Below are 141,318 nucleotides of genomic sequence, written 5' to 3'. Positions count from 1 at the left end.
ACCTTTGAGCTGATGATTTTGGTGGAAAAAATGGAAGTTAATCCTCCATCTTCATTATCCTATTTACTCTGTGTAAAGCACCAGTTCTATTGGCAGCAAAAGTGCCCCTATTACCACCGCCGTATTTGACGGTGGACACGGTGTTCTTAGGTTTGAGGCCTCAACTTTTCTCCTCCAAAATTATTGCTGGACTTTGTAGTCAAACAGCTCAATTTTTGTTTTGTCTGACCACACAACCTTCCTCCAGAAGGTCTTATCTTTGTCCATATGATCATCAGCAAACTCCAGTCGAGTCTTTAGGTGCCACTTTAGGAGCAAGAGCTTCCTTCTTGCACGGCAGCCTGTCATTCCACTGCAAGTTTAAGCTATCTAACCTAGACTTAAAGACTTAAAATCCATAAAGTCTTATTGATCTTGCTATGAGAATTATTTACTATACAAGAGCAGAATTTCTAAGATTATTAATGTTGTTTTAAGATTGTCTTTTAATTCTTTCTTAGTTTGTAAATCCTAAAATTAGTTAATTTTCACGCATAATAAGCTAAAATGCTCTAAGAGTCTATGTTCACTAAAAAAATAAATAAATCAGATATCTAACCTAGACTTAAATGCTTATATCAAGCCATAGTCTTCTTTGTCTTGTTTTGAGAATTATATATTTCGCAAGAGCAGAATTTCCAAGATTATTAATCTTGTTTTAAGATTATTTGTCTGATTTCTCACTTAGTTTGTAAATCTTAATTAAAATTGGTTAATTTTTATAGCACAATAAGCTAAAAAAATCCTACAACATACTGTTGCATTTTATTGCAACTTCCTGGTCATACTTACTAAGCTCATTTGCCCTCTTTCCAGTGAACAGGCTAACAGCTCCGTGGTCTAGTGGTAGGAGGTTGTGGGTTCGATCCCAGGCTGAATCAACCCACATGCAATTAAAAATGGTGCCATTTCCCTGCTTGACAGTCAACTTAAAGTACAACTAAAGAGTGACACTTGATGCTCTGTTTCAGTAGTGATTTACGTTTTTAAAAAACAAAAAAAAATAAGTGTTTATGGTTTATTTTAAGATTTAATTGCTTGTTTTGTTACTTAGAATAAGTGCATACAGCTTATTTTAAGATTTAATATCCTTATTTGTTGCTTAGAATAAGTGTTTTCAGCTCATTTTAAGATTAATATAGAGCTACACATTTTTCTTATTTCAAGAAATCTAAGTAAATAAAATTATCTTACTGCACTGGCAGATAATTTCATTTGTTTCTAGTAAATTTACACTAAGAACAAGTGTATTTTATCCCATATTGAGCAGACGTGTTTTTGCAGTGTCCATATCGATGCAAAAACACGCTTGGCTGTGGACACTGACAGATGTTTTCCAGCAGCTTCTAATTCTTGTCAGATCTGCTTTTTGGCGATTCTCGGTCGACTCTTCACCCTACTGACCAATTTTCTCTCAGCAGCAGGTGAGCTTGCATTTACTTCCTGGTCATGGCTGTGATAAACAGTGCCATGCACTTTATAGTTGCGAACAATTGCTTGCACTGTTGATCTTGGGACCTGCAGATGATTTGAAATGGCTTCAAGTAACTTTCCTGACTTTTTCAAGTTATTGATGTGCGTTTTCAGATCAGTTTTGACACTGCTGAGCTCCTTTGACTGTCCATTGTAGCATTTGTGGGCATTGGTATCCAATGAGCCCTATTTCAGTGACCAAAGAGAAGTGGCAGTCACTCATAATCCCACACAAGAAGTTAATAGGCAATGGTATGAAGCTCATTTGGTTGACAAACTAAGCAGGGTACAATATGATTGGCTGGCCAGTGCTTGTTGAGTTACAGAAACTAGCCACCTCTTTATTTTCCTCCTTGTTATCAGAGAGGGTAAGAGAGGGTTAAGTTACACACTGAGGAGGAGCCAAAAAATAGGAAAAAGACCTTTTTGCTTGTGTATAATATACATATAATATATACAGTGTATGTATAATACTGCATCTCATCAGTCATTTCCTGAATGTGGTATGAGTGTCTCTCCGAACTCCCGTCTGGTTTCTGCTTTAAATGCGTCATACTGGCTGACAAATTTGAACTTCAATGAACATTACGCGCTTGGCACTTGGGAGCAGAAGTGTGTAAACAAGCAATGTTGTCACAACCTATTAAACACATTCAGCACAAAACTAGGAGCTGAGACGCACACATCTGCAAAACATCTGCATTGAATTTGTCAGTGTTTTACAAGAACCGAATTGCACATAGCTTAGAAGTTGAAATGGTAAAAAGTTTTTTCTTCTTTTAAATCAGTGGTTGTCAACATTTTTTCATTTTTTTTTTAGAGGAAATTATTAATCATATTACAAAAAGACAATTTGTGTACAAAACCATTAACTGTCCTTCTTTGGGATCATAATACAGATCTGTTCTGAAAAAGAAATCCATCCATCCATAATTCATTCATTTTAAACCAAAATTTCAAATGATTGACAGGCATATAACAGTTTGGGTCGAACCATTCTGTGTTTTTAGGACACTGAAATTGAATAGCCTACTGAATATAAATTTTATTTTATTAACTTGGATTTTCCTGAAATATTTACATAATGTAATAACTTTTTAAAAGGATTTTTGCATGGATGCTGTTTTTTAAATTTATTCTAAATCTTGCATACTCCCTGGAGTGCCTTTAATTTACTCCCATTTGAGAACCAATGTTCTAAATCATACCATGGCATTATACAGCCTATTGTACACATTTGTATATTTTAATTTTATTTCTAACATTTTAACTTCTGAGCATGGTCACGATATGAGTAGCGCCTCAATGTCAGTTGTGACTTTGCTCGCTGCTGCAGAAAGTGAGAGTGCTCTCTTGCCAACAAGTCTTGCCCTGAGTATGACCAAAGGGAAATATTTATAAATCATCCGCACAACAAATATTGAAGCTGACCCACAATGTGAAAGCTGTTCCACCCTTGGCCGAATTGTGTAAATATATTTGCAAGTGGGCCTGTTGACTCACCTGAAAGTCACTGCACCCAGCACATCCCTGACTTACGTTTCTTCGTTTGTTCTTACATCTTAGCAGAGATGAGTACTGGCATTCCCTACTTGAGTAAAAGTACAATTAGTTGTGTAAAAAAAGAACTTCGGGACAAGTAAAAGTACTCACTCTAATTACTTAAAAGTAAAAAAAAAAAAAAAAAAAAAAAAAAAAAAGTACAGGCTCCGATATGTACTTGACGAGCAGAATTAAAAAGTACTTTTACCCGATGTTTCCTCCTACATCACTTTGAAAGATATTTACGGTTCCTAATCTAGCCAATTGCACATCATGTGATCACGTGCCATAGAGCCAATCACAAGCTGGGATGTACGGGACCATGTGAAAGCTTCATATGATTGGCGGAGCCAGGAGACATTAATGGCTGCTTTTAATTCCAGTTCAAGTATTTGAATCATTTTCATGCATTTAAAAACAAAAGAAATGACCTTGTTTTGAAAATGTATCAAGTAAAAAGTACAGATACTCATGTTAAAATGTAACGGATAAAAGTAAAAACTAGTCTAAAAAATAAATACAAAGTACTGAGGGAAAAAAAAAAACTACTCAAATAAAGTATTTTTACTTTGTTAATTTACATTAATGTTTGGAGATTAAAACTTTTCATTTCCAGGTATTGCAGTTGGAGCCCGCGAAAGGCTCGGAAGTTTAAAACTTTGTAGAAAATTTCAAATATGTGACTATGTTAATTATAGCAGCCTTATGCACCAATGCGCCTGGTTGTAAAACTATGTTTGTGCTTTTGCATTCATTAGTAGACATGCAAATGCCTCCGAGATGTGAGTATGTGTGCGTTAAAGATGGCTGCTTGCCACACTGCATGTGAGGAATTACTTGCTGGTAGAGCAGAGTAGAAAACGTGCAACTATTTGTTCGATGTGTTGAGAAAATATGTGTACTTTCTCTGTTGTGTCCATATAGTCTAATAGGGTTCACTAGCATATTGCAAAAAATGAAAAAGTGTGCAAAACCTTTTCACTACAAGGCCAAACACCATTTGGATTATGTATATTTAATCAAACAGCACACTTTCTACAAGACATTCAAACATTGTATATATTGTGTTGTCTGACAACATAAATGAAAAGTAATTGTTTCTAATAATAAAATGTGTGTTCCCTTTTTAAATTTGTTGTAATAATATTAATAATAATAATAATAATATTAATAATATAATAAATTTTTTTAGCTCTGTTAATGCATGTATAATTAAATTTCCCAAGGGTAAGAGTTTTTGTTAGATTTTGTGATTTAGAACTTCATCTATTATATACAAATAGTATACTTTTCATTTCACATTATATCTTTTAAAACCCATGAAGAACAACATTTTTTAATTCCTTATTTACTGGAATTATACAATCTGGCACAGTTTTTAAATAACAGTTCTTGCTAAAAGATATATCACTGGCAAAACTGTTATTTTAAAGTTGTGTTGTTGTTTTTCTTACATCGTGTGTGTGGCCAAAAATGGCATTGCATTATGATAAACGCATTAGGTAAAAGCATTATTAAAATGAAACATCCCTATAACCATGACTATTATTGGAGCTGTATAACCTATTTTCCAGCAGAGGGCAGCAAATGCTCATCTATTTAGCCTTGATTTGGATCGCTTCAGCGATCACGGGGGACTGGACTGGAGCGTCAGAGTATTGGAGGCCTACTTATTCACGTGGGAAAATGAAAGAAATTAAACAGTTGGTTTAAATTTGAAATACAATAGTACAAATATCACGACAGTTGTTTTTGGAGAGTTTTTATGTGGTAGAAAAATGTTTTGTTTTGTTTTTTCCCTTCCCCCACTTTGGTTGTTGTAACATGCTATGCCTGTTACAGTGTTTGGGAACCTCTTCTGGCTTTTATTCTTTATTTATGTATTTATTTATTTATTTTGAGGTGGCAAAAGTTACAGTTGCAACAAAATGAAAATGACATGTCTTTCAAAGGTCACAGTTTGTACACAATTTCAACACAATTGAAATGACATAACAATTAGACAAAATGGGTTAAGGAGATAAATCCTGTTACTTTCTTGTCCTTTTGGTTCCATGTAGGAAGGGGCAAAAGCCCCCCCCCCCACCAAAAAAAAAAAAAAACCTCAATGCAAGCTAATGGAACGGTTAATAAGAAAATGTGATTTGAACCCAAAGAATTAACACTTGTGTGATTGCATTGCAAATGTAAGGGGGCAGTATTCCAATAATGGCCTTGTAGATAAAGGTGTAGCCGACCAGTGATCAAGAGCTGGACTGGTCATCTGGCATACAGGGTAGATGCCCGGTGGGCCGGCCTCTTTTGGGGCCGATGCAGTGCTGTTTAATTATTATTTTCCTACATTTTATCCCAAGAGACTGACCCACAATTTAGAGGGACTAGTCTGGTAATCCAGTTCTAATATAGATTGCAAACAGAAACATCATCAATAAACTAAATCAGGGGCAGAACTATATGTTTAGCAGGAGTCGGGCTGGGCTTTTTTTTTTTTTTTTTTTTTTTTAGGCCATCCCACTCAAGAATACAGTTCACAATTATGGGTTCAAAGCCCTCCAAAGCTCATAAGTATGGTACACCAAATCAATCTGTCAGACATTCATATTTAACAAGTCTCCATAATTTAAAGTGATTTTACTGGGTGTTCTACTCAAAATGTGCATGTATTTTATGAACAAATGGAAAAAGGATACTATAAAAACACCATTCATTTCATGCAACTTTAGGGAAAATGCTATATTGAGAATGAGATACAGCATACAGGTCCTTTCTTTAAAATTCCCTGTTATTGGTTGAATAAAAATCGTACGTATCAAAAGTGACCTACGAGTATTTTTGGTGCTTATCGTGATCGGTGACTGCTCAAGATTTGACTACTCGTACTGGTATCGCTTTAAAAAAAATGACAGTAGTTGTACACGGTTTTGCCTCATAGTAACATGGTTGTTCTCTAGTATGCTAAAGCTAGCTTACTAGAGAGGACAAAGAGCAAATTTATACATGGTGGATCTTATGCTGAATATCAAGGATACTACATAAAAAAAAAAAAAAGCTTTGCACAATGTTCCATACTGTAAGTAGGACATGAATCAACTTTGACCTCTCTTGCCACAGCATCATGAAGAAGTGATTAGACAGACTCACAACAAGACTAACCGCTGAGAAAGTGAAGAGCGTGTTTCCACCCTCACCACTGCACTTCTAACTGCGTCGTCAACCCTGTGAGAAACCCTCAAATGTGTGTCAGGCTGCTTTTTGGTGAGACATCCTAAACCACTTCTTTTGCTTCTAAGGGAAAGAAAGAAAAAAAAAAGTGGTGACCTCATTCTGCACATGGCTCTCATGAGAACAAACTGATTAGATTCCAGGCCTGACCATGTGGGGGCCTCGCGGATGGATAAAGCAGGCTGCTGCTCCATTGCACTCGTGCACTTTCACGCTCATAAACACAGTCAAGGCTCAGTGCCGGCACACTCATCACTGAACTCCTGCCCCTCCAATCCCTCACTGTTACTCTTCCAAATTCCTACACACGCGCATGCACACACGCACTGCTCCTTCTTCCAGCTGTTAAACTGGTTGTTGTAATTAAATAATTTATTTGCCATTTGTTTCTCCTGCTCAAGGCTAATTGAGTGTTCAAGATCTTAATTAGATTAGTGCTCTCTTTTCACCTCTTTTTTTCTTTTTCTTTTTTCTTTCCCCTCCCCTGCCTTTATCTCTCCAATGCTTGGCTTTTCATGTTTGGAGTGCAGTGTTGGAAATCTGCAAAAGCTGTGATCACTGAGCAACCTCTGCTAATCACCCGCTACGCTCTGGAAGCATCCGTAATTAATGAAGTTCTTACAGTGACAGGTACAACACATCCAAAAGTGTTCGTAGCTTTAAGGGCACAGAGGGATTTTTTTTTTCTTTTTTTTTTTTTTTTTAATGTTAAAACAAATTCATTTTGTTTCTCTGGGTGCAAACGCTTGTGTTCAGAGACAAACAAATCCCAGCCAACTTGTTTTGCAATCTTGGTGAGGTTGCAGACAGATAAAAGCTTTAAATTATTTATGGTGCGGTTGTTAGCAAAGATACGCTGGGTCCTAACAAACTCGGCACTGTTTGATCTCCTCAGTACCTTTGTGCTGAAAATAGGAGAGTCAGAGCTGGATTCCAACAGAAAGCCTTTTATTTTGTGTTTGTTTGCACTTCTGTGACTTATTGGAAAGTTACATGAACAAAAACTTGAGTAATTAGATATGGAACTTATATTTAAACAAGATTTGTTTTTCATTCAGGGTTGTTATGTTTGTATGAGATACAGTTTCAACAAATTTTATAAACAAGGTACTGAACTATTTATGATAATTTGTAATGGTTTAAATGACAGATACAGCTTAAAATAATCTTTTATTATCTTTCAACAACCCTTTACAATGGGGCTAAACATCGTATAGTACAAAGTGACAACATACTTAATATACATTCGGGGTGTCAGGTGATTGAAATTTTTTAATCCTAATTAATCACATGACATCAATAGTTAACTCATAATTAATCGCAAGTTTTATATCTGTTCTAAATGTACAATATTTTTTTTCTAAGTTTCATACTCTTAATATAAAAGTAGAAAAAATGTTAAACTAATAGAAATATGGCTGCATCTTTTAGTCATTGATACAGTAATTTCACAATAATTCATCAAATTGAGGAAAAAATAAAAAGATGTAATGTAGTGTAAAAAAAAAAAAATAATATATTGATTTGTGTTGATTTCATTTTTTCCTGCCACTAGATGGCATAATTGCACTTGTAAGACATTGGTGACAGTGCAGTGCATTTTTCTTTTCCTGTTAAGAGATATCTAACATACTCGAGCATACCACACTATACGACACTATACTCAATAACTCCTTAAGATCTATTTCTAGTGGGCACTAAGCATCAACACTTGGTGTTACTGCATGCTAATTAGTCAATTTTCTTGACGCCGTCCCCTGTGGTCGGGCGGGGGTGGTTCTGCCCCCCCCGTTGTCTGCTCGGTGGCGGTTGCGTCTTGGCCGCTCCCTGGGCCCCCTGTGGGGTGCGGTGTTGGGGTGCTTCCCCTGGTGCCCGGGGCGGTGCCGTCCCGGCGCGGTCCGCTGCTCCGTGCCCGGCGGCGCGGTTCGGGGTGGGTGGGCCTCCGGTGTGCCCCGTGGTTCCCTCTCCCCTCCCCCTTCCTCCCCCCCGTCGCCTCTCCCTCCTCGCCTCCTCCCGCCCATCCTCCTCTGCCTCCCGGTCCCTTTTCCCTTGTCGCCCTCCCTCCTCCTCTCCCCCCCCCGCCTCCTGCCCTGCAGCCGCCCCTTCGCCTTCTTGTCGTCTTCTCCCCGCTTCCCCCGCCCCCCCCCCCCCTTCCCTGTCTGCCCTGCGGCCCCTCCCCCTCCCTCTCCCTGGGCCTGGGGCTCCCTCCCCGGCCCGGGCGTCGGGCTCCGGGGGCCGGGCGAGGGTTTGGGGCCTGCCCCACTCCGGTATAACTCCTGGCGCCCCGGGCGGGCTCCGGTGGCCGGTGGGCTGTCCGGTAGCCCTGCTGCGCTGGCTGTCCGCCCATTGTGGTGCCGGGTGGATGAGGTGGGGGGCGGCGGGGGGTGGGGGTGCTGGGGGGCGGGCGTGCCACCTACACCCGCCGGGTTGGGTGAGGCCCCGCTGGTCGCTCCTCTTACTCACTTCACTAGCTTGCACTATACACTTTGTAAATATACACATATGGCACACAACACATTTCTTGGTGGGGTGGGGAAGGGTGGAAACACCGTCTTCACCCTTCAACTCCCCTCCAATTTTAATGCACCTCACGTCCAAGGGGAGGGGTGAGTTGGGGCGGGGAGCCATCAGAGGGGATGGACTGCAGTGCCTGGCAGCGCTGTGGTCCCCCCCATTTGTGTCCCTGCCCCACCACTTTGTCCCTCCATTCCCTTTTTTAATGCACCACACATATACATATTCATTTTTGGGGGGGGGATACGGGTGGGTCGGAATAGGGGAAATTTTTTCCCTCTGCTCCGACTCACCTGCTCCCAATTTTAATGCACCACACGCACACACTTGTATATACACTGGGTGGGGCCACATTCACGGTGTAAGGGTAGAGCTCGCCAGTCGGCGAGCTGGCGGACTCAGTAACAGGGTTAGGTGTCACTTGTACTCTGGCGTGACGACCGGGGCCTCTCCCCACCGGGCTCGGTGTTCTGGTGTTCCGCCTTCTCCCCTGGTGCTTCCTCCTCTGCTTCCCCCCTCCCGCCGCTGTGCAAATCTCGCGCGGCTGGAGGTGGGGTGGGCACATCTTCCCTCTCTGCGCTGCTGCCCGGTGCCGGTTTCCGGGGGGGGGTGGGGGGTTCTCGCGGGGGGCCGGGTTCGCGGGGGGGGGTGGCGGCCGTTGGGGGGGGGCGGCTTGTTTGGGGGGGGGGTGGAGGTATGGGTGGGTGGGGGGTTGGGTGCTGGGGGTCGGGGTGTGTTCGGGGGTTTGGGGGTCGGGGGTGGTGGGGCCTGGGTCGTGGTGGATGGCGGGTTTGGGTGGGGTGCGGGGGGGTCGTGGGGGGCTGGGGACCGGTGGGGCGCTGTGGGGGCCCGCTGGGCCTCGTTCTGCGGCCTTGGGCTCGGGGGTGTGGGCCGGGGCTGGGGCGGGGGTGTTCCGGGTGTCTGGGTCGGCTCGCCGACCGGTGTCCGCTCGGGTGGCTTGGGGGTGGCCTTGGTGCTGCCGCGGCCTGGGGATTCCGGGGGGGGGGGGGGGGGGGGGGGTGCTCGCTTTGCTGGACCGCGGTTGACGGCTTCTTTCTTTGGTGGTGGTCCTTATGCATGCCAGATCCGTCGCACCAGCATCTACTGAAACTCAACAGAAGTACCCTCTCCCTCCCACAGCCCCTTGAATCAGTTGGTGCTGGTGTCTGTGGTTCTCACTTTGCTTTATCTATCCTTCCCTCCTTCCTCTCTTTAGTTTTTCCTCTGGTCACTTGAGATCTTAATTTATTAGAAGTATGAGGTTTCTGGGGTTGGCATAAGACTCCGGTTTTGTAACCACGCAGGAGGGGTCTTGTTGGTGCTGGACTTCACTTTGATGGATTGGATGTACTGGCTTCTATTGATCTCACTCTGCCTTATCGATCCTTCCCTCCTTCCTCTCTTTAGTTTTTCCTCTGGGCTCTTGAGATCTCGCTAAATTTGCTGGAATTTAGAGGCTTCCGGGGTTGGCGTAAGACTTTGATTTTGTAATCATGGGGAAGGCAGGAAGTGTTTGGTCGGTGCTGGATGTCACTTTGATTTACCTTTCTTTTCTCTTTATTTCTTTTTTTTTCTGACCTTTTCTCTGGTCTCCTGACCATTTAAATCTCACGACTCTGGCAAGATTCTGAAGTACCTGGTTAAGGCGAAGGGTAATGGGATATTTATAAGGTTTTAGGTGAATGAATGAGTAAAAAAATTAATAAGTATTTGCACGCACGCACACGCACGCACGCAAACGCACGCAAACGCACGCAAACGCACACACGCAAACGCACGCACGCACGCAAACGCACGCACGCAAACGCACGCACACATACACACACACACAAAAAAAAAAAAAGAAAAAAAAAAAAAAAGAAAAGAGCAATGATGACAAGACTTTGAATCGGTAAGACTACCGAATGAACAATTCTGAGCTCTTAAAAAAAAAAGAAAAAAAAAAAAAAAAAAAAGAGATATCTAACATGAAGTAACTTGTGAAATTCTGCACATTTTTAAAATTGTAACATATAACTTGACCCCAACCTCCACAAATATATGCATTATTATTACAATTATTACGGCTAAAGTTTGATGTGGGCATGTCTGCTGCATTGCGACTGGAATTCCCCCAGTACAGGCTTTCCAAGTAAGGGGCGAGCATTAATCATGCGTTTAAAAATTTGGAGCATAACATGAACTTTAAATTAACTCAAAATTAACACACAAATTTTGACACCCATAATATACATACTTAATGGAGAGTGTTAATTGTTATTGTGATAGCAGCAAAACCCAACTGTTTCTATCCGTGTAAGGGGCGGCCATTTTGTCACGTGCAGTCAACTGAAAATGATGTCACAGTTGCTCCGTGCTCAGTTAATTCATGACCAATCATGGATCAACCGTTTTCTGAGTTTGGTCATGTGATATTCTAAAGCTGAGCCATGATTGGTTGTTACCTGAGCCCTGAGCAACTGTGTTGTCATTTTCAGTCGACAGCATATGGCAAAATGGCCGCCCCCTGAAATGGATAAAAACGGTTGATTTTGCTGCTTAATTCATATTCCACAAACGTTAAATTAATCAGAATACTGTTTCGACTAGTGGGGAACTTAGTTACTTCTGAAATGATTTGTGCTCTATAGTCACACCTGACAGTCAAAAGTGGGAAATTGTGCCCCCAGACCACCAACAAGTACAATGGAACCTCTCACACTGTGTGTGTGAAAACTGATGTCAGTCTTACAAGGTTAATATCCCAATGGGCCAGAATTCCAAAACAGCAGGTCCTTGCAGACTGCAAACACATTTGTCAGTGGAAACCGCACGCTTAGTGGAGCGAGTTATTATTATTGCCCGCCACGCCACCTGCTGAGAAACTCTTTGCAGGCTGCTACACTTATGCATGTTGATGGGAAATAAGCAAGAATTGCAAATGATGGAAATTTAAAGGGGAAAAAAAGAAGGAAAAAAGAATAGCACCACATTTGCAGTATGAAGTTTGAAGTATTGTCAACATTTGGTCAGCTTTAAAATCCACTTGCTGGTAGTCTGTTTCCAACATTATGCAGCGTAGACCTTTGATTTCCTGCACTACACTTTTACTAAAGCTATCCTAAAGACTTCAATGAGCGCCTTATGAAAATATTGAAGGTACAGGTTCAGTATTTTTAACACCTCAAGTCGACATGCACACAATAGAGCCCAATGAGTCTCGTGAGTTGTGCTTTCTGCCTCAATTTCAAGTTCTATTTTCAAAAGAAACAATTCAATAAAGCGGCTGTGTCTTTTCTAATGTTATTTCTCATTTTTAAACTTCTTGTCAAGCTATCAGAACTGCATAATAGCATGATGAGGTTTTAATATTTTGTGCTCCTCTAGAATGTTGCCGGGTAACATTCAGCATGTAGCCAACACCTATGACTGTGGATGTTTTCAGGATTTAATATGGTGGATGTGCTGCTTTTGTTTTATTGTCATTTTAGTCTACAAAACAACATTTCTGTGCCACTGTAAAGGAGTGAACTGGTACTGACAGTAATTCTTCCTCTTCCATATAATGATGTACATTGTACTGTATTTGCCTCCCACTTTTTAAGGACTAAAAGTAATGGGACAGTTGGCTGCTTGGCTATTCCATGGGCAGGTTACGTTACATCTGCCAATGGAAATGTTCCAGTTTATTTATTGGCAATGTGACTGTTAACAAAAGCAATAGGATGCATTGTGAAGTGTTTGAGGCAGAATTATCTGCACATATTTAGCCTAATATTTCAGAACTCATTGGATGGCGCTTCACATTGCAGATGGACAATGACCCAAAGCATATGCCCAAAGCAACCATACAGGGGGTTTTAAAGCAAAGAAGTGAAATGCAATTATTACCTGACCTGAATCCGATTAAGCATGCATTTCGATTGAAGACAATGAAATGTTTATGCGCTGCAGACTTCAGGCTGTAATTGACTGTGGTGTGCAGCAAATTATTAAAACATGAAACTTTATTCATAATTGTTGATTTAAATTTTATTTTTGGGACCATAAAAGTGGGATGCATGTATACAAACTATTGTAATTCTACAGCGTTCACATGATATGGATGCAAATTCTCTCAAATTAAAGATAGTCAGCAGTTAAAGCACATCTTACTTATTTCATTTCAAATCTATTGTGGTTGAGTTTAGACCCAATAAGGTGAGAAGTGCGTCCATTTCCCAATATTAATGGCTCTAACTGTAATCCATTAGTGGTTGAAAAATGTAGTATAATATAATATAATATAATATAATATAATATAATATAGGGCGGCACGGTAGTCGAGTGGTTAGCACGTCCGCTTCCCAGTTCTGAGGTCTCCGGTTTGAGTCCAGGCTCGGACCTTCCTGGGTGGAGTTTGCATGTTCTCCCCGTGCCCACGTGGGTCTTCTCCGGGTACTCCGGTCTCCTCCCACATTCCAAAGACATGCATGGCAGGTTAATTGGGCGCTCCGAATTGTCCCTAGGTGTGCGTGTGAGTGTGGATGGTTGTTCGTCTCTGTGTGCCCTGTGATTGGCTGGCAACCAGTCCAGGGTGTACCCCGCCTGCTGCCCAGAGCCAGCTGAGATAGGCGCCAGCAGCCCCCGCGACCCTTGTGAGGAATAAGCGGTCAAGATGGTCAAATGGATGGATGGATGGATAATATAATATAATATATCATTCTGGACTGTTAAAAAAGAAGTAATAGTTATTTATTTATTTATTTTTATTTATTTCACTTAGAAATTCTAACAAAATTTTACAAGGAGAGTTTTGAATACATTTTACCAATTTATTTTAAAAATTAAAATAAATAAAAGTACACAAAACAAAAGAATGAACCTGCACTACCACCGGAGCCATTCCGCTCCTGCTGTGTGTTGATGGTGTTAGGCGGAATCCTTGTACCTCCAAGATACCATTTTTGGTCTCATTTTTGGACACCCCAGCAATGCAGTATAGTGGCAAACAGCAAGAGTGGCATGGCTCAGGTGGTAGAGTGACTGTCTCCCAAGCTGAAGGTCATGAGTTCTTTTGAGAGAACTTTTTTTTCCTCCTTACTACGGTCTTCATCACCCAAGTGGAAAATAATGTGTTTCCCACTATTTGCCGTTTTCCAAGTCTGTCTCTGTGAGTCAGCACAATGTTGCTGTGTTGGGATATTCATAAGGACGTCCTGAGGCTTTTGTGTCTGCGGCTTTGACTGTTGTCGGTTGCTACCCGGTTGACATCTGGCTAAGACCGTTGACTTGATTTGTTGTGACTATTTGTCAGCATTAACTGGTGTAGGTGTATCATCAAGGACTCCATTTGTGACTCACTGTTGACAGGGTCTCGGGTCGGTACGTTTTGTGTTTGTTGGGAGCCTGTCGTCCAGACATGGCTGACGTAGACATCGCTCTGTGCATGTCAAAGTGTTGTAGTTTTGTTGAAACATCTATCTGGCAGTTGGAAATATGTAGGACATTTTGAAAGATGAATCATCTTTAAAGCCATTTAAAAAGAGATAAAAACGTGGCATTAAAGTAATCCAGTTTGGAGCGTGCGTGCGATAACCTTGACAGAATTATGAATCAGCATAAAGACACCTCAGACCTTTGCTCTTAGCCGCCTCTCGAGTCACTTTAGTTCCAACCATTACTAAGCGGTTAAAGGTCGGGAGGTCTGGCAATAATTGTTTCTGCAGGGTTTTGAATAACAATGAGCTTGAGGCCAATTATAAAATCAGTGTGAGCCACCGCAGACGTGTAAAGCAGAGATAGAAGGCGACTAGGGACCCACAGGACGAGCGATGGGAAGGAGGGACTCAAGCGATATGAGCGAAGCTGTTTCATCACTTTTGCTTCCCTTCCTCGGCAGCACGTTATTAATAACATAAATCAGTGGTGGCATCAATTTTAATAGAGGGCTGTAGAAAAACAGTCGAGGTCTCTGTAGATAGCTGCTCCTCATTTGAAATTCCATTTGCATAAAAGATTCACACAACACCGCAGATTTGACTTTAGTTTTTAATATAAATTGTATGTTCATTTATTAGTAATAAAATCCTTTTTGCATGGTGGGAGCGCTTTGGAATATAAATCAATGTCTTTTTAAGAACAAACGACTTTTCCTCCCATTTGTGGCGTGATCGTGTGCGCTCATGCATGCGTGCGTATCAGCTACTGTCCGTCCCTGCCGCAGTAAAAGCAGTCGCGTGTGTGCATGTTTGCCAGGATGCTCTAATGCGCTATGATGTTGTGTTTGAGGTGACATGACATCAGTAGACAAGGCTGAGTGGCCACCTGGAGGCTGTCCTCCTCGGAGAAACAAAGGAACAACTGCTCCCATATTAGTGCTTTGCCAGTTGGGGGGAGAAGCCTTGTCAGGTGGAACAAGCTGTGAGGTGAGCTTCCCTTGCGCTAACACTGTGCTCACAACTGACATGCTACTACAGTGCTACTTAATCAGTACAGGAGCTTTTCGAGCTTTGGTTTATAACCTTTTTGGAGGTACAGAAGCCTACTTTATTGAAAAATAGTTTACACCCCCTTCCCCAAATTCAAAACATATATATTTTTATCAAATCAGACTCTCTTCATCTTGAATGGAGTATATGCCACGGAAGAGGCGGGACGTGATTTTGCACATCAGTTTGTTTCCCGTCCGGGTTGCGAACGCGCAACCGAGGGGCACAAAGTCGGAAGCACGAGTATTTTTGATGCAGCCCACACGTCCCAAACCGGAAACAAACTGATGTGTAAAAACAGTCCCGCCTCTTCCGTGGCATATAACCCATAGAGCAGGGGTGTCCAAACTACAGCCCGGGGGCCGTTTGTGGCCCGCCGTCCATTTTTCAGTGGCCCGCGACATGTGCTAAAAATGGCATCTGAATCAATTCAAATAAAATAAACAAAACAAAAATGTTTGGAGATGGTGAAAGTAAGAAGGGAGGGTATCGAAAAACAGGTGCCATTAAAGGTTATTTTAGTAAAATAAAACTAAAATAAAAAAAACAACAAAAACAATATTTTTACCGAAATAAAATAAAAACAAAAATGCTTTTTAAAAAACAAAAACCTACTGAAACTAAATTTTATGTTTACAAAACTAACTAAAATTAACTATAATTATAGCAAACATGTCCTTCGTTTTAGTCATTGGTAATTAATTTAATCCAATAGCCTTTGCGGATGATTTTAAATGTGATTTTTAGTAGATTTATTTTGATATAAACCGGAATAATGACGTTTGAAAGTTGTCTCTTAAAAGTGACATCATCTAGCAGCAACCAATAGAAAAGCACCTTCAGATGACGTTGCTCCCATGGTGTTTTTTTTTTTTTTTTTAAATATTGCGCACAAGTAATACACATAAAAAAAAAAAAAAAAAAAAAACTAAGCATTTTTTTTTTAAAGAACTAAACTAATAAAACTAACAGAACCAACCTGAAAACTAATAAAACTAACTAAAATGAAAAATTCCAAAACTATAATAACCCTACTGCCATATTAGAAATACATTGGTTTATATACTGTAGCATTTTGCTAAATATGCAAAAGCACAAATAAATTATTTGTACAATTTTTAGGACTAAAGACAATTTCTCTTCACAACATTATGTGGCCCTTGCGTCCTTCTGATTTTCTGTATGTGGCCCTCAAATGTAAAAGTTTGGACACCCCTGCCATAGAGTATCATGGTTTGGTTTGGGTTTTTGTTCTGTTTTGTCTTTGGTCACTTCAGCTGTGTTTTCCTTGTTTCTTGTTTCTCGTTTAGTGTGATCATGTACACCTGTGCTTGTCATCCACAACCTTCTGTTCAGCCAATCAGTTCCCTCAGCCACGTGTGTCCTGTCCAGGTGTCATTTGTTGTGTAATTAGTTGGTGTGTATTTATTCTCATGTTTTTGTTTGAGAATTTGTTGGTCGATTGTCAGTACTACATTTTGTTGTTTCCACAGTTTGCCCCCCATCTTGCCAATTCCTCATCATGCTATTTGAGTTTGCTTGGATTTAGGACTTTGTTGTTTTCATTGTTTCCTGTCGGCACCTTGTGCACCACATTTTTTGTGTGTAAGTAATTAAACCCTTTTTGTTTGAACATTACCTCAGCTTCCTCGCTCTACCTCGTCTCACTTTGGTCCGCAACCTCCCACAAAACCCTGACATTGAGGAAGTGTTGTGTTCTTGTATTCCACATCTCAATGCAACTTTAGGAAGTGTTCCATCACACGACGTACCATCACAACAGTCTCAGGTCGACTACTGAGCGCACCAAATTCCCTGCAGCACAGATAGGCCAAACAATGTCGCATGTTCACGTGTGGCCATCACTAACCATATGAGTTGGGTGTGCGTCTTGACCTCCGCTGAGACTGACTTGCCATTCATTTCACCATTTATTGCAGGGCTCATCCCTAAATAAAGGGATACTTGACTCATTGAACAATTTTCAGCAGTGAAAAGTTAATATTTTGTCCAGAATAAATTTGATAACTTCATTATTTTTCATGTACAATTAATACCTTTTAAAAGGTAATTTTTCTACTTGCTGTCAACTGATGATGTCATCAGCTGTGCTGAGGAAGTTGGTAACGGCCAATCATTGCTCACCTGTTTTCTGCGTTTGGTCAGTAAACTGAGCCATGATTGAGCCTGATGTGATGTCATCATCAGTTGACAGCAAGTAGAAAAATTACTTTTTAAAAGTGCTAATTGTACATAAAAAATAATAAAATTATATTAATTCTATACAAAATATTGATATTTACTGCTGATTATTCTTTTATGACTAGACCTCAGCTCTCCTTTCTAACCATTATGGCACCGAACTGGAAATCTGCGACACTGAACAAAATGTCTACAAATATCAATTTATTGGTTTAGTTTGACCTCATGTAAGAAAAGCTCAATAATGCGTACTGACAAATGTTTATACAGTGGAAGCATCAACTTGATTGTACAGTTTTGCCACAAAAGATACATGGTAGCAAAGGGAAAGTTATAAGCTTTTAAGTTGCATTTACTGTTTTCAATTTAAAATGCATTGAGGACTGAGTGACTACCGTCTTTCTAGTTCATTCAGTTTATTTTGTCTCTTGATGAAGCAATCAATGCAGTTTTAATTGTTTGCTGTTAGCCTTAGTGCTGCCCTAATAGAGCCGCGTTTGCCTGTTTGCAGGAGGAGGCCATGGTGCTGAATAATGCATGGCCCATCGCACAGCTTTGCCGTATGAATTATGGACATGTCGGACTGAGACACGAACTTGCGCTGACTAGCTCCAGGTGAGAATGGAGGATGAGACAGCGGAAAAAAAAAGTTTCATTCCTAGCTGACTGCCTCACCTTTCTTAGATTTGATGCACAAGAGGTGGCTGAGATGTCTTGGCCACTTCCATGTGATGCGCCTAAGAAACCTAAAGGGAGGTAAGACTCCCTGAGGAAAGATACTTTTTCTCTTATGACGTAGATGTGTGTTTGTGTCCTCACAAATGGACATAATTGTCTCATTTTTGCATTCTGTGTCCTTGATTGTCTTCAGTGATGATTCACATTCACTGCCATTGATGACCATAGACGTAAAAATGTCAATTTTTACTGTGCTGGCAGTGAATGAGTTAAAGGGCATTTGATGCTTACACCTTTTGATTGTCCTTTTGTAACATGAACCTACAGGAGTTAAAGACTATCACATATTTTTTTCAGTCAAACGAACACAATACAGTGGAATAATGCTTCGCGCTATGACGTAACTGCATCAGTATGGTGTTCCACAGGGTTCAATTTTGGGGCCCCTGCTGTTTTCATTGTATTTCCCGCTCCTGGGTTCCATTTTAAGAAAACATGGTATCACCTTCCACAGCTCGTGCTCTATAAATAAATAAAGTTGAGTTGAGTTCAGAATGCCTGCCTCGTAGTTTGATGGTTCTGGTTTCATATATCTGCTCTGGCTTTCTAGTGTGGACGTCGCACATTCCAAAAACATGAAGTCAGCTGCATTGAAGAGCTAAATTGTTGATGGGTGTGAATGTAAGTGTGGCCTGCGATTACGTCGCCTCTCGCCTAAATGTAAGCTGGGATCGGCTCCAGCTCACCTGAGATGATGGATGAACATAGCCATGAAACTTCAAAACAAGCCTCATGTGGTACCATTTATCTTTCTTTTTTTTTTCCATTAAAGCCAAACACATTGCTCTTTAAATTACAACTTGTTTTGTTCTCAACATCCGCCTGCCCTGACAAAGACGGCTCCAGTGCGTGAGTTGCATCTGCATGCGCACATAAAAATAGCCCAGAGCTTGTCAAGTTGTTTCCTTTCTTCTTGTTCCCGTCTGCTGTTTGAAAGACTGTTTAGGAATCGGATGGTGTCTGATACGTGGGAGGTGGGTGCTTTGTGTTGAAGGCTGTGACACTGGGGTGCGCTTTAGGGCAAAGAGGACTGAAGCCGAGCGTCACCTTGAAGATGCGCAGGGAGTTGATCTATCAGGAGAGAAGCTCGGGCATCTCACCCCTACGGGAGAAAGTGCGTGTTGTCAAAGGAGAGCTGGCGGGGAGTGGGGGGGAAGAAAAAAAAAAACAGCCTTCTGACAACTTATTATCATATTCATAGAAAAACAGGAGTAACAGCACAACAAAAGAAAAGCGTGTGCAGCTTTAAGGACATATTGGCCCCTTTCCATTACATCCTCAACTATGCAAATCACTCTGTTTGCCTTGCCTGAAAAAGCAACATTATTATTATTAGAGGCATAAAAGAAAAGTCTGACTGGGGGTTATTTTACCTCTCCCAGTGGGGAGTGTGCAAATTAACAAAAGAGAAAATTGAATGCAACGTTCCCTGCTTCTTTATTTTTCATCTCTCGCCCCCACATGAGCAAATTAATTAGCTCGGAATATGTCTTAATGATATTTATACTTTTTGGTGTCATTGTCTAATTGTGCTTTCTTAAAGAAATGTATTCAGTGTGTTTGAGAGGAAAACTTGCTTGTAAGGGTAAATTCTGAGGGAAATGTTGCATCTTATTATGCTGTATATTTTCTGTATTGCTCACATCATTAGGCCGGCTTCTGTTATGATTACGCCTAAGCAGCCTGCTTCTGTCTCCAGTTGCCGTGTCCCTGGAGGTGTCGATTCTGCACCGAGTTGTTGGTCAATTAGTATGTGCGTGTAATTCAAAGGCTGAGGAACGACCGACCGCAGGGAAATAAAAAGTTGTGTGGTTGATTTTTTTTCTTTTCTTTTTGTCCTGTGTGCTTTTAGTGCTGGTGTAAATTTAGATGTTTTGCAGAAATATAGGCCACACTCCACCTCCACTTAAGGTTGATATGTGGACGATTCCTCCTACCTTATTTTCTAATGCAGGCGTCTGCTCCCTGCTGCTATGGAGCCACATGTGGCTCTTTAGTCCCTCCCCTGTGGATCTCTTTAAAAAAAACTTAATAGAAATATATTTTTTAAATATTTATTTGTATTTTTTAGATAAAATATTCTTCAAATTGAGTAATGATTTAGATTTTTAAAAAAATATATATATATTATAGAATGTCAGTCCAGATTTTTTACTTGTCAGAAAAAAAAAGACATGAAAGGTAGTTGAAAAAGTTTTTAAAAATTACCTAAAAATGTCCCAAGAAGTTACCATAAAATGTCTATAAAATTGCCAAAAATGTCAGGGAATTGAATAAAAAAGTTAGAAAAGAAAATATTCAAAAAAAGTAACCTAAAATTTCCAAAAACAAATGAAAGGCAGAAAATTACCATAAAATATTTTTGGAATTGCCACAAAAAAAAGGTCAGGGAAAAAAAAAAACAGAAAAGAAAACATTCAAATAGTAACTATAAAAATGTCATAAAAATGACCATAAAATGTCCAAAAAAGGAAGACGATAGGAAGAAAATGACCACATGTCCATAAAATTGCCACAAATGTCAGAAATTTGAAAGAAAGACATAAGTCTAAAAATGTATGAAAAATTACAAATAAATGTAAATCCAAGAGAATGAATCTCAAAGTATTGGATGCTGCACATTTTTTGTTATGGTGTCGCTCTATATAGCTCTTGGGCCTTCCCTCAGTGCATTACACTAACATCCTTCCTCCATCACAATGTTCCATGGTTTTGCAGCGCCAGACACATTTTTTTGTTATTTAGACCCCTGCCCTAATGTAATATTATAACATACAAGCTGATGTGCTTGGAAACTTCACCTAACCTGCTTAAAACTAAACATTCTCATTTGGACTCTTTCGTGTAACTAAATAAGATAATCAAAATATTAGTATTACTCTTAGTGTGGTGCAGTACCGTTCTACACCACTGCCAGTGTAACCACAATAATAAACAGAATGTTAAATTCATACCTCTCTCACAGTGTCAAAACTGAACATCTATGCAGATTTTATTTATTTATGTCTAGGTAAGTTCATTGCTTAAAAAGAGCCGTGCACATATTATTGTTTCATGAAACATGAAGGGCTCTATTTTCATAGGCAGGCACCCCTGCGCTCGGCCTATCAACGGCTGTAACTACATTTAGTCTAGTTTAGCGTGTTTGTGAATTTGGCAGACCGCACTGTGCATCACGAGGTGTTGTGCGTTTTCTATTACACGTCCCCCCTGCGCATCTGCAAATTTGGTTACAAAAAGTAGACTCGGGAGAAGCCGGTCTAAATGTTAGAGCAGGTTGTGTAACACATTTTTTATTTTTTTTTATTTTGATCAATTTGCAGACAGACTCAGTGTGTGATGGATGTCATTGTGTCACAATTTGATGATATTTCAAAATGGTTCAGCCTGAATTATGATGTTGTTGGCTAATAGGATGGCCATTAGGATGACATATTGTCCTCGTTAGCTAACCAAGTTTCTCAAAGTGCATCAGATGTCTTTCTGATCAAATCAAAGCTTATTGAGTTTAATTAAGTCTTATAATCCGCCCAGTTATTTATTTTCCACAGCGTTAATATCACCTTAATCTTCTTATTACCATCTAACGAGAGGCTTTTCAGTGCAGCAGGCAGATGCAAGTCAAACATTTGTTCAAGGTTCTAAGACAGTAAGTACTCCTCCATCATTTTTATTCGTAAAGAAAAAAACAGGCTTCACTTCAGATTTGACCAATATTATATATTTATTCATCATAGATTAATACCACACATTCTTAAATTGACACCATCATTATCTCCCGCCCTATATTTTTTCCTTCAATCTGCATCCCTTCTCTTCATTTCCATCCGGTTACGGGAATAGCGTCAACTCTTCATGACTCTTCGATCAAGAACTTTTATGAATATTTCACACTGATCATGACCAGTCCACAAACGGGAGAAGGTGCGATGATGTCTTCTGGAACAGACGCAGACGGGAGAAAATGAGAGTGGGAAGGCAAAGGAGTGCAGACGAGGAGGGTGCTGCTGCACTGCTGAATTTTAATGAGGACCGCGGGGAATTTCTTTCTCACATTTTCCCATCTTGCGGTTTTTTACATTCCCCCTCCTGGAGATGTACCTCTGTCTGCTACATGGCGTTTTTTGTTTTTTTTTCTCCTCCAAGCTTGTATAGCAACTGTGAGTCTGTGACACTGCACAACATGGAGCTAATAGGTGAAGCTCCATTTGGGTTATGTGTAAACACCCACACATACCACATTTCTCACAACTAGCACATAACCAACTTCTGTGAATTATTCATTCTTTTCATTCAAATCTTCTCGAAATCATCCTAGAAGACCAAACGGCCTGTGTTGTTGTCTCTCTTTCCACTCAGAGCCTTGCTAGCCTGCCCGTGGCTTTTCCACACTGCTCCTAACCTCGAGAGAGGACTTTATTATGATTTGCTCTGACAGCAAAGTACACAGATAAAAGATAATTGCCTGGCTTGACTCCTCCATTGATATGAAAATAGGATTTCAATTATTCACGTCTTCTAAAGGTTAGTTGAAGGTTGTTACTGGCAGACAGAAAGAGGAAATCATCGACACGTGCTGGTTGTTGGCCGGCCGCAAGGTGAGGTGGCTTTCTCAAAGGTTCATTTGCAGTCTCGGCAGCCCAGACAGACATCTTGTGAATAAACCACAAAAGCCTCCCAGGCGGATCTCCGACATGCTAGTGGAAGTCAATTATCAAGCGCTTCTCCACAGAAAATAATCGTGTAAATAATACCCGTTCCTTGTCTACACTCAAATCCTCCGTCATCTCCTGTCTAGCCCGGCACAGCATTTCCTGCTCCGTGCGGTGAACTCGAATAATAAAGCGTGTCTTCCCGGAGAGGATGCAAGCAGGTGGGAGTGCGGGCTTCCAATCGGGGTCAGTTCTCGGGGGACGCCGCCTGCTTCGAATTACCTGCTCGGCTGTTGCCAACTCGCTATCCCCGAGGATACGCTCCCTGATCACAGCGGGGGATTGTGGGATCAACAGCAGAGGGGGGGAGGTTATCAAGGGGCTTTTTCTGCTTCACTCGCATTACCTCGACAGCAGCATGTTCGTCTGAGAGGTTTTGTTATGCCTGCAGACAGGATGGGAATCTATTCACAATGTTGGTGTGCCGTAGACGTTGTGTGGACAAAACAATCCCGCTATCATCCACAGCTTTGACTGCTTACGAAAACACACACCTTCCTCCTCACTGTCGCCATGTTGTCTGAGCTGGATCATTAGCTTGCTTTGTAAACCACAAATAAATGGAACAATGATTTTGCACTGTTAACGCTACTTTCAAGTCCAAACCTGTTTTTTTTTGTTTTGTTTTTTTGTTACTGCTACTAATAAACAGGAGAAAAGTGGCTCCCTGCAGCGTAGTGAACAAACACAGTCCTGCTGCGACACAAAACATAAACATGGACACGCTGTGCCAAAAGAAATGATAATTGTTGCCATGAAAATATAATATTGTGCTGCATTTGTACTCTTGTAAGACTTTGCATTTGGGCAATAAAGATTAGGGTATTTTAATATTTTTTTTATTAGTTATTATTATAGTCTGCGATTGGCTAGCAACCAGTTCAGGGTGTCCCCCGCCTACTGCCCAAAGCCAGCTCAGATAGGCTCCAATGACATCCACCCCCCCACCCCCCAAAACCGTGTGAGGATTAAGCGGTCAAGAAAATGGATGGATATTATTACAGTGGTGCGTTAAGATATGAGTTGAATTCATTCTTTGAGCATACTCATAACTCAAAACACTTGCATCTCAATTAGGGGTGGGAAGGTCTGGGTACCTCACGATACGATATGCAATACAAGACTCACGATAACGATTATGTCATGATATGATCATACTGTGATTAACAATATATTGGTCAGGTAATAAATCCGCGATAATCAACGATCAAAATACTCAAGACATAAACTTTTAAACTTTTTTCAATGAGAAAATAGTACCATCACCATTTTTGTACCATCACTGAAACACAATATTAAAACTGGTGTCTTCTTCACAGTGGGTACTTTAGTGTATTTTTTATTTTTTTTAAACAAATACAAATGTCTTCTTAAGACAGACCACTTTCTGTCAACAAATTTGTGTCTTTCTTAAACACTATTGTCAGTCAGTTACATAGTCAATTGTTTCATTTATAAACTGTGACTCAATTTTTTTATGTAACATTTCAAAAGTAAATAAATAAAATTACTTTAATATTAAATCCAATGAAATCAATATTCCTCAGAAATTGTGTGCTTCAAAAAGTCGAAACATAAAATATGTTTTAAAATGTTCAAATTGAGGCTATAATACAAATTTTTCATAGAAAGGTACAGACAGATAAATGTCTTACACAAGTCAAAGTAAGCTCATCTTCTTCGCCTGAAGACTTCCGTCCTTTTCGCCGCCATTCTTATGAGGTGCTCCCCCTAGCGGCCCACCAAGTTATTGCTCAATAACTAATGAACAATGGAGCCGTTATAGTGGCTGTATATTAACTATAAATATTGCGATACTTGCATAGGCGTATCGATAATCTATCGGGAGACAAAGTATCACGATTTGTCGCGATATTGATATATCGTCACACTCCTAATCTCAAATCATCTTTCGCCATTAAAACAAATGGAACTTCCATTAATTTGTTCCAGCCTTCCCAAAATAGTTTTGTAATGTGTTTTTACTGAAGGAAATAGTACTCTATAATATTTACTCATAAAACACATGATTAATTGGAATGCAACAAAACTATTGTAAATGTCATGCAACAAAAATGATGAGTTGCTGCATGTTATAATTAATACAGTAAATACATTAGAAGAAATGTACAATGTGCACCCCTATATATTCTGCTTGAGCCCCCAACATTTTAAATTAATGGTGACTCTGGTCCTAGTTTAAAAAAAAAAAAAAAGTTTGGCTTGAGCCATATTGATTCCCAGATGTCGATATCTTGGCATCAGCAAATCAGTGGAGACAAACCAAGCTTATTCCTCGCCACATTCGATCAGTAAAGATTCAACCTGAGGGCACTCACCACACGCCACACTGATCTTTTTCCATTTATGTGCAGCTTTGATGTTTCAAGCCCAACAAGGGATTCATGCACCTGTAAGGATGCTGACGTGTTCGTGAAAAGCAAGACAAAAGGAGATCAAGCACGAGTCCTCTCCATATGCACAACTGCACGTTATTTCAGAATGATTCAGCTTGATGTTACCCCTGAAAAACAAAAATGCAAAAACCTAAGCTTTAATCTGATTCAGACAAGATTCAGGCTCAAAAAACCTCAGCATTGTAATACATACTTGTGGACTGTGTGTTAATCCCAAGTGATGACCTCACACTCTTGAAACAGCCTCAACCATTTATCATGACTACAAGGTGTTAATCTCCCAGTAACATGTAGCAGACTGCTCTTAATTGTGTGGCGTCTTAATGCTAATTCAGTCGCGCCTGGAAAAGCTGAAGTTGAGGCTAAAACTAAGCCACAGGACAAATATGTTGTCAGTAGCATCGCTGTGTACCAGCAGATTTCATCCTCATCCATTTCCAGTGCGGTTGTCAGCCGCCCTCGGGTCTAATTCGTCTCTAATAAGGTCAGGTCAGTGCACATCTGTCTCTGCAGCAGCAGTTTTGTATTTCCGAAGCCCAGGTCACATATAAACAAAGATAATTGGGATGATTTGGAGCTCAAAGCCAGACAGCGACCCCTTCCAACCAAATTCACCAAAGGCCTGATTATCTGAAGGCTCTTCAGCTTATTGTGATGGATTATCCTCTGGAGTGAGATGTCTTAAATGTTAAATATTTTCTCTCAATTCTGCTCAGAAAATAATGAGGAAGCAAGTAATTATTGGGGAGAAGACGTTCACTATATTTCCCCACAAGTCTTACAATCACACTTGAAATTATTTGATTACATAGGATCAATTGTTCAATATTATTTAAAAAATATCTTTATAGCCTTCCAACTTCTGCAATTGAGTAAATAGGCAGGCAGAACCAGTCTGCATGCGCCGCGATCATATTCACAAACATCACATTACACTACCTGTGCCAACACTTAGACATGGTTCATGCAGGCGCACAATTTAATGATGAATTTCTGCCACCAAAATGTCAGATGTGCTGGGTGAATGTCAAAGGAAATGGACCCCCTTTTTTTAATCACTTATACGAATATGAAGTATGCAATAAACACCAATCAATACAATACAATACAATAAAGAATAATCAGGGGGAAAATGCTTTTGTAATAGTTTAATGCAATATTAAAATGAATCCAATGAGTCGATTAATCAATTCTAAAAATATATGACAACACTACTAGGAACCTGCATTCTACCATATTCTCGTGGGAACTAACCCGCCATAAACCCCCCCGCAAGTCAGCAGATGTGACGTATTGAAAATATTGCTGAAAACCTGTGTGAAGATGTATGCGTGCTTATGTGCTTGCGCGGCGGGCGCAGTGAGGCCAGCCCAGTCTGAGATCTGAGAAAGCCTGCGGGAATGTTCCCTGCCTTTGAAGAGTCTGCTATGCGCGCTCAACAAATATCAGGTCCAGAATGAAGAGAATGTGGCTTCAACCCAGTCCTGTTTTATTAAGGGATCTCCTTCTCTTTTTCATCCGGCTGCCTCTGTTGTTGTTGGCGATGAAGAGGGCACATCCATACTGATGAGGAGAGTTGGACTGGAGGCTGGAGCTCAGAGGGCTCTTCCCCTTCAGTCACAAGACACAAAGTAGGCTGACGGAATTCGCGATGCGTGGTTGATCGCTGGAATGCTTTGGAATCCGCCTATACGGTATCCTGCAAAAGTCACTGCACCCCTTGCATGTTAATAAATATTTTATCACATCTTTTCAAGGAACACTGAAGGAAAATGTAGAGAGCTAGTATAACTGTTAACAAAATAACACGCAGCCATTAATGTCTAAATCACAGGCAACAAAAATGATAATTGGGAGTATTATTTGGCGCAGAATTCCCTCTGCTCAGACAGACTTGCCTCTCCCCAGCCACTTCAACCAGCTCCTCCGGGGGATCCCAAGGCGTTCCCAGGCCAACCGAGAGACTCTCCAGCATGTCCTGGGTCATCACGGGGGCCTCTCGCCGGTGGCGCATGCCCGGAACACCTCTCCAGGGAGGTGTCCAGGAGGCATCTGAACCAGATGCCCAAGCCACTTCATCTGGCTGATATTTTCATGCATAAAAGTATGAAAAAGTGACATTGTTTTTGTAAAACATTGTTTGTTAAATAGTTTATGCTAATTGTACCAAATCATTACTTGGCAAGTTTAGCGCTACTATGCTAGGTTATATCGGGTAGCGGCTAAAATGTTGGTTGAGTTATTACTGGCTAAATGCATCTATAGATCTGCATGCAAGGGTTTACTGCACTCTAAAGATGGATTGGTCAGATCTACCAAAAAAAAAAAAAAGGGTTAAATTTGACCAATCTAGAATACAATAAACTGATACAATAAATATATTTCCAAGTGATCTAACTAGACTTACTTTCTATTGTAACTAATTTCACTGGTTGCGCTAACCAATAAAATTGGTTAGCCCATAACCCATAACTATAATATGCCCATAACCACCCGGAATGGTTAATGTCTGACTAATCTATTGGTTAATCAAGCCAATTGCCAAATTGGTATTTATTTTATTTTTTTTACCAATCCATTTTTATAATGTACAGAAGCTTGATGTTCTTACTGCTATATAAAATGCCGTAATCATGGACTTGTTTAAAGACATGCGCAGATGTTTCCTAGGCTGTTAACAAATTGGTTTCTTCGCTCTTTAGCTCATGAGTCTCCCCTGTGTACATGTTTTGAGCTGTCTTGTAATGTTTGTTGTCTTACTTGAGTGACTTATTTGTGTATTTTCGTTGAGTTTTATTTGTTGTTTAAAGCTGCTCAATGTTAAATAACTGCGCAACGTTTCTCACTCTAATTACCGGTAGTTCGGTGCTCCCGTCAGACCTCGACTCCATGGCCTCCGTCAGTGTGATTTGCCGAGACTGGATATTTCTTTCAACACTTTTCACGTGTTTAACACTTGTGAAATAAGAGAAATTGTTGGCGTTATTAATTACACTAGGTGAGCGTGTCGCTATGACTTACCAAACACCGGTATCTTCTTGATCGTTGTTATGGTGCTTGCTTGTGGAATCGCGATGTTAATTGTCAACAAATCGCTCCTCATGGCGGCCGTTCTTCGGCAAATCTCTACTATTATTTTGATTGTCACTCACAAATGACTTCCAGCAGAGTGAGGTGGACTCTTTGCTAAAATGCTAAGCTAAGGTCCAAAAGGAAGACACGTCCATCACTTCTGTGACACGCTTCCCCCGGCACCTCCAAAATAAAAGTCACTATACATTTCAGCAGTTATGACACTTTTATTGTGACGAGGTCCAACAACAACAGTGCCACAAATGACATTTCAGAACAAGATATCAGCAAAAGAGCAATACACGACTGCACAACGTCTTGCAGCTTACTTTGAGCCTTGAAACTAATAAATGAATTGTAAAGCAACGCATTTCACATACAATAACAATAACGGAGTTTCAAATACGGGGAGAATAATTAATTAGATGAGTCCGTTTATGAAAAAAAAAAAAAGCGGAGTTACCTAATGTCGTTAGTTTAAACGCCATTATTCCCAACTGTGTTAACTTCACGCGATCAGAGCAGTTGTCAAACACAAGTTGACTTTTTGCGCGTGTCATGTGTGGGTCACATTTGAAAAAAAAAACTAAATAAAAATGCTTAAGGTGTTATAAAAATTGACACCTTGACAATAACATACTGTAAAACAGATGTAAACAACTCTTGCACACCAACAAAGTGGAAGCCAATACACACTATCACGCTGTAATCAAGCAACTCATCCTTTGAAATATCCTTTTAATCATCTGTAATGTATGCAGATTTGTGGTACACCGGCACTGCATGCCGACTTCCCGTTAATGGTGAAATGAATAAATAGTTACTTGACTCATTACATGAATAATTTACAAGTTAAAGAGCACACATACATTAATGGCTTCAATAAAGCATATGAAGAACACACAATTTATTAGTGAGCAGAATTCCTGATAGTATTCTTTGTAAAATATGTTAAGAAATTGTTATCATAAAATGCTGATTTTCCGCTGGAATAGTATAAAGTGGAGAAAAAAAGAAAAAAAAAAAACCTCAGGCGCCACACTGCCTAATTGGTCCCTGTTTTACTTTTTACTACACATCCCTTGAACATTTGTTGGTCTAAATATACTCTATTGTGAGTGAGAGATTACAGACTAGCCAGTGTTAGTCAATTAATGAGCTGAAATGTGGTTGCCTAGGTAACACTTGCTTTTTGTGTTCAACAACTGTAACTATATTGGTCTCTACCACCGCTTTGATATCAACCTGAGACAAATAGTACAATCTATTGGTATGCTATGTTTTGTAATTCTTGCACTGTAATTGTTTGATATCTGAAACATCAAATCCCAGTCTTTACTCATTTCCATCCCCACCCAGTCGGTATGCATACTTCAAGAATATCACCCTGATAGCAACACACACACCTGTAGAAAATGTCTAATGATGTATTGTATACTCTGAAGTATGATGATGACCAGAGAAGTTTGCCTTCTGTTTCATGTTCCTTCTCAGTTTTGTGACTGTCAGGTGCTTTAAAGCAGGACTTTAGCATTTATTGGTGGGATTAATTCAATTTGTATTTGAATAGCTAATAGCTACCATGGGCTATTAATTCTTTGTTGCAAGAAAAGCTATTCTGTTTTGGATATAATCTATTTAGATGTTTCAGTAATGGTTACAACTGACCCTGGAGGTAAACAGGAGTCAAATCCGTGGAAAGGAGGAATGGAATAATTCCGGCGGGGGCGGGGTTTACCAACTCTGGGGGCATCGAAAGCATAAACACAGGAAATTATTCATAGCCTCAAAGCTGTGTTCTTCACAGGCTTGGCGCTAACACGGAACGAACGTGAACGAAAACGCGCGCACACACAAGCTCCCACACTTCTTTGTGCAGCAAGCTTGGGAGCGACGTCTCTGGAGTGCAGCTCAGTCTTCCACTCTGCTCAATATTGCATGAGCCTCCGCTAAAGTTGAACCCGGCCTTTTGTTTTAGTTAAGCAGCCAAATAAATAGAGCATAGCTGCAGCATCATAGGGACAATTAAATAAACAGCATAAAGAGGCTTCAGCAGACGTTGTTGAGCTAATCACGCTTTGTAGCGATACAATTACTTCAAAGCCGTTTATTAACTTTAAAAGCCTGTGAAAAGACAGAGACAATGCATATATTTTCTGTTAATGAGTGTTACGAGCTCGGAGTATGCTTCACTGTGATGAGATTGAGTGGGCCAAAAACAGCATGAGGGATATTTGAAATATTAACTGAGGCAAAAATCGGATTTGGAGGAGGATTTATTCTGCTCTGCATCACGACCGGTGGGTCTGCCTCCATTTTTTAAACCACAGCTCGTCTGTCTGTGCCAAAAACGAGATAACGTTCGTCATACAGTCATACTAATCATACGCACATTGAAGCAAGAACGCCATTTTGGTATGTTTCTCCGAAGATTTACACGTGCTACATGAGCACTTGCAGAAAGACAAAAAAAACTTGAGTACTTTATTTCTCTCACTTTGTAACAATAGCGAGATGTGTTGAGCACCATAATGCTGGTTGCCATCCAACTTTTCCAACCATTTTTCTTTCCCAAGAAGACATTCAGTTGAATTTAATCAGTTGCAGGCTCAAACTTTGAACTTTTCACATTTTAAGAAACAGTTCCACATTCTCAGCTGTCATGTGTTGAGAGAAGTAAACCACTACTTGATAAAAGCTAACAACAACAAAAAGTGTCACTAGAAAGGTGTTCTCAGAGTGACACATAAGCCCTGTGGTACTGCTGGAAATAACTCTTGGCAAGCATCTTTGGCTTTGTGGTTGCTTCATCGGAATGTACTGTTGATGCTCGGTTTACATTACGGGGGGCCACAGCAGTACCGTTTGACCAAAATGTAGGGCATTATTTTGACCCCGTATTTAGGTCTTGTGAAGTTTTCTCACGGCCTATCACTATATATGTGATGGGTTTTGCAAACTCATAGGTGCACTACGCTTGGGCCCGCGGTCTACCACAGATGCCAGTAGGTTCCTTCCCTAGCTTGTTAGGAGAACCGTGACAGAATCTGGCAAAATAGGGGACCACCACAAACGGCCTCCAAGTTTGTGACATTCTACACGTCTGGCCAACCCGTGGCTGCTGAGCAACTCTTTGCCTAGTTTCATGCAGTTCTTAAAGCAATGCACCACTGAAAACTCGTTTTCCAGTATTCAATTAGGTTGTGTGTAAAGAATAAAAGTGCAATTACCTCTGGCATCTTATAACCTGATTGTTTATTTATTTATGTACAATATTTACAATTTACAATTCAACATGGTCGCCAGGGGTGATGAGCGAACCGACAACCTCAAGGATGGTAGACGAGCACTCTACCACTGAGCCATGCTGCTCAGTAGGGGTGTTAAAAAAAAAAAAAAATCGATTCGGCGATATATCGCGATACTACATCGCGCGATTCTCGAATCGATTCAATAATCGGCAGAATCGATTTTTTTTTTTTTTTTTTTTTTTTTTTTTTTTTTTTTTTTTTTTTTTAGGATTCACACCTTGAGCATGGAAGAATGTTATATGAACGGCACATTAAGCCTTAATATTTTTATTTTAATGCTGTTCAAATGTGAAACAGATTGCAAACTGTTTGTGTACAGTGGCTCACGGTTATAAACCTCAAGTTTTAGATAAATATATTCATACAAATCTTACAGTGTACATGTACAAATTTACTGATAGTATTTTCTAAATTTGAATGGAAAAAAATCGCAACAATCGACTTATAAATTCGTATCGGGATTAATCGGTATCGAATCGTGACCATTCGTATCGGGATTAATCGGTATCGAATCGAATCGTGACCTGTGAATCGTGATACGAATCGAATCGTCAGGTACTAGGCAATTCACACCCCTACTGCTCAGCATGGTTTGATGGACACGACTCAGAGATATGGGTAGTAAATGCTTCCATTACCATTGGTTGTTTAGATATACAGCACAGCTGAGGGCTAGTTTACAGTATCCGAACATAATCCGTAATCACAGTATTGCGATCAATAAAAAGGGCAAAAGGCATCATCAAAACTCGCTTTCAAAGAAATCTTCACAATTAATTGCTGAATCAGAGCGGTGATAGTAATCCAGCATTCCTCCTCCATTGGCATTAAAAATACAGATGATGCATGATGATGTAGCATAAATCGGGCCAATTAATTAATAATTAAATAATTGATGATAAATTAAGTGGAGGGCATTTAATATTTCAATTAAACTCAAGCTCGCTTTTTGGAGCACCACATCAGTTTTTAGATAGTTTTATCAGGATAACGGATGATAACCTCAGTAAATTGGTTGGAGCCGCGAGGGAGCCTGTTGGTAACCTTCCTTTGCAAGATGAATTCTCGCGGTATTTGTGAGTTCACAAACTCCCGTGAATAAATCTCGTACCGAGCCCGTTGATTTCCACCAATCACAGACCAACATTGTGTTCGGGGCGGGACATGCAGCTGTGACAAAAGCAGGAAGCCAGGGCCGATGCCGTACTTATGCATTAAGTCATCGGGGAAGTGTGCAGCAGTTAAACCATCTCTAAATGATGCACAAAACGGTGTGTTCAGTGACACTTTGTCAATTTGCATGAATATTTACATCCTCGAAAACGCATCCTTGATGAAATCGAAGTTGATTGCTTGACAAGTGACAGCACTCCACCACAGTTAGACACCCATTAGCTGCGATATTTCATCTCCATCAATTAATTGAATTTGCACCAAAGCAGATGCAACAAGTGCATAATTATGGCTATAATTAAGCTGCAAAAAAATACAATCCCTGCCACATGAGCACCTTTGAAGCTATGACTGCTCGCTTCATTAGCATCTGCTGTAAGCTTATTAATCATCGAACAGGCAATTAGCAAGCTGTTAACATTGGCAGCTGGTACGTAAATATATTCCGGGCTTAATATCCTCCTCAGATAATAAAGGAAACATTATGAAAATGAGCTTTGCCACCATGTGAGTGATCTATGCCATTAATTGCGCTTCGCCGTCAAAAGTGTTGGGATGGGCCAATGGCAGTGAGACGGGCTGGCACGGAGTTTATATGCCAGCCTGCCGGGGGAATGAATGTCACAGGCGGCCTTCATGACAATTTATGGGGTGCTCAAATGCTCCCCCCATCCCTTCTGTCATTTCGACACTTGAGCTCGAGGGTAGTGGATGTGAACGAGGGAGCTAGCTTGTCACGTTAGCATCACGCGCTGACCATACTCACAAAAGAAATAAAATATAATAGCTTTACTACACTCGTCGTCATGCCTTGCGGCGACACGATTAGAAACCAAGCCAGGTTTGTTTTGGCATTCTACAGCACAATTCAGTGCACAACATTGCTAATGACACTTGGGCTTGACATCCGTCAAAGCGCTGCTCAAGAAGCCTGAGCCAACATGTAGCTTCCTTTTTGGTCTTTGGTGCTAATCTATGCAGCGCAGGCACACAGAAGCCATTACATCTCAGAATACATGATGAGGCTCACAGCTAATTCTCCTCTCCATGCCAAGGGGAGCTTGGAGGACGAGAGGCGGCATAATTGAAGCCAGGAGGCAGATTGTGATCTATTGACATGCATTGGAGGCTTTTAATCGGACAGTTGTCCCCTTGCAGTTGACAGATAACTGTGTGGGCAGCCATAACCTTTTTTTTCCGTGGATGCATACACATTACACACATACATGTCACGATCTCTCCACTCGCTAACTTGGACTCTTACCCTGCCTTCACGTGCTATGGGAAAGATGGAGCTTAACATTCGGGAACTCCTAATTACGACCCAGTTCTGTTCATGTGCTTTTGTTGTTGTAGCAAAAATAAATAAATGAATAAATAGATACATAAATAAATGCACCTGGAAGTTGACGTACTCTTTGCTTGTAAAACTGAACAATTACGGCAAATGATGGGTTGTAAAGGACAGGACATTGAATTGTGGACGCTACGTAATTGTGTAGATTCTAAAAGAACCTGATAGCGGACGATAACGGCCTTTAAGTGTTAATATTTCACGTGCAATTTTCTACTAGACATGTGGTATTTACCATAATTTCAATATCACATGAAGGCAGCATAAGCACTCACTATGACACAGACAGAGGGGAAGTCAACCCTCCAATTTTTTTTTTTGACAATAATAATCTTCTATGCAGCCTGACTAGTGTAAATATGGTATTTTGATTACTATTGTGTTTGCGGAATATGAGTTAAGCATCAAAATCCAGCCATTTTTATCCATGTCAGGGGGCGGCCATTTTGCCACTTGCTGCTCGACTGAAGATGACATCAATGTTGCTCAGGTCCCAGGTAACAACCAATTCTTCAGCAATGCACAGCTTCAGAAAACAGGTGATCTCTGATTGGTTGTTGCTTGAGCCATGAGCAACTGTGATGTCATCTTCAGTTGATAACAAGTGGCAAAATGGCCTGAGATAGATAAAAATGGCTGAATTTTGCTTCATAACTCATATTCCACAAATGTAATATTAATCACAATGTCATGTTTAAACTAGTGAGGTCACATAGAAATGTTTAAGGGTGACTTCCACTTTAAACAAAAACAAAACAAAAAACAAACTGAAATTATTGCTCACCCAACCAATATTTCCTCCAAAAACATCTTCCAACCTCCTTCTTTTCAACCTGTTTCACTCAACACTCAAGCCGAATGTTCATTTACATTTACAAGATTTATTGAGGAACTTAATTTGGACTATTTTTTCACTTCCACGGTGCTTGTGGCCCATTTATGTCACACTTTGTGTCCTAAACTGCACATTTACAGTATGTCAGTTTGTTCAAGACAAATGGGCCTTCATTAGTGTATCACAAGTTCACAACCACGTAGTCAACACAGAAACGCGAAGGTGGAATACAATCCTAACGAATGACTCAACTATTTTTGCTAACAAAATCATAATGTGTGCCATGATGACGTCACGGGTACAGATATGATGGACCTTTTTCCAGCTGACTTCAGATGAGAGGCGGCGTACACCCTGGATAAATCACCAGCCTATCATAAGGACTCATTGAGACATTTTTAGCAGTAAAAAGTTGACATTTTGTCTATAATTAATGAACTTCATTATTTCTCTATGTACATTTAATACCTTTAAAAACAAAATTGTCCACTTGCTGTCAACTGAAGATGACATCACCTGTGCATGGCTCAGTTTGCTGACCAAACCCAGTACTTTACAAATAATATATGATGTACATGACAGTGGAGTTTTGATACTTTTAACAAGTCTGCGTACTTCCTCTAACATCCTGTACATGTTCTTTCAGAATAAGTGTTTCAAAAAGCCCGCAAAGTCAAAAAATAAATAAATAAATAAAAAATAGCGCTGTGAGCTATGTGGCAGTAACGTATGACTGAAGTTTCACAGCTGAATATATATATTTTTTTAATTCTACAATTAAAAAAAAAAAAAAAATGAACACCCAACAGACACTATTTGACAGCTCGTGCAATCAATTAGATGACATCACTAAGTTAATCATAACACGGCACATTATTCTGCCCATATTCTGTAGTCTGCCTGTAGCGCACACTCATTGATTGACACTTACTGACATGGGAACCCGATCACAGATAGTGTAGCTGTAATGTGGTACACCACAACTGATGAGAAAAGCAATCCGGCCTCTGGAATCATTATATACTTGCCCTCCCAAAGCATGCAGCGCCTCGGAATGAAATGTAGTCACATCACGTCAGAACAAAAGGCAGCAAAATAATTGCGTGACCCCAGGAATCAATCGGGGAACATCATTGTTGCTCATTTCAAATAGGAATCCACTATTTGGAAGTGGAATACTGACTTTCATTTCACAAAATCATCAGGCTTCCGTCACAGCGGGGTTGAATCTCATTCAGTGGCAGAAGTACCTTCAACTATCAGACCAATCCAGAATGAACCAATCCAGATGAAAATCTCCCTGTGAATCAAAAAACAGGCTCTTTTGCGACAACCCCACTCAACCGCTCCTTTTAAAATCCACTACTGTGCAATCTGAGTAATGCCAGGCCCATTAGAGCCGACCAAATTGCAGCGGAAGGCAGGGAAAGTATATCATCCATTGTGGGAAACGACTGCTTAATATAGCAGCTGGCGCTTGAAAGAGTGCTTAGTGGAGCACAATCCACTAAAATCAATAGCAAGAGTGAGGCTATATTGTTTCAAACAAGGAAAAACTGTGGCTACTATTTAAAAAAAAAAAAAAAAACACTCAATATTGATGTCTGGGCTGGTAAGAAGCTGACTCATGAGAGAGAAGTAAATAATGAAGAGATGAAGAAACCGATGGTAAGATGAGTGACAAAAACAACGGTACGCTACACTGCATGTGGACAAACAACATTTAAACTAAAGCTCAAATAAATTCTACTGAATGCTCCCTTCTTCCATTTACTGGGATTAATTAAATGAGTGATTACATTTCACAGAGGTCAATGGATCTTGTCATTAAATCACATTAATCGCTTAATTTCCTTATTTACATTGTAACACGCAAAAATATGCGTACTAATGCTAAATGCTATCTTGATTGACAGTTCAACAGTGCTAACAAGTCAAAGTATGCACCAGCCAACCTTTTTTGTTCTTTCCCGACACTAATTGGAAGCTGGCTGTGGTTTTGACCTCACGCCGGTCACGTATTGGAATATTCCCGCTCAAAATTTCCGCTCGCAATGTTTGACCGGCGAGTGGTGACCACATTGGATGTGAGTTGATTACATAGAGCCTATACAATGACTTTTTGATGCGAAAGCAGTTAGTGGTTCAATGCCGACTAGATGCGGATGGGAATGAGAACACCAATGTGAATTTGGAATTAAATTGGAAGGAATTTAACATGGCGGCACGGTGAATGACTGGTTAGCACGTCCGCCTCCCAGTTCTGAGGACTCCGGTTAGAGTCCAGGCTCCGGCCTTCCTGGGTGGAGTTTGCATGTTCTCCCCGTGCCCGCGTGGGTCTTCTCCGGGTACTCCGGTCTCCTCCCACATTCCAAAGACATGCATGGCAAGTTAATTGGGTGCTCCGAATTGTCCCTAGATGTGCTTGTGAGTGTGGATGGTTGTTTGTCTCTGTGTGCCCTGCGATCGGCTGGCAACCAGTTCAGGGTGTCCCCCGCCTACTGCCTGAATCCAGCTGGGATAGGCTCCAACACCCCCCTTGTGAGGAATAAGCGGTGAAGAAAATGGATGGATGTTCAAATTCGACATACGATCTCATTAAGATTTTCGGTTGAAAGGGGCAAAAATAAAGAAATAAAAAAGCAACACAGAAGCAGAGGCCGGCGTCGAGCTCGGCTTCTCCGTTGCCAAGGTGACTCGACGAATTGGGGCTCTATTGAGGTGATCTATTCACTCTCGGGTGATTTTACATTATTATAAATAAAATTAAATTATCTTGCAAGTCAACTAGTAGCCTACAGTGTTTTTCAACCCTGGTCCTCAGGGCACACTTTACAGCCTGTTTTCCATGTCTCTATTTGAAACGCAGGTGATTCCAATGACAGCTCATTAGCAAGCTCTGGAGAAGCCTGAAAACGATCCTCACCTGCATTGGAATCGGGAGACATGGGAAACAGGCTGGATAGTGTCCCCGAGGACCAGGGTTGAGAAACACTGAACTAGTATCACTGACTAGATTATGTCATAATTAATTCCAGTCCTAACCCTTGAACTCACATACGGAATGCATAAACAACAAGCATTCTTAAAACACGACTAAATGAACTGCATGAGTAGCATTTGCGTTTCCTGTAAAAATGAGCAAAACATCAGAAAATCCCAAAGTCATCTTTAAATAATCACTTTGAAGAAGAAAAAGGCTGACATACCACCGTCAACCTTTCAAGTTCTGCTCCAGTGTTCCACGATGTCCTATGTGGGAAAAACTTTTGATGATGCAATGCGATATTTGCCTTTTAATCTCAACCACTTGTCATCAAGGATTATGCTTAAATGGAGCTCAGTAGTATAAAATAAAGCGTCTGACAAAACTATTCTGTCACCATGGTAAAAAGCACGTGGCTTCCAAACAACATATCATTTGGCCCCTTCCTCTGTGAAAGCACTTAAAATATTTGTCTGCCTCAATCTTAATTGCTTTGGGCAAACAGTTTGGCTTTAATCTCCATGGACTCTGTGTTCTAATTAGAGATATTTCTTTGACAACAGTGTTAATTATTTTAGCATGTTTTACTCATGTTTGATAAAGTGCTTTGCATTGGAAGCTAAGCTAAGCTACTTAACTGTACAAATAGTGCCACATTTTCTTGTATTTGCTCATACGCTGCATGTGAAATGACTGGGGAAGAGATGGAGTACACCCTGGATTGGTCGCCAGACAATCAAAGGATACACAAATATTAAACAAACAACTCTTCACATTCATACCTATGGGAAGTTTAGAGTTTACAGTTAATCTAAAGTGGAGCTGGACCACTTGGAGAAAACCCATACAGGCAAGCGGAAAAAGTTAAGGGCAAAGGTGAGAGTCAAACGTAGAACCTCTCGAGTGTTAAGCGGACGTAACCGACTGTCCGCCATGTAACTACAAATAATATCTCAGATTAAATTCATAGCACAAACTCAATGACTCATTTTAACGAATAGACGTGATTGTATTATCTTGTTGATGTCAGCCTTCAACTATTGTCTGCACTTTGGAGGATTCAACGTAGCTTCGTTCCTAATTATGTTTCCACTGGGGGCTAATTATGGACTCTGGAAAGGAATATTTTCCACATCTGTGACAGTTTAGAAGATGTACATATGGAGACTATCTTCCTAATATTTCCAGAGTTCATAGACAGTTGAATCCATGTTTTTGATTAACTTTTGGGCGGCTATGATGGTTTCATGTCAACTTCAATATTTGAATAAGTAAAAATAGTCTGTCATCGATACTTGCAATCATATTCTCTCTGGAACATTATGCTTTAGATAAACATCATCCTTTTGGTTAGCACTGAACACTATCTGTTAACTGCGATTGGCTGGCAACCAGGACAGGTTGTACCCCACCTACTGCCCATAGCCAGCTGAGATAGGCTCCAGCCGCGACCCTTGGTGAGGAATAAGCGGTCAAGAATATGGATGGATGGATGTTAGTTTTATACATAAAACAGCATTTTGTGTGCAGTAAATCAAATTGGTCAAGGTCCAAACAAACCTGCTTTTCATTGCCATTTTCACTTACTAGCTTCAAAATTTGAAAAAGTAGAACAAAAAGATGACAAGTGATCATTGTTTTACTGCTATTAACTTGCAACAATATAGATGGCGTCATCATTCATCTTAATGGGTTGTGATGTATGGAGGAACAAAACGGGCCCACATAACATAAATACATACATTAATTAATTAAACAGTGAAAATAAAAACAGATAGAAAAATATAATTCCAAAATAAAATTAGGACGCACCCTCATTTGAGTACTGGGAACTTTTCTTCAAACATTTCATGCTGACAATGTCTGCAGTATAAAATAGATAAATATGACAGCAGAGAATTTCATTTATTGATTGATATTTAATTGTATTTATATATTTTTTATTTACATTTACATTTACATTTATTTTTATATTCATTTTTTGAATTTTATTTACTTATTTCTACGTTTTTTTATTTATATACATTTTTACACATTTATTTTTATATTTATTTTTTGAATTTTATTTACTTACGTGTATGTTTTTCATTGTTTTTATTTCCATTTATATTCTTTTTTGTATGTTTTTAATTATATTTTTATACCTCTTTTTATTTTCCCTTTTTTTTTTTTTTTTTTTTTTTTTTTTTTTTTTAATTTTGGCAGTTATGGTCCTCCATAGTGTCCAGTCTTTGAACATTGTTTGGAAAAATTACACTGTGAATATATTATATATTAAAAATATTATATATGTTAGTAAACGAAATGGGTATTCGCAATCAATGGTCAAGCCACATTAAAAAAAATAAAAATAAATAAAAAAAAAACAACAACTGGAAGATTCAAACCCATTTTGAACCCCCCCCCAAAAAAAAAAAAAAAAAAACTTAATTGTCACTATGTGAAATCTGCCTGGCAACAGTCCTTTCTCAAGATGAACACACCTGCTTCTTGTTTCTGGGTGTCCTATAGATGAACCCTTGAACATCAAACTTTCTGTCACTTGTCAATTGTAACTTGCTGTTACAATTTCTCTGTCCTTTGTATTTAATTTGGAAGCTACTGTTTTTACCTAATTTTACCTGCATGTTGCATTACTTTGATTTGCTTGTATTTTACAGCATAAGGTGGGCGAATGGGAAGCCAAAAAAAAAAAAAAAGCCGTGCGTGTCACCTGTAAATGTACATGTGCAAATGTAGTGGGTGCAGCTGGCAATGCTCCAGGCCCTTCTGCCCTTGCTGGATGACAAACTCAGGAAGGTGGTCGCTAATAGCTTTGCTGCACCTGCTTATTCATCCCAAATCCTTCACTTAAAGGACGAATGAGATTAAGTTCTGCTCAGGCGTTCCTCTCCTCCTAAACCTACTGACCCTTGCTGATTGAGTCATCAATACTGAGCCGACTTGAAGCTTTTGAAGTCCAACTATCTTACACCGCATAACCAAAGAGGCTCAGCTTTTAAAATGAAGTCAAATGCTGGCAAATTAATGGATATTTTGTCTCTTTTAATCACTCTCTAAACAGATTTCACTGTCTGCGTGTAAAAGATGAGTCTTGAGTGGTGGCAAATATACTGCAAGCAAACGGTGTCAGAACCTTTCTTGTTCTTTAGCAGCTAGTAGTTGAAACCTGAAGTTTACATGAAGAAGATACATGCACTTTTTTTCTCACTGACATGAAACTAGACATTTTATGAAAGTCAATTAGGACTATCAAAATAATTTTTGTTTGCTAAGTGCAAGAATAATGAGAGTAGTCTACTGTAAGATTTTGCTGCCTTAAATAATTTGGGGGGAAAAAAATCATGATGTCACATCTTTGGAAACTTCTCAATGTCAGCATTTGAGATAATTAGAGACGTAATGAAGCATTGAAAGGCACATCTTCTCTGTGTAACATCATGGGAAAGTCAAAAGAAATCAGCCAAGATATCAGGAAGAGTATTGTAGGGGTGTAGCACCCTTTCAGTGTAGCCATAATTTTCTCCTGGAAAGTTGGCATCCGAGGTGTATATACAACAAAGCACCAGGGAGCACAACGGTGACAGCTTGGGAGTCCACTGACAAAATATTACTAAAAATATGCAACCACGCTATAAATAAACAAGCAGCAATATCCTCTGTTATGAATATATAATTTCTGTCTTTAATAACTACTGTGGCCCAAGGGATGGTCTGCAAACAGCACAGCGAGCACCGATATTCAAATAGAACTTATATTGAATTATTAAGGCACACGCGCACTGCTCTATTTCCTGTCAGGTGATTGGCTCTTCTGCCCACCGACACCTGTTTGGGAGCCGGAGGTTGAATTCATCAGCACAAATGAAATGAACGCAAATGACGAGACGCAACCACCGCAAATTTATTTCCCAGATTCCAGGCAATAGAATGGAACGCGATCGTCAGACCCGACCCGGCAGGGCAATCATTGATTTCTGGAATGACATGAAACCGGATTCTTGCCACCTCATAATGAAAAAATAAAAATAAACAGACACAGTATCTGGACAAAACTACCAGGACTTGGATTCATTTGTGAGGTCAGAGGTTAAAAACAAATGGTTGAGGAGGAAAAGTTCACATTTTGTTCTACAACAAGAGCTTTAAAACTGCAACATCACCAAGCAATATTTTTCACTTTGGAGTCGAAAAGCGTGTTTGATGGGTGCTTGATTAGACGGATTTGCTATCGAGGTCAGCTCATGAATTTTCTTAAATTAATTATTCATTAATTTTAATAATTTTATAATTAATTAATTTTAATTAATTAGTATGTATTAGTACTAGACTACAGGCAGTTATTGGAAAAGATTTTCATCCAAAAATGAATAGCTGTGCTTTAATTACTATTGCCAATTGTAGTTTGTGAAACATTTGAAGATGAATTACTTAATTTTAATTAATTAATTAATTATTTTTTTTAATTAATTAATTCAGCATTCCCACAACTAGCATGAATAATTCTGAAACCTGCAGTCCCTGATTAGCCCACCAGAGAGTCATGTCTGTGAGCAAGACATTTTGTATGAACACACTTGGGCAAAAAAAAAACAAAAAAAGTGTGCGTGTGCACGTGCATACGTTTGTGTCACAAATCATGCTCAACAAATGAAAGAACAACAGCAGATGCTAAAGCTGTTAAAACATCAAAAATGTGAAAATGACAAAAGAAAGGCTTTTTTTTTTTTTTTTTTACCTCACTTTTCAAAATACAGTATATTCAGTCCCCTTGGACTCTGTATATTTCAGAACCACCCCTGACAGACTCACTTTGCATGCTGATCCTCATATTTATAAAGGATCACAGTCAAAGCTGTTCTGTCAGTGAACAAACGAAGAAAAATGACTCCCGTTACACAGAGATACAATACATCTTCGTCACAAGTTGGCCATTAACATACTGCTTGTTTTTCTGCAAGTGGGTCACTTTATGTTATGAATTGCCACATTATCAGGGGTGCCTTCTTGTTCTTGTCATGAAGGAAATAGTAATAATTATAAATAAAGAGAAACAACATTAAACAAGCTCTCTCTCTCTCTCTCTCTCTCATACACCAACACACTTCCCAGGCTGATAATCAGGCGATTATTCCATAAACAATGCTGGAACCGACTTGGGATTTGCCTAACAATGTCTCATTACTAGTGTATGAGCATCTTCTTTTCCTTGAGATAATGCAATTCGTCAAGGAGAACAGATGAGGGAGGTGTGAGAGCGCGGGGGTGGACTTGGGGGGGGGGGGGGGGGACAAAACATTTATTAATTTGCACGAAATGGAATTAGCAGCGGGGAGTTAGTGGCAGCGGAGTTTCTAATTTTACTCTTGCCCCCGTGCGCCGATGGTAAATGGAGATTTGTCACACTCCACTTGGCTGGCTCCCCAGCTTGATGAGCTGTCTCCTTCGCCTAAATCTCTCGCACTGGCCACAATGCCAGCGCTCACATCACTGCCACAGTCCCACTGAGACGTCATGGCAGTGAGAGGAAGTGTCACCAGATGTCACATTTCACTGGTGATGCTGGATTAAAAAGACTGTATGAGAGCAGGCATTATTTGCAGCTCCCTTAGATGGAGATGCTGACGACAAAAGGAGCGAATATCTCCCATTGGACAGTTTGGGGGAGGCCCTCTTTCTTTCACCTTTGGATGTGTACAAAGCAAGGTCTATAAAGACTTTCTTACTTGCCGCAGCCCACTGCAAGTCTTACTGTGTTCATTAGTGAGGTGGTCTTTCTTTTTTTTTTCTTTTTTTTTGGGGGGGGGGGGGGGGGGGGGGGGGGGGTGGGGGGGGGTTGCCTCCTCTCATTCCCTTTAAATTCAATGCAGGAGAGGTGTGTGGAGTAAATTTGACTCTAAACTGATTCTCTTTGGTTCCACTCTAAACAGAGTAAATTTGATCGGAAGAGAGTAAAATATTCAGAGTAAATACTGAAAGTATTTTTAATGTGAAAGAGAGAATTTGCCTATCCCATAAAAATACAACTATTAAAAATTTATAAGTAGATTTTGCAAGGAGAGATTTTGGCTAAATTGTACTAGTTTATTTAAAAAAAAAAAAAAAAAAAAAAAAAAAAGTTCCACAAGGGATAAGGTACAAACTCACAACTTTCAGCTAGGGAGACTCTACCACCTGAGCTATACCACTCCTACTGTTTGTGACCATCCAAAAGGAGGGTCTTGTAGGTATGATTCCAGCTGACGAGCAATATACTAACACGCAGTAGGACCTGCATGGCTCCGGAGTAGCGTGGCTGTCTCACAACCTGAAGTCGTGGGTTTGTTCCTCAACCCTTGAGTGACTTTTTTTTTAAATTTTATTTTAATAAATTCTATTCCAAGTGTAAATTGTACTCTGCTTAGAGTGGGACCAAATAGACTCAGTTTAGAGTAAACATTTACTCCACAGAATTTACTGTGAACGGACTCGCTGGGGTCCATGCAAGAGATCGGCACGCTCAAATTACATTTATAAGGAACTGGAAGAAGAACTCCACTTGCAGATGATGTAAAGTGGGCACCCTTCCACATCCTTCCACCCCGATTGTGTGTGACAGCCGAACACCTTCCCACTCATAGTTGTGCCACGACCATGGAAATATATTAATGATGATAATAATAATGATACGTTCAATGAAATTATTTCTACAAAGATTCAGAGTTCAATGCATCTTGTCATATTTATGAATTAAATACGATATCCACCACATACATCCGCAGAGCTCAGAGTTTATCTGCGTGCACCTTGATCAAATCCGCCAAAGTCACATTGAACCCACCTGCACCACAATTTAGACCTGCTTTTAGCTGGTCTAAAGATTAGTCTACTTTCTGCCGCCTCATTGTCAGGTCTAACATGGTCTTCCAAATTCACAAACATGCTAAGAGTGTGTTGTCCACAAAAATTATTCTCTTTATGTCGGTATGACAGCAGTACATGTTTGTCTTAGAACTATTTTTTTTTACTACTTTTTTATATCATTCTCAAAACAAATGAAGGAGAAATGGTTGGCTTATATGTCACATTCCTTGCAATCAAAACATGTCAAGTTGTTCCAGTTCCCACTGATCATCAATATGTATGACGATGTGCACAACTGTTGGCAATAGACAATAAAAATCAGAGCTGTTATGTCTCTTCAAATCTCTCCTGCCATCTTGCTCAAAGCTGCAGTTGAAATGTGTTAACTGATTTTGCTGTACTTGTAGATAATTGCACACCGATGCATTCTCACCCGCACACACAAACAAAGGAGTGTGAGAAAGAGAGGGAAGGGAATAAATATCCTTATCATACAGCCCTTAAATTAAACGCAAGAGGAAGACCTGTTTTCCCTGTCAATGCATTCGTTATGTCTGCAGATGGTTTATCCATTCGCCATAGATTTGTCAGGTCATTCAGTCCGCAAGGCCACAGAGTGATTAAAGGGAAGCCACTAAGAGACACACAAACACACTCTTGCCTGGCGATAAGGATCCCGATGTGTCTGACAGCGAGGTTGACTGCCGAGTGTGAGGGAATTAGAGGGATTAGGGGGTTATAGAGTAGCGTGATAGCCTCCGGGATGACGGAGGGATTAGCCCGATTATCTCTCCTTCTCCCTCTTCCAGCCAGGCAGGCCTCGTCTGGGGCTGCCAGATGTGGCACCTCAGAAGCGACCAAAACCAGAACGGAGGAGGAGGGACCTTACAGAGAGCAAAATATGGGGGAGAAGGAGAAGCAACGCGAGTGTGGCTTGATGACGAAAGGACGGATGAAGTGAGTCAGGGATGCTTCTTACAGACAGCCAGGAAGAAAAGAGAAATATCGGGGAGGAAATTGTGTGGGAAGAGATAAGCAAGGTAATAATAGCGTCGAAAAAGGGATGAGACAGGAGGAGCAGCTCCCTGTTGGCTTGCCTTCACCCTCCTTCCCTCCTTCCCTCCAGTGCACATTGACTCCTTGCTCACCTTAATGTGGGATTTCATTAAGATGGTGCTCTGAGCAGCTTTACATTTTAATTTGCACATCTCTCTCCATACCACAGGCTGTCGGCAGCCTCATTCTGGGTCATGTTACATACTTGAGTGACAGTTGGATGTAAAACCAGTTTTGTATTCAAATGTGGTCACTGATGTTGTCATGACATAGAGAAAGGCCATTGGTAGTGCAGTATTTCACGTAGCTGACCTTCATTCAGCTGAAGTGGGCGTGGTTCCCAGTCAGTCAGTATCCCTTTTCTATTACATGGCACATACACATCAACACAGCTCTGCTGCTGTTGACACAAAAGACACTCCAATTTTAACCTACTTCTCTTTAAAATGACGTAAAGTGAAAAGATGTATTTACAATAATATGTTCTATGCACACCCACTAGTCAAAACACAGTATTATTATTAATATTGCATTTGTGGAATATGAATTAATCACAAAATCCACCCGTTTTTGTCTCAGAGGGCGGCCATTTTGCAGTGTACTGCTAATTGCTGTTGACTTAAAATGACATTAAAGTGCCTAAGGAATCAGCTAACGACCATCGCATCTCATCTGTTTTCTCGGTGAGGGTCATGTGACGTTCGCATGCTGAGCCTTTAGGCAAGGTGATGTCATTTTCAGTCCACAAGTGGCAAAATGGCCGCCCCCTGAGATGGAGAAGCAGTGCAACCAGTAGGAATGAAGAAAATAAACTTTGGGGGTTAGATTCATACAATTTCATGGTACAAATATTAACATTTAGGGTGTAAATTTAAATCAGTGCTTGTGATCGTGTAGTTAGGTTTGCTGGTGATTGATTCTTTAGATCGTTTATCATGGTGCACTCTCTGTTATCCGAGCTTGTGTGGAATTGTTTGATAACATCCAAAATAACAAGGACTCAAAAAATTGAGTGTCAACTACAGTGGACCATATTTGTACTGTATCTCATATTATTGAGCTTTAAACAAGACTGTATATAGTGCTGATGATTTGCCCTGGATATTTCTCAGAAGTGTTGCTAACCTCAGCAGGGGGTGCTTAAATTAGTTAAATAACATTTGTATTCTGATGTTGCACTGTTTATTACTTTAGTTAAAATGTGGCAGGAAAGTCAAGTTATTGCACGACTTTTAGTTCACAATTCTGTAAAGTGAAGTTTTTCTTTGGTTCTTTTTTTCTCTCCTGTCTCTGCGATTCATGTGCCACATCTTACTGTCAATTGTTTCCTCATTTTGCAACATGTATACTTAGAGTGCTTACTTAAATTTCTAACTTCTTTCATCACATCAATGCAGTTGTCACAGGCTGCAAAACCAGACAACCAGACTATTTTAAGCTGACTTTTGTTTTTTCTTAAGTTCTCTGTGTCACTGTCTCACGCCCGAGTGGTGGCTCACACAACCTAAATATGTTGCTGACAAGGAAACTGAACCGTTACATCTTATGCAAGAGCCCACAAGCCACAAAACCACAAGCGGAACCCAACTCTCTCTTCCCTTGCTCACTAAAAACGTTTAGTCTTTGAACACGGACCCAGTAGAATAATTCTGAAAGTTTGCACTCTCCTCTTCACATTTTACGGCAGCTTTCATGAAGGTGTTAAATCAAGTGTTTTAAAATCTGCTGTTTTAAAGAGATTGCTTAGTTCCGGATGTGTGACGCAACAAGTCATGCCACCACATGCAGTTGCGGGTTATCGTACACGCCATTGGCTCACAGCTACACAGGATGTCGCGGCTGAGCAGCTCGAAAGTTCTGTTGTGGTGAAGCACATAGACTGTTTCCATGCATTTAGGTACGTGTTTTTGTGCGAGCGTCTACGAACAAGTCTGTGTAGAGTGTAAACACCATTTGGTTTTGGCCTCAAACTGTGACCAACATGGCACTTTTGTGAGCACAGTCAGCAGCACACACTTTTTCCCACAGGTTATCGGGTTAAGGAGCGTTCGCATGGCAACTGTGTTGTCTTTTCCTATTTATTCGCAATAGTGGAAGAAGTACAATGCCAACTGACAAATGCCTAGTGGCTTGACTACAGCAAGTTTTTGTCAAGGGCAAATCTATGTCTTATCATTTGTGATTTTCATTTTGACTATTGAATACATTACTGTACTAGGGGTGTCAGGCGATTCAAATTTTTCATTGTAACTAATTGCATAATGATTCATTACCCAAAAGCCTAGACTCTTTTATATCAGGCCTGAAAACCTTTTTATTTAGAAAGGCTATAACTTTTAATTATTAATATGATTTTAGATTTTTTTCAAACCCTTGTGAGGAGTAAGCGGTTCAGAAGATGGATGGATGGATGGATGGATGGATGGATGGATGGATGGATGGATGGATGGATGGATGGATGGATATACACTGTATATAGTCTGCATACACATTTTTTTTTCTTCTCAGAACAACTCTAAAAGGAAAAAAAAGCTACTATGATAGGAATGTGGAAAATAGGTTATCACCACATAATTGTGTAACTTTGACCTTTATACACTCCAACCATTATATATGAAGGTGGGCTGGAAAGTTTGGTTGTGTGTCTGTGTGGTTTTGGAAATGTGCATAGTGTGCAAGATAACACATATCAAAATACACAGAAAGTGTTTTTGCAAGACTGACAGCACACTTCTTTTTTTTTTTTTTATGCCGCCCACACAGTCATGGCTATAGGCTAAGTATGGACTTTATTTTCCACAACAATATTTTGAATTATTACTTGACATCAATGCACGTTGACCATAGCGACAATTCCCCCCCCACAAATCTGTATATAAAGTGAATATATTCTGTGACCCTGCATCATCATCATCCAGCTGAGTAGTGGAAATCAATTACAACAATAATACTTTTATTTTATTTTTTTTTTGTAGATTTTGACTCAATTAAAACCAAGCCCCTTGCCCTGTCTGTTAAGTTTAAGTCTCCCTGGATAGTATATTTCATGCTGGTTTCACTGCTTGTCTGATGTGTGAGTATCGCAGTTAATTTCAACCTAAATCTGGCCCCGTGATACTCAAAAAGGCAGTCGACTTCGACAATCATGTCATCTGCTATCTGTGGATTTCTTTCACTTCTACTTTATTTGTGCAGATGTACTTGTGTCCGTGTGGAGCGAGTGAGCAAATTGAGCATCACATTTATACATGTGACATCAGAAGACAAAATTGCAGTGCAGACAAGACCACCCATCAACATTTTGGCTTCCTTGTGAACTGAATTAGATGCTGTCTCAAACACTTGACCGCAGAGCTCTGAGAAGCCGCACAAGAAACAGATGCATCACGTGGCTTTTTGACTCCATCAAGCATGTCTTCACGCTTGCGGAGGTTCTGTTGAACTTCAGATTTAAGGAAAAAAACTGCTAAAATAAAAAGACAACGGTGTGCATTTCAGTATAAATGGAATTGTTGCCTGATTCTTAAGGTTTGTCCCTGATTTGACTCTCATTAGCTGAACTTTAAAAAGTATCTTCCCATTGCACCTGTTATGTGCTGAGGTTGGATCCCAAAGCACAGACAGAAATAACATTTTAACTATTTATTCACATCGAGAGGCGAGAAAAAAAGAGAGCTGCACACAGGAACAGAGGTAATAAAACGACAAAGACAAACACTTTTCAGAATGCTACTACAGACAGTGAATCGATCTGATTGGTTGTGACTAAATAAAGCATTAAAGATTGACATCACAAAGCTCGTGACATCACATAGCATAAAACCAGTTGAAACATCACATAACCAGACGATGGTTACATCAGTTCCAAAACAGACACTTAACAGGTCATGAACCTGACGTGACCCAGACATGACAGCACCATTGGTCATTACACACAACCAATCCTCAAAGTTCAATTGGCTTGAAAAACAAAACACTTTTGATCTTGAATGATAACGATGACCCAACAGTGCAGTCCAGTTCAGTACAGTTTTTCCTGCACTTTTCAAAAAATATGCAAATTTCAGGGATTATTTACTAAATTTACTAACAAAAACAAAACAAAACAAAAAAACAAAGTATTTCATAGGCAAGAAATAAGCTGAACCAGGTTTGTAACTGTTCAACCTGAACACAATTTTCAATAAAGAAAATGTATGGATAGAAAATGGATTGATGGCAGATGAAAGAGGGAAAATATTAAAGCATATTAATGAAATAGTATACATTAATTTCCGCAATTTTAACCAACTGTACGTGCATGAAGTTGGCACCCCATGCGAAATTCGAGGGAAATTTGTGTTCCGTGTCATAAAAAGCTTTGTTTGTGCTGCCACTGTTTTGCAGTTATTAGAAATAATTTTTTCGGTCGTCCAGATTTCACCCAGCCCCCCATCTACTGCAAAATGGACCTAAAACCATGTTGTTCATTTGTGCTTCTACGGTTTTATAGATGTTAAACATTTTAGTTTCGATTGATTATGTCACCCAGCCACCTATCTACTGCAAAATGGACCCAAAATGACACCATTTGTTTGTGCTGCAACAATTTTCATTTGCGCTGCTATTCTTTTATAGATATTAAAGTTTAATTTCTGACGATGTCGCCCAGACCCCTCCCCCTCACGCCTATTTTTCATAGAGGACACATTATTTTATCTTGAGAACTGGAGTTTAGCCCAAACTTTAATGGGCCAAAGTACCTATTTTACATTCTCATACAACACCAGCAAACGACAATCAATGTCACAAAACGTGTATATAATGAAAAAATGTTGATCTCGGTATCTGAACAATTTACTCACAAATGTACTCGGTGTCAAACCTGGGCTTGTTTAATTGAACACAAAGCTGATATACTGATGTACATATAACATTTAATTGTTGAAGAAGATGAAGAAGAAGAAGAAGAAGAAGAAGAAGAAGAAATTCTGTTTTCATTAATAGAATGAAAGATATTGTTACAATCTACAGGGCTAGCCTCTTTTTGAATAGTGGGCAAGCAGCAGTAACAAGGTTTGTGACACCATTATTGATTTTAATGTATGTGGTCACTACAATTGTTGTCCTGCTTGGACTGTTTTTATGAGTAGCCATAAAATAACAGTGGGGTACTGCCTGGATGATTTCCATGTATTGCAATCAGAATTTACAGTATGTAGTGCCCCATTAGCCAGCTTTCCACTGGTTACTCTTGCAACATTAGCAATTATTTTCACATGGGTTGCCCTCATAAAACCAATAATCGAGTGATTTAAAGCCTTGGCAAAGCTGTATGAGAGAGGCCTTCCCCTTTTTGATTTGAGGCTGCTATTAAATAAGCTTTCCAAGAACAAATTACTTGTGGGTTTGACGAAAGAAAAGAATGGAGGGGCCATACCAGCACAAGTGTGGGCGGCTGAAGCAATTGAAGCTATAGAAGCCTGTGCCTAGTGTAAAATCATTTCTTGTGACTGTCTTTTGTGTATCCATTCAGTGTAGGAGTATGTAAATGTGTTCATGGAGATGAATGGCTTCAGAAACAGGTGGGAGTATAGAGTGCTGAAAGACATGCACCCATCAACCCATTACTGATACATATAGAGAAGAATACACAGGAAAAAATAATGCGGAGGGAAAGAGAATAAAATGAACTGGTGTGATTAATTGGAGGGAAATAAATTAGATGCCCAAAGACCAACGTTGTGAGAAAATGGCTCAAATCGGACTTGTCAGATGGAATTGCAGTCTCGATTTCGCCTACACTGAAGGTTGAGCTTTCTGTCGTGAAGTCCAACGATGTCCCGTGAACTACATGAAAGGGCCACTCAAGAAGGTTGAGTCTTTTTCTGGTTGACGAAAGACATGAGTCTGTGGTTGCATAAAGATAACTTCTATTTTCGAAACCCAGGGTCCATCTGAAAGAGTCCGGTGTTTTTTAGTTGTGGTGACTGACCACTCTAGGGACTTTTTTTTTTCCCCTATCGTAATTCAGCTTTTAATGTGGGGAGCGTGTTCAAACCAAACCAAAACATGCACATGTTCACATTAAACGTGTAATCTGAGGGAACAGACGCACGCAAAGAAATTAAGACTCATATACTAACTCACAGACATCTCCACAAAAATGGCAGTCAACACACAGACGCACATATGCATGCGCACAGTGTGGTCCGACGTTTGGCTCCGAAGTCTGTAATAAAGCTTTAGTGAAGGTCTACCAAAGAGGACGGAGCAGTAAGCCAAGACGGCATGCGGTCTCATTCAGACAACCATCTAGCCTAAGTGGGTTGGCCCGGCCTCAGTGCGCAGTCAGTGGGTGGGATGGTCCGCTGATCTAATCCGGCACGGAGGAGGATGAAGGTTTGAGGAAGACTTGGTCAGATGTGGGGATTGTGGGACACCGTGAAGGCCCTTCATTTTTTTGCTGCCAAAAAAGGGCAAAGGCATTCGTTAGCCTCATCTTCTTCTGGCTTGATGAGAACCACCTCACAGAAGTCGATCAGAATATCGGGGAAACGTCATCACACATCTCCACAATAACAAACAGATGCTTTTTCAAAGTGCAACTCAAGACTATTTAAACTAAGGCTGTCAGTTTAACGCGTTAATTTGATTAAATTAGTGCATTTAAAAACATAACGCAATTGATTATGAGTGGCAAGTCAATGCGCAAGCATTTGAAATTTGGCCCATTGAGGGACCCGTAGGCTGCAGTGGAACGTCACTACAACTATATCCTGCAATCAGACCCTTCTCCGCCACTACGAGCAGCGTTAACAACAGCAGACATGGACGCAAGTGCAGCACAGGAGAGTGAGGCAAACTTATTTGAACCTAGATCTCCCAGAGTTGTCATTTTATATTCATTCCAATGTACATCTTTCACCTCGTGTGAATGCCAGGACTGATGTAGGAGGTGCTGCCTTCAAGTCTATCAAGTCATTTGACAACTTCAGAGGCGGAAAATCGCCAGCTGCCATCAGAGTGCAAAATATAACACCGAGACTCACTGGTGACACCGCCAGGCAGGAGGTCGAAATATTTGAGGAAAATTAAACGATCGCTCTTCTATGTCGTCATTTAACAGAGACAGCTACTACAGATGATGTCACTTCATTGACGTGCAACGCAAATCTGTCTTTGTGGCTGAATTATTACTATCATCAGAAATATCCACTTTATGATTTATGTGTCAAGTGGGATGAGATTAAGGATGAATATAAATTATGTAGCAAAATCCAGCTGTTATTATCCATCTCAGGGGGCAGCCATTTTGCCACTTGCTGTCGACTGAAGATTACATCACAGTTGCTCAGGGAACGACCAATCACAGCTCACCTGTTTTCTGAAGCTGAGCTGTGATTGGTTGTTACCTCAGACCTGAACAACTGTGATGTCATTTTCACCCGACAGCAAGGGTATTGATAAAAACTGCTGGATTTTACTGTTCCATCCATCCATCCATCCATCCATCCATCCATCTATTTTCTTAACTGCTTGCTCCTCACAAGGGTCACTGGGGGGTGCTGGAGCCTATCCCAGCTGGCTTTGGGCAGTAGGCGGGGTACACCCGGAACTGGTTGCCAACCAATCGCAGGGCACGAGAAACAAACAACCATCCACACTTACAAGCACACCTAGGGACAATTCGGAGCACCCAATTAACCTGCCACGCATGTCTTTGGAATTTGGGAGGAGACCGGAGTACCTGGAGAAGACCCACGCAGGCACGGGGAGAACATGCAAACTCCACCCAGGAAGGCCGGAGCAAGCACTCGAGTACTGCGAGGCGGACGTGCTAACCAGTCATCCAGCGTGCCGCCCTTTTGCTGTTCCACTAATGCAATATTAGCCAGACTGTAATGTTTAGACCAGTGAGGTCACATATAACAAATTATTGTCACGTTTTTGGGGGTGTTGACTTCCCCTTTAAGATTGTTTAGCGAAAATTTAGGAAACGCTGCGACCTTGAACGAACCGTGACGCAATATCAATATTCGTTAGCATCACAAACGTTTGCCCCTCAGTGGCAAACGGCCTGCAAATGCAAAGATTATCACGACGGGTTCATTCGAGGAGCGAAGAGCCGCAATTAAGAGACTAGAGATGAGCACTAAGATTGTCAAAGTGGCCCTTGTGCATCGATGGGGCCCACTAAGGACAAAAACATGCAAATGTTGGGTCATTGAAGAACCATTTAGGCACCAGCTCATTCTTTTGAACTTCATAGCTAGGTAGCAATTGATTTTATTGCTTATTATAGCATGAATTGAATAGTCCCTTTTTCAGTCTGGCATTGGTGAATACATACAGCGACAAACATTTATTTTACAAATCTATCCATCCCTTTTCTATCCTGTCCTCATTAGGGTCAAAGAAGCAGGAGCCCATCTGACGTTGGTGACACTGATAATCGCAGCATTTGCTAAATGTAGCTCTTATGTACATCCTGATTTATTTCATCTATTCGCAGCAATTTCAAGTTGCCCATGTCTTGTTGAAGTAACTCGCGTTTCTGCACCTTCCTTTCCACTCAATTGCTCCACCGTACCAGCCGAGATGACATTTTGGCCCGGCTTACATTGTCAATTACGCCTGTCACACAGTAAATGGTTAGCAAGCCAATTTCCTCTTCTTGCCATTTCTCACTTTCCTGGAATTGCTTTGTCTGTCTTTTGACTCTGATGGTTTTCTGCCCTCGTTTTCTCCTCTTCTGTTCGAGCTGATGGCTAAAATGACACGGCTGTCGTTTTTATGAGACTATAATTGCATATTTGAAAATGACTTGAAGCAGACAAAGATGAAGAGCAAGGAATAAGTGGGAGAGCAGCGTGGAGCGGACGTTGTGTCTCCAGTGTTCTCTGTGTGTTTCCAGCGGAATTGATGACAACCTCAAGTGAAGTCTAAAACCTCGGAGCGCTTGTCAACATTTCATGCAAGTTGGGCAGCATGAGTTCACTTCAATTGGAATTATATTTCAGTGTAAACTATTTTTTTGCAGTTTTACGGCTGTTTTGTCCATGTAGTAATCTGCAGGAGGCTAATTTAAAGACACCATTTCCCCATTGTAAACACAGAACATTAACAGCCCATGTGGCAGCATTGACTTTGCTGTGTTACTGATCTCAGTGCCAGTTATAATAAATATTATTTAACACTTGTGTGTGGAGATTTATTTGGAAGGCAGCAGGTACCTCTTAATTTAAAACTCCAAGAAGGAGAGGTGTGGTCAAAAGAAAAACAAATAATGGCTGTTTTGGAAGGAAAAAGTTTTTTGGAGTGACTGTTGTCTAATTCACTCTCTGGAGTCTGGCAAGAGCAGCTCCATGTTAAGTGGCTTCTTGAGTTTATCCAGTGAGGTCAGAGAGAAAATAAAAACATCACGCAAGGCCTACAATTACAGCCCTCGAACATGACAACCGTCTGTTTTTGCGCTTTTGACTGAGGGCCCGCTTTTAATGGTTGGGTTCAGCTGCAAGACAAACAAACAGTCATGGGGTTAGTGTAACCTCTGTCTACGACTGCAAGTCGGGCCCTGCCAGTGCAGACAGCCAGCGAAGCTTAGCTCTGCTGCAGAAGTAGCTGTGGTTTTGGTGGAAGGCTAAATTACAGCATAGAGCAAAGCTGTGGTTAGTATGCAACCTACTCACACATTCACTTTAGTGTCTCTTCTCAAACACGCACACCCACACTCACGCAGTCAAGCGGCTGTAATACAGGACTGCTTTGTGAGAACTTGAGAAAACTCTTCATCAGGCACACTAAATCGAAAGAAATTTAAGAGCTGTATTAAAAATGCCGCTGTTATTTACTATAGGCTTTTTTTTTTTAAATATAGAAGCCGGTACTACTAATTATTTGGACAAGCAATAATTTTGTGGACAACTTTAAAGCAACAAAAGCAACATTTCAGGTTTTGTTATTATGGCAGCACCATATGGACAAAAGCAGACGTGTTTTGCCTATAGGAAGACCACATTTCCCATGAGGACCAGCGTGTAGCGTCATCTTTTAGCTCACAACAGCGACAAAAAGCTGAGCCAATGTTGATCCATGGCTGTCCTATTATCCTGGTAGTCTCCCTTTTTATTTGATTTTTTTCTACTTTTTTTTCCCCCTCAGTTTAATCATTTCAATTGTTTAGCAGCTTCTGCCATGACAGCCACAATTGTGTGTAGACATTCGAAACGTCTGCCCAAAGTAGTCCATATTTGCATTTTTTATATGTGTGTGTGTGTGTGTGTGAGGGGGGGGGGTCGTGTGTGGGTGTGTTTGTGTGTGTGTGTGCGCGTGTGTGTGTGTGTGTGTGTGGGGGGGGGGGGGGGGGGGGGGGGTTCCTGCCACCCTCCTCAAAGTTGCTTAGTCCCATTAAAAGTGATACAGACCCCCTCAGGTAAAGGTACCATTCACCTAGTTTTAAGTTGATGCTTCATCAGAACAGTTATGACAATATTGTTTGAAGGTTGAAAAGCTCCTAAGTAATGCTTTCAAAATCACTGGCTTTATTTTGGGAAACTCCACGATTTATAAACCTTTAAAACAACCTACAATATGCATCCAAAAAAACAAACATATAATATAGTATTTATGGTTATTTTTTTATTTTTTTCTAAAGGAGAAAGAATAACAGTAATATCATGCACTAAGAACTACTGATCTTTAATACCACTTTTTTCAGACTGATAACAGTACGAGTATTGAACCCATGAGTAGTCTCCGATACTAATGCCAAGTACCGATACCAGTTGTACGTTTGATACATAAAATTTTCCCAAATAACGAAACCAGTATCTGAAGTCACCCCAAGTACTGATACCATGGAATATGGCCGTGCAAAGCTGGACTGGCACAAGAAAAAAATAAATAAAAAATCAGCCCGTGCATTTTAAGCCCACCCCTGCCTAACACATAGTTCTGCCATAGATGTTGGTTAAGTTTGCTTTCTATATTACAAATGGATGCATGGATTAGTCCCTCTAAATTGTAATTCGGTCTACAATGGGAGGAATATAATAATTAAAAATCACTGCATCTGCCCCAAAAGACTCTGGCCCACCGGGCATCTGCCCTACATGCCAGATGGTCAGTCCAGCCCTGTGGTATCTGCCCGTGTGGTATCGATACTTGCCAATCGCTAATAAGAAACCAAATACTTGAAAGAGAAAGTAAAAGAAACAAACAAACAAACAAACAAAAAGAAAAACTCAAACTCATTTGCAGTCTTTGTGGTACAACTTTTCCAGCAACGGAACATGGAAATGGTGTGAACTAAAAAAAACTTTAAAAAATAAAATAAAATAATAAAAAAAATCATCAGTTTAAAAAAAATCAATCAAACAACATCAGTTTGCTTGGCATGTTTGTTATAGTTTGTGCTTTTGAATCTAATTGTATGTGACAGCTTATGTTTTGAAATTTTTAGTTTTATTTCTCCTGATTTAACATGGGTATCAGTTGCGCATTGTGTACTGATAAGCTTTGAAAATATTATTTTAAAATGTCTGCCTTTAGAATTAATTGATTCAGGATCCACTTATTAAACTGCAACTCATTATTTTGCATGTGTATCTAATGAATAGTCTTCTAAATGTCTTCCCAGAGGGTTTCATCTAAGGGCGATAATGGCCTAGCAACACTTTAGCCGCCAAACCTACCGGTGCGGTCTTCATCAGGAGACCGTTTGTACTTTAAGATCAGTTCTAAACCTAGTGGGAACGTGTAAGCTAATGGGATCTCATTATATGGGGCTTAAAAATATCCTGTCAGGTGACATTAAAATATTGCATCAGCCTGTGTTCGCTACCATTCAGGCCCGAGGGGCTAATCAGATTATCACAGACAAATTTCCATTCAGAGACACCTTGTTTGCAACTACCTTTTGTATGGTTAAAGTAGCTTTAACTCACCGTGTTCTTTTATACTGTTAACGACAACAGATTGAATTCAGCTACAGTATGTCTGCGTCTATGCTGAGCTACATTTTTAGGCACGATGAATTTTTGTGCTATTAAACCCAAGTTTTCCCGTGTCAGACTGCTTTTGTCTGTAGAAGCACACACTACACAGAGTATCCAATTACAGACTAGAAGAAGCTCTCGTACACCCACACACCTGCTGCTCATCCTTCGCCACAGCCCCTTGTGTTAATGGATGGGAGTCTAATTACCACTCTCACACTGAGACGACTTTCTCCGCACTTGTCTCACAGGGCATGAGGGCATGTGTGTGCTTGGCAGTCGCGGGGTTAGCAACTGTCATCTCAAACACACTTCTCATTAGACCAGCTCACCTGTCACACTGCCAGCGCTACAAGCAAGAACACTGTTGAACACAGCACAGTATTCAGCTCAGTGTCAAAAGACAGAGCAGTAGTGGAACTTCATAGATAGATTTGCCTTTTTTCATGTTGCTGCACAGATAGACAGAGAATGACGATTGAAAGATAAAACTACAGACACATCCTCAGTTTAATTTAGAAATTGGCATGAGGAAAGAGCTGCTGACTTCTTTTTCTGACATTTCCCACTGTGAGTGAATGAGCTCTGTGTTTTGTTTTGGTTTTTTTTTTTTACTGTTGATTGTGACGACTCTTCTGTATAAAACGAAAATGACCTCAACCATGACTTCCTGTGTGTACTGTCTCTATACTAACACAGAGCAGCAGGCAGGTACACAGAGGAAAAGTGGCTCAACACAGCAAAACAAAAGGCCACCTGGCTCCGAGCAGCGTGACGGACACGAGCACTCCTTAGTGACTGTCCAGGTCTGTGCCAAAAAAACAAAGTCCTCACCCTTGAGGCCTAATTAGCCCTTCAGCGAATGTGTTGCTAATCGGTTATAAATGTGCTTACTCTAATTTATTTGACCCACAGTGTCACTATGTTTGAATATAGGGGGGGTTGCGGTCCATTTATTGTGTGGTGGTCCCATCTAATGTTGCATTAAAGCAGTGTTAATGATGAGCTTTTAATGATGCAATCATTATGAGCTGATCTCATAATGAATAACAATCAATGACTATGTTTAGACCTTTACTCTGATGGACTCATTATACATAGCCATTGACGACTATATAGTATTTTCAAAGTGACAAGTTCTATAATTGTATCCGTATCTTGTCAAGCAATCAAGGTTAAGTGACACTGACGGTTCGGGCTATCGGGGATCATAGCGTAAATGTAGCTTTAGCAGACAGTATATAGAAAAACACTTTCTTTTTCTTCCCGCTAAAATTAAACATTTTCACAATAACATAAAATCAATTCATGTGTGATACTGTTTATTATTTCAGGATAACATCAGTGGCTTCAGTGAATCCCAACTGCCTGGTTGATTGTCAAAAATCCATTTAGTTTGCACTGACCTTCACCAGATGCATGGAAGTAGTTTATGTCAACCATGATACCAATAATATCTCCATTTTACATAACAATAATTAATTTATGGATGATTTTCCAATCATCAAATCAAAGAAATTTATCCTGTGTCCATCCCAATTTTTCAACAATAATCCCTTCAAATGTTGTATTGCGGCCAATGATGCCAATAAGGTGTTACTAAGTAAATGTAATGTTATTTTATTCCACACAATTTGGACTACAAACCACAGTTACTCCTCAAACATCATTCAACATTGCTTTGTAGAAGACATATAAAGAACACATACAGTACTTCAATGCAACGGTGCCAACCTCTCACATGTATTGTACTGTAAAAAATAGTTAATGAATAATAAAATACAGGAGTACACCTGATACCTAGCACTGTAGTACTCATTAAAGTCACTAGACAAATAACTAAACATGTGTAGGTGAAGCATATAGACTCTTAACACCCGTGTGCACCCTCTGACTGGCAGCATTGCTCTGACAAGTCAAAACCTTTGGCTGACATGTTGTCCAGTGGGTATAGACTCTGCGTTTGTGTCTGTCAGGGTGGAAGAAGCACTGTCTGGCAACATCTTGACTTGACTTGACTTTGATTTTGAGGCCATTGAAGGAAATGCAGATGCTGCTTCTTGTTGTCTTGACAGCTGTAATATGTAGACACTTTTTTTATTTTGTAAGTACTATGCAAAGTGGCAAGTGAATCTTCACAATGTGTCTTCCAAAACTGCACACACCCGCTGTGAAAAGCAATTCGCTGAAACTTCTGTTCCACTAGGAAACATTCAATAGATAAGTAAAGCTTAAACACACTGATTAAAATCTCCAAGTTAACAAACACGCACTCTCCCATTGACAAAGCAAGTTGGCAAGACATCATTAAATGATCCATCATCTACATTACTATACTTGATGCGAGTAGCTAAAAATTAGCTTAGTGTCGGTTGTTGTTGTTTTTTTTTAGCATTCAGTTTACGCACTCAAACTATCTATCAAATCTGTCAAAAATCGCGGCTGCATTTGTTGTCACTCCAGATCCAACAGCGCTAACAGAAGCATTTCTCTCTCGTCTGAGTAAGGACTGTCTTTCATTGGCGTAGTTGGCAATGTGAGACCAGTATTTACTGCAGCACAAAATCTGTTGATAGATCTGGTGATATGTAGTAATAAGTCACATTTATGTGGCTTAAATAAATATTCGCAAAAATCCATGAAAACATCCTGCGTAGGCTGGACATAATTGGAAATTCTTCTTTGTTAAATATTGCTGGAGAACATCATTGTATGATGTTTTGCAAAAAAATGTATGAAGCAATTGAACCTCTACTCAAGTGAGATTGCATAAATCTGTTATTGCATTTTTTATTTTTTTTTTATGAATGCCTTAGGTTTTTGATACAGGAAATTCTCATCTCAACTTTATTTCTAAAGCATTTTACGAACAGGCATTGCTGTATACAAAGTGCTGTACATAAACATAAACATAAATATTGGTTGTGCAGTAAAGAATAAGGTAACAAAACAAGAACAAAGCAAACATTTTGAAGTGCGTATACAAGTTTTTTGTTTTGTTTTTTGTTTTGTTTTTTTTTTGTTTTTTTTACACAAGTGAATACATTTTACGTCAGTAAATTGATAAGAAGTAGGCGAGTGAATAAAGAAATATATAAATGCTGCTACGCACAATGTAAATTTATGAAATAGGAACTTTGGATTTTACATTTTTTACATTTTTTTAAAAAAGGGAACCAATTGGTTGTTAATTATTAAGTAAAATGTTTAATTTTCTTTTTAATATTTATAATTACTTTTTAATCAAGTCAAATATATTTTATCCAAATATTTAATTATGTGATAGAATTTTCAGTACCTACTAAAATATTCAATAGCTGTAGCTCTAAAATCCCATATTTACATTGTTTAATTTAAACCCTTGTTTCAGGTCACTGGGATTAACCCGCAAAAAAATTCTCCTCAATGTTACATAGTTGTGAAAAAAAAAAGAAGTTATTTTGAACCTTGCTTAAGATGTTTGTAAAGGCATCATTGCTACAGTGTATGATTTCTGATTTCAAACTGAAAGAAGAATCATGGCAAAATCGGCGTATAAAGAGAGCATTGTGCGTTTAATGTGGTGGTGGAGTGAAGCCATAATGCCTGCCTGGGCCTGTTTCCAGCTGAAACACTGTGTCAGACTGAGCAACCTTTAGCTGACAGGCCTAACAGTTCACCGGACCGTGTGTTCGTGTGCATGAAGCCGAGTCTTTGACTGCATGCTCTTGCATTTGTGCAATAGTGTGTGTCAATGCGGGTGAATGCACGCATGTGCGATTCTCTCCGTTTGAGTGCCACATGTCCTTTGTGTGCCTGTGTGTATTTGTTTGCAAATCTCCCAGGGTTGCAATTCATCTTGACAGTCTGCGTAGACTCATCACGTCACTGCCACTCCGCCGTCTCACTCGGACGAGTGATGGAAGAAGTCCGCGGGGGGAGAGAGCGAGTGAATGACAAAGAGAATGACAGATCACATTGGACTCAACAGGAAAAAGTGCTGTGACACACACTCTTTTGCACATCTCCAGAATAGCTGAGCGTGCCATTCAAGGCGGAACGAAAGAAGCACTCGAATATCCTTCCCACTCATCTATGGATACAAGCTTCGTTGAAAGTGTGCACACCAGGGTTATTATAGTTTTGGAATATTTCATTTTAATTATTTTGATTTCGTTTTAGTTTTGTTTTTTTCTAGTTTGAATTAGTCTTCAGGTTGGTTCTGTTAGTTTTCAGTCATTTTAATTTTTACGTAAATACTTTGTTCTAGTTTAGTTTTAGTTAGTTTCAGTATTAGTTTTAGTTAATTTTTTTATGTGTATTACTTGTCTGCAATATTTCAAAAAACACCATGGGAGCAACGTCATCTCAAGGTGCTTTTCTATTGGTTGCTACTAGATGATGTCACTTCTGTGTGACACACTTTCAAACGTCCTTATTCTGGTTAATATCAAAATAAATTTACTTAAAATCACATTTAAAATCATCCCCAAAGGTTCATGCATTAAACTAATTACCAAAGACGAAAACAAAGGACATTTTTGCTGTAAAGTTAGGTTTAGTTAGTTTTGTAAACATAAAATGTGGTTTCAGTTATTTTCGTTTTTTAAAAAGCATTTTCGTTTTTATTTTATTTCGTTAACGAAATTATTTTTTGAATTTTAGTTTTAGTTTTTTTCCGTTAGTTTTAGTTAACTAAAATAACCTTGGTCCACACTGATTGGCAATGTTCAGAGTTGTTCAAAATGCATTGTATTCCAATATATCATATTCAAATGCACATTTCCATCTGAGGGAGTAACATCATTGTTTTCAGCAGCAAGAGGAAGGGATGAGAGATTTATGTTACATGAAATCCTGATGTCTCATTAAATCAAAAAAATGTGTCTATTTTAATATAAACAAACTGCTCTTAAACATCACTGTTAAAAATGCACGTCCAATTCAGTAGAGATGAAGAATTTGACTGGTTACAGACAGCTTTATTTAAACATTTTGACGATCTGATGAAGCTACACTGTGCTAGACAGTGTTGCCACAGTTACCTTGAAAAAGTAACTTAGTTACTTTACTGATTACTTGGTTTTAAAAGTAACTAAATTGCGTTACTGATTACTTGATTTTAAAAGTAACTAAGTTAGATTAAAAGTTACTTTTTTAGTTACTTTCAGCAGCTGCCGATAACACCATCTCAACATAAAAATAATGCAGTAGAAACGGAGTTCCAAATACTTTATTGAAAGTTCATTTTTAACATGAAAATAACGTTTTTTTTAATGAAAAACAAAATAGGCAGTCTCTCTTGACTTCTTGTAACGTAAATACTTTTTATAAAACAAAAAATAAAAATCTATCCAGGTTGAAAATGAAAATCCCCTAAATTCCTCTATTGTTTGTTTGTTCCGCTATTCCAGTGTGTACACATGTATCAGTTTAAATATTTATCAGTAGTTTTTGACAGTTCTAATTGTTTTTGGGTTTGTTTGTTTTTTCTCTTCAAAATAAGGATCTTTAAAACAAAAGGTTGATAATTTAATGTTAAATATAAATATTTAACCTTTAGACAGACACCGGCACTGGCTTCTGCTAACTGTCTCCATTTGTATGTTGTCACTCGTTGAGCGCGCGCGCGCCGTGTCGCGAGCACGGAAACACGGAAGTAGCTTGAACGGTGATGCTACTGAAATGTAAACAAAACAAGTAGAGCACGGCGCAGAACTCTTGCTATTGTTATGAAAACCATAAAGCCTCACTCGCAACCGATACGGTCGTTTAGCTCCCCTTGACGAACGATGGTTCGGTCGAATCGTTTTTTTGTTCCACCCCTACTGAAAACGTAACTTGTCTGACGTCACTCCCCCTGGCGAGAGGGCGGAGACGACCTCATCCCATAATGCTTCACGGACCAGTTGAGGATGGAAATAAATTATTTTTTTTACCACTTTTATGGTCCATAATGCACACTTTTTTTGTTGTGTTGTGTGCCTGTTGGTTAATAAAACTAGTAGTAAAAGTATCATCACTTTTGTTTTGAATGTGCAAACCATTCATGACCAGACCATGGCTGAATTCAGTGTGGTGATCAATGACTTCTGCCTCATCTTCGTAGTTAGCAGTAGTTGTTTGTGACTGTCATTGATTCTCTGGACAGTAACTTTAATCAGACTACTTTGTAGAATAAAGTAACGCGTTAGACTATTAGTTACTTTTGAAAGCAACTTTTTTGAGTAACGCGTTACTAAGTAACGCGTTACCGGCAACACTGGTGCTAGACTATATGTGACCTATTTAATGGTTAACTCTAAATGTTATAGTAATAGAGTGCCGCACATACACATCACCACACATAATTAACAATCAATGAGGAGGGTCAAACTCGGCGGGGCAATCATGCTAGATGCATGTAAACAGTCTATGGTGTGGGTGCATTGTGAATGTTACATGTGGCCGATTGTGTGTCAAGTCGACTCCAGCCAAGTTGTCTACGTCCAGCCAAGTCACTCCCTATTAAGGCAAGTCAACCACTCTTGGTTCAGTCCAGTCACGTCAAGTCCAGTCTAGTCAAAGTCTTGGTTTTCCTGCCCACTTGACTTGTCAATAAATCAACCTACGTTCACTCATTACCTCTGCCTAATCACTGAGCCTCCTCACATTTGGGTTCACATCGCTCACGCCGCCTCATAACCCAAACAGTTTCTACTAAGTAGTGTCTGAAATGTTCTCCAATTTCAATACTGTAAATGTATAGGATCGTATGGTGAGAAATGTTTCATGGGAGTGGTAATATAGTGGCCTCACAGCTTCAAAAGTCTTGGCCTATCAGCTATCCAGTAATATATACAGATCAGTGGGGAGCACGAACCATGGCCACATCCCAGTTGTGGATTTAGGCGCACACATCACATACTGAACATCATTATGCTATTTGGGGGATTGAACACATATTCTTGAAAACCACACAACCACAGCTTTCCCCCACTGATCTTTCATTTTCCTCAAAAAGAAAAATGATTTCCAGACCACAGTCATTATAATGTTATTGGGGTGTAATATTCAAAATGGCGTGGCTCCCATCTGCAACAGGGAGATATTATTTTTTTAGATTTGTTTTTGTTGGGTTTTACAGAAGTTGTTTTGTTGTGATAGAAAATCAAACAATATTATACCAGTTATTGCTTGGGCTCAGCTTGTATCAAGTACATGAGCCCACCAATTTGATTAAAAATCCAGGAAATTTCATCATGTTTTGAAAAGCAAGACAGTAAGAGCCTGAGACTGGAGAGTGGTTTGGCTTGCCTTGTAAGCTGCTGCCTCTAACCAAACTATCTTCTGATTATGACCCAAATTTCACCAGAACACCATCCAATTCTTTTATGTTTTGGCTTCTTTAGATGCACAAAAACTCTTTCATACGAGAATATTTCAACCTCTGCTCAAAATGTGGCACGCAGATGTCACTTTTAGCTGAGTATCAGATTAGAAAGGCATCTTACCTAAGTTTTTAGAGCACTGATGATAGTCACTAAATCGAGGTTAAAAAAAAAATCCTTATGATTTTTACTATTATAATTTGTGAACTTGGAAGACTAATTCAGGTATTAAAAAGTGAATTAATCCAAAAGTCAATTGTAAACCAAGTTGAAAACATTAGTATTTATTAGTGTTGTTCCGATACCGATACTGGTATCGGCAGAGGTGCCGATACTGCATAAAAACAGTGGTATCGGTATCGGTGACTACTCACAAGTAACATGCCGATACCATTAATTCCAACGCTAATATAGGATTTTGGACGCAGCATCTTGTGACTTGCTCGTGCACAACATTCACTGATATAGGACATGTTCACTGCATGCCAATCTAAGATATCCTATTGGCCCTTGAATGCTCTGAACCAATGGCAGGACAGATTTTTCATGTTGAGAAAAAAAAATCGTAAGTATCGGTATGGTATCGGCCGAGTGCAAAGCTGGGTATCGGTATCTGGAGCAAAATAATGGTATTGGAACAACACTAGTATTTATTAACATGATGCGCAGGAGATGCATCCTAACTGTTGTCGCATCAGCCCTCAGTGCAGGTAGACATGTCCCGGGGATGGAAACATCATCGCCCGCTGGTGTTTCTGAAGGCTGACGCTTTGTGGGGATAGAGGACCCTTTGTCCTCTCCACCCGTGATCGTATAAAAAAAGATGGTTGATTCCAGTTGTCCATGCCCGGGGCAAGATTCTGCGAAGTGGGTTTCCATTGCTTCATCCAGCAGTCAGGTTGCAAAAAACTTACTCAGAATCAAATTAAAATGACAAGGTCATGACCGAGATTCAAGATGAACACAACAGTTTTATTGACAAAGACAAGTGAGATGCTCTGTTTTGACACGGAGTCAGAGCTCCGGTATAATGGAATGCATTTGTTTATATAGAATACATACAGAAACATCCCCTTGTATATCGATTGGCCTAGGGGCAAACCATCTCGACATCATTGGTTTCTCGAATATCGTGCACACCTCCTAATTAACAAATCTAAACACGCTGAGGACGAGTGTGCCATTGGCTTACAGTCGATTCCATTGCTAGCATTTTATCGTGAATTCAGCTTTGAACTATACAGTCACCGGCATTTCCCTTTGGAACAATGGGATGACTGTCTACAGATCGGAACATTTTGGAGATTTTGTGTCTCTATCCTTTCCATAGTGACTCCTGATCTTTTACTTCAACGTTCTGTAGTCGAGGTGGACCAGCCTGGACACATGTAGTTGCATCGTCGTTATAGCTGTATACATGGAAAGTGTAGTTGAAATTTTGCAGTGATTTATTAGCTTCATCAATTTATGATCCATCCATCCATCCATCCATCCATCCATCCATCCATTTTCTTAACCGCTTACTCCTCACAAGGGTCACGGGGGGTGCTGGAGCCTATCCCAGCTGGCTTTGGGCAGTAGACGGGGTACACCCGGAACTGGTTGCCAACCAATCGCAGGGCACGAGAAACAAACAACCATCCACACTTACAAGCACACCTAGGGACAATTCGGCTTCGGAGCACCCAATTAACCTGCCATGCATGTCTTTGGAATTTGGGAGGAGACCGGAGCACCTGGAGAAGACCCACGCAAGCACGGGGAGAACATGCAAACTCCACCAGGAAGGCCGGAGCACGCACTCGAGTACTGTGAGGCGGACGTGCTAACCAGTCATCCAGCGTGTCGCCCTTTTGCTGTTCCACTCATGCAATATTAGCCAGAATATCATGTTTAGACCAGTGAGGTCACATATCACAAATTATTGTCACGTTTTTGGGGGTGTTGAAATCTTGCAGTGATTTATTAGCTTCATCAATTTATGATCCATCCATCCATCCATCCATCCATCCATCCATCCATCCATCCATTTTCTTGACCGCTTAGTCCTCACAAGGGTCGCTGGTAGTGTTGTTCCGATACCGATACTGGTATCGGCAGAGGTGCCGATACTGCATTAAAACAGTGGTATCGGTATCGGTGAGTGTTCACAAGTAACATGCCGATACCAATAATTACAACACTAATATAGGATTTTGGATGCAGCATCTTGTGTCTTGCTGGTGCACGATATTCACTGGTATGTGACATGTTAACTGCATGCCAATCTAAGATATCCTATTGGCCCTTGAATGCTCTGAACCAATGGTAGGACAGATTTTTCATGTTGAGGGAAAAAAAAACTTCGGTATCGGTATGGTATCGGTATCGGCCGATACTGCAAAGCTGGGTATCGGAATCAGTATCGGGGGCCAAAAAACGGTATCGGAACAACACTAGTCGCTGGGGGAGCTGGCGCCTATCTCAGCTGGCTCTGGGCAGTTGGCAGGGGACACCCTGGACTGGTTGCCAGCCAATCGCAGATCAATTTATGATAATTTGCCTAATCATCCTCAGTGTCAGGCTCAAATTGTTATGTTTTGAGGTTGGATCCCAAAAGCTCAGACACAAATAAGGGTTTAACACTTTATTCGCATAACATCAAGAGGCGTCGAACTAACGTGACTTTACCTGAAACAGCGAGAAGGCATCATGGATCCAGAGGCATGGAACTAACTTAGGCCGAGGAGCAGAGGAACAGAATCCGACAAAAACACACCCTCCTCAGACAGGCTTATATAGACAGCGAATCGATCTGATTGGTTGTGGCTAGACATGTGGGTAACAGGACTGATGTGGAATTATCTGATTGGCTGGCTAATATCACATAGTGCCTTACCAGTTGACACTAGATGCTGGTTACATCAGTTCAAAATAGACACTTGACCTCACGGTCATGACCCAAACATAACCCTTCCATGACCCTAGTCATGACAGTAAACATAACCCTTACATGACCCTCGTCACAACAGTAAGCATAACCCTTGCGTGACCCTAGTCATGACACAGATGACATCAAGATGATGTAATTAAACTGCAGTACTGGATATTTAATGGGGTTAAATTTGGAACACTAATCAATATTTCATTAGTCAGGAGTTGCCAATGTTGCGCTCATTTAAGGGTTAATACAAGTCACACACATATTTGTTGTGTGGCCTAGCGTGAAAAATTAAAGTGTGAGAGCGTGAGATAGGACAGTAATGTGTGAGACTCACACTAAACGCGTTGAGTGTTGACAACTCTGGTAAATTGTACATTACTGCTACGTTTATGCAAGCAGAAGTTTAGCGCTCGTTAGACAGCTAAAATAAATATTAATGAATTGATGACAGAATGTGGTCACTCGACTGTTGATGACTTCCGAATGACATGCTCAAAATTCATTCATGTGTCAATCTCTGGTAATTTTGCTTGTTTTCATAGCGAAATAAGAAAACTAAAATAGAAGGATCTCTCAGTATTCTACAAGTAGCAAACCGTTCCAATAATAATAATAATAATATCCATCCATCCATCCATAATATTAATAATGCTAAAAATTTGTGATGACACTATTCGTAAAAAACGTTGAGTCTCACTACATTGATGAAGTGACCCACAATTCAACTTCAGTATTGCGCATTCTTACAACCAAGCTGTGTTAAGCTGAGTTACAACAGCCTGGGCCAGAGAGGCAGTAACAATTAAATATGTGCTAAAGCGCATCATCTGCTTCAAAGCCATTTAGATGTGCTCCTAAAGATAGCCGTTAATGAGATTACGCAACAGTGATCAGGATCGGAGTAGTCAGCTTAAAGTGTTTGAGATAAGCGATCGTGCAAAACACGTGATACCAGCTCGGACCCATACACAAGATGAGTTTCAGTCATTGACACCAACAAATGGTAACAAAATAGAATTAAGTAGAACAGACGAGTCTTGTTGTATACATAGCCAAACTGGAATGTTGCATGTTTAGTGTGATACAAAAAAAGAGGAGGTAGACACAACATATAGTAGGCAAGTAAAAATAAAGAACTGGTGACAGTGGTTGAAGCCTTTTGAGGAAATGAAGACAGCCAAAAATAATGATGAATAAAATGAAATAAAATACTTTGTAACATAGAAGTGAGAAAATCGATTCATTGCTCTTCTCAATTTCCTCAGTTTGGTTTTCTTGGAAGAGTCCAAGTCAACACCCCCATTATACAAGAAGAGAGGCCACTGTGCTCTTGGAAACATTTAATGTAGCTGCTTTGTTTATTTTTATTTTATTTTTATTTTTTTATTGCAACTGTTACTGGCAGTTCCACTAGCTAATGGCTTAGTTTTTGCTGATACAATAACCAGGCCATCATGAATTTTGGTTTCCTGAATGGCCGCACGGCTGGTCCTTCCAGTAGGGAAAATTGTCAAATTCATATTTTTTCAGCCCCAATCCCCTGAAATTGTTGAAATGGTTGGAAAAACTCCTCTGGTATTTTTTTTTTCCCAAATTCCGACAAGATTTACAACCAATCACCGCTCAGCTTCAGAAAACATGTGAGCTGTGATTGGTCGTTGCCTGAGCCCTGAGCAACTGTGATGTCATCTTCAGTTGACAGCAAGTGACAAAATGGCCGCCCCTTGAGATGGCTAAAAAAAATAGCTAGATTTTGCTGCATAACTCCTAACTCCACAAATGTAATATTAATCAAAATGTCATCTTTAGACCAGTGAGTCATATATAACATACATTTGTCAAGAAATGTTGAAGGCTGACTTCCACTTTAAACATTCCGATTGACCACTGGTCAAAGTTAAGGCTCTCATTCTAACAAAAAGACATGATCGTCACAGGCTGAAGCAAGAAGACTTCTGTACAGTGGCAGCTTTTGTGCAGAAGAGACAGCAGTCATCAATGACCATGGCGAACAGAATGTTGCCTTGAGTATAATCAGAAGCTTTCTGACTCCAAAAATTAGACCATTTTGAAGACAGTTTAACATGCAGTTTGACAGTCCAAAGGTATTTTAACAGTCAATTTTACAGTTCAGCAGACAGTTTAATAGTTTTGATTTGAAGAATGTTATAATAATACAAATTTGAATAATTATAGGTGACATTTATCTGTAGAGAAAATGCGCACTCCCTTCCCCCGTTGATGAACGCCGAATAGTAATCGCCTTTATGGTTACAATTGAATTAAAGTGGCTATAGCATGTCTATGTCACAGCGGGAAGGCAGTTTGCATGTGCTCCCTCCAAGTTCACTGCAGGTCAGTTCACGTTGCCCTATGATGTTGATGTGGGTTAGGCTCTCCCATTGTGTGTGAAATCAAACTGCTGTTTGAGGTGCAGAAGTTTAACAAGTACTAAACTGGCACTGGCTTTCTTTCCATCTTAACTCATTCACTCCCAAAAACGTATTTATACGTTTTTTTGTTTGTTTTTTTTGTTTGTTTGTTTGTTTGTTTGTTTGTTTTTTAATGCAAGAGCATACAGAAGGCTTTGGTGCAGCTTCTGACATGAAGAGGTGGCTTAAAACAATGGTAGTTACTACAAAAAATGGCCAGCAGGTGGCGGCAGAGTGAGATCAGCCACGGCTATGTTGCAACAAGCTCTTTTTGATAGTGTTCTCACCAGGAATGTGAATATCAATAAAACCTGTATTCTAATGCTAATTGCTACAAAACGGAAACAGACACAAATATATAGATTTTTTTACTGATAAAAGAAAAGACTCGAATGCTTCTTTTTGTATGTTCCATGTTTTGATAGCAATAGAACTCAATATTCTGTGGTGCTTGTAAAATCAGTCAAAATCCAGTAAAACAGCTGGGAGCAAAGGGGGTTGCTTCAGTGAAAATGGCAGGGAGTGAATGAGTTAAAGGCCCCGCCCCCTACCTACTTCCACCCATTGTTTAACCATTTGAATAATATGAAGACCCAATTGTGAGTGTAGACGCAAATGCAACCTTTCTTACTTATTGAGAATTTCTAAGAGTGCTGCACACGCTCAGTGTTCATCTTGTGAACCCTAAAATAGCATCTGTCTATTCGAAAGACATCAAATGCCAGGTCCACTTGAAAACAGTGACGCACACCAATGAGGTGGTGTTCTTTGTGTATGGATCTTTGAAGGAGGGGAGTGCTGTTGGAGAGGCACTCGAGTCAGCTCCTAAAATATATTTGTGAGTGCTGCTACAAAGAGCGTGAGACAGAAGCACGAAGCGCTCCAGGTGCTGTAAAGCTCCACGTCGTGACCCCTGAGAGGATGTTGATCACGTTTCACAGCAATCTCATATTCGCAGGCCGACAAGATTGAACGTCTCAAGGAGTCGCTCTATCATTCACTAAGCACCACTTGAACCTCCAACCAAGGAAACCCCCGTACTCCCCAAATCCCAATTAATAAGAAAAAGGTTTGAAGTGGCTGCACTTGACTCTGGTTCTGACGGTTTAATTGTGATTTTGGCAAGGCCCCTCAGGCAGCAATCTTCTCTACTTGACAATTCTGCGACCCTGATTGAACTGAAAGGCCTCTTTTGCATACACATTTATTTTCAACAATGGGCTTCCAACGCATGTCCACTGCTGTCGCTTGTTTGGTGGTAAGGAACAATTGTACATCTTTTTTTCCGGCAACCAGTCCAGGGTTTACCCCGCCTAATGCCCAAAGCCAGCTGAGATAGGCTCCAGCACCTCTGCGACCCTTGTGAGGAGTAAGCGGTTCAGAAAATAGACGGATGGATAGATCAATAAAATGGAGTAAACCCTTTGGAAATATGAGCATGTCTGCATAATTGGGCCTTCAAATTTCTTTAAACCACAACAATCCACCTTATTCCTGGGGGTTCTCATGTACAAATGATTAATGGGTGCAACTTCCTGTGAGACATCGTGAGTAGAACAAGAAAACACCGGGTTGGATCCCTACCCAAAGTCACGTCCATAAGTCACACTAAAGGCTCATCGGAGTTAAGAATAAGGTGGATAGAAAACACATTTTGCTTCAACAAATAACACATCATCAATGATGTGTTTTTTATTTAATTTCATCCATGTAAACTTTCACAGTGCAGGAATCCATCTGTTCCAATTCCCTCGCCTAAAAAAAGTGTTTCATTAGAAATTGTGCTATCTTGTTAGTTGTACATCTGATGTAAATGAAACACCTGTAAATAAAAACTGAACTGTTGATTTTTTTTGTCTCATATTCATCATTTGATGTCAAGCCAAAATGTTTTCTGTTAATTCCAAAATAACAGAGTTCCTCCAATACTTTTGGTGGTAAAAGGGAAGGTTGTAAATTAACATTAGTATAGAGCCTGCCGTCAAATGATTACTGGAATTTCAACTTGGCAATTTTGTCACTTAACTGAGATCTTTTTTGTCTGTTCTAATTGTTATGAATTGCAAATAATTGTTGAATTATTAAATTAAGAAATAATGGAATTTAAAACAATAAAACAAATATGTATGAATGTAATGAAAGATCACATAATTTACAGTGATTACATTATTTTCTCAGGGCTTCAACCTATGGCCTGTTTGTTAACCAGTATTATGATTGTCCTCAATTAATTTCTTTCATTGGCATGGGGATAGCATCGCTTAACATTCACAAGCAATTTCTAAGAGAATTAGTCTCCCAACTTTTACTTGTAATAAAGGCCTTAATTTCACGATGTGAACGTCTGGCAGTGGCTATACTATTTCCATCCCAACAAAAGCAAGGATGGAAGAGAGAGTAGTGCAATACAATACAATACAATCTTTTTAATGTGTAAAGCCGTGTATTCGTCTGCAACATCTGGCACGACACGTTCTCCCTATTAGCATAACATTAGCTTTGAAAAGACTGACGCTAAAATGCATTTTTCCACATGAATAATGTAAATAACAGAAAATCCTTTTTAAAATTGCACTTGAGCAAATTCAGCAGCACATACTCTAATGCAGAATTTACTAAAAGCCTTCCCTTGGAGAATGCAGCATGGTGGACAACAAAGCCCAAATATAGGCGAGCGTTCCAATGATGCATGGAGGTTGTCAGATTAAAGCAACTCATTACACTTTGGTGGCACTTTGTCGAGCGGTGAAACACAATCAGACCTGAAGGATGGTTCTCGGGGGGATGTTTCAAAGTGCTAACAGCTCTCTGTTGATGACAAAATGAATAACATTAAATTTCCCCAAAGACCAAAACCTCATTAATACTTAAGTGTGTTTCAAGTTTTACGGTCGGTTTTATAGTATTTTTGTTCCGATGGATAAAATAGTTCACAACTTCAGACAACAAAGACAGACAATGGAATTTACACTCGGAAATATTTAAGCCTAACTTTTAAGATTTAAGTTTTTTTTTTACATGACAAATACCCATTTACTTTTTTTAAAGGATAATTTTAACACAGACCTACCAAATAAACCTTATGTGATGCATATTCATTAGTTAAGTCAAGTCATCTTTATATATACACATTAGTCTAATAAAGCCTATGAAATGCATAATCCTCAGGTTTATGTATTTAGTATTAATTAAGTATAATTCCTATTTTCATATTATATTTACTTTTTTGGGATGCATGCATTAAGTTTCATCCCAAAAACATAAAAAATGGAAAAAATAAATAAATAAAAAAGGGAATACGTGTTTTTCACATAGCAGCGACGATATGCTATTTATCGTGTATAGGTAACCTGATTATTATGCAATTCACACAATGTACTTTATGTATTTTAAATGAATACTCATTATTATTAATTTAGAGTAATTATGCTTTATTAATACTAAATACATAAACCTGAGGATTATGCATTTCAAATAAATGGGCTTTATTCGACTAATGAATATGTATCATATAAGATTTATTTGGTCGGTTTGTGCTCGTGAAAAAAAAGGAAATGGAAATTTGTCATGTAAAAAAAATTACATAAATCTTAAATGAGGCTTAAATATTTTTGTGTATTTTAGTGTACTGTATGTATGGATAGTTTTCACACGGCACAGCATGGTGAAAGTGTAATAAAAACATCAATGTGTGCACTGCAAGTGTTAATTTTTATGGTACTGTAACATTTTGGAAAGTATAATGAGATGGTTATTGTTTTTGTGACATGTTTAAATGCAGCTATAGCATTAGGTACACCTGCATGAGTCGATGACTTGAGCGTAATATTTTTAGTTAATTTGTTTAATCCAGCCATTAAAAATATCAAAGCTTATGTTTATATGCAGTGCATATGTAAACTACACACCCCTGTTTAAATGTTAGTTGTCATGTGGATGAATGGCACAACAAATCAAGGCGCTTTGTTGTACTGTGAAGCCAATGTTCACAACAGATACTGACTGCCTCATTTTGACATTTTACATATACATTTCAGGTATATGCAGATTTCAGGTGTATGCAAATAGGGAAATAGGGATGTGGCATGTTCAGATATCAACCAATCATATTCAACCTCATGTTAAATGGAAGCCTGCCCACACCTGCCAACAAATAAACAACATACCAACATTTGGCATATTCCTTAGAAGTGAGGCATTATTTAAAAAGGGAATAAATAGAAAGACTGTTACCACCAACAATAATCTTGTATTGTGGAATTACGTGGTGCAAATGACAAACAGGCCGTAAATGGCTTTATCCTCTGTTTGGCAGAACCACTGTGTGAGTCAGAACATGTTTCTCCAGTCTCAACATCCATCCATCCATTTTCTTGACCGCTTATTCCTCACAAGGGTCGCGGGGGCTGCTGGCGCCTATCTCAGCTGGCTCTGGGCAGTAGGCGGGGGACACCCTGGACTGGTTGCCAACCAATCGCAGGGCACACAGAGACGAACAACCATCCACACTCATACGCACACCTAGGGACAATTCGGAGCGCCCAATTAACCTGCCATGCATGTCTTTGGAATGTGGGAGGAGACCGGAGTACCCGGAGAAGACCCACGCAGGCACGGGGAGAACATGCAAACTCCACCCAGGAAGGTCCGAGCCTGAACTCGAACCGGAGACCTCAGAACTGGGAAGCGGACGTGCTAACCACTCGACTACCGTGCCGCCCCCAGTCTCAACATTTATTCAATATTTATTTTACATGGTGGGACTCCCCACTTTGCTTAATATCACCTGTCAACAAGTGCTTTGAATTTACCTCTCCCCACTGATATTCTAATCAGTCACTATTATGGGCTAAACAGCTACACTAGTCCTGCAGCCAGCTACGAGCCATTATTGGATATGTTTGGATGTGTGCCTGCAATTGCAACGGACAACACATAAACGAAAAAAATATAGTGCAACAGAGTACAGATGAGAACACAATTATATCATGTTTATGTCAATCTGGACGAGTGACATTTTTGTTTGTTGTCAAAATTAAACACACAAGCTAACGTTTGCTTACTCTGTTGTAGTGACTTACCTCACATGAGCAATGTTGTGAATATTCAATTGAAATGTGGAAACACAATAACTGTAAATTAGTGTGATGACATCAGTAATGTTTCACAATTCCATTTCCTTGAAAACATAACATGCTCGCCTCTGAATTTACAGCTATGGGATGAGCAGTATAATTGGAGCTATTGATCAGGTTAAACGATAGCCTTTCCCAAACACTTGAAGGGTCGTTTTCTCAGCCATCCCTGGTGCAATCTGATGACCCATAAAATCCATGACCTGGCTGCAATCTCCCATTTATCTGGCGAGGCCGTGTCGGTCAGGCTTGTCACTGCAAACAGCACATGCAAGGCCACCACACACACACACACACACACGCACACATATAATAGTATTTCACGCTCTCCATGATCATCCGATGCTGTACAATTCTCACTGCAAGTCTACAAGTTCAAACACCTCATCTAGACTGCAATCTGAAGGGGCGACGTGGAGGGGCTTGTTCCCTTGGAAACCATATTTTTCTCTTCTACAAAATGAACTCCATTCTCAGGTCGCCCGCTGAGTGGCTGATGAAAAAAGATCATTACACAGAGAAGACATCTCAACTATGACAAAGTTGCAAGGCTATGCACTTATGCCAATAATACGCTTTTTTTCTGTAGCTACAGAGATGGCACAAAAATCAAAAAGTACAGTAATATCAAAACATTGATGTAAAGAAAAAATGTAACATTTTGTATCTAGTCTGTTATTTTCGTGGGGAAGAAAAGGTCAAGTGAAATATTTTTTTTACAATATATGTTTTATGCTGCCCCACTAATAACTACTCTAAGCACAGTATTCTGATTAATATTGTGTTGGTGGAATATGCAGCAGAAGCCCAGACTTCTCTCTCCCCAGCCACTTCAACAAGCTCTTCCGGTGGGATCCCAAGGTGTTCCCAGTCCAGCTGAGACAGTCGCACCAGCGTGGAACAAACCGCAATGTGTCCCTGCACCACAGGGTGGTGCCTCTTTGTTTGTGTGTGCATGTGCAATACTTATTTACTTATACTTTAAACGTATAAGTATGAGTAAACTTATACGTTTACTCAAAACGTGGAAAACGTGTCGGTGAAATTGAGGAGGTCTTCGAAGTATTCTCCCCACCGACTCACAACGTCCCGAGTCGAGATTAGCAGAACCCCATTTCCTCTATACACAGTGTTAATGATGCACTGCTTTCCTCTCCTGAGACGCCGGATGGGGGATCAGAAGTTCCTCAAAGTTGTTTTCCATGTTGTCACCCAACTCCTCCCATGTCCGAGTTTTTGCCTCAGCGACCGCCAAAGCCGCGGTCCGCTTGGCCGGCCGGTACCCGGCAGCTGCCTCCGGAGTCTCACAGGCCAAAAAGGCCCGATAGGACTCCTTCTTCAGCTTGATGGCTTCCCTTACCAGCGGGTTAGAGGATTGCTGCCACGACAGTCATCGGTCACCTTACGGCCACAGCTCCAATCGACCACCTCGACAATGGAGGCATGGAACATGGTCCACTCTGACTCAATGACCCCCCCCTGTCCGGGACGAGGGAGAAGTTCTGCCGGAGATCAGCGTTGAAACTCTTTGGAGGTGGGTGTTGAAACTCTTCCTGACAGGGCATTCTGCCAGACGTTCTCAGCAAACCCTCACAGTACGTTTAGGTCTGCCATGTCTGACCGGCATCTTCCCCCACCATCGGAGCCAACACACCACCAGGTGGTGATCAGTTGACAGCTCTGCTCCTCTCTTCACCCGAGTGTCCAAAACATGCGGCTGCAAATCGGATGACACAACAACAAAGTCGATCATCGAACTGCGGCCTAGGATGTGCTGGTGCCAAGTGCACCTATGGAGACCCTATGTTTGAACATGGTGTTCTTTATGGACAATCCATGACTAGTACAGAAGTCCAAAAACAGAACACCACTTGGGTTCTGATCAGGGGGACGGGGTCGTTCTTCTCAATCACGTCCCTCCAGGTCTCACCGTCATTGCCCACGTGAGTGTTGTATGAGTGTGTAGTCAGCAGACAAATCCACCCGTTTTAATCGATCTCAGGGGGCGGCCATTTTGCCGCTTTCTGTCGACTGCAAGTGTGGTAAAATAGGATGGATTAAAGCTAGATTTTTCTTTTCAATTTCTATTCCACAAACACAATATTAATATTATAAAATGCTGTTTTCAGTGGGGCCACAAAATATTAGCCCTATTGTAAAGAATTTTTTTTTTACGTGACTTCCCTTTTAAATGACAAAAGCAACCACAAAGGCTATAGAAAACCTTTTCAGCGTTGCTAACCATTCTTCACCTCTAAGTAATACTAACCATTCTTTACCTGTTTCTCATATGGCATCCCATAAGATGATATCTATGACTGTGGCAGTAGCAGTAGAATTTTTTTTTTTTTCTCTGTGCACGATACGATTCACAATGAAGCGACAAAGTGGGCCTCACTATCAACGATGAGTTGCCTGGCACTCTCAAGTTGAAGGATAGGAAAAGGTCGTTGTGTTGACCTGGTTTTTATAGCAGCCACTTGGACTGAAATCACAGAAAATGACACCAGCCCCTCTAAAGAGCCTTTCACAGTGCGAGCCAGTAGACCTGGTCACAAGAGACGAGCTTATTAATCATGCGCTGCACCACAGCCACATTCAAGCTCAATTCAATAGCTGAGTAAAGCAGTTCAGAGAATGTAATACAATGACTCCATCATATTTATATAAGTGATTTAATTTCAAATTGACACAGTATGTACTCAGATTACATAAATTCAGCATACTTTCAAAGAAAATCCTGTATTTCCAGTTTATCGTGACTTAGACTTCTTTTTTTTTTGATTGTCTGAAGATGACTTGACTTGACTTGATGTCCTTTTGAAATTACATAGGTAGCCAACAACCAATTAAAACACATCTTATAATGTCATGTTTATAATTAAGCAGTGGAGGTTGGCACATTTTATTTACTCACTTGTCTATTTGATATGCACAGCACCAAAACGTTGAACAAACCAAATGCACTGCCTTAGTGTTTTAACTGATCAGATTTTCAAAATTAAAAACCGTTACAATACAATTTTGCTGATAATCAAATATACAACAAATTATCACCAGTTAATACTTGTAACAAATTTAATCATTAGTCCATATGGTTGCATTACTATTTAAGCTAATGCTGGCAGCTATTGGAAGCTGGCAGTGCCGTTTACCTTGTGCCGGTTCCACATTGTAACATTGGAGATATTCTACCAGAAAAGTTCAGCTCGCATTGGGGTCTGACCGGCAACCACACGATTAGGCCAATAGAACAACATTTCCCATGGTTGTTAGGTACAGAAGTAGGAAGTAGTTCTAGTGCAAACACATGCTCTGGGATGGGATTTACCAAGATGGAGTTCATTTGTCATTTAGCACAGTGGATGTGATCATTTTAACACTTTTATTAAAGCAACATATTAATAAAAACAAGTTGCAAGTACTTTAAAACAAGCTGTCTACTCGCAGCTACTCGCTCTTGTTGTGACACCATCACACCGCCATTTTAATGTGTCGACCCAAACAACGACGTCACAATGCATTTACGTCAAGACAGAGTAAGCGCATACCGGACACAGCCTGGCCATTCTGATTGAGGTGTTTATATTGGAGCATTTTCGTTCCATTCGTCCGTTCGGATTCATCCTAATCGGAATAGATGGCTCCATCTAAACTCGCCGATTGACGGATTACAGTAGCACATTATCCGACAGCACCCCACGCAAACACTCTACTGCATGTACACATCAGACACTAACACCAGCACAATTGCTTTCATTCGATTTTCTCTTTCAGTGTACAAGTATGTTTTTGCCTCTGTTGACTAGGCCCTTTCATCATGTTTGCATTGACAAAAGATAGTTTAGTTCCTGTGATCAACATTTAGTGAAGGTCCCTTTTCATGTCTGCATGACACAAGCTGGTTAGTACAATTGGGGCCACAATATCTGCTTTCATAGCCTTAACGCCGCTGAAAGCATGTCGGTCTTGCATCAGTCAATGGTTTCTTAGCATTGCTGTGATCGTCCCTCCAAACAGAACACAGTTCTGTTATCCTCCCATCCTAAGGAAGAAAGACCAAGAGTGAAAGAGAGAATGAAGTAGTCATCTGATGGACTCTACAACAGGAGTCTCTAGCAATATTAGCTGATAGCAAAGTTAGTCTGATCTTTTAGAACCTCACACAGTACAGCAAATGTGAAACCAATCTTTTTACTTTGCACAATCTCTCCTTGTTTTTGCACTGCAGGTGAGTGAACATGGTCCCCCTTTCTCAGGAAGTATCAGGCTCCTTGCAGACAGCCGGACCTGGAACCACTCCATGGTCACTATAGAAGCTGCGGTCTGAGCACTACGAATGTGTTTGAGCTCAGAATCTGATACCATAAGCAGAAGAAATGAGATTTGAGTCTTTAGTGGCCACCAAAGCCATTGAAAATATACTTCAGGTCTATTTACTTTAGGTTGAGTTGGTGTGAAGGAGGCTAAGAGGATGAAAGAATCCATTCGCCAAGTTTTTGCAGCGACGGGAATGAAATGAGCCAATCGTTGCTCTGTAAAGAATTAAAACCACCTCTGCAAATAGCTCCAATATTTGCGCAGTTCCTCTGAGTACGAGTTTCACAGCATCTGGGTTTCCTGTGCAAATAAACAGTGAAGCGGTCCACAAGTGAGGAATGACCAACCCCCTTGTCCCTGAGGTGAAGCCCACTTCGTTGTTGCTGCCTAATCGGGGCCACTCTGTACAGAGAGCTGATCAGATAAAGACATATGATCATGTCTTCCAATATGGGGTTCTTGAATCAGCATTTCAGATCTGTGGAGACTGCCACAGTATTTGTCAGCTCTAACTTCATCCACTTACTTGACTTCTCGCACGTACACATACTGAAATCCCAAGAGCGTTTTCCCCAAACATCTAAAAATTTTGGCTTTTCACTAAATGTCAACTTTGATTTGGTGCCAGTAAATGAAAGCATTTAAAAATCGGTCTCAAAGTGGAAGTTCATCATTCTATCAAAGTGGAGAACGTGTCTGTATGTTAAGTGTTGAACCTGGCATAAGTTGTTCCAATTGTGATTCAAGCGTTGCTCTAGAAAAGTAAACATTTACTGGCATTGCAGTGGAGTAGTGTTCAATGTAACATAAAATGTTGTAAAGCCACTACTGCATCAAACGAGTTTGGTTTGGTACAGTAAATCTAAATGTTGCTTGTATTTTCACAGCGTGGTTAATTTGGATGATAATTCCTGCATCTCCACCATAAATATTGTTACACTGTATACAACTACAAAATCAAAATTAAGTGTTCCACACCAGTGAACGCAACAAAGAAGAGGAACATGACACTGTAGGTATGCGAGTGTTCATTCGAAGATAAGTTTTGTTTAACTTATCATTCCTGCCATTTTTGCCATAAACGCCTAAAAAGGGGCATCCAAAGTAAATTTGAAGCTGTTCTTGAACCATTTGGATATATCAGCATAGTTTTGATCTGTTTTTGAAGATTGACTTTGATTTTTTTTATCCCAAACAGCCAGAATCTGTTTAAGTGCTACTGGCAATGAGTAATGGAAGTTTGAATACACAAAAAGGGGCACATTTTATGTTCTTTTTATTATTTTTCACAAAATATGCCTTGAAAATGAATGTAGAATGGAGATTCGGACTTGAAAACACTACAGGATCAAAGCTTGAGGTCTTCCCTGATTCCAATTCAAGTTTGACAATAATACCACAGAAAATGAGCATTTTACACAGGATTTTGCAAAACAGGGATCCAGGCGAGCAAAAGTGTGCCATTTGGGTGTCCTTTGAAAGCCCAGGTCAAGTCTGATAAAAAAAAAAACATAAAAATAAAATAAAATTAAAAAAAATCATTTGAATTTGTCACTATTCAATTCTAACCATAGTTGAGAGCCGATATCCACATTTAGTCATCATTTTGACATTAAATCAAAGCAGATGCACCAAAGAGATATGCCCCCTTTTTTTTTTTTTTTAAATTGCAACCCCTTATGGCGCGTGATGACGCGCTATGATAATTCGAGAAAAAGCAAAAAAAAGCAAACAAGACTTCGATGTATTCGAAATCTCACTGGCTGTTCAATATGTCAGCCACCATGAAGTTTCGGTGTGACTGGTTCATGCGTCATACGAGGGAGGACCTTTACGTACAATGTCATTGGCCATGACAAAACTGTGGCATTGGACCACATAAGGTGTCAATTACTCTCTCGTGACACTTTTCCTTTTCTCGCTTGTAGAATGGTTGGAGAGCCCGAGCCATGAGTGCTAACTCAACGACCATAAGAATGGGTGAATATTGTGCATATTTGGCAAGTTGCAGCAACAAAAACGTGACTTTATGACATTAGAGGGCTTAGGCGTAGGGTTTTTGTGTTTAAAAAAAAAAAAAAAAGAGTTACCCTGGCAACTAGCACGTCGATGTTTTGAGGATCTGAATGGCTTTTCAGAACATCCATCACCAAGAGGCTTCGCTATGACTGGCTCAAGCGACAACGGAGGTTTGGAAGGAGGAGCTTTTGACGCACAAAGACGTCAATTGGGTCGCGTGGATCTTGTGACCGATAAAACATCTTTCTATTGGACCGAACAAGGTGTCATTCAAAAGCCAAGTTGCAAGTGTTTGTCCACGAGCCTCAGCTTTCAAATGGTGTCTCCACATGTACCCAATACTTTAAAATAAGGATGGCATCGGCCAGATACCTGTTATCAGTACTTGCCAATCTCTAGAGGTTTCATTAAAACAACAACAACAACTGCTACAGCTGCAAACTCCCCGTAATACAGAGTCATCCAAAAATGCAACAGGGCATTTCCTACTCCTCCAGAGAGTTACCAAGACAAACAGAGTATTAGGGCTTCACAAGTTACTCAACACAAAATCTATTTGTGGTATCTTTGTCATGCCTGTGCTGCATTTTTATATCCGTTCTAGTTATACATAATATGTGTCAACCGGTTGCCACAGCCATTCTCTGGGATTTGACGAAGAATATGAATTCTGTTTCAACTAATGCATTAAATTTACAACTGTTTATCCTCTTCAGCATTGATTGGTTGTTGCAGCCAAACAAACAAACAAACATACAAACAAACAAACAAACAAACAAACAAACAGACACCCTCTACTGGTTGGCTGTTAATCAAAGGCTACATAAAAATAGACAACCCTTCACTTAACACTAGGGATGTAACGATAAGGGCAATATCGTGATATCGTGATATTAAAACTACCACAATATCGTCGTCCTCATGTTCACAATATTTAAAAGGAACATATCTGTTCAAAAGGTCAGGTTGATTTCCATTTATGCAGTTCTAGCACCCTCTAGTGGATAGTTTATTAGTGCAATTTAATTTTCATTAGGGAGGTTTTGGCTATCTATGTTTAAAATTTGTGCTAATTGTCAGAAGAAGGGGAACCGAATGTGCTTGTGAAGCGATCAATGTGTGCTTGCATTAGTAAGTAAGTTCCTCAATATTGTTATTAGAGATTGTAGGTGGTTTATATGCATTGCTGTTATGTACAAAAGCACAATATTGTGCTTTTTTAGTATGAGCTCTTTTTTTTTTTTTTTTTACAATATTGTGACCTTTTTTAAAATATCGCCCCCCCCCCACAATATTGTGATAATATCGTATCGTATCGTTACCTTCCTACTGAACACTAGGGATGTAACGATACCGGCAATATCGTGATATTGTGATATTAAAACTACACAATATCTTCGTCGTCATGATCACAATATTTAAAAGCTACACATCTGTTAAAAAAAAAAGTCAGGTTGATTTGCATTTGTGCAGTTCTAGCTCCCTCTGGTGGCTAGTTTTTTTGTGCTGGTTAATTTTCATTAGGTATGTTTTGGCCGTTCTATGTTTAAAATACATTAATTGTCAGATGAAGGGGATTGTAAAATGCTTTGAAGCGAGTCAATATGTGGAGGAACTCTATATGAGTTTGCATTAGCGATTAAGTGCCTCAATGTTAAGTGTTATTAGAGATTGAAGGTAGTTTATATGTATTGCTGTTATGTACAAAAGCACAATATTTTTTATTTTTTTAAGTATGAGCTCTTTTTTTTTTTTTTTTTTTTTTTACAATATTGTGACTTTTTTTTAAATATCGCCAACCTTCCCACATTATTGTGATAATTATCATATTGTGACCTTCATATAGTGTAGGGGTGTGCTCAAAAAATACGGCAATATATTGTTGCGGGCCTCATTACAATATATGTATCGATACGCAGGCGTCAGAATCGATATTGCTCATTAACTTTAAATAGGCAGTTAACGTTTGCCTTTGCAGCTTGCATTGTACCTAAAAAAATAAAAAGCAGCAGCGTCTTTGAAGTTAATTGCCTTCAATTAATGTAAAAATAGCTCACCAGTGATTGGACACTGTGTCTTGCTAAGAAAAATGAAAACAGAGGAAGAATATCAACATTTATTTACTTATAAACTTAACATGGCACATGTCTTAATGTACCAATTTTCGTATATTTTGTTTAAAAACGAAACAGAATGTGTTACATGAAGAAAAAAAAGCTATTTTTATTTCCCATATTTTTCAAATAAGCATATTTTAGAGCTGTAATTTTAATACTTTGATATTTTTGCTCATATCGGCTCATGCCTAGTAATAAATGTTCCCGGTGTGTCTGTGAAAGCTGCTCCTTGCTTTGCAGTGCGTGCACATTAAGACCAGGCATGGCGCTAGGTGGTAAACCAGAAGAGCTGCTAACAAAAACAATTTCGTCATCCATCATAATAAACATATCCTTTAGGTATACATATGACAGTTATTATAAAATGCAAGTAAATTAATGTGAAATATCGGGATACGTATCGCCTTGAAGATCAAGTATTGGGATACATATGTATCGCGATAAGTATCGTATCGTGACCCCTGTATCGTGATACGTATCGTATCGTGAGGTTGGCGGCAATACCCAGCCCTAATATCGTGATAATATCGTATCGTGATATTTGGATATCATTACATCCCTACTGAACACCATCGCTAAACCATTGCTGTCTACACAGAAGTCAGAGGAGCGAACCACTACACCGCCAGTGATGTTGTTCCAAACAAGGTTCGGTCTAATTGGGTCACACAACATTTTGCTATATTGTTTAAATATGTTTAATACTCAAGCATTGAGCGCTCCGATTTTGTCCCTAGGTGTGCTTGTGAGTGTGGATGGTTGTTTGTCTCTGTGTGCCCTGCGATTGGCTGGCGACCAGTCCAGGGTGTCCCCCGCCTACTGCCCAGAGCCAGGTGAAATAGGCTCCAGCACCCCTCGCAACCCTTGCGAGGAGTAAGAGGTTTGGAAAATGGATGGCTACTCAAGCATTGATGAGCCAAAACAAACCAAAACATGAATCACTCAAGTCACAAGGCTCCTCGCAATGTTTTCTTAGTTGTCTCGTTGTTGTAGAAGGTATTTTACAAATAATGAATAATTGATTCCCTTCTCAGAGAAAGAGTCGCTACTTAATTGACACCCCTAAGCTGAATCCCCCCATCCCAGCAGAAGGTTTATCATGCACATTTCAATTCGACACGCTTGAGGAAGTCATAGAGTCACATTTTGTGGTTCACTAAAAAAGAGAAAATATACTTCTAAACATGATTTCAGTCAAGGAAATTCGATATGTAGAATAAACTCTCATGTACATACTAAATTTGTGTATGTAATATCCATACAATATATTCATATAACACTTACTACAACATATTATAATTTAATTCATTTTATTTTAATTAAGTATCATCATTTGTCTGGTAAAAGCTTGTTTAGTACGCTCTGTATCCACTATGTTACGTTATGTTCTGTTACTATGACCTAGCTTGTAAGAAAACATATCTGATCAACTGCTGAAAGGAGACTTCTCATCTTTCATCTATAACTGCTTCAAACATCAATGTGTATGTAGTAGGAATGAAAAAAATGTTTTATGTTGTGTTTCTTTAATGTAAAGCGCTTTGTGACAGCTAAGAATGTTTGAAAGCACAATATAAGATGACTTGACATGTAAAATGTCATTGATAATTTCTTCTATAGTAAATTGTGTATTTTTTTTTTCATTTTATTTAAAACTAAAATGTGCGACTTCATAAATGTGAACCTGTTTAATTTGTAGCTACATTGTTTGTGTCATTTAAAAACCCAACTGTTACCCTGACTGCAAATCATTTGCAGACCTAAATACAGACAGAGTCGTCAAATTTTGCACTGATTTTCCTGCATGTCCCCAGTGCATATCAATGCATCTCCGGGAGGGATACATTTGTTGCTTAGCAACAGCTCCAGTTTGCACCATGCTACATGATCTTCAAATTGTGATACACTTAGTCATTTTCCCCCCAATCACAGGTGAAAATAGTATTATGATTATTATTACGAGTTGTTGTCTTTAATCTTAGAAATGCAACAATCCAAACGCTAAAGATTCCAGATGATAGAATGCATGTTATTGTTTGATTTGAGATGCTTTTCAAGAGCATTAGCAGAATGACTGGTAAAAGCTATTTTAACAAACTTACAACCCCAAGTAAAAACATATTACACTTGACTGTTGCAGTTCATTAAAGACAGAACACATACATTATCAAACAAACCATTCAAATCAAAATATCGAAATATTTTGTCACATTACATTTTAAGGGTACAGTAGTCTACTCAATTTAGCTTTGATTGATTCCCAGTGTGTTGGAGCAAACAAGACAATTCACATGTGGTTCAATCAGTATGACATATTGAGGGCTCGACTCCTCCAATATCTACCACAAGTGTTTGAATGATTCATATATTTAATTGATTTAACGAGTCCTCCTGTCAAACGTCTTCATTCGCAGTATGACACATTGTGGTTTTACACATAAACGTACCATCCAGATAAAGAAATTCAACATTTCGGGAGACAGTGAGGACACAACTGTGCAAGAAGCCAATGTTTGAGCGAGGTAAAAGCTTTGTTTTACAGAAAACGTTTTCATGGGGGAGGAAAAGAAGGGGAATCAAACTGATATTTAGCCCCTACTGGCTTGTTCCCCCCCTGCTTTTGTTTTATGCAAAGCTCTTTTTACCACATGGTAGTGACAGATTGTTTGAGCTGAAAGGAAAAGCCATTCGAAGCTAATTAAGCAGCCATTCCAGCCTCTATTCGCAGGCAGGAGGGAGAAGAGCGCCGGCATTTGTCAGCGCAGAGTCCAACGTGGGTTTAATTGACAGCCCTACGCGCTGACTGACGGCTTCTACTGCACTGGGCCAATTACAAGCTGTGTAGGCAGACAGCTGTGAGCTTATTGGATAACATGCATTGCTTGGGGGCGGGACGGCCCACGTGGGTTTATGCATTGAAGGCAACGCGTCATAGGCTGATGTCCTCAAGAGCAGACGCGTAGTAGCCCACTGACATGCTGATAAAGAGAAAGCTTGGAAGTGCTTGAGGTCTTATTTGAAATAGGTCGATCAATTTGAGTCTGGTAATGGAAACGCTACTGTGAAATAGGCGCTTTTTACATCGTGTGCATACTGAACTTATATTATTTACGTCAAATATGTAAACAGCATGACGGACATGATCGTGACGACCCTATCAGTATGTTGCACCGTTGCACACATGGTTTGAATCTCACCCTGTTTAGTTTTTGCGTGCGCAATGGTCACAGTGCACTGATATATAAATTATCGTCTTTGTTTTGAACAAGTTGTCGAACACACCGACTGTCACTTCAGATCCAAAATGGCGAGTTTGTGAGGTCACATAGCACCGACCAATCAGAACAACGGTTGAATAAGTTCACCCCACGTGGGATTTGCTCGCCTTGATTGGTTGAAGTACCCAATTGGTTAGCGAGTGGTCCTCTCACGTCAGTCGCGTCCTCGTGTCAGTGCTCAGACTGTGTGTGGTACAGCGCGCGACGGAGGAAGCGGCTGTATGCTGGCTTGTGCTTTATTTCACAACTACGGACATATTTATTTATTTATTTTTTTAGTCAAGCGGCGTTATTTCCCCAACATTCATCCACGGGACTCATTGGAAGCAACTTTGTCTACTACTGGATTTAATCGGACCTTCATTTGAAGGTGTTTCCGCCCGCAATATCGAAGGGGGGCTCCATAGTCCGGCTGGACGGAGGACGTCCGCCGCCTCGGGACCACGGAGGTCTCAACGTAGCACTGTGGAGGGGCGAAAAGACGACGTCAAGGAAGAGGGAGCGGATATTTTTATTTTCTGGCTTTTCCTGCGGTGACTTGTGCGAATGAAGGATATACCGCAACCTCTGTGTGGATATTAACATTTAACCTGTGCAAGAGGGGAGGCGAGGGAGTCAGTGGAGACAAAGGTAAAAAGAGCGACATTTCCGCGGAGAGAAAGCAAGAGATTGTGTGCGTGTGCGCGCGTGCGCGTCGACTTTGTTCTGTGTTTGGACCACCAGGACAAGCCACTGAGGGAGAGAGAGAGCGTTTTGTGTTCGTAAAACACCTCACAACTTGTTAGTTATGAAGAAACACGCACGATGTTCACTAATAATAGTGTGATCCAAACTATCAGTGTACTGTCTCCCCTCGAGTGTTGTTATTCTCACTTGTGACTTATTCGAATGATTTCCACTTAACATGAAAGAAGGTGAGATCCACTTCCACACTGGTGTGTTTGTTTGTGTAGGAAGTGAGAGCTTCGATGCCAGGTGACTGAGCGCCTCGCAGCCGCGAACGGTACTTTGTCCACCGCCATCCCGCACCACCCGGGGAGGAGGTGCTGCACTCGGAATACTTGACGCAAAACACAGGAAAACAACGCATTCCCTCGCGTGAAGGGGCAGATATGTATCCACAAGGCCGGCATCCGGTAAGTAGCCGTGTTTGGTTCGAACATTGACATGCATGCCACCGCCCTTTCAGGTGGCCTCCTCAGTGTGGAGCTGCACACCTTCTATTTATGTTGTGGCCTAGAGGTTGTAATGAGGTTTGGATAGTGCTCTGAATCAGATGATGTATCAATATCCATATACGGCATGATTCTGTACAGGAAGTTGAAGGTCGTTCACAACAAAGTGTTGTTTTCGCTTTACAGGCACCTCACCAGCCAGGGCAGCCTGGCTTCAAGTTCACTGTGGCAGAGTCGTGTGACCGAATCAAAGACGAATTTCAGTTCCTGCAGGCTCAGTATCACAGGTAACGCTGAACCTGCTGTTTAAACATTAGGGATTTAACGCTAAATGCAATATTGTAAATATCGCAATATTAAAATTTCCACAATATCGCCATTGTCAGGTCACAATATTAAAAGCTGCATATGTTACATAGGTGAGGTTGTATACCGTATGTGTAGTTCTAGCACCCTTTGGTGGTTATTTTATTAGTGCAGTTTAATTTTAATTAGGAATGTTTTATCCACTGTGGCGGTTATCGCTCACATAAATCAGTCATACCAGCAAATATATTTATTTTTTATTTTTTATGGGGTAATATCATGAGCTTTTGCACAGTATTGTGAGTTTTTTTATTTTATATATCACCACCCTCCCCACAATATCATGATATTTATCGTATCATGATGATTGGATATCGTTGCATTCCTAGTAAACATTACCGGCTGGAAAGTATAAAACGTTTTTTTTTCTTTCTAATTAATTGCTTTAAGCACAGCACCACTAATTAAAGGCGGTAAATTTATGAATGAGATAACACCGACTAAACCATAATTGTAATTGCCACAAATGGAGTATGTAATCAAATATTTATCCTTCCTTCTCTTCAAGTCTTAAAGTGGAGTACGACAAACTGGCCAACGAAAAGACGGAGATGCAGCGCCACTATGTCATGGTAAGTGGAATCATAAAGATCATAATGATTGAACGTCATATCCTCCCTTTAGCCTCAGGTAAGCGGTCACAGGTGGTGCCTCGTCGTGATGTTGTGCAGACGCCATGTTAGCGCTTGTGCCTGCAGCAGTGTTGTTGACTCATCACGTCTGTGTATTCATTGGATTAGCAGGGGCAGGGTGGGGGTGGACGAGGGGCAGTTGAAACTTGAGCAGGGGTCAAATGTCTCGCTATTGATTGTAGGGTGTGACGACAACCCCCCACCCACCCCATTGCCCCCGGGGTCCTCTTTCTGACCCGTTGCGACCCTTCCCAACACACTAAGCATGACCCACGGCAGGTTAATGGCCGCTCTGTAGGCTTTGCGCATGAATCAAAGGGTTTCCTGTATTTTGCTCCTCTTCTTAACTATCCCAACGTGACACTCCTGACACCCTGGGGGTCTTGCGGTATGAGGGGCACTGGGTGTGTTTTTCATCAGCCCATGAGATAATAGAGGTCATTTGTCTATTTGAAGATAGATTCCAAGTAATCTGTCCAATACAACTCCGATACGTGTTGAGTTTTAAAGGGGAAGTCAACCTAAAACATTTCTTTAAATTATATCTTCTATGTAGCCCAATTAATCTAAACAATGTATTGTGGTTGATATTGTATTTGTGTAATATGAATTAAGCAGCGAAATTTACTTGTTTTGATCCATTTCAAGGGGCGGCCATTTTGCCACTTGCTGTCGCCTGAAAATGACATCACAGTTGCTCAGAGTGCAGGCAAAGATTAATCACTCCCCAGCTTGCGAATGTCACATGATCAAACTCAGAAAACAGGTGTGTCGAGATTGGTCGTTACCGGCACACTGAGCAACTTTGATGTCATTTCACTTGACAGCAAGTGGCAAAATGGCCGACCCCTGAGATGGATAAAATCAGGTGGATTTTGCTGCTTAATTCATATTCTGCAATCACAATGCTGTGTTTAGACTCGCGGGGGTGCATAAAATATATTAACCCAAAAAATAATTTTGGGTTGACTTCCGCTTAAACCCCTTATCAAATACTATTTACTCTTAGTACAATTCATAATTGGCCAGTTGAGATTGAATTTGTATTCAATCAATTTAACATCATTCCAAACAATACAATGACAGAAATGTGTTTTAATAGCAGTATGTTATGTTAGTCTCCACTTTTATCACACTGTATATTAATGACTATTTTGTAGATTGTAACCTTTTTAGAAAGCACTATTTTCATTTTTAACAATATGCTGCAAAAGCTGAAGTAGAACCCCCATACTCAGATCATGTTTTATAATATATTTACAATATTAGGAATGCAACATTTCATAAGCATTTTGTTAACATGCTTGTCTGTTTAACCTTTGGTTGTAAAGTGTTGGCCATACCAGTTAAAGGTCAACCAGTACAGTCAGAATGCATTTTGTTCTATTTAACAAAGCTCAGTGCACTAATTGTATTTTAGCTTCGACTGTTTCTAAAGATGACATAGATCAGCTAGCATTAGCATGTATGTACTAATGCTTTGTCTTCTCTTTGGCCTGCAGTACTATGAGATGTCCTACGGGCTCAATATTGAAATGCACAAACAGGTATGTAGCCATATCGCCCCGGTCTGTGTTTAGCCAAAACAATCTTGTTGTCCCTCCGGTCTTTGTGGAATACACACACGCACCTGACCTTAGTTCCTACCCTCATCTTGAAATGCCTTTAGGAGACGCACACACATACTGGCTTTCTGTAGTGGAAATGCTGACAGGCTAAACAACAACATGAAGGGCACGCTGCCTGATGGGGATGGTTTGATAAGATTAAAGTGAAGTATTTGGCAGACTGTCTGAGAGGATGTGTTTTAGTGTCCCTTCGGAATGCTCGGTTGTGTGGACGTGCATGCACGTCTTGCTCCCTTGCCTTGTTTCAGCTGAACAAAAAGCTCATTAGTTTAGCTGCCACCCTGCACTGGGCATCATGCTGTAGGCTACGACTACTGCTAAAGACAAATAGGAGAAGGTGATTAGTACTTTCGTATAGCAGCCGAGCTTAGTAAAATGAGATGAAATCACACATGTGAAAGTCCTTAGGAAATGACCACATTTCAGACCCACAAGTCAAAGTAAGCTCATGAGTCTTCTTCACCTGAAGACTTGCGTCTATTTCCCCGCCGAACAGTTTGCCAAATCCTGTTGAAATCAAGTCACTTCCTGTTGAAATCAGGTCAGTTCCAGGTCACTTCCTGTTGAAATCGGGTAAATGTCTAGGTGCTTGATTTGTGGATCTCCCCCCCCCCAACCCCCCCCCCCCCCCCTTCTCCATTCATTCCTATGGGACTTTTTGGCATAGTTTTTTGGGAATTGTGTCGCCATGGCAACTTGGAATTCCGAAAAAATAAATAAATCCATCCATTCATCCATCCATCCATTTTCTTGACCGCTTATTCCTCACAAGGGTCACGGGGGGTGCTGGCGCCTATCTCAGCTGGCTCTGGGCAGTAGGCGGGGGACACCCTGGACTGGTCGCCAGCCAATCGCAGTAAATAAATAAATAAATAACTAAATAAATAAAGAATTCCCCCCGAGGCAGATCGAGCCGCATCTTTTGATACCTCATTTGTGCTGGTACATTCAACGGTTCGGGCCGCATTTTGTCTGAAAAATTCGGGTAAATAAAGAAAAATAATGAACGCCGTTTTCTAGGAGAGTAATATGTGCCTGCTTTCCTTCGCAAGTGGTAGTTCCGCTATTGCTTTGCTCCGCAGCAATAATGGAGCCATTATAGTGGCTGTATATTAACTGCAAATATTGCGATACTTGCGCAGATGTATCGATAATCTATCGGGAGACAAAGGATCACGATTTATCGCACTATCGATATATCATCACACTCATAGTATATAGTTAACTCTAAAGCCCTCATCATCAGGTGTCTGCTCAGTCATCGCTTTGTTTCTCTGATTGTTGCACTCTGTTTCCTGCCATCTTTCCTCCTCATTTCCACATCCTCCCTGTGCCCTTTCATTCGTTTCCCTTCTCCTGGTTAAGCCCAGCACCACATTGATGTGAAGTGAATGATGGCCCTGGTGTCATTAGCGGTGCATTATGATGTATGACAGTCGGAGGGAGCGAGAGGGGAGGTATGGAGACGTCACGGCCCTCGAATCTCGAAGGTTAATGGCGTCAGTGGGAGGCTAAGCCAGCTGGAACAGCAGCATACGGCCCCATTCATCAGCCACAGCTGTTGATGTGCTTTATGTTTTTTGTTTATCAAGCAGGTCATTGTCCCTCTCCCTCCTGTATTGAGTGTTGTTAGATAGGTACTTGCAAGAAAGCTGCTGGTTGTTGTTCTGTCTGCATGCTGGTCGCGGTGTACGAAACAAGAGGGTTAACGCGGGGAAAGAGACAGGGAAGGAGTGAGACGCTTCAGGGTAAATGAGTTAATCGACTGATCCTCTCCAGTGTGTGTGTGTGCGAGTCTCCTTTCATTTTATCAATAAAGCCTGCCGGTGTCAACGGAGAACTCTGAATAATGCATGATTCCCGCTATCCCCTTATCCCAGCCTTGATGAGCGAGTGTTTGTGATGACATCAGCGAGAGGTAAATGGACAGCCCCCTGGCTTTGGATTATTGGATGCAGGCGGCCATATTACTTTGCTCGGCTGGAAGATTTATTGCAGTGTGGAAAAAAAAGAAGAAAAAGAGACCTAAACTGGCTTTGTTGTTATCAGTACAAAGCAGATTTGAGAAGCAGAGTAATGAGCTCTCACACTCCCTTGTGCATATAAATAAATACGCTTATCCCTTACATGGTAAAGCCAGCGATATCTTGACAAAGACACACAAACGCACCTGTAAGCGTACACTGCTGTCTCCGTGCTGCCGCAGAGCCGAGGAGATCGGCGGCGGCTGCCAGGGGGTAATTTGTTTTGACAGTGTCTGCTATGATGGCAAAGACTTCACGCTGGAGGTAATCACCCTCGCTTGCTGTCAATAAGTGATTTTAATTAGTGCAGCTCATTAGGCTGCCTCAGCGCCGTGCCCTGCTAACTTTGTGGTGGGGCCTGCTCCCCCTTTCCACCACCGTTATTTTCTCTTGTAGTACCTGTTTATCTCGTGCACTCTTGCATGCATGTATATGTCACTTGCTAAAGTGATATGAAGGAAGATCACTGTCAATTTTCTAGAGTCAATTTTACTCTAAAAAGACTATATTAGGTCCCAGTCTAAACTAAAGTAAACTTTACCCTTGGGAGAGAGAAAAATATTTGAAACAAATAAAAACAAAAATCACTCAAGGGTTGAGGAACAATCACAGAACCTTCAGATTGGGAGATGGCCAATCTACCCACTGAGCCATGCTGGTCCTATTGTTTATCAGTATATTGCTGGCGTCAGGTGGAATCCTCGTACCGCCGAGACCATTTTTGGTCTCCTTTTGGACACACCAGCATTGTTATTCAACAGTGAGCATGGCACAACTCAAGTGATAGAGTGGTCGTCTGCCATACTGAAGGTTGTGGGGTTATTGCTGAACCCTGGAGTGATATTTGTTTTATTTTTTTCAATTATATCTAATATTTTACTTTCTTCTGAGTGTAAAGTTTACTCGTTTATACTGGGATCGAATGTAGTTTTTCAGAGTAAAATTTACCCACACAAACAAACACATTTGTGGAAAGAGTATTTTTTAATTTAGTTGCATCAACCGCAGACATTCTGTGGATGTGTCAAGTCGTGACTAGGTGTTGGAACGAGGGGAAGTGCTCATCAAGAGGGATATTGGCTTCCTGGATGGAGGAAAGAGTGCGAGGAGGAGCGAATAGCAGCAGAAAGCAAGCTTGTGCAAATGAATAATTTATACAGGATTCCTGGAATTGTTTGCCAAGGTGATGATGGCCGACCTGTCTCTAAGCCAAAACAAACTAACTGGGTGAACACACACACTGCCTCTCAAGGGAAGTTGATGAGGTTACTAGGGTTCTGTGTGAGACATGCTTTATTTTGGTAGCGGGTAGGAGTGAGAGAGGAGCATGAGCGTGTGTGCTTTTGTACTCACAACAACTGGATCATGGTTGTTGGAGTAGAAAGGAAGATACGCTTGGTCTGTGTCTATAAAAGGCTTAGGACGCAGAGAGGATTATAAAAACATTGTCGACTGTATGTGATGATTCCAACTCCTCCAAAAGAATCTGTTGGAAAATGACAAAAATTACTTGAGTCACTTGAGTTTTGCATGTACGTGCTCGCAATAAAATGACACGGATGCAAAACATCCTTCATGCATTTTTAATGAACAAGACACAACTACACCTAGTGCCTCTTTCTTCCTGTGCTCTAGCTGAGAAGATAATTCCCAAACAACCTCCCACATCATACAGTATGCCACTTGTTTTCCCCTGCAATTGAATCTTCGTCTCTGCTCTCCACTTGGGGACTAATGCCTGCAGCGACAAACAGCCAAATGGCTTTCAACGCACCATTGACAGAGAGATTCAGTGGAGAGAAAGAGAGAGGGAGAGCTCTCCATGCTGTGTTGCTGCTAAACAACCCTGAGTACCTGTAATTGTGGCTCTGCAATGAAAAGCCCCTGTCGCCCTCTAAGGCTTCTGTTTTCAATGATTTTAAGTGACAATAAACTCTTTCCAGTGCCTGTCTCTGCTGCTAAAAGCCCCGTGACAAGTAGACTCTTTTAAAAGGGAGTGAGAATAATATGGGAGTGCTGCGTCAGTGATGTAGGCCTACTATCTGTAGTTTTCTTCTCTCAAGTGGCCATGGAAATTAAGTAAGTGCTAAAGTTATCAGAGCTAAAAGTGTAGTTTTTAGTGAGTCGGTTTGAAAGGGCTGCTTGTAAGTTGCTCATTGCGTTGGGTAATTGTTTACTTGAGTCTTGTTTAATCCTGCACATTCTTAATATTTTTGCCAAATGTACGCCAGTGTAGCCAAAATTACGAAGCAAGCAGGGTTGCAGGCGGAATTGGCTACATAGTGTTATTCCTCTGCTCAAATGAACGTTTGAATGTGTGATTTGTTTTCCAATGAGACCAGTGGTTCAGAAACATTCAAATTTGCCACACTCCAGTGAGAAGAAGGTGCTGACAGAAATCTGTGCATTTCCGTACATGGCTAATAGATTCCAGGATTGCTTTTAGCGGCATGTAGATTCTTTGTTGTGGCTATTTAGCATATTTGTCTGACCATTGGCCACTCCGTATTATTCGGCGCAATATCACCAAACTTCTCTATTTTAAAATATTTTCATACATAAGGCGTTATTTTTGTGAAGCATTGTATGTTAAATGGGTTATTCTTATGGTACCGTATGTTCATTTGATAGTTAGCGCTATTATGCTAGGTTCAATCGGGGAGATCGAGGTGCATGAATCGCTTGCTTTTGTTCGCCTTGCAACTACACCGGATTTGCTTCGAGTCGAGGAGGGGTTCCTCTGTCAGACGGGAAAAACAGTTTGAACGTCGCTAGTCAATCTGGTGATCGGTGCTTGTGTTTTTATTTTGGCTAATGCTAAATGCTATGTTGTTTGACAGTTCAACAGCTGTAAACAAAGCAATGCACTCACCATTATTAAGCCTTTTTTCTTAGGTCCCAGCAGTTATTGGAAGTTGGCATTGTTGTTTACCTCGTGCCGGTCTTGTCCCACACTATTGTGGAAATATGCTGCCAGAAAAGCTCAGCTTGTGTTGACTCTAAAGCCCTAAATCTCTTTTTCGGCAGGCTTTGCTTAATGTTGCAAAATGTCGCAAAGACACTTGCCACCTGCCCTCAAACCCTCTCACAGAGAAATGTTTACATTTCCAAAATTTGGTGGTGGCAAGAAAAATGATTTGAGAGTATGAAGAGTGTTTAAGAGTGTCTGGTAATTATCTTTGTGACATTTTGCAACACTTTTGATTTTTTTGATCAAATTCAAGGATTTTAAGTGCACCTTGGGGTCTAAAAAATACGGTACTGTGAACAAATGGATGTTGTTCTTTAAGAGTGGGTTCAGTTCCGGTTTCTGAAACAACTGAGGTGACACGTTTACATGCGTGGTGGACAGTTACTCCCGTTAACATGCTAATTTGTGTTCGATTGGAATATCCCTTTTGGACTGCGACACACGGACAACGTAATTGCGTAAATAAAGTCATTTCCGCTTTTGAATTAGTATACGTTCAATAAAATACATTATATTTATGTCACTCACCACGCTAAATAAAGTAGTCGTTTTCCTCCTCGCTCCAGAAGTGTGGTTCTTTGCTGCACGTGTCATGTTTGTTGACACCGGCTTGAGTATTCCCGGTGGGTTACATGGCAGAAGCATGGACTTATATACTTGTATTTACTGTATGTGTATATAGGCACAAACTTTGGCGTTTTTGCCGTAGAGACACACAATAACGTGAAAACGCATTACAATGTATTCAAGGGATGCTCCTTTAGCGAGTAAGACAGAGCTGCGTGTGCACGTTGTGACTACATAGACCAAGATTCCTTGCAATTCAAATAAGCGAAGAAGCGGAAAATAGCGAGAATGCGTACAGCGAAAAACAATGCCCCATTCGAAAGAGGTATTCCGAATGCGTTTATATGAGCTAGAATTCCAGTTATGAAAGGGGTAACCCAGGGGTCTTATTCGGGTTTTTAAAAACCCGAATAAGAGCATATTCGGGTTATTGCGCCTTTACATGGCCTTACAAAACTCGAATATTGCCAATATTCGGGGTTTAAAAGGGTTATTGCCTGCATGTAAACGTAGTCTGTTTTCGGTGAAATACTCTAATCCGACTGTGTGTCATTGCATCCAGCCCCCGCTAATGATGATGGTTTATGAGTTCCCTCTTGTCTTTTTTTTTTTTTTTTTTTTTTTTTTTTGTCAGGCTCCTCCTCACTCCCCCAGTTATCCCTCATTAATTTCCTGTGCCGATCACATCGACATGCTGAAAATTCAATTTAATGACCTTCCTCTGTGCTGCACCTAATATGATTTTACGGGCTGTTCTGGTCAGGACCCCAGTCTAATTTACATAACGATCATCCCCGCTAGATAGTGTTGCCCCAGCAACAGAGGTGGGATGGAGATGGTGTGGGGGTGATGTTACGTGAGGGGGGGGTAGTGTGCAGTGGAGATTAACAGGGGGCTGTGAAAAGGCGTTGGCAGGATGAAGGAGGCTGAGGAGAGAGACAACAGTGAACCAGATGAGACAGAACACAGAGAAAATTCATTGCTGGTATTCCCTCTTCTCTTTGGTCCTTCTCATCTTGCCCCCCCGCTGCAAAATGAACACAGTAACACAAAAGGTTGTGGAAAAAGGCCAGTGACACCTCCTGTCTCCCCCTATCCACTTTCACAGTCAAACAAGTCTAAGCTTGAAAATGAGTGGAATGTAGCACGCACACCTGCTGGGCTTCCACCCCTAATCTCTCAGAATCAATTAGTTCACCTCCCCTGCTTCAGTCAAACCACATTACCTTGGCGTCAAATCAAAAGCATTTCACGTCACCCATCTTCGCTACCATTCCTTAAGCGTTTTTGCTTGTCTTCATCCTCCCCTCATTCTCTGGAAAGTACAGGTTTAAAAAGGTTAAAAAGGTAAATTAGCTTGAAAGGAATATCTTGGGACATCCAAGTGCTGCAGGCAGGCACTGCAACATCCATTTATCCAAATACAGCACTGAAAAGTACTCTACGTGCATGGGACCCTACAGTATCGTCTTACTCTCCCAGCTAATAATCTGGTCGATACCAAAGATGCCTGTGATAGATAGCGTCCGAGAGTTAAGCTGACTGCTTCAGCCTGCCCCAAGCGCTCTATGGGCAGTAATTATGAAGTATGGACCTCATTAGTTTCGTTCCAGCCAGATGGCATTAGCATATTTCAGCCTCCTAATTATATAAGGGCTGAGTCTAATGGTGGCAGTAGAGAGTGGGATGTAAATTTGTTTTGGGCGGGTACAATTTAGTTGCAGGGTCTATCCAACTGAACCTTGAAGAAATAGACAAACGTATGTCACATTTTGTTATATTGTCTTCTTCATTCAAATCTTTCTTGTGCTCACTGTATACACAACAGACTGCAATAGTAATAGTTTGTGTCCTTTCCCCTGCAGACTGAGATTGCAAAACGGCTCAATGCAATCCTGGCTCAGATAATGCCATTCTTGTCACAAGAGGTAAGTGTCACTGCAGCAACAAACAATATATGTGTGAGATTATGACTCATCATTTTCCAAAACAGTGGTACGGAAGTGTGGAACTGCCTATATGTGGAATAAACTGGCAAATACATTTGAACGTATTTGCAAGTACGGTCAAATGTACTTGTAGGCTAAATGCTAAAAACATAGCATTTTCCTCCATATTGCCACAGGGGATTTACTTGTACATGTGCATACGCAGTGGAAATCATATACTGCCGACATAATAATAAATCATAAACTTTACGAAAGAAAAAAGTTCGTGTGCGTAATTTATAAATGTATTGGTAATATGTAGGCTAAATGCTAAACAGTAGGGGTGTGAATTGCCTAGTACCTGACGATTCGATCTGCATCACGATTCATAGGGCACGATTCCATTCGATACCGATTAATCCCGATATGAATTTACAAGTCGATTGTTGCGATTTTTTTTTTTTTACTCAAATTTAGAAAATACCATTCAGTAAACTTGTACATAAGATTTGTATGAAGTTGTATTATTTATTGATCTGAAACTTCAGTTTTATAACTGTGAGCCACTGTATTTAACAAACAGGTTGTAACCTTTTTCATGTTAGAACAGCATTGAAATTAAATATTAAGGTTTAATGTTCCATTAGTATAACATTCTTCCGTGCTTAAGGTATGAAAGTTAGACGTTTTGTTGAATATTTTTCCATCAAAAATGGATGTTAAAAAATTGATTCGGCTGCCTACTGAATCGATTTGAGAATTGTGAGCTGTAGTATCGCGATATATTGCCAAATCGATATTTTTTTAACACCCCTACTAAACAGATAGCCTTTTTTGTTTTTTACTTGTGCGTGCACAAGTCAATACACGGTGGCATTATGGGGAAAAGTGCTAAATTATTTGCATTTAACTCCGAAATACGATTAAACATATTTGCATGTATGTTGTAACTTTGCAACTAGATTTGAACATATTTGCATGTACATTGAAACGTACTTGCAAATACATACGTAGAAACAAACACATTTAGACATACTTCGCAGTTAAAAATGTTGACTTCACAATGGCAGTTCCACGCTTCCCTACAGTGGAACCTCCAAAGTCGAACACAATCCAATCGACACTGCAGGTTGACCACCGAGGGTCCCCACGACTTTGCAGGTTCGACTGTAGACTTACCTTAAGAATGGGAATGACCAAGCTTTGAATTCATTTAGCAAACCTTCACGTATATTACATTTATTTTTTCTTCTTTTTGGAACAAATAGAAACGTCTGGTTTAAATGTCAATTAGGGATAGACCGATAATCGGCCCCGGCCGATTATCGGCGCCGATATTTGGCATTTTGACAAATATCGGCATCGGCCATGTTTTTAATCTGAAGGCCGATAAAGCTCACTGAGCAGGGGATACTTGCGAACGTAGCGAATTTGGGGTTTTCATCAGGATTTGTAAGATGTTCGCAGTCAGTTTTTATTTGTCGTAAACACATTTGGAACATATTCACACAATTTTTCACCGCAAAAATCTTTTTGAAACGTTTTTACGAACCCTAACAAAAACCCCAAATGAGCTACATTCACATGAATTTGTTACTCAGTGAGAAATTATATATAGTTTGAAAGAATTCCCCCCCCTCCCCATTTTACTGCAAATGAATATCGGCTTGAAATATCGGTTATCGGCCGACTTGACTACAAATAATCTGTATCGGTATCGGCCTTGAAAAAACCATATCGGTCTATCACTAATGTCAATAATACTTTTCCTTCCTGATGTGTTTCCTGTAGCACCAACAGCAAGTTGCTCAAGCTGTTGAGCGAGCTAAACAGGTGACAATGACTGAGCTGAATGCTATCATCGGGGTACGTGGACTTCCCAATCTGCCTCTCACTGTGTGTATACCCCCTCTTCTTTCTTTATTTCACCTGAGGGCAGGGGCAAGCCCGCAAGTAGAGAGGAGTGTTGGCACCCGAAACACAAACAAATACTTTTGAAATTCAAGCGTGCTACATAAGGCTTGGAAGTTTCGTTCACCTTGTGTTCATGTGCTTCAGTTCAATTGGCCTTAGTTTCATATTCAGTGGAAGACAAATAGGGAAAGGGCAACAAATCAAATACAAATAATACAAATCGCTTCCTCCTCTATCTGTGTGCAGGCTTGCAACTGATTTCAGTGTTGTGGCATGTGATTTATTTATTTATTTATTTTTTAAATCATATAATTCATAATGTTTTTAAAGCATCTATTCCCTCCAATTTGGTACGTACACCAGATGTGTTATCATGCAGGAGTGACATTGTCAATTTATATTATTTTAATTGCTGCTTCTTGATTAGATGATGTATGCTCACATCGACCACAAGTATCCTAATGGAGTCTTTTGTTGTTGTTGTTTTTTTTGTTACGACAAACAGTGAAATCACAGTTGATGCTATTTCTGAGCGTTTTGTATGTGTTGACCATGTTTGGAGCCTCACTCAAACTGTATTTTTTCCACTTTTTGATTCAAAGGTAGCAAATGTAAGTGCACTTAAAAAAACAGTAATTGGCCTTTTAATAGTTACAAGCCAACATTGCTGCCGAGCCAACTAGACCTTTTAGTTACTTGGTCTTCCATCTGCTTTTATTTAAGCACTAGACGCTTGCTAATAGCCATCTTGGACCCAGATGTTAAAGTGACCCTTTTGATTAGTCCTCTTTGTAGCAGAGGTTAGTCAGTGGTTAGCTTGTTCCAGTGGCATGGGGTCAAGTCTAATGAGAGGTGGATAGTGAAATTCGATTAAACTAAATGAGCCCTGAGCACAACCCCCAGTTTTAGAGATAATTACTTCCTATTTCCCCTTGAAAGGGGTCATTCTGTCAGCAACAGGAATGACCTTTCTTTAATTACAGATGGGTAGGAACAGACACAACACAGGCCGGGGAAAGAAAAGCTTTATTATTTGCTAGCAGACGTGGCAGGTAATCAATCTCCCTGCAGACTGGGTGCAGGACTTGACATTCAAAAAATGGCACACCAAAGTCTAATCAAACCACATTGATTTTAGTGTATCACCAGAATTTAACATATTCAAACTATAACTTGAACTATAATATAAAAGATTTCTTTACCATATTTTTCGGACCATTGAGCACACCGTATTATGAGGCTGCGGCGCAATATCAATGAACAGGTCTACTTTAAAATATTGTCATACACAAGATTTATTTATTGTAATTGTACCATAGGGATGTTTATTTGATAGCTTTAGCACTATTAATGCTAGGTTATATCAGGTAGTGTGTCTCGCTTGCTTTTGTTTGTGATGCAACTGCATGGCGTTGCTTTCAGTGGAGGAAATAACAGACGGGAACATGTGTGACATAGTCAGTCTAGTGATGGGTGGTTGTTTGATTATTTCAGCTAATGCTAAATGCTATCTTGGTCGACAGTTCAACTGCTATAAATAAGTCCATACACTCACCATTTATTTTGCCCGGTCTGGCAGCCATTGGAAGCTGGGCGGTGTCGATTACAGGCAACCACAGCATTCAGCTACTAGGACTACATTTCCTATGGTTCTTAGCTCCAGTATGACAAAAACATAGCCACCTGCTAGCGATTAGATGCGAATGAGAACGCAAATGCAAATACAAAGGAACCTGAATTAAACAAAAAATATGTTACCTATCATTGTGAATGCATCCAACCAAGCGTTTAAACTTCCCAACTTGGTTAGCAAAAACAATGCAAAAATGAACTCTTTGTCCATGTCGTGATTAATCAGCTGACTGGAAAATGATCGCTTCATTCATACTGCATATGCATTTGTATTTCTAGTCTTGGTAACCAAATCAAGCTCGGTGATGTTAAGTCAAGACACGCAGAGGTGTAGCTGGTAGTGATACCTTCTATACATGACGTTCTCTTCATCTCTCTGAATCTGTTCCTCCTGTCCTCTTTCATCCTTCAGAAGCAGCAGCCACCTCACTGTATCTATCCAACCTTCATGGTCAGAAATGATTCAAGACATAATTGTTTTTTCAAACTGTTTTCCACCAATATAACATTCATTGCTTTCTAAATGGTGTTTGGGATGACACTTGATTTCTGTGTGTTTGGCATCTTGTTAGCCGCCCATGTTAGCGGGCTATCACAGGTTTGTAGGAAACTAGATGATTACTTGAAAGTAAAAAGCAATGACACCAGCTTAAGCCACACAGACATTTGCTGCTTATTAATTTGTAATCAGTCAGGTGTGTTTTTAGGTAGGTAATGCGGTGATCAATGATCATTGTAGCGCTTGTTAAGCCAGTGCGCCAGCTGCTTTGTGCTGGTGCTGCCGTTGACGCTTGGTCTGCCTGACAGTTGTGTTCTGCAGGGAGTCGGCTTCGCCTAGTTAACTTTAATTGCCTGTTTCCTGTGGAAGTTGCCTGGCGTTTACGCATAATGAAAAAAGATAAGAGTGAAAGGGAGCCAGCTCTTTAACCATGAATATTGAATTGGAAGCAATTTATTTTAGTTCCCCTTACCACATCGTCTCTTCCCCCCATTCCTTTCTCGCCCTTTTCCTCACTCGTCTGCCCAACCGTATTTTACTAATGAGGCTTCTTGATAACGATCCCTGCACACTTTTCCTCATTAGGCACACTGAATCGGGATGCCCATGCCCCGATCCCATGCTCACTCTTCCAATCTCTTGTTAGCTACTGATTCTGTCGCGCCACTCTTTTGTCTCTTTTGTTTACATTTTGTGTCAGCATCCTCACAGGAAATGGTTTGCTTGAGCCTGTGCTTGCATTTACTATACTTTTCCAAGTTCAGTTTGAAACGCAGAACCGAAGAATTTTGAACAATTGATGAGCCTTCTTCTAGTCTGTTTCTTGCATTGCATGTATGGATGATGTCGTTGTGATACCATCTAGCATCAGTTATGATTTTTGTGAGCAGTTGATGGATGTGCTAAGTGTTATTTAACCTTGTTATTTAACCCCTTTACTTTGCCTGAGTAGCTGTTTAACTCATCTGTCAACTCACTTCACCCTGGCTGCCTTTTACATACAGACATCTGAGTCCTCTCGGGGTTGTGGGTCGGCATGTGTATGACTGAAAAATGGGTTTAGTGGAGATTATTCAATTCTCATTATTTTGGAATTTACACAACTATGTTGACAGGATTAAAATGTACTGTAGCTCTAAATTAAAGTGTTAAATTCATTGTGGCTTGAGTTAGATAGAACACTTGGAACTGGACACTTGAGCACCTGAAGGTTTTGGCAGTTATTTGCTTCAAATGCTTCTGTTACATCATCAATTTGTCCGTGAAAACTTTAACCTTCACTCCATCACCATTGAGATGAAATTCATTCAGACACACCCCAATCACTTAAAGCCCCCCTCCTCCCAAGAATGTGAATGATGGAATCAAATCCAATTCTTCTTTAATGACTACTCAGTGATTTTGTTGACACAGTATAGTGTATGCTTATTTTTTGTTAACAAAATAGTCTTCATTCTCCTTTATGAGTTGATTATGGAAGATAATATGGAAGGAAACGCCATATGATGCTTCCCCGCAGCAGTGAAGTGATTTCCTTTCCTCAGTGAATGAGCTGGATCAGCTTGTTGGCATGCTATTATCCATAAACGGTTTGACCTGGAAATAAATGTTAGCGTAAGCCAGCGCTAATGCATGCATAGAGTGCGGCCATTCATGGATTCACTTCCCAGCCGACCCACTTGTCCTCTTGTCTTCCCTCCCGCCTTCCTGTATTTGTTGCAGCAGCAGCAGCTACAGGCGCAGCACCTCTCCCACGCAGCCCACGGACCACCTGTGCAGCTGCCCCCGCACCCTTCAGGTTTACAGCCACCCGGCATTCCCCCCGTGACCGGTGCTGGCTCTGGCCTGCTTGCTCTCGGCGCTCTCGGCAGTCAGGCGCACCTGCCTGTAAAGGATGAGAAGAACCATCACGATCTGGAGCACAGAGGTGAGGAGCGCTGCCTCTCACTCACTCATTCAGTCAACGGTTACGTTGACATGCTATCAATATTCGGGTTAGGGTCAAAATGACGCTTTCTGAAGCATTTGGGATAACGTGTGAGTTACTCCTGTATACATATCGTGATTTTTAACCGCCGCACAGACGTCGTTACTCAAATAGACGTCATTTCCACTTTTAACTTTCTACGATCAATAAGATCAGACATTATATTCATGTCACTCACTGCACTAATAAAGCAGCCGGTTTCTTCCTTGCTCCAAAAGTGTGGTTCTGTGTGGTGTCGCCATGTTTGTTTACAACTGCTTGTGTATTTTCCGTGGTTTGTGCGCCAGACGCACAGACTTATATACATGCATATATGTGTGTATATATTAACACGGTGGCATTTACATCGTACTGACAGAAAATAATGTGAAAATGTTGCGGCAGTATCAAAGTATTCTAGTTAGGCTTCCTTAGCGAGTAAGATGGCCTCCACATATAAAAGTATTCCTGTACTCAAAAGTCCAACATTTCTTGCAAATATGGAATGCCTAAAACATACACCAATGTTCAGTTCAAAGAATGTACCCCGATCACATTTTTATGACTATATATTTGCAGTAGAAAAGGGGGCTTTTCAAAAAACTGAATAAGAGCATACAGTGGTCCCTCACTACTTCGCAGTTCACTTATTGCAGATTCACTCTATCACGGATTTTTATACATAAGTCAATCCCTACATACACTGTTGCGCCATTGTAAACGAAAGTGCATCGAAGTATTTAGAACATTTCGACAAAAAATATCATTAATAGCCACACTCATTATGTGTATAGTATATGCATATGCAATATAACGCCAGGCATATGCAGGCTGCTCCGTGAAGGCCAACATGTTGTTTTGCTCGCAACCCGGAACTATTCATAACAACATTTCAACGAAAATAATTATTAATATCCACACTCATATGCATATATTATATTAACAAGAAGCTTACGGCGTTCCTGCTTGATAATTCAACATGGATGGCAGTACATTGCATTTCTATAGTGCTAGGGGAAGGCCGACATGTTTTGCTCACATACAGGAAATTTGTCGGTGGAAACTGGAAGTACGATTAACAAAAATACTTTTCCTTTAAACATAAATAAAATTAGTAATTATCCATCCAAACTATTAGTAAACCTTTTTAAATGACAAACAAATATGTTCAACAACAACATGAAAAATAATAGGTTTTGTGTTTTTTTTTTTTATGTCCTCTACTTCATGGAAATTCCCCTAAAAGTAAGGGAACACTATTCGGGTTTTAGTAGTTTACATGGCCTTTATAGTGATTATTGACTGCATGCAAACATACTCACTCGCTCACTCACTCACTCACTCACTCACTGAGGTTTCAAAGGTCAATTGGTTGAGTAGATTAAATGAGGTTGGGGGGCTGTTTTAGCTGGTATACAGTTTGCAATGCAGTGAATTGAACATACTGTAAGCCAGACATTTTAAATACCAATTTGTTGCTGGCCTATTGAGCATTACCAAACATTTACTAATCAGTCATAAAGGTATTAAATATAACCCATGAAATGGTTATAAATCACACCTTATTAGACACAGGTATTAAAATGAATTATGCATCTGATCACATGGCAAATGAGATTAATCTTTGATCTGAATAATGTATAACTTTGATCTGATGAAAGCACCGAGACGACGTGTCACCCATACTAATTTGCTTTTTGCTTTTTTCTCTCCTGGCCCCTCATCTTTTCATTCGCCTCTGGCTATTCCTCTGAAAGAACGCGAGTCGAGCACGGTACGTTTACTCCCCACTCTTTCCTTATACCCATCCCATGTGTGTCCTGCCCCGTCTGCTGATGATTAGGTGTACGTTAGTGAGATTCAAGATCCTTCGAAATCCATGTTCTCCATGTAAGCGCACACATTTGGAGCATACGAGTGAACTTGCAGGAGGATATCCGCTGACTGAAATCAAATATTGAAGTCTAACCAAATAAAGTCTCAAGCCATCTAATCCTTGAGGAAAATGACTCCAATTGGACAGAGCGGATTAGTAGGCAGCCAGCTTCTTTAATTTCATCTCAACTTTGCCTGTCCTATTCTTTCCTCACTGCTTGTTGGCTGCCCAATACCTGACTCCCTTTCAACTGCTTTCATCTTGACTTTTTCTTTGTGTGCCTTTTGGTGTACGTCTCTTTAACAGTGTTCACCAGTCGCCCCACTACCCCTGTCTCTTGGCGTTTTTATCAGCCCGCCCTCTCATGTTAAAGTCCCTGTTTATTGGAGTGCCTCGTAGCGCTCAGATAACTGGAGCGTAATGCTCTGTTGGATGGAACAGATTACGTTCCCATTGACTGGCCTTTCTGAATGGGCCCACTCATGTCTGAAGGGAACCCAAACTATGCCTCCATCTTGTGTAGTGACAAGCCAGTGCCGGCATACCTGATCTGGCCACACCTCTTTCAAGTGCACACACACTCGGGCTTCAATGGTTCTATTCTGTTGTTTCAGGTCATCCAAAACCAGACAAGGTGGAAAGTACATGCTTATTGAATCCAAGAAGCCCTTTAAAGGTCACTAACCTTGCCAGCAAGCTGAATTCTTGCGGTATTTGTGAGTTCACAAACTCCGGAGAATACATCTTGTACCGCTTCCTCTGACATGTTTGCAGCCGACCTTTTTTAGGTCAGACTAATCAGGCGTTGTTTTGGGGGGGACGAAACCAAGAAGCACCGATGGCGAGGCCGAAACAAACAAACCTAACAGACGAACGGACGCTGCAATTAATTCTGTTTTTGCGTAATTACTCACCATTTTCTTGTTGAATTTGATCAGCGAGAGGCGCTTCGTGCATTTTCATCTGGTAAAAACTCCCACTATCAACCTGGCTTGTGAGGTTAAAAGGTCACCGGCTTGCATACAAAGACAAGCTGTAGTCCATCAATCAACAGTCAGATTTCCATCCAAATGTTTCAAAATTTGTAAGCGAATTTATTGAAAATGTGCAAAATGGAAAACCGTTCCATCTATTCTTCTTTTGCGAATATTGAGAGGGGGACTCCGCCGCTGTAGTTGGCGGTATACACCATAGAGATGTGATCCCCACCAGTAATTTCAAAGAAGACCAGGAAGCGACTGCACCGTGCGATGAAGTCGTATGTTTGCTTTTGTAATTCTTGATAAACCGTAGCATATCTTTGCTGTTTTCCATCTAAAATTGCATTAATATTCGCGTGTTTAATTAATTCCAAAAAGATTTCTGTTTGGTCATCATCCCAAACATACCTTACTTTATCGTCCGCCATTGCTTTGTGACTATGTGTGACGTAATATCCTGTTAAAACGTGCAACGATTATCCGGTCTTGTTGGCGTTTATTCACAAAACCTGTTTCCATAGCCAAATTTAGCATTTTCCTTTTTCTATACGCTTCAAAATCCACCCCCTACAAGCGTAAAAATATTTTGGCCAATTGTGGGCCCTTTTTTATTTTTTTATTTTTACCGATTCCATTCAGTTTTATTTATCATTATTTTCGCATTTCTTGAAAATTTGAATAAAAATGGGTGGATGGAAACCTGTCTTTCTCCCCGTGCTGCAAACACGTGGTAACTAATTGCACAACTGTTCATATTTGGACACAAGTTGCAGGAAGCTGTAAATGACAGAATCGTGCTTAGTAGGATGAATGAAGTCTGACTGTATGTGCTGGCAAAAGCATTCTTCTTATTGGCTGCATGTGTCAATAACAGGCAGGAGAGGCAACCTCAGCCTGAGTCGGACTTTTTCCCCGGACCACTTTTCTTGCTCATTCCTCTTTTCCGACGGAGGTTTGTTGTGCCCCCACCAGCAGTCAGTGTGGCCTCTCCTCACACTCCTTGTTGCCTGTCAGCCTGTTTGGCTGCCGCACCGAGCCCAGACTACAAAAACCCCGTTCTGGAGAGTGTGCCAGTTCATGAGGGCATTCCCACTAGTGGAGAGACGCTCATTGCCACACAGCTATGCTCTCATTGCTTGCAAACTTCTTTTCATTCTACACTCTTTCCTTTCGTCGTCCTTTCTCTCTGCCAATTTCATTTTATTTTCCTGAAGTTGATTTTTGCTGAACTTTGCTGTCAGTGCTTTCTACTAAACTCTTGTCTCTGATATACATTCAAACCTCTTTGGTTTGCTTTGCATGCACATGCATGTTGCTAATCTATAAATATAATAAACCATGTGTGCTCATATCCTTGTTTGCTTGAAATGACTACATTGCTTCAGGCATGTTGCTGAATATTTTATTTTACTTGACGAGTGTAAGAGGATTAGTTCTGGATGTGAGTTTGAACACAAGCATGTCCTCGGCTGTCCTTTCTGCTCACCGTCTTGGTCTGTCCTTGCTTTAGGTTGGCGATGTTTAAAAAAACAAAACAAAAAACTGTTCAGGAATGATGATGGGTATTTCCAGTTGCCAACCTTCTGGCAATTCCTTCCCTTTCTATCAGAAACCAGTCCAAAGCCACTGTCCACTTGCTTTTAGTCAACATTGCCACAGCTTTGAAGAGTAGAAGCCAGAGTCATGTCTAGACTTAAGTGAAGTGTTAGCTAGAAGTTGGCAGAGAATTGCTTTCTTGGTCCCTCGCATCTGGCACTTTCCTTGACTAACGAGTCAATTTGTGTTTTCTTGCTGTCAGTGCCAAGATAGTGGAAGATGACAGACTAGAGGCTGAGATAGTTTCCTGCAATGTTTTTTTCTACTATTTCTTTCATTTAAAATGAAAGGATGAAGATCATTCCGAATGCTGAATTTACACCTACACATCTCGGTATTGTTTGTTGGCAGAATAATTCTGTGTCGCCGTCAGACAGCTTGCGGGCAGCAAGTGAAAAGCACCGCGGCTCGTCCGATTATGGACTTGACCCCAAGAAACGCAAAGTGGACGACAAGGACAGCATGAACAGATATGTGAGTGTATTTGCTTCATTCATATCAATTGAAAAATGGGCTGAAAACAGCCAGTAAAGTGTACTAGATTAATCTTACATTATTGTACACTAACCATTTAAAGTAGTTGTAGACAAGTGGCACAGGTCTCATTATTTATTACATAGAAATCTATACCATAATCTTGTATCCCTAATTACTGAACATAGAATGACATTTGTTGTTTCTATGGAACTGTTATTCAATGCAAAGCAAATCTAAACTTTTACAAGCAACCTTTCGGTGAACAATGCAAGTTGTGCAAGGAATTGACCTGTTTATTACTATTTTACGCACAACTTTACGTCTCGGTTTGTATGACAAAATAAGAACATTCAAACGGTGCAACATACATCAAACATATGACACACATTCAATTACCGGGAACACAAACACATAGATAAATGTCCTAACTTCATTAATTAAATGCATCGTGCCACACAATGCATTCCGGGAACCCTAAATGATTTTTTTCCCCTTTTTTTTTTAAACAATATATATTTACAGTTGTCCCTGCTAATTTGCAAGGAATAGGGAGCAGGTTGGCCCACGAATAGTGAACATCCGCATATTGTTGATGCTCATTGAAATTCATTGTGGTAACAAGTTTTTATGCATTATGTATAATTTGTCATTAATTGGCTGTTTAATCGGTAATCTTTTTCTGCCAAAAATCATTATTGGCTTAAAAAACAAAAACAAAATAATATCGGCCCATCAATGAACAACAATAAGAGGCACAACCATGGATGGGACCATTCCAAAATGTTAATTCAAAATTGAAAGCATTCAGTTTTCTTTCCATGTCTTGTTAAAAGTATGATTCAGTGGAAATAGTCCCCGATCGCAGTACTTCTATTTCTTTGTTGATTTCCCAATTCATTGCCAGACTAATATAGCCCTAAGACAGTAAGCAATAATCTAAGACTAATCACAGTTTTTGTCTATCACATGAAGGTTTTGAGTTAATGTTCTATGTATAATATGAAATAAACATGTATGTTTGGAATTAAAACACTACTTTGGAAAAGGGAAAAGCTGAAAACAAAATTAAAATAAATAAAACACATAAAACCAAAAAAATAGAACTTACAACAGGTGGTTACAAGGTTAAGAGAAAAGCCAGCACTAATCCTCTTAGCTGCTACTATGCTAACTTTCTGTCTGCAGATATTGATAGTAGTGACCTATTGGGACTCGGGGCTTCACATCTCTCTACACAAACAAGTTGCCAAAAAACTGTAGATGAGTCCAATTGTAACCAGCTCTTCTTACTACAGTCTTACTACAGCTATTAGAAAAAGAAAAGAAAAAAACAGTGGAGAAAAAAAACTTTATGTGCTTGAGAAAAAAATGGCTAAAAACTTTTGTTCCCCACTCTTATCATACTATTTTTAGACCATTATATACTTACTGTATTCTGTCTCTGGCCTGCCTTCATTTTAGGATAGTGACGGAGACAAGAGTGATGACTTAGTGGTGGATGTATCCAACGAGGTAAGACCGCGTTGGGACAATGCTGCCCAGCCACATTCCTCTTCATTGTTCACGTTGCTAAAGACAGCTAGCTCTCTGTGGGGGAATCAACACCTTCCACACTGTTGCCCAAAAGTCTGACCTAATGTTGATTGTGTGTGCATGTATTTCTTTGTTGTCATTCTTCTGGCATCCGTGCGTAAAATAAGTCAAAGATAAAAAGGGAGCGGCAGGTGAATGAGGAGTGTTTGTGTGTGAGAGCGTTTGAGCACACACAAGTATATATATATATATTATCTGTGTTTACACATGAGGCCCCAGTTTGTTTGACCTACGTGTACATGCCCGTCGCTTTCCTCCGGTCTGTTTGCTCAGTTTTTCTCCTCGTCTGTCTCGTTTCCCTCTGTAGGATCCAGCCACGCCTCGCGTCAGCCCTGCGCACTCTCCTCCAGAAAACGGCCTGGATAAATCGCGGGTTCTGAAGAAAGACGCCGCGCCCAATAGTCCCGCCTCGGTGGCGTCCTCGGGAAGCACGCCGTCCTCCAAAGCGAAGGACCACACTCATATGGCGGTGAGCAACATTTATATCGTTCAAGAAAGAAGACTGGATGAAATAAGAAGGTGCTCGAGCAAAAGATTTTAACTGACAGACTGAAAGGGTATTTGTCGAATGAAGTGGGTATTTTTGAAGGCCTTGTATGGAGGAGGCTTAGCAGGGTCTCAAAGGGGCAATGGGTTCGATGCACACTGTGGAACTCAAACCATGTGGCTTACTCCTCCCAATCGCCTTTATGGCTTAACCAATAAGTGGTCGTTTCTTACTCACTGAGGCTATAAATAACTTTGGGACATGCCTCATTTTGCTTCCTTGCTTTTTCTCATCTTCTCTCTCTCCCTCCATCATTTCTCTCTCCTCTAATGTTGTAACCTGGACTGGTTTGACATAAACCGTTCTGCTCACGAATTACGAGACTCGACAAGCAGCTTCCCTCCGTCCCTCATGAATGTGTTTCAACAGGCTGAGAAGCCCGCCTCCGTTCCCTTGATTTGCTCATGAAGAAGGAGATTCATTATGAAGAAGCGTTTGGGCCATCCTCAAACTTGTCTAGCTCTGTTTAACGGGCTTGACCTCAGTGCAAATTTTATGCCTTGATTGTCACTCTGGATTTGGCAAAAACACAAACATTTTCCAAACTTAGTGGCTAGGGCTGGGTATCGATTCTATGTTTCCTCAATCGATTCAATTTCGATTCACAAGAGTTCAGGCTGTGATTGGCTGTTGCAGATAAGATTGGCCATCAATCAAACAAAACCATACCACTATTTCTTCATATTGTGACGTCTTGCAAGAATTCCGCCAGAAAACTTCGCAATGTCTCCCTTTTTATTTGTCTTGAACAAACGGCTACCGTTGGCCTTAGCCGACGCCGAAAACAAGAACAATTCACTAGCGGCGAGCAATGAACACAAGCAGCCAACACAAACGTAACGTACCTCCTACACCGGGGGACCTGTGTTGCGTTTACTGACACTCGGACATAAGAATGCTAAACAGAATGAATGGTAAAATATAATAATAAAAAGAAGAGAACCATTTTAGAGATCCATGCCTTAAATGGGAGGGCACAATCATCTTGGTGGGCGGGCACGGACCCCTATGGCCCGCCCATGGTGACGCGTGTGTTTGTTTTTTAACCCAGCCCTATTAGAGGTCTAGCAAAACAAATGTGCCAAACAAGTGAAAGGCGTGTTGTTGTTGTTTTAGAACGACAAGTCATCGACACCAAGCCTGAAGTCCAACACGCCCACACCCAGGAATGAGGCACCCACACCAGGAACAAGCTCTACTCCTGGCCTGAGGCCTCTGACGATGGGCAAACCGCCTGGCATGGAGGCATTAGGTATGAAGCACACTCATACGCCGCACCTGCTGCTAACTTGTTTTGAATGTCTGAATGGAATGTGTGAATCTGCCCTTACCTTATGTTTCCCATTCCACTCAGTTGGGAATTCAATACTTTCAGAAACTGTGCTTTTTATCATGACAAATGTTTGCATTCCCCTCAAATGACCTTTTCTCCTCTGTAGCTGCCCCTGCCCTTCGCACACCTCTGTCCATTGCGGGTTCTTACGCCACCCCATTTGCCATGATGGGTCATCATGAGATGAATGGATCCCTGACCAGTCCGGGCGTCTATCCCGGTCTGATTTCACCTCAGATGAGCGCGGCGGCTGCAGCAGCTGCTGCTTATGGACGCTCACCGATTGTAAATATTTTTGCTTGAATATATGTTTCACACATGCCTTGCACACATTTTATATACTTTATCCCAGTGGTTCTTAACGTTGTTGAACGTTGTTCGTTTAGTTTTGTTAGATAGCCAGTTGTGCAGGACTAGAATTGTTCATGCTGTCTCCCATCACACTACTCAACTTTATATTCACATCACTTTAAAACAACCTCCACTGTTTTCTTAAGATGGAACCCAGTTGCAGCAGATATAATGAAAACGGCAGAGGCCCCAAAATTGAACCCTGTGGAACACCAGACATGTGAATTCATATTGCACATTTGTGTCCGATCACTTTTTTTTTTTGCTTGACATAGTTTGAAGGGATAACATTAAGAAAGAACTCATACGATGTACCATCGCAAACAGTCGACTATCAAATTCCCTGCAGCACAGATAGGCCAATCAATGTAAAGTGATCACCTACAGACAGTGATGGCCAAGTGGGGCGTGTCATCAGGAATCATGTGAGACTTGACCTGATGGAACCCAGGTTAAGAACCACTGCTTTAGCCTCATCAGTTTGGCGCAAGCATCGACCATGTCACCTGTAGCCATCTTAGCTTGAAGGTGTACGTTGTGTATACAAAATGACTTTGAGAAACTTTAAGTTATTCATTCTGTATTTCCATAACTCTTTGTGAATTTCTCTTCTCCCCTGGCTGCGGCTTTGTGTACATAATGAGAAAGAACAAAGACTGCCAAGATACCATTACTTTGATGTTCACTAGTTAGCATTCTAAAGGCTTAAAAAAGGCGCTTTCCTAAAATGAATCTCATGTTTGAAAATCTCCCAGGTTCTCATTCGTATTACCAAGTGGGATGTTGCGTTAGCTTGTCTAAAGCTTCTTTGTTCGCAATCGAGTCGAATTTATGGTTTTCAAGGGATTTGCCTCGAAACAACCGTACAGGGCTTACAGCAGATGAAAGAAGGCATAATTTCCCGTTTGAATATTTTAATAGCCCAATTTATATCAGCAGGTTATCATTTGTTTTTTATGCTTTCGTCTACTTGTTTATGCAGGCGGGGTTTGACCCCCATCCACACATGAGAGCTCCAGGCCTGCCAACCAGCCTCCCTTCCATTTCAGGAGGAAAACCGTGAGTGTTTGAGCTTCTCATGTTGCTTTCAGCACATAACTCTGACTGAGCCGCCTTGAGATGAAGAACACCTGTGGTCGTAAATATCAGTTACTATGGATTCAATTTGTGGCACCGTTCAAAGATCAAAATAAATCACTTTTTGTTTTGTTTTGATTTAGCCATTGTCAGTGGCGATCACTCTCCCAGTTCAACTTGAATACATTTTGTTCAGATCATTGGTTTTGCAATATCAGTGGTGTCCAAACTATGGCCCGGGGGGCATTTGTGGCTCATCATCCAATTTTAAGCGGCCCATGGCATATACTAAAAACGACATCCGCTACTAATAAATTTGTTTTATAGTACTGTAGAGCTTTTCTAAATAAGCAAATGAATTATTTACAATTAACCAACATTTCTTAACACTGGTGGGAAATATATTGCTTTTTACAAGCCAAAATGGTTTCATCCACTTGTGTCAAGGTCCAAATTGTGAAAATATTCGATGAATGATTACTAATAAACTCTGTGCCTCATATGATGTGTTTAGGTAGCAAATTTTAAAACACAAAACAAAAATAAATAAATAAATAAATCAATAAATAAATAAACAAACAATAATGCAATTGTTGGATTGACTCTTATTTTGATGCGATTGATAAATTAACTAATTTGCTCCCAAAGACGTATTTATACGTTTTTTGTTTCTTTTATGCTAGAACATGTAGAAGGCTTTGATGCAGCCTCTGAACTGAAGAGAATGTTTGAAGCAATGGTAGTTATTACAATAACGGCCAGTAGTTGGCAGCAGAGTATAAGAGATCAACCAGGGCCATATTTTTCCCTAGTGTTTTAAACAGATTTGTGAATAATGATGAAACTATATTCTCATGCTAATTGCTGCAAAACTGAAACAGATAGAAATGTGCTTTTTTCCTGATGAAAGAAGAGACTCTAATTTTGCTTTTGGTAGGTTCCTTGTTTTTATAGCAATAGAACAATATTCTGTGCGCATTGCAAAATCAGTCAAAATCCAGTAAAACAGCTGCGAGCGAAGGGGATCGCTTCAGTGAAAATACCTTGGAGTGAATGAGTTAAAAAAAAAAATACAAATATGGCTGTTGAAGGACAAAGTTTGGCACCACTGGCATAACATATTGGCTTGTTGAAAGCGTACAGTTTTTTTTTTAGTTGACTTGTATCACAAAGGGGAAATGATAAAATTACTGTCAGTGGTGTATGTTTTCACCATCCTATGTCAAAATGACAAAGCCACTCTGACAAGAGACATACATTTCTCAAGTTGATCTCCTCACCGCTTGTGGCATCTTTGCAGGGCGTATTCCTTTCACGTGAGCGCGGACGGTCAGATGCAGCCCGTGCCCTTCCCTCCGGACGCACTGATAGGCCCGGGCATCCCGCGGCACGCTCGTCAGATCAACACGCTGAGCCACGGGGAAGTTGTGTGCGCTGTCACCATCAGCAACCCCACTCGTCACGTCTACACGGGCGGCAAGGGCTGCGTGAAGATCTGGGACATCAGCCAACCAGGCAGCAAGAGCCCCGTGTCCCAACTTGATTGTCTGGTAATTAGTTGTCATTGTTTCCTACATGGTCATGGCAGAATGCCTTTTTTTAACAGGCATCCAACCAGTTGCGATACATTATACACTCACTGTGACAGCTCATTGCTTGAGTCCGATTCCTCATCCCACTGTAGTCCCAATGGGACTGAAATGTGAGCAATTTGGCACAGTCTGGCAGTGCTGTGCTTTGCTGAAATAATCCTTTACTGTTTTTGGCATCCTGCTGAGTAAAGATGTTCTGATTGGCTGACCTTGTCTGCCATTACCAGGCTCATTGCTTCCTCCCAACTGCCTTCGAGTTCTCATTTTGATATTGTGGCTTCATCCTCTTCATATGTCCGCAAACATCCTGGAGTGCAATTGGCTCTCATAAAGCCATCAGGGTGCTGTTTTAATGCGGCTGAGTATGGAGGACCAAAACTCGCTAAATAAATAAAAGTGGAAAATAAAAACTAAAAAAAATAGAATTAACAAATAAAAAAAAAAAAAAAAAAAAAATATATATATATATATATATATATATATATATATATATATATATATATATATATATATATATATATATATATATATATATAAATAAATAATTTATTTTATATTTAATTCTATATTTATATTTATTTTTTGTATTTATTACCACATTTGTTTTTATATTCATTTTTATTTATTTTATTTTATTTTTTACTTTTATTTGTGTGTATACCTATCCTCCTGACTACCAAGAAAAAAAATATTGTCCAATCCTGCTGATTTTGATATTCCCAAATCTTTGTGAAGTAACTGGAATACTGCAAAAGAAATTTTTGAAAAAAAAAAAGTTTTTATTTTCAAGCTATGATGTATCCACTACAGAGGACATTTTTAAAACTTAAAGGCTAGGCTCAAATACAGTTAAAATAATCCAAACAATACTTTAATGTGTTCTTAAGAGTCTTATAGAACACATGCTAACAGCATTTAAAGCCTCAATTTTTTGAGCAAAAAGTGTTATACACTTACTTTTCCTCTTCCCTAAAAAGTGCTTGCACTGAGGGAAGCCATTTTCTTTTATGATGCAACCAAAGGTAGCAAAGCCTCACCCCTACACATTTGGTATCATTGGAAAGCTCTGAATGCACAAAAGGAGTTAAGTCAATCGTATGCACTTTGTGGGAGATATTCAGGTTTAAAAAGGTCCACTACAGAGGACAAATTTGAATTGCTGGTAGTCAGGAGGATACACGTATGTTTATTTCCATTTAGATTTATTTTTTTGTATTTAAATTTAGATTTAGATTTTTTTTTTTTAATATCCGTATTTATTTTCACATTTATTTATTTTATTTTCAAATTTATTCATTCATTCATTCATTTTTAATTTTGGCGGTTTTGGTCCTCCATAGCTGAGAGCGTCCACACTTCTGACTCCTTCGCTGCAGTTCTTGTTGAAGCTGACATCTTTGTTTTCACCTTATCATGACATACAAAGAATTTTTTCCAAAACAGCACTCGTCTTACAAAAGCCAATTGACAGGATGAAGTCCACACTTAATTAACTGACCGCCCACCTTTGTTATTATTGTTCTTAGTATGGGGAAAAATCAAAGGTATCAAGATGTTCTTCATTAATCCGGACAACGCTCACTTGGTGTTTGTGCTTCAGAACAGGGACAACTACATCCGCTCCTGCAAGCTGTTGCCCGATGGCCGCACCCTGATCGTGGGCGGCGAGGCCAGCACACTGACCATCTGGGACCTGGCGTCGCAGACGCCACGTATTAAGGCGGAGCTGACCTCCTCTGCCCCGGCCTGCTACGCACTGGCCATAAGCCCCGATGCAAAGGTCTGCTTCTCCTGCTGCTCGGATGGGAACATCGCCGTTTGGGACCTCCATAATCAGACCCTCGTCAGGTAAGTAGTCTTAACAAAATAGTTACAAGCGGATTCCTCTTCCCCTCACGGAGTTATGATGTAACTCGTCTCCTCTTTTCTTATTCCAGGCAATTCCAGGGCCACACGGATGGAGCCAGCTGTATTGACATCTCGCATGATGGGACCAAGCTGTGGACCGGAGGCCTGGACAACACGGTCCGCTCTTGGGATTTAAGAGAAGGCCGGCAGCTCCAGCAGCATGACTTTACCTCGCAGGTAAAGACGACATCAGTGTTTGAAAGTCAACATTCATTTCAAAGTTGTGGAAGGTTTCATAGTCAGTTCTTTGGTTGATTCTCGTTCCAGATCTTCTCATTAGGCTACTGTCCCACTGGGGAATGGCTGGCTGTGGGCATGGAGAGCAGCAATGTGGAGGTGTTGCACCACACTAAGCCTGACAAGTACCAGCTACATCTGCACGAAAGCTGCGTCCTCTCACTCAAGTTTGCCTACTGTGGTAAGAAATTTGCATTGTTACACATGAAAGGTGTACTCTTTGGATAGCTGTGCAAGGAGTTGCCAGAAGTAGCATTGTCTGTTAGTTTCCAATATTGTCTTAAGCCAGATGTCTCAAACTCGCTGCCCAGGGGCCAATTGTGATCTGCAGGATATTTTGAGATCAAAGTGGTGACGACCTCAGTATTACAACTTTGGTGTTATTGGAGTTCAGGTGTCTGGGATGATTTTTTATTTTTTTTTCGTGGCAAAGTGTCATTTAGAGTATTGTTATAAACAACATATATTATCTGTAACCTGAGGGAAAGGATGACCTTCTATGGTTAAGGTTAGGGCTGTGCGATTAACTTAAATTCAGCTACAATTTTGATTATTAGACTCCTTGATTACAAAATTGGCATAACCGTAATAATAATAATAATAATAATAATAATAACAGTACACGGGGCTAACACCGTGAGAAACCCAATTTCAAAATAAACCGTGCCTTACGAAGTAGTATATGGAGATCAATGCATTGTTGCGCTTTTATTTTGAAGTTGTTCCCGGAAGTATGTCGTCGCAGTGTAAGGACTGACGTGACTCGTCTATTCAGAGTTTGTGACGGCAATATAGATGCCGAAACTCTTGCGACAAATGTCAGTAACTTCATCCTAAAATCATGCTCAAGCTCCATTTAAAAGCAACATAATTACGCTGACATTGTATTGTACGGCGCCTGTTGCCAGCGTTTAGCAGCGACTGCTAGCTAGCAGTATGCTAAACGCGCAAGCTAGAAGTGCTAAATTGCTCCAGCCGTCTGATTACTTTTCAAAGGGATAAAGGACTACATTCCGTAGACAGCTGGGATAGACTCCAGCGCGCCTGCGACCCCGAGGATTAGTGGTTCGGAAAATGTATTGATAGATTGTGCACACTTTGATGCTGACAGCCTGACTAATTTGCTGTTCCTACTGGTCACTTGTTAATAAACCAGGCTTACTCAAAGGTGCTATTTAGCCGACAAAATCGCTATTGTGTTGTGTGTCTGACGTCACTTTAGTCCCATAGACCAAAATCTATGGGATGAGATTTGTCTAAAATCTCACTGTTTTAGAGGAAAATAGTTTGCTAATAGTTTAAGTTAAAAAAACAAACAAACAAAAAACAGTTGTTTATCTAAAAAATGAAAACCAGTTAGTTGGTTGTTCATTATTACATGCAAATGTTTTTTTTGTCTTCTGTATTTATAATTGTTTTTAACCAAGAAAGTACATATATTTTTATTTCTATCCAAATTATTATTCGCTAGAATTTTCAGTAGGATATCTGAATACCAAAATATTTGATAGCTGCAGCCGAAATAATATTAATTTGGATTTCTTTAGAGACATGCGCACGAGTTCCTCTGCCACACCCCATCACAGCTAGCGTGCGCCCCGCAAGCCATACTGCACATGATGCACCCCAACTCAAGTTTTTGCTAACATAAATAAATATATTTTATAATAAATGTATTTGGTCCAAAAGGAACTTACATAATTATTGTGCTTGAAATTATTTTATTTGTCTTAATATTTTTAATAAACAGTTTCTTGTTTTGTACCAAGAAATAAATGTTTGAATAAGCGTAGTTTCAGTTATTACCGAAATAGTCTGATTATTTTTTTCCCCATAATAAAGCAGCCCTAGTAAAGGTACATTACACTGTAACAACAAAAGTGTGGACTCAATTCTGCTCACAAAACTACTCCAATTGGTTTGTCAGCATGACATGTGATCGCTGCAAGCTCATGCCACTCTGTAAGATGCTTGTGAGGATTTTTTTCTTTTCCCTCCACAAACATGCCCATTTCGAGAAAATTGTTTCTGGTTTATATCCTGCCAAGCCTGTGGAAGTGTTGCGTTCAAGTTTAAGCTGCAAACAAATGAGATTTTTCTATCACTTAACATCCCCCCCCAAAACGCAAGTATTTATTTCTGCTCTAAGCCCTCCTTCAGCACATTGTCGTATTTCAGCCACTACAGAGCTGGTTAATTCAAATGATGCTTCCGGGCTCTTGCTGCCATTAATTACACCATTAGCCAACTAGTCATTTGGGTAATTAGTCAGAAGCTGATTGAAATAATTATCTGAGTGGAAATAGTGCGAGACCCATAATGAGATTTTTCTGATCGTTTATGTTGTACTATTTTCCCCAATTAGCTTTTATGGCCATTGATGGATAAAGCAAAGTCATTATGCGTTTGCCCCCTGGCTCCAGTTATGGATTCAAAGCATAAATGCTGCCTTTGTAGAAGATGCTCAAACTAGATTGTCTGCATTTACATTATTTTCTGAAGACAACAATTGTGTTTACAGGTAAATGGTTTGTAAGTACGGGGAAGGACAATCTGCTGAATGCATGGAGGACTCCCTATGGTGCCAGCATATTCCAGGTATTAACATCAGTCATGCACAACAGGTCACACAACTAACATTTCCTTGTTCATTTAAAGGAAACGAGAAGCATCCACCATTGCTGTTGTTTATTTGTAGTGGTGCAACGGATCCTCATTGATCCGTGGTTGGTTCGGATCAGGCTTCACGGTTCGCAATTGGTTGGGGGGGGGGGGGCGGCGGGGGACAAATAATATAGTAAAATGTGCATTCACAGTCGATACCATTCTGACATGTCAAGGAAGCTGAAACATACTCAACGTAACACGCAAAGTCTAAATTCAAAATAAAGTTGACCAAATACAGTAATACATTGACGGCAATGCAAATAGCCTTAGTAGACTTTTATTTTGAAGTTGGCCCACGTCGTGGCGTGATGACTCGCTTGATTTCCCTTTTAGACATTTCTTTACTGTAGTTTATTGACATTGTAGTTGCGACGATCAACATCAACATAAAGCTATCCCGAACTCATGCTAAGAAACTTCTAATTAATTTCACCTTCATTGTATGATACGGCAGAAGTCTCTGATGTAAGTGGCTAGCGGCTAGCTGTTAGCATTACCAACGAGTGTCTGGCTGGAAGTGAGTTTGACTGCTGGTACCTGGCTTACTTTCTTTTTCAATAATCTGGAACAATGCTACTTTGTAATTCGCTCTCCATGTTTAGGGAATATGCCTTAAATTGCACGTTGAGGTCTTTTACATATTTAAAGAAAAAATAATTGATAAATAGAAATTTGTGTTCATTTATTTTATAAAACACTTTTGCCCATAAGAAAGAAAAACATTCAAGTCAAAATGTCAAATTTAGCTGTTTAAATTATAGGAAGCCATCAATACCGAATTATTTTACACATGGACAATGTAAAAGTAAGAATGTCTCTGCCTCATATTGCACTTAAAGTTGTGTTCCTAAATCATAAACAGCTATATTGAACATTTTGAATCTTTTTTTTTTTTTTTTTTAATTTAAAGGGGAAAGGCGACACTTAACGACTATAATAGACATTTTGATTTTATTTTTATTTTTTTAATGGAAAAAGTGTTTTACAAAATAAATGAAGACAAAGTAGGCTACTATTTACCTTTTTTCTTTTTTCTTTTTTTTGGCTTATCCGAAAAACAATACGATCCATGACTCAAAGCCGTGATCCGATCCGAACCGTGACTTTTGTGATCCGTTGCACCACTATTTATTAGTGTGTCTCTGTCCGACTAGAGTAAAGATCCTGATAGTTATTTTTTTGTGAAATGTAGATATCTAATCTAACGAGTGTTTCATGTATATCCAATGGTGGTGCTCCACGTGACATTGTTTTGTTTGTACAGTCCAAGGAGTCGTCGTCGGTCCTAAGCTGTGACATCTCAGCGGATGACAAATACATCGTGACGGGTTCTGGTGACAAGAAGGCCACAGTCTACGAGGTCATCTACTAGTGACACTCACTCTCACTCCGCTTGAGCACTTCTACTGAGATTACTCTCGTCGCTGACCCTGCCATCTATCTGCAAAGTGGAACTCAAGACTTTTATCCACCTCTGAATACATCCGCGACAGGGAAAATGATTTTTACAGCGTTACAGCCTTTTTGTGTCTTAATTTCTTTTGTAATTTTTCAAGCATAACGCAATGAAGCAGTGCTTCAGCCCTGAGAACCATGGTCCACAGTTGTCTTGTGAAAAGTGTACATATTGGATTAAATAAAAATACATTTTATATATATTATAAAAAAATGATATATATATTTTCATGTCCTGGGTGTACTTGTGATATGTTTTGGCCCTCACTGTCTTACTTAATATGTGAGCGCAATTCTTAGATTAGAACTTTTGAACTGTAACTCAGCATTTTTGGTTTCCTTGAAGCACATTGTGTGGGCTGACCTTTTCAACAAGCTGCAGAGACGCAGGATGTTGTAAACTAGGACGTTGCGGAACATTTAAATGGCCTTTCAGCTCGATGCTCTTGCGAGATAATGTGGTCGGATTTGCATCGTGGAGCCACTGACTCATTTGTGCCACACTGATTGAAAAGAAGAGATTGCTGGAGTTTAATGTTTAGCCTAAACGCTTGGACCTCAGTTGGCAGCAGAAGCACCGCAGCAGCCATGAACTTAATGACAATGTGCTTTTGACTAACTGTATAACAAGGGATGCAGAATCCCACCATTAGTTTCTTAACAAGAGGCAAAAAGTCCTTTCTAAGCCATTGGGATCAATTTTTATCTTATCAATATTCCTCGAATGTGTTTGGTCGATCGTGACTGGGAGGCAGGCAGACATCATCAACTCCACCTTGCAGAGGAAATGATCAGTGCCTGTTCTTGATGAAGTTGTGGGAGACGAACGAAATACACAAAGACTAATTCAAGTGTTGCTCATGTTGACATGAACACTTAATGGAATCAGTTTTTACACTGTGCTCCTGACAACGTCAGCCTTTCCTACACAAACAAAAGGGGAGGGGGTGTGGGGGGATTGCACTTCCCACTGTATCACACCAAAGTATGTAGCAAATGCTGTCAGCACTGGGAAGAAATGTATAGTTGTTCATAAATCAATAAAACGTTTTGTAGAAGCTGTCTTGTTCTCTGCCAGAAGAATATACTCCCTCGGGGATGATGGGGCACTGGCCCTGGGCATCCGCCATTAAATTTGAGTTTGAATGTTGATAATGAAGTCATATTTATCTACAGGTATGTGACGACGCCAATCATGTTTCGGATTTCTCACCATAACAATAGAAAACTGATACATCAATATATAAACACATTTGCCAATGATCATGTCACCATTCCATGGAAATCACAATGCCCCATCACTCCTGAAATCAGCTCATGAATCTTTTCATGGCACCCCTCTGAAAATATTCTGTGGAGATTTGATATACAAATACGTAATAACCAACAATCACTGGTTAATAAACAGTAATCAAGTAAAAAAGCTTTTGTAATAACACTTTAATGTCAAATTAAATTGAATCGGATAAGTTGATTAATCAATTCAAAAATATTCGATAGTGACAGCACTTGTTTGTTGTACAGGACTATTTACTATGGTTTTACAACATGAAAGTGTGCAATAACCGACCCATCCCCCTCAGCAATGCGTGACGTTGTTACGAATCCAACTGGAATTTGTTTGCTGACGTAGGCACGTTTAGGAAATTGGGATTTTAAGAGCAGCCCCTACTGTTGAGTTATTTTTAGAACAGGCCTGCAGGCAACCTGTGGTCATTGTTGGCTACCTGGTGACCCCTGCAATATGGTAATCGAGTCTCGCTTTGGCATGCCAGCTTTCCACATTCACATTTATTTTCTCGCTTCATGTTTGCAAAACCATTTCAAATATTTGTTTCCAACTGATGGGCTATTTTCACGTCGTAAACACTTATTGGAGCAAAATCAAAAGCAATGATGCAATGAAGCATGCTGCTTCACTTCACACGGATCTTTCACACACACCCACTCTTACTCTCAGAAGAATGACAAACCACTTTGGGAATTTGCAACTCGTGCTCAGCTATTGTATGTGATGCTTGATTACAGTACGTGTGTGTGAAGCGTACAACTGCTGTATTGTGTTCCAATAGGCAGTGTAGCTTGAATTTATCTTTGCCTGTTGCAGGTTGATAAGGATCATTGTATCCTGTCCCACTTGCTCGCCATTCAATTTCTCCTTCCTGTCTCATGTCCTTTCCCACTCTCGTGTTCTGCTCCCACCGCAGGAGGTGTAAGCGTTCATTTTCACGTTTGTGGGAGAGATTGGTGTGAGGCTGTGATTTCTGGCTGTGTTTTCACGAGAGGGAGACTGTGTGGTTGGGGATGCAATATGGGGCCATTTCTTTGCCATGCATCATCTCACTTGTGTGGGTTCAAGGCTCATATGGGCCATCTTGTCTACTGTACGTTCCCAGCGGTGATTTGTTTCTACAATTACTCTTTCTCTCTCTCTCTCTCTCTCTCTCTTGCTCTGTATTCCTGCACTGCGATTGGCTGGCAACCAGTTCAGGGTGTGCCCCGCCTGCTGCCCATAGCCAGCTGGGCTAGGCTCCAGCACCTCCCGTGACCCTTGTGAGGAGCAAGTGGTTCAGAAAATGGATGGATGGATGGATTCCTGCACTGCTCATGAGGCCAACTTCCAATCCATAATGTGATAAATACATAGGTTGGTCAGTTTTTTTCTGCTTTGTAGACCATACTGATTCAGTAGGAACTTACAAACTATACATTGTTTTGTATTTATTTAGTTATTTATTTGTTTGTTTGTTTGCTTACATTTTACAACAGACGTAATTTGCAAACGGCTAAATTTGCAAGGATTTTTCTCGTTTGTTATGTTGTAAATGCAAGTTAACCGTTTTATTTACTTCCTGACTGTAATGGCCACTGGTGCAAATATGGACAAACACAGACTACAGGTAGTTTTACTCGACGCTTGTCGGAAAAATCTCAGGTAGTTAATTTGTGCACCTTACAAAGCCAAATTCAAATAGCATATTAGTCGTACGTCTTTGGTGAATCATCTCAGTGTAAAATACCCTGCTCAAGTTCCCTTGTGCTGTTGTGGGCACAATTAAAACTGGACACGAGGAGTTCTGACAATTGTTTTGATGAGGGAAGTAAAGCAAAGTCCATTTTTATTGTGAAACATAACCATTTCGATTTGATTGTTGTTTAACAGTTGTATTTTACAAGGGATTGATACTATTTAAGAATTAAAGAAAGCTATTGGAACAGGCTTTAATTCGAGATATATTTTGAAGTTTGAACATGTAAACATAACATATGAACATAAACAAATAGCAAGTAAAAATTGAGAGAAAGAAAAAGAGAAAACTCAAAACAATCATTAGAAATGATTTTCAATTTCATGTGTTACATTAATTCCAAGAAAAATGTGATTAATTGCAATTAATTGTGGAAAATTGTGCGATTAATTTGTTTAAAAAAATGTAATCACTAGACAGCTATCCCATTTTATCTCATTTTAGAATTTTCATTAATTAGGGGTGTTTAAAAAAATCGATTCGGCGATATATCGCGATACTACATCGCGCGATTCTCGAATCGATTCAATAAAAAAAAATTTATTTAATATTTTAATGCTGTTCAAACATGAAACAGATTACAACCTCTATAAGACTGAAATTTCAGATACATAAATAATACATTTTCATATAAATCTTACACTCTACAAGCTTACTGATTAGTATTTTCTAAATTTGAATGGAAAAAAATCGCAACAATCGACTTATAAATTCGTATCGGGATTAATCGGTATCGAATCGAATCGTGACCTGTGAATCGTGATACGAATCGAATCGTCAGGTACTAGGCAATTCACACACCTATAATAATCACGATTAATCACTTAATTAAAATGGCTTTTTAATGAACATTTTTTTGCCCATCAAATTTGAAGAGTACCCGTTATGTGTTAATTCTTTTCATATTTAATGTTATGAGGATGTCTTCAACATTTTTTGATTGACTGCACACTCTCATCCTCTTTTTCTGCAGTTAATTACTTGCATAATTTAAAATGAAAAAAAAAACAACCCCGATAGTTTGACGTGAACAAATATTGTGAATTTCATATGCAAATATTTATTCAACGCATTACTTAAATGCATGTAGTTATGTTGTTCAAAGGCAACCTGTGCTATCTTTAATGTAACCATCCGCTGTCAAGATAAAGGATAATCTTTGGTCAAATTAATAGTGCGATTAATCTTCATTAATACATGATTAATGCGATATTTTGTGTGATTAATCAAAGAGTTAACGCTTTAACTATGACAGCACTAATGTCACTATATATATATATATATATATATATATATATATATATATATATATATATATGTGTGTGTGTGTGTGTGTGTGTGTATGAATGATAGTTTTCTTGAAGCATTTTTCTCTGGTGTAAATTGTCATGTGTCATCCTCCCAAAGAATGCTACTCTTGAAGAAAAGCAGCATTCTGTGCTAAAAGCTCCAGTGAAGGCCTCTTAGCCTTTGACAGGCTCAGCCTATATAATACTGACTCAAAATGCTTTTGTTCTCTTGACAGTCAACAGCTTTTTCAGTGAAGGAAAAATGATGTACGCCATTCCGTCTCCCTCCTCGTTCCATTACGGGAGGCAGGTAAAGCTTCTATTTTTTCACCCGACAGCTCTCTCATTTCATCTTTCTTTTATAGCACGGCGAGACAAGACGGAGAGCAAAACTGATGAGCCTTTTCCATCTCTCTTTTCTCATCTCGACAGCCTTTTTCATTTTCATCATACACCTCTCACTTTTCCCCCTGCATCCATTCAACCGTGATCGTCCGACTTCTTTGTGCCATGTCTTTGTTTTTCACGTGGATCCAACTAATAAAAATGTGATTGACGGTGCAGTAATTCCTTAAAAAGACTGAGGAGAATAGATTAAAAATGTATTTCTCATCGCATGTAGCCCAGTGCTTGCAGAGGGAGATTAAAGGAGGCCTATGTATAGCCAAGGAATGCTGGTCTTCCATCTCCCCAGAGTAATTGGACTCCCTTTGATAGCGCGCCTGCCGTGCCTCATATGCTGACCGTCCGTCAGATGTGAAACTTTCATCAGCCTTCACCTGGCCAAGCAAGCACACCCAAACCATCGGCAATGAATGAATGAATTGAATGTTCACATTGTTACGGGCTTTACACAAGAGCCTTTTTATTCTTTGATTGCACTGAATAGTGGAATCAATGTTTAAAATGCCTTTCAGTCAGTATTTTTTTTTTTTTAAAGCTGAGAATAAATATACATTGGAAAGGGGTTTTCCCGCTGTAAGGCAAAACTACTAAATGTGGTTTATTGATGCAGGTTCCACTGACCTTGGATGTCATAGCTTGGAGGCGTCCAAGCTGACAACATTCCGGTTAAGTTGCAAATGTAAGATGGATGCCTTCAGGAAACAGTTAACCTCAGGCTTTAAGTTTGACCTGCAAAACTCACTCGACTAATCATTGTTCTGGTTGCCATTATGGTTGACGCGGTCTTTGACAAAGAGTATCTGGACAAAACCACAGTCTGTCTAGAAAATATGGACACATGAAAACAAATTAGAGTAGCTTTAATTTTTTTTAATGCAATTCGATTTGTTGTTGGAGTTAAAGTTTGCCTCTTCATCCTTTGAACATATCATATTAGAAATCATCGAAATGAAGGGTTACCAATGGATTTAAGAATAAAATGTGCTGCAATACGACGCTGGCCCGACCTCAAAGTAGACAGAACAATAAAGGAGTAAGTCAAAGTCTTAATTGCAGCCAATTCAAACTGATACAAACTGGGTAGTATCTTTTTTTTCTAATGGAAGTGTGTTAAAGGGGAAACATTACAATGTGGAGACACTGACACAGCCGTACCAGCATATCCTCGAGCTCTGCCTCACCTGGTTGTACATTCCTGTAACATCTCACCAGGACACCAGGAAGGCGATATGCAGTAGCAGCTCTTCTCTGATGAGCTCCCAGGTGACTGACCGAGCTCCTCGCTTGAGCTCAGAAACCTCATACATCGTTCATTTCTGCCATATTGTGTCCAACTCTCCACCTCTGTTGAAGACATATTTCAGCCTTGATGTATATGATCACATTTTCATACAGCATGATATACAGGGGTGTGCTCAAAAAATCGATACGCAATATATCGTTGCGAGCCTCATTACAATACATGTATCGATACGCAGGCGTCAGAATCGATATTGCTCGTTAACTTTGAACAGGCAGTTAACGTTTGCATTTGCGGCTTGCATTGTACCGTCTTTGAAGTTAATTGCCTTCAATTAATGCAAAAATAGCTCACCAGTGATTGGACACTGTGTCTTGCTTAGAAAAATTAAAGCACAGGAAGAATATCAACATTTATTTACTTATAAACTTAATAGGGCACATGTGTCTTAATGTTCCTATTTTCCTATATTTTGTTTAAAAACGAAATAGGATGTGTTACTTAAAAAAATGCTGTTTTTATTTCCCCAAATATTTAAAATAAGCACATTTTAGAGCTGTAATTTAAATACTTTGATATTTTTGCTCATATTGGCTCATGCCTATTAATACATTTTCTTTGCAGTGCGTATACGTTTAGACCAGGCATGCCGCTGGGTGGGAAACCAGAAGAGCGACTAACAAAAACATTTTTGTTGTCCAGCATAATAAACATATCCTTTAGGCATACATATGACTGTTATTATAAAATGCAAGTAAATTAATGTAAAACATCGGGATACGTATCGCCTTGAAGATCATGTATCGCGATACGTATCGTATCGTGAGGTTGGCGTCAATACCCAGCCCTAATGATATACTGAATACTCTCAAAACAGAGATGCAGTATTAGCATATAGTGTTTGGACAGATCATTTATCTTGGGAATTCCAAAAAGCTGAAAAAAAATCATTATGTTCATTGACCTTTACCATGTCTAGCTACCAAATTTATCTTCGATGTTTCTCTTCTAAGATTTGAAGTCCTCCACCCTGGCTGTCTCGAACCCCCTGTAGCGTCACTCTCATGCCCTCCACCCCTCTCATTCATGCACAGATGTTCTGCCTTATTTCAGCAAGTCTTCCTTCTCCCCTTACCTCCACCTTTCTAAACGTTCCTTCTCATGCTCCCTGCTCTCAATGTAAATCCAAACGTCCTCTGCGAAAATGGTCCAAATGGATCCAAGTCGAGCCTCATCTGTCAGCCTATTCATCAACAGGGAACAAGAAGGGGCTCAGAATTGATCCCTGATGCGGACCCACTTCTACCCTAAACTCTTCTGTCACATCCATAGCACACCTCACCGTGTCCTAAACACATTAAAATGACCATTATGTCATTTACTTAGTACACTGTATCCTGCAAATACAAAATTTCAGCTGTTAGAAACAAGCATTGAAGCGTTGTACTGAGTTGCCTCAATATTTGATCTTAATTCAAACATGAAATTTTATGTAAGAATCTTCTGGCAGGGGGTATGCAAGCCACATTAATATGTATGCTGGACAATTTCACACTGCATAAAAGCCCATTGAAATTGCTGTCAACTGCTTGTCACGTTACCTTGGCATTTCACCTCGAGCAGCCGTGACCCCTCGCCGAAACAAATGACCCCTTCATCCAGTGCAAACACTGCCTGTCAACCTTCAAATCACTTTTCCTAGCCCACAATAACCTCCTCGAACCCTCCTTCCTCTTCTTTGGGTATTCAGCTCTTTCTTTGTGTTCTTTTTACAACATGCTGGGGGGTGCAACAGGCAACACAGCGGAGAGCTTGAGCACCACTGTTTTCTTAACGTTGATAATTAAAATATTGCTTGTTGCTTCATTGGCTGCTCATTATCTAATATATTAGGTGTATTATTATAACTATTAATATACAAAGATTGGTTTCAAATGAATGTATGGAGTAATAACAAGTTATCAATTAGAAATTAGTATGAAAACAATGACACCCTATTACTTCAAACATAAATGCATAAAATTACAATTTCACCCATTTTGGGTCAGGACCTGCTTTGGTGTTTTAAAAAAGTACATTTTCTTCAGCTGTTGTACAAACAGATGCAACATAGTTTCTTCCCCTGTCTCACACACCATTACCTCTGTGAAAGGAAGAGACAACCCTGGGCCGGTGGCAAGGAAGGGGAGCACCATGGGTAATGTCAGTAGACACACGTCAAAAGTACAGCCTGCGTCCTGAAAAAAAAGCTGTGCACGCTGTGACAGCAGTCCGCCTATCCCCCTTCATGCTGTAGCGCCCCAGATTCTGTCCAGTACAGACACAAAAGCTTCCTGTGTTCTTCCCCAGGGAGGAGGAGCTCAAGAGGGAAGCAGCAGGGAGGGTCATCAGCAACACTCCACTGGGATAAATGCTTTTCCTCTCGTAGTTTCACCTCACTGCACAGCTATTGTCCTCGGGAGAAGTGCAAGAAGGCCTTTGTGTGTCGGTCTTAAAAGCAACAGCATGAGAATGCTGCTGCTTCTTTGTTTGTGTGTGTTTGTTACTGAAGTCACCAATGTGTGCACTGTATTTTGAAGAAATAAAGCATTTTGAATTTAATGGCAGAATCACTTGCCAAATGCTATGTTTGTTGCTGGGTGAACATTTCCCTCCCTGACTCACCGATTTTATGGATTAACTTAAAAAGATGTAGACATAGCTAGCTAGCTACCAACATGCTGTAATTGAAGAAATGGCCAGAGTGATAGTAGGTAAGTAACTCGAGTCGCAATAGAGATCTGGACGTCACTTAACTATTTCTCTGAATACGCCACCTGTGGCAGGAAAGTAGCGGTGTCGTCATATTCCCACCCAAGAGCATTGACAGTCACTATGATGAAAAGCACATGATATGCATGTGCAAGGTGGACAGGTTGGATGAAATTACCCTTGCCAGTGAAGTGTCGGTGATTCTGCTACGTGGAATTACCCCATTTCTTATACTGGTGAGCGCTTACAAATCTGATCATACAAAGGCTTACAATCCGGATTTTTTTCCCCTTTATGTGTGGTCAAAATGCAATCGAAGTTGGCAGTTCCACCTTGGCAGTAGGGTGGCCAGATGTCCAGATTTAGGACGGACAGTCCTAATTTTTAGTGATGTCATGCACAACCCTAAGATTGTTTGTCCTCCTTTTGAGCCGCATTGAGTTTATGTGACCCAACATCAGACTCGCCCACACCCCACGTTTGTCAACTGGTCTGGTATTGGTTCAATAAATGTAAAGCTCCACGTGCGGCTATCTGACTATGTAATTTCTTAGCTGTGTTCTTTGGCAGCAGCGCGCTAGCAAGCAAAAAACAACAACATCTTTTCCTTGTTATTTGCTTTTCAAAATAAGTTGTGTTTTGTGGCACGTTGCACTTTTCCAGAAGCAGGTCACTGCTTAGTGGTTTAAAAATATGATACTGTAAACTAAATAAATTGTCAAAAAGAAGTTTGACTTTTTAATTGATTTTTTTTTTTTTTTTTTTTTTTTTTTACCATTTAGTTAAACATACATGATCTATAAACCATACAAAACTTTATTTTTTATGAAAATACACCTCAATTCTGTGTGTACAGTGTTCCCTCGTTTTCTGTTGGGGTTATGTTCCAAAAAATACCCGCAATAAATGAAATCCGCGAAGTAGTTAGCTTTATGTTTTACATTTTTACAAAGGTTTTAAGGCTCTAAAACCCCTCACCACACACTTTACACACTTTTCTCATTGAGACATTTACATTTTCTCACATTTCTCTCTTGTTTAAACATTCTCAATGTTCAAACCTTCATACATTTATAAAATAGGTACATTACTGTAAAAAAAAAAAAATGCATCAAAAGAAATCTGCGAGGTTGTGAAAAGCGAGCGAACACGTATTATTATTATTTGTTTTTAAATATGTCCTCCATTTTGACCTTTTGGAAATGGCCACCCTACTTGGCAGTGTTATTTAGGTATGTTAGCAACTTAGCATCTGCTAATTCGACTGACGCCGCCGTCATTCATGCTGTAAAAGGTCTTTATGGTGTTGGTCAGTTAATAAATTCAATGGTGTAATATCTATTAACCCGTAGCAGCATAACCGAATAAAACAGATTATTTCTCCCATATTTTGCGTGTGGTAATTTGCCTGAAGCTAGCATCCGATGAGAAAATAAAAAGAAAAAAGAAATAAAAAGTTGATGACTAGATAGGCCAAAGACAAAAGAGTCCTGGAAAAGCACATTACAAAATGTTTAAATCCTCAGGTCACCTTTAATTAAGATCACCTTCAATTGGGGCCCCTAAATCTTCATATTAAGAGGGAGTATAAATGCACTTGAGTAACCCTCCATCGCTTGCTTGCAGCCTCTCCTCAGTCAGATTAAAGGCAGCGGCAAGCATTGTAAGAGGCAGAGGTAATTGCCCTCATTTGTGGCCTTGACAAAAGCCAATGTTCCTGCTGCTCTTAAGTAATCTGGAGAGTGCTAGTCAAGGATTCTTCAAGGCTGCTGGAAATTGGATGTCTCTTTTCCCTCCTTTACAACCAAACTGAGACAATTATGAAACTCAGTGAGGCGGCATCCTCGCTACATTGAACTTTTAGCTGGATTTAAACTCTGCAAGCCACACATTAGTGGCTGCACTCTGGTGGGATGACAGTTCTGGTAAGGGGGTGGGATTTAGGGGCTACATTGCATTGACATATTTATCACAGGTAAAGTTTTCTGATGAGGCAGCCATAGGTCTTTTCAAAGGCATAAAGACTAGCACACAGAAATATCTTCTTTTTTTTTTAATCCAAATATCAAAGGGATAATTAATTCATAGGTGAAAGGTTTGGATTATTTTTTCATTACAATAAATAAATAAATAAATTGAGATTGAGTTATCAACCAATCTTGAAAAGGTATGTAAAATATTTCAGGGAGGCACTTACATGTCTTGTTCAGAACTGTGTGTGTGCATGTACAAGGATTGCTGCACACTAAAATGATCAATTCAGCACGCGTATAAGTCAGATAATTGATGGACGTATGTTGGCTGATGTCAATCTGTAATAGCCTTAGTGGCTGAAAACCATAATTCACTTTTCAACACGATAAGTTTATGATATAACGGGAAATCTCTAACGCAAACTGTTGAATTTTAGAGTAGTTATACCCACTTAAACCCACTATAGGAACATGTTTGTTTGTTCTATTTTGGTAAATGATATTGATGACTCCACATTATTTAATGCTGGAAGCAAGGCCAGTCAATAGACAACATAACAATGAGAAATGAACTTAAGGTGTTCCTCCTTACTTCATATCCAATCAGAATTAGTTGCTAAATTTAATGGAATATCAAAAAAAGTTCAATACATTCAAAGAGATACAAACATCAGAGATACTGTTTATTAATGTGTACAGATTGCTACAAATGTTTTGTTAGTCACACTTGGTCCCATATTTTGCTTTTTATTGGGGGGGTGCTGGAGTCTATCACAGCTGGCTCCGGGCAGTAGGCGGGTACACACTGGACTAGTTGCCAACCAATCGCACCAATCAGAGGATAATAGATTGAAATATCTGGCACTGTTTGGAGAAATTTGAATCAAATTGGTTAACGAAACAGTCCCATAGCTAATATGGGTTAAGTTGTGTCGGCCAAGCGGCAGATTTGACTGACATGGAAACATGAAAATACAATCTAACATCCACATACAGTACTGTGCAGTGCAGCCAAGAGAAACACAACAAAGAGAATAGACTGTTGGGAATAAATGATTGCAATTTCATAGAATAAATATTAGAACTAAGAAATTGTTTTCACCCTTGAGCACATCCCATCAAACATACACAAATCTTTCAGTGAGATGTGACAACTTATTACTCTCAGGTCAAAGCCTTCTATTTGACTTGCTAAACTCTTGTTAACAGGACACTAGGGGTGTGAATTGCCTAGTACCTGACGATTCGATTCGTATCACGATTCACAGGTCACGATTCGATTCGATACCGATTAATCCCGATACGAATTTATAAGTCGATTGTTGCGATTTTTTTCATTCAAATTTAGAAAATACTAATCAGTAAGCTTGTAGAGTGTAAGATTTATATGAAAATGTATTATTTATTTATATGAAATTTCAGACTTATAGAGGTTGTAATCTGTTTCATGTTTGAACAGCATTAAAATAAAATATTAAGGCTTAATGTTCCGTTCATATAACATTCTTCCATGCTCAAGGTGTGAATCCTAAAAAATAAATAAATAAATAAATAAATAAATAAATAAATAAATAAATAAATCGATTCTGCCGATTATTGAATCGATTCGAGAATCGCGCGATGTAGTATCACGATATATCGCCGAATCGATTTTTTTTTTAACACCCCTACAGGACACCATCTGGTGTCAACATCTGAAAAGAAGATCTTGTCAACCACTGTGAATATGTTCATGAAGCTAAAACTCTAAACGGACGATAATCGCTCACTGAATATGATTGCAAGACTCATCCTCACAACCTAAACGCACCAATCATAATCCATCTGCATGCGATAGTTTTCAGTCTCACAATGTGCCATCAGAGAGGCGGTGCTGGCTCTGATTTCAAGGAACATTTAGCCTTCTATTCAGCCATCAACAAGACGGCCATTCACGCGCAAGGAGGGAGGTTGCGCTTGCTGAGCAGTCACAAAGCTCATTTGTTCTTTTCTGTTTACTTAAGCGCATCGCTCTCTTTTTTTTCTCCAACCTCCAGAGACTTCAAGCATGGATGGCTGCCTGATTGGGAGTCCGCCTTCCATCATTCCATCCCAGTGGGAGAGATAAAAAGCAATTCAAATAGTCAGGAGAGTGTTTTCATTCACATGCATTTTTAACAGTTCATCTTTTCATAGTTTGCTTCATTTTCAGGAATGAAGGTCAGCAAATTCACTTCACAACATGATGTTATAATAGCCAGATGCAATCATGTCAATGTTCAGTCCTCGCTGTGAGAGCTGATATCAGCAGAGCTGACCTGACTTTGAGTTTTTAACAGTTGGAACACCTCCAAGCAGCAAATGAATGAGACATTGTCACCAATCACTTCATTTTTGTCTCATCCAATATGGCAGTGACATTGATGTGACTCAGCACTCAAGGCAGTGTCGCTACAGTATATGTGGCCTATGGTTGCTTATAGTGCTCTCTGAATCAAGTTAACACTATAATGGCAAACGTATCATATTAAATACAAGACATTTTGAGCCCTTTATTTCATGAATATCAACCCTCCCCCCATTAAAACCCTGACGTATATGATCTGACACATACATTGCACGGATAATCCATTAGAGGGCAGCCATCCAGCTGATGGCTTTTCAAGTGACCGAGCAAGATCGCCCCAATTGAGAAAGGAGAGACACCTATACTTATTAATAGTGGGAAATATTCTTTATGATTTTTGGAAATACTAATATGTTTGATATGCCTGTTAGTCATTATATTTTTGACAGTTATAAATGTATGAATTTCAAATATTGTGACGGGACGTATCAAATATGACACAAATCAAAAGTCACAAATGGAAGTTGATTTAAAAAATAAGAAAAAAAAATGTTTGTTCAAAAAGACCAATAAATACTCTATTTTTACTACAAAGAATATGAATTTTCTTTCATGTATTTCATGGTTCAGGCTTTATTGGGATTAAAGATGTCATTTCTTGAGACATTTAAAAAACATAATATTTCATAGAGATTTTATATACTGATTATGGTTAGTGTTGTTCCGATACCGATACTGGTATCGGCAGAGGTGCCGATACTGCATTAAAACAGTGGTATCGGTATTGGTGAGTACTCACAAGTAACATGCCAATACCATTAATTCCAACACTAATATAGGATTTTGGATCCAGCATCTTGTGTCTTGCTCGTGCACGACATTCACTGATATGTGACATGTTCACTGCATACCGATCTAAGATATCCTATTACCCCTTGAATGCTCTGAACCAATGGCAGGACAGCTTTTTCATTTTGAGGGAAAAAAAAACCTTAGGTATCGGTATGGTATCAGTATCGGCCAATGCTGTATTGGAATCGGTATTGCGGGCCAAAAAATGGTATCGGAACAACACTAATTATGGTATAACCAAAGATAAAAAAAACATAACGAAACAAAAAGCACTTTAAGTCATTCTACAGTTAAAGAGTCATTGGTCAGCTCAGTTGGACTTCTCCAAATACCTGCTGTAGTCATTTTCATGCATGAGTAAATGCAGAGTGGGTCAACAGTGAGTCATTCCTTGCTAAATGTCTCACAAGTCCATTAATGGAATATATACACGCAGTTTGTTCCAAAAAAAATGTTTTCTACATGCTCTAAATATTCTGCAAATCATATTAAAGGAGACAAGGAGAATTAAAGGACATGTTATTAATTTATAAATGTCTTGGAAAAGGAAGATGATCACTTTGATCACTTGAGAAAATGAAACAAATCAAAAGATTGCATTAGGTATACTTGTACAACTGTAGATGCAATGTGACATATTTCACGGGTGCTAGCCCATAATCTGGCAATACATGACAACTATTGACACTAGGACAAACTGACATTCACTACGGAAGTTCAATAAACCTCAATGAGCAGAACATCATTGATCGCGTAAAGTGATTTTTATCGGACTGCGCCTGATCTATTCCCGTCCAAGCGAATGTTATCTTGTCATCTAAGCGTCACTAATGTGCTCACACATGGCTCTGTGGTGTATAGCAATATATAAGATGTAAAAGTAGTTTATTTTTACGTGTATTTTCAATCCCACAAAAAAATGGAGGGCTTCACGCAGCGCCCTAAGAATGTGAACTGTCCAGGGTGCTGAGTGTTCACCCCTCTCATTCCCTTTAAATTCAGGGCAGGAGAGGCACACGCAATCCTTGGCATGGCAGAAGCAAAAAAAGGCTCACTGGAGTCCATGCAGAAGTTTGACACACACAAAGTACGCTTATAAGGAACTGCAAGGAGATCTCCACTTGTGGATGATGTAGTTGGCCATTGTGATCACTCCAGATTTCCACAGCGTTCCACCCGATCGTTTGTGTCCAGAATATGTGTCTTCACCTCAATCGATTTGACCAAAATCAAATTACGCCATCTGCACCACAACTTAGACCGAGCTAGACTAAAATGGAGTCTACTTTCAATCAGCAAATTGTCAGGTGTGTGTGTGTGTCAGGGTGCGTGTAAAAGGCCAGACGGAATACCCAACATGGTGTAGTCTGCCAAATTCCCTAACACAGGAAACTAGGCTTGCCCTGGCATGAAAATCAAGATGCACCTGTTTTTATGCTGAGTGAACAAGTGCTGTCAACGAAAACAGATTCCTTATCTGTGGACAGGCAGTGTGAATCCTGACTAACTGTATACACAAATGCAGATATAACAAATGAAGCGTGATTCAAACTGCAACCAGACATTGGCACACATCAATTGTATCACATCATGGGGACCATTTTTTGGAGGTTTTTTTTACTATCATTGCGGGGACCACGTGTCCTTGTGGGCAGATGTTGGTGGTCCAGACCTCTTTTTGAGGATCAAGACTTGGTTTTAGAGTTCAGGTTTGAATTGGGTTTTGGTTGGGGTTAGGTAAAGAATTTGAATTAGGCAATCAGTTGTGATGGTTTAGGTTAGGCTAGGAAATGCATTATGTCAATGAGATGTCCCCACTAGAAATGTAGACCCAACATGTGTGTGTGCGTGTGGTTGTGTGTGTGTGTGTGTAGGTGTGTGTCTTTATCCCCTCAGCAGGAAGTAATCTGGGGGTAAAGGGCTCACGACTGTTTTGACATAAACAAAGACTTTTGGACGAAGCAGAGGGAGAGAGAGAGATTGCCAAATCCTCGAGTCTGGCTGAGGGCCATTGCTGTATGCAGATTACACCTCAGGCAGCCAGTGGACATCACACTGGTCATGGTAATTAAGCGGGCAGCCTGATTAAAGCGGCTCGGGACTGGTGTTACACAATATGCTGTTAAATCTGATGATTGGCCCTGGAATGTAATTCTCAGATTGACAGTCGCTAAAGATGTTTAGCATTACAGCAGATTGAGTTCAACAGTGACTCACAGCGAGACACAACATTGAGTAGCAGATCATCAAGAATCCTTGACTACTGGGCTCTATGCTAATTTACATCATGCATCAAATTGTCTAAAAGACAAAAATGACAAAATGGTCACAGGGGTGCTGGAGCCTATCTCAGCCGGCGGTAACGTTAACGGTTGTCTGTGGTGAAAAGGCGTGACCGGAACTAGAATTACTTCCTGCTTTCGTATCAAAGAATCATGGGAAATGTAGTCTACTATCCGTTGCGGTTGCCAGTCGCCTGTGAGACAAAACAAGCGGAGCTTTCTTGCGGTATATTTCCGATGTTACTAAGTGTGATTGGCGCGAGGTAAACAACACAGACACATTTCAAAAGCTGTTGAGACAGAGCAAAAAGGGTTGGATAGTGGTGCTTTGTCTTGTTTGGCACTGTTTAACAGTCAACCAAGATAACATTTAGCATTAGCAATTAACCACCTCGTCTGCGCATGTAATTGAAAAACAAATAGTTTCTATTTATAAAAATGATGAGCAGTGTGAGCCCATTGCTCCACCTCCTACTTGATTAGAATGGAATTGTTCTGCTCTTTGCAGTCATGTTTTTGGACAGAGGATATTTTGCGCCGAGTGAGTGGCTGCTTTTGGAGTCATGGAAACCGACTGCAAAAACTGAAATGGTTGAGTGATTTTTAGCGGGGTTCCTCTGAAGAAGAAACAGAGCACTTCTCAGTTGGATTTTGTAAAAAACAAAACAAAAACAAAAAACATTGAGAATGTGGTGGTTGAAATGCAGTTTTAGTGTATTTTGTTGCAGCAGTAGCCATCTGGTCTAATACGACCAACTACCATGACATGACTTTATGTCAATCCAACGGCTACCATCTATCATCTGCTGTCTATGCAAATAGACAGCCAGCTGCAACTATTTTTTTTTTTTTCAATGTTGCATTCACTTACACTTTGTTGAATTTGATGTGATAAGTGAACGGCCATTCCCCTTGAACGTGTGCATATTTTTACTTGTGTTTGATAAAGATAAAAGGCACATGTGTTTATTACAGTACAGGTGTACTGACTGTTATAACTGCCAGCAAGCATAAAAGTACAGCATGCAAATGATATGTGTACAAGCCAATATGCTCTGCAGCTATGTACATTATTGTTTGGTAATTACGGTTCTCTGGCGATGAGATAAGCTTGGGCCAAAGATCATCTTTACTACCTTTATTTACAAGACAATATGTTCCACCAACAGGTGCTTCTGCAGTTGACATAACGAGGCTTGACTACATATGAAAGGAATATTTGTTATTGTAATATTCAATAAGTGAAAGTGGGATTTTTGTTATTGTCCTTGTTTTATGGCCTGTAAGCATTCATTTAGTGTTTACACATACACAATGTTATAAGTTGATAAATCCACAATAGATGTCCTATGTGGTACTAAATTTGGCGAGTAATCTCAATACTTTGCACTGACAAAGATAAAAAAAATATATATTATTTTTTTGCCATTTATTCTTTTGTTAGGTTGTTGTGCCTTGTTCACATTTTTTTCCCAAAGGTTGGCACAGGGCAGTATCAAAGCATTCATTTCTAACCCTTAATAGCACCTTCGCTAGTTGACATTTCCCTAGAAACAGCTCACGTTCAATTTAACTTCCATTTATCAAGTCGTGTTACTCCTGTCTTGGGTCAGAAATCGCACTTTCCCTCTAATTTCCTTTTTGGCATGCTCCAAAATGTCCTCTACTTGTTTCCCCACTGATCTTGCTAAATCAAATATGATGGCTCGGTGTGAGCACAGAGCTCTTTGTAAAAGGCAAAAGAATTGAACTGTCACTCAAATTCACCTTTTTGTAGGTGAGCGCTTTTGTGTTTGCTTCACATGCGGATGCACTCGCTGCACTCAATCGTGAATGTGTGCAAAAGCTTCTGCAGTGATAGCGGAGCAAACCAACAAGAAATAGCTGGAACACACCAAGTAAGGACAAGTTGACCTGTTCTGATCATATTTCCATATTTTCTGAACATGCGACTTTGTGTATGTGCTCGAGTAAACGTGAGTGTGCCATTCATCCGCCAAACCTAAAAAGCTACAGATGGCAATATTGAGGAAGACTAAATACTTAGGAAATGTGCATATTTCATTGCTCTACACGCAAGACGTGAGAAGATTTGCGTGAATCCTTAATCTGGGGGGTAAAATAATCTGCTTCAGAATGTAATAATTCACATGGTACAGTATGTCTTTTGATTTGGATTAGTTGCATACAATCCTCTTAGGCTGATAGCTCAGTAGAGGTTCTCACTGACAAGTTCACAAGTCCACATAGCTTGTGTACACTCGCTCCCTGGCCATTAACTCAAGGTTTACTCATAATCTTCGTAATCTGCCGTGACAGATTGTACATATATCTTCAAATGCGATATCTTTTTTTATTCGTGACTGGTAGCAATCCTGGTGATATCTTGAGTTCAAAGCATTTAATCATTTTCCCCAAAAACAACATTTTGAGTCTCACGTTTCTACTATGGCCTCTTGGTTTGCATGAGCTTCATCTGCTGGAATTTTTTCCTTCCACATTCCAAAAAAACATACATGTCAGGTTAATTGAAGACCTTATATTGTCCTGAGAGTGACTATTTTGTTCTCTATGTGAATCCATGCTATTTTAAATATGGCCAAAATTGTGCACGTGCAAAATGCTATACCTGCTCTTCATATATTTCATGTTTGATAAAATATTGTTAATTAAATGGATGTATAAAAGATC

The 141,318-nt window shown here is 40.1% G+C and overlaps 1 protein-coding gene across 9 annotated transcripts; it reads left to right on the top strand.

Annotated features, from left to right (window-relative positions):
- The first annotated feature begins 87,167 nt into the window (after positions 1–87,167).
- Positions 87,168–123,538, top strand: tle3b (TLE family member 3, transcriptional corepressor b). 9 transcript variants are annotated; one of them, XM_077519008.1, is made up of 21 exons: positions 87,168–87,255; positions 88,443–88,625; positions 88,851–88,951; positions 89,539–89,602; positions 91,165–91,209; positions 98,718–98,780; positions 100,572–100,676; positions 104,548–104,753; positions 106,508–106,565; positions 109,595–109,717; positions 111,182–111,232; positions 111,621–111,782; positions 112,977–113,112; positions 113,300–113,478; positions 114,527–114,603; positions 115,922–116,171; positions 117,814–118,061; positions 118,151–118,298; positions 118,389–118,539; positions 120,880–120,956; positions 122,290–123,538. In XM_077519008.1, exons 2-21 carry the CDS (start codon positions 88,602–88,604, stop codon positions 122,395–122,397), a joined length of 2,376 nt encoding a protein of 791 aa, XP_077375134.1. In that variant the 5' UTR covers positions 87,168–87,255; positions 88,443–88,601; the 3' UTR covers positions 122,398–123,538. The 9 variants fall into 9 exon arrangements, with proteins under 9 accessions (XP_077375134.1, XP_077375133.1, XP_077375135.1 ...); XM_077519007.1 differs by having other exon boundaries at positions 87,242–87,371; XM_077519009.1 differs by lacking the exon at positions 87,168–87,255 and adding an exon at positions 87,447–88,119 and having other exon boundaries at positions 104,551–104,753.
- Positions 123,539–141,318: the final 17,780 nt, after the last annotated feature.

This window comes from Festucalex cinctus, chromosome 4, assembly GCF_051991245.1.
Source record: "Festucalex cinctus isolate MCC-2025b chromosome 4, RoL_Fcin_1.0, whole genome shotgun sequence".
NCBI lineage: Eukaryota > Metazoa > Chordata > Actinopteri > Syngnathiformes > Syngnathidae > Festucalex > Festucalex cinctus.
This window is presented reverse-complemented; position numbering and strand designations above follow the sequence as displayed.

Excerpts from the sequence above, each read along its gene's own strand:
- tle3b (XM_077519008.1), top strand. The coding sequence starts at position 88,602 with ATGTATCCACAAGGCCGGCATCCG. Across the intron at positions 111,233-111,620 it reads TGGTGGATGTATCCAACGAG|GATCCAGCCACGCCTCGCGT; the intron begins GTAAGACCGCGT and ends TTCCCTCTGTAG. Across the intron at positions 111,783-112,976 it reads AGGACCACACTCATATGGCG|AACGACAAGTCATCGACACC; the intron begins GTGAGCAACATT and ends TTGTTGTTTTAG.